We start from the raw sequence: 132310 nt of genomic DNA, 5'->3' as shown, positions 1-132310 counted from the left end.
AAAGTTTAATCGATACAGAGGAAGAAATAACTCTGAATGAAAAAAGTTTGATGAATGCAGAGGAACAGACAACTCTGCCCGTCGACGAAGAGGACCATGAGTCGTTGAAAGAATAATATTTTATGTTTTTTTGAAATATTGTCCTTTGATTGTATATTATTGTATATTTGATGAGTGGTGTAATTTTCAAAATAATTTCTATTAAATTATTGAAATTTATAATAAATAAATATAACTATTTTTAAAATAAACAAGCCATCCATTTCATATATTACTATCTAATCAATGCATATCCTCTCCTGATTGATTTAAATTTATAAAATTCAATTTTCAAAAGATTATATTTATATTAAAAAAAAAAGGATAAAATAAACTTAAAAATAAAAAGTTTAATTAATAAGAATATCTAAAGTCTAAAAATAGTTGCAATTTTTCATTTGGAGTGTTCGTTACTCTTGTATTGTATCGTGCATTTGTAATCCTCAATCCGAGCTAAACGTTATCTGGGCTTAGCTTGAATATGTAACGGAAATCTAATTCATGTTTTGAATCGATCTAAAATCTTTGCTTAATCCAGAAAATTTGGAAAAATTCGAGAAATTTCGAGTAGCCCGAGTCCAACGGGGGGCGAAAAATGTATGGTAGTCCCATTTTGTTGATACAGGATAAATTTAGTTAATTTTTTACGTGCGTATGCATTAACCCGTTAAGTCCCAAGAGGACGTTTTATTGACACTTATTTCAGTCGCTGTATTTTTGATGAAAAAGGTGTAAAAAAAAATGTGCGAGTAGCCTGTTCTAATGTAAAATTTAATGCCCTTTTTAAAATCTGAGCTCAGATTTTCGAAAAAAAAAATCAAGTCAAAAGTTATGGTTGATTTTATCCAAAAAAAAACGTGATTTTGAAAAAGAAAATTTTTCATTTTTTGATTTTCCAGACGAAAAGCATTTAAAATCTCATGGTTTTAAAACGTTTAATATTATAGAAGTATGTTTAAAGTTTTGAAACAAAAAAGAAAATTATCATTGAGTGAATGAGGGATGATTAGATTTTTATTAGTCAATTAATAATAAAAAAAAATAGCTTGTCGAAATTCACCAAAATCATTTATACGTGGAACATTTCATTATATTTTTTTATTCAAGTTCTTCAGTTTTATATTTATTATTTTTAATAAAACAATTAAAATTCCATTCTTATAAACAAAATCGCTGAATAAATGCTGGCTTGATAATAATATTTAAAAACTGCGCGCTTTTGGATAGCAGCGCCATCTCCAACTATTGGTGACGCAGATGGCGCTACTGTGAGTTCTGCGACGTGGCGAGAGATATACTTTCCAACACATACTTTCAATCGTCTGTCGTCATTCAAAGGGGACACACGTGCTTACATCGCACCTGAGTTTATTCAAACAGTGTGAATTACATACATCAATGAAATTTGTGAGAGCTCGACAATCGTTATCGTAACTGAAACAATCAAATAAATCAAAAAACAAACAAATCAAGTAAGTACCATTATAATTATTCAAAACATACTCAAAAGTGATGTTCAGTTCTCGCACGAGAATATAGAAAACACATACACGCACGTGGCAATAGCAGCATGAGCTATCGCACACGGAATAGTATATTTCTCAACGGGTGCACATATTCGTTTTTTAGCAAAACGAGGGATTATAGCACGAGCCGAAGGCGAGTGCTGTAACGTGTTTTGTTAAAAAACCATATCTGCACCAGTTACGGATACTATTTTTTCCTACGAGAGCCTAAAATTAGCGGAAAAGTTGCGTATTTTAGGTTAGAGTGGGAAAAAAACTTTGCTGTTTCTTCGGCACGTTGTCTATTTCTTGTGGTGCGTACTCCTTCTTGGGCAGTTATATGCACTGCGCACCCCTGGATACTGGCAGCGGTAGCACGCGCGCATAGAACCTAGCACTTCTATAGCCTGCGCTCTCTCCAGTATCTCTTCTGTTTCTTGAGCTTCTTTTTGTAATTTTCTTAGCTCCGCGTCGCGCTCGTCGCGTTCTTTGCGCAGTTTATCCATTGCTTCTCTCTTGGCCTGAAGCTGAGCTCTTGCCTGCGCGGCTGTCTCATCCTGCATCTGTCTTTTCTTCTGGGGTTCTTCGCGGAATTCCTGGATGGCCTTGCGCTCATCCTCCCAGTCTTTTATTTCCCGGCGATGCGGTGCGCTGTATTTCGCGCCTTCTTCGCCCCATTCCGCCTCGAATTTGTGGAACTTTTCGAAGGTTCCAGCTAGCATTTCTTCTAGCTGGTCGTCTCTCTTCCACATTTTCTGCAACTCGGCCTCGATCTCGGCCCACTGGCCTTCAGCCGATGTCGGTCTTAGTCCGGGCGCTGGTGACATTTGAGTAGACTTACGAGATCCCCTCGGCGAGTTGACGGATTTCTATGTTTTTTGGGTCGCTGAAACCGAATTTGAAGGTCGCCAGGCCGAAATCCTGGTCAATTTTTTGTTATAAACAAATTAATTGTTTAAACAGCCATATCTTGAAAAATATTGAAGATAGATTAAAACAATTTGTTTTTATTTTATTCGTCTTTGAAAAACAAAGAAATTCCATTAAATTAATTGAAAATCCGTCCACTAGAAAAAAAGTTATGCAATAATTAGTGTAAAATACGTCTTTTTTCACCTTTCAACCTCTGTAACTTTGCTCGTATTAGTGCGATCGAGCTCCTGGACGTCTCATTTTAAAGGTAATAACCTACAGAATGATGTAACATAATTTTTATGTAGGTAAAATTGTTTATAATGCAATCTGTAGACGTGTATAAACGTAATTTTATGGCTCTGACGTACTTTCCATTTGTTTATACGCGTTTTTTGCTGAGATAAATTATTAAAACAACGTGGTAACTTAGTTCAAATGAAAGTACATCAAAAAACAAAAATTTTAAGGGGTTTAGGAAGAAAATCGGTCCAGTAGATGCCAAGTTACAGCCTTCTGAACTAGCGCGTAGAAACCAGCGAGCGCTTAGGGCGTGCACACTGAGGCAACATGAACTCATGAACCAAGCTCAGACTTGTTTGTAACTTGGCATCTACTAGACCGATTTCCTTTCTAAACCCCTTAAAATTTTTGTTTTTTGATGTACTTTCATTTGAACTAAGTTACCACGTTGTTTTAATAATTTATCTCAGCAAAAAACGCGTATAAACAAATGGAAAGTACGTCAGAGCCATAAAATTACGTTTATACACGTCTACAGATTGCATTATAAACAATTTTACCTACATAAAAATTATGTTACATCATTCTGTAGGTTATTACCTTTAAAATGAGACGTCCAGGAGCTCGATCGCACTAATACGAGCAAAGTTACAGAGGTTGAAAGGTGAAAAAAGACGTATTTTACACTAATTATTGCATAACTTTTTTTCTAGTGGACGGATTTTCAATTAATTTAATGGAATTTCTTTGTTTTTCAAAGACGAATAAAATAAAAACAAATTGTTTTAATCTATCTTCAATATTTTTCAAGATATGGCTGTTTAAACAATTAATTTGTTTATAACAAAAAATTGACCAGGATTTCGGCCTGGCGACCTTCAAATTCGGTTTCAGCGACCCAAAAAACATAGAAATCCGTCAACTCGCCGAGGGGATCTCGTAAGTCCACTCAAATGTCACCAGCGCCCGGACTATTACCCGTCTGGCTGCGGCTTCCGCGTGTTGGCGGGGATTTTTCCTGCCTGGGGTGTTCTGGCATAGTTCCCTGCTGGTAGATTTCTTCAATCGTTGTTTTGCCTGCTTTTTTTTCCATGAAAAATTTCACGAATGACGGAATACCCTTCGCCATATTCTTGCAAAGTTGTATTGCCGTCCATTCAGGATTTCTCGCGCATTGCGTTGTCAGCTGCGCGACCATCTCTTCCAGCTTCTGCTGTATTGGTTCTGCTTCCATGCTGAAACAGAGTTAATGATGTGCGTGTGATATTTGTGGAGGGTATGATTTTATGGCTTTTATGTTTAGATGTGAGCGATTGTGCGATGGGTGTTATAATGGGGTTTACTTATTTCGCGTTGTGTTAATATGAATCTATGTATTGTACTATTTTTATGACTTATGTTTTTGATGAAATTTTGGCTTTTGCGCGGCTACGTGTTTGCCTAGGCTCGAACTCGTTTACTTCGTTGTTATTCGATTGCCTGTCGAGCTCGCGCGCGTTTTGCTCGACCGGCTTATCTCTCGCTGCTATATCACGTTTTGTCGTACGCTTTTTCGTTGCACGCTTTTCGATCGCGACGTTCGTTCGAGGTTCTTTGCTTATTTCTACGGTATCGCTCGCTATTTTCTCTACAGCTACTTCGCCTTCTTCATCGCTTGTATTATACGTCGCCTTCGCTTTTCTGAGCTCTTCGTCTTCGTCCTCGTCGGCGTTGTGTGGCTTTAATTGACTGGCGTGAACTGGTGAGAATGTCTTCCCTGTCGTATCGTGTTGTACTTCAAATGTGTTTGGTCCGAGCTTTTTCGTGACTGTAAGTGGACCCGTGAAGTCTCACACAAGCTTGGCACATTTTCCTTTGGTCGCGTTCGACAGTGATTTGGAAATTTTCCATACTTTATTTCCCACTTCAAACTCCGTTATGCGTCGGCCGGTATTGTAATACTTCGCTTGTTTTTCGTTGGCTTTTTTCAAATTTTCTGCCGCTTTTTTGTGTTTTTCCGGTAGTTCTTGCAGCTTAGCTTTCCACGCTATGACGGCTTCATTTTGCTCTTGATCTTGAACTTCAAGATCTAGTTCTCTTCTGAACGACCCCGGCTGTTCAGGTTGTACCCCGTAAATTAGCTCGGCAGGCGACATTCCTGTCGAGCTCTGTTTTGCTGTATTGTACGCAAATGTCAGCTCTGGTAACTTTTCGTCCCATTCACGATGATCTTTTTCGACATACGCTTTTATCATCGTCTTGTACGTCCTATTTGTGCGCTCGACAATGTTAACTTGTGGGTAATATGCTGGGTTGAAATAGTGTGCAATGTTCATCGTGCGTAAATTTTTTTTTTTTTTTTATATTATAGTGCATGGACCCAGCGAGGGGTATGCGCACTTACTTTATTTTTGAAAAACAGAAAATATACAAATTGTGGAAATTTACATTGAGATTGTGTGTACTATTTCGAGCTATTACAGTAAAAAGTGAAAAGATAGAAACAGAGAATAATTATTGAGGAGTACATTTCGAGTTTGAAGTTAGCAAAGAGTGAGATTAAAATAACAGTGGTGTGGTACGAGTGAAAATGGGGTGAGGGTCAGAGACAATGGGTTGGCCGGGCTAGGTCTGAAGTTGCAGTCGCTGGTCAAACCTGAAGGTTGCAGTTTTGGAGGAAGCGATGGAGTGCCAAGCACGCGGACAAATTTGGCTTGGCTACTATGCTCTCGGCGTTCAACGGAGCAGAGAGGCCGAGTCGCGCCAGCTCCGTCCACAAGGCGCGTCTCTGACGTTCGAACCTCTCGCAGTTCCAGAGGACGTGGTTCAGGCTCTCCTCCCCCGAGCCGCAAGCACATCCTGGGTCGGGAATGATGTTCTTCCTGTGCAGGGACTCGGCCAGGCTGTGGTGGTTGCTGCGTATTCGGTTTATGGTTACAATCATCGAGCGTGGTAGATTCTTGCCTGTAAACCATGGAGTCGACTTGTCATGGCGATGGAAGAGGTCGAAGTAGATCTTGCCCTTATGCAGACCGTCGGCCTCGCACTTGGCGATCGTGTTAGTGAAGCAGTCGCGCCTGAACGACTCTGCGAGATCTGTGAAGTTTACGGGGGGCGAGGCTGCTGGTGGAGAGTCAGTGGCAGCTCTGGCCAGAGCGTCCACCGCCTCGTTGCCCTCGATGCCGATGTGGGAGGGTATCCAGGCGAGACTCACCGAACCCTGGGGTAGAGCGGTAAGCCTCTCTTTTATCTCCAGGATGACGTGGTTGGTTTTGACGCTGATGTTCGAGGCTTGTAGACTCATGAGAGCGCTGAGGGAGTCGCTCATGATGATATATTTCCTGTCGTCCGCCAGGTAGGTGATGTAGTCTAGTGCGTCATTAATTGCGTGGCACTCGGCGGAGAAGATCGACGCGAGAGGGCTCAGGGTTCTGGAGGAGTGATGGTCGTCCTCTGGGCAGAAGAAAGCACACCCCACGCCAGGCGCCCCTGGGATCTTGCTGCCGTCGGTGAAAATGGGGGTGAGATGATTTTTATTGATGAATTCCTCGATGATGAGATTTGGGTTTGGGCTATTTTTTGCGCTTTGTCCTATTGCGAAATTGGTGGGGATCGTGTGAAAAAGAGACTGAAAGCTGTGATTGTAGAGATTGAAGTTGTTGCCAGAGAATATGGTATGGTCTGAGTTCGTAAGAGAGAGTATGCACTGAGAGAGAATTCTGTTTGAGTTGTGGTAGCGGAGAAAGTTTGTGAATTGGGCGATGGAGGTGAATATCTCGGAGCCTGAGTTGCTCAAGATTTTAGCCGTGTACACTCGTCCCAAGAGCCTCGCGCGCTCTTGTATCGAAGGCAGTTTCGACTCCGCGAGGAGGATGTTCGTGGGCGTGCTTTGACGATATCCGAGGGCGAGTCTGATGGCTGCATATTGGATTTTTTCTAGCTTCTGCAGGAGATGTGAGTTGGTAGGTACATACACGAACAGTGCGTAATCGATTATTGATCGAATAAAGCATTTGTACAGGATCATCAGAGTATCGGGGTGCGACCCCCACCAAGTTCCGCGCAAAAATTTGATGATGTTGAGTGATGAGCTGCACTTTGCGTGAACGTTGTTGGTTTGTGCTTTGAAGGAGAGCTCATAATCGAGTATGACGCCCAGAAATCTGATGTTGTTGCCAGATTTGACGGCCAAGCCGCCAACGTTGATCTGTCTGTTTCCTGGAGCGATTTTTTTCCTGTTGAAATGAATGAGGTTTGTTTTGGAGGGGGCGATCCTGAGACCGAGCCCACCCAAGTTCCGGTCGAGGGTCGAGATTGAGTGTTCCAGAGTGGAGGTGCAGCTGTCCGAGTCGCCTGAAACGGTGAAGATAGCCAGATCGTCGGCGAATTGCGAGACATGCACGCAGTCGGGCAAGCCCTCAGTCACAGATGCGACGTAGATTGCGTATAACAAGGGACTGAGAACGGATCCTTGAGGGACGCCTCGGCAAGACCTACGCTTTAGCCCGTCGAACTCGGTATGAATGAATCGTTCATGAGTGATGAATTTGATGAAGAGTATTGTATTAAGCGAGCAGCCGAGGCTCGCAAGTTTGTCTAGGAGAATATCAATATTTACGTTGTCGAAGGCACCCTCGACATCGAGAAATGCCGCGTAAACCTCTTGACCCGTCAGAAAAGCCTCCTCCGTCTTCAGCAGTAGGTTTGTAAGATTGTCCGAGCAAGAGAGGCCCTTTCTGAAGCCGTGTTGGCTCCTCGGGAGCCAGTGGTTCACCTCAGCGTACCATTGAAGACGATTTCTCACCAGCGTCTCGAACAGCTTGCAGAAACAAGATGTGAGTGAGATCGGACGCAGGCCTGGTCCGCTAGACTTGTCGATGAAGATCATGAAGACGTCCCTCCACGAGTCCGGGAACGACGCCTGTGAAAACATTTCGTTGTAGATGTCCAGGAGCAGGAGTTTGTATTTCATGGATAGGCCCTTGATAGTGTCGAAGCCAATACCATCCATGCCGGAGGCGGAAAGTTCTCTTTTGCTTGCCAGAGCGATGTTGAACTCTTGAAAGGAGAACTGTTCGTTGAAGAATTGGATTTCATCGGCGATTGCGGGCGCGCTCGCTGGGTCAGTAAGAGCCCACGGAGGACAGAGCTTGTTTAATGCCTTTTCGATTTTATCCGGAGTGTGTGCGTTGGTAGAATTTCCGCCGGGCTTGATGTTGACCCATTTGTTTTTAAAAATTTTGCAGCTGTTCCATACGTGCGAAGGATTGGTTCGAAAGTTGAGGCTGGATGCAAACGAGCGAAAACAATCCTTTTTTTTGCGCTTTAGAAGAGCCTTCATAATGGCTCGACGTTTGTTGTACTCGATTAAGTCGTGCAAATCCAGTGTGAACTCGTATTTCTTCAGAGCAGCTTTTCTGAGGCGCTTTGCTCTGTCGCATTCGAAGTCTCACCAGGGGACCGGATTGATGTGCTTTCTCCTCGAGACCAACCTTTGGTTTGGAGTGTTGGCGAGTATTGCCTCCGTGAGAGTAGTCACGAGGCACTCGTATTTACCCTTCGCGTCGAGGTCGTCGTATTCTCGAGACAGAAACGTGCTGAATTTTTCTTCGAGGAGATTGTGAACTTCGGGCCAGTTAGTGCGTACAGAGTTGATCTTGTGCTTGATTTTAACGTGTCTATATTTTTCAACGGAGACGTTAATTAGTACAGGGTGGTGATCAGAGCCCAAAGGATCGTCGCTGACCGAGACGCTTATTTGGTTATTGATTTTTTGCGTGGAGAAGACGAGGTCTAAGTTTGAGCGGTAGTTTCTGCGGAGATCGGCGTATGAAAGCGTGTTGAAATTATGCAGGAATAGATTGCTCTTCTTGTAGGCGTTATCAAGATATAGTCCGCACGTGTCGCAACACGGACAGTTCCAATTAACGTTCCTTGCGTTGAAGTCTCCCACGATTATAGTCTCGCGATTATTTACATCCACATGCATCATGCGGTTCCACTCATCCTGCGATAAAGAGACGTCGGGGGGTCGGTAGTAGATGACTAAATCTAGGGCGGGTCTGAGGTTCTCGAAGCGCAGACGCAGCGTTTCCAAAGACACGTGGATAGTATCAGCCGAGACCACGCTGAAAGTCAGGCCCCGTCGAACCCAGACCGCCAGGCCGCCAGCCCGTTTAGAGAGGCGATCGAGCCGGTGAGAGACGAAGCCCGGCAGATCCAATCGGGTCCCAGGTTTCAGCCAAGTTTCAACGCAGATGAGAATGTCGTAGCTGGAGGCCTCCTTTCTTAGTTCCAGGCTCTGGTTTAAGCTTCTGGCGTTCCAAAAGAAGATTTTCAGGGTAGAAGAGGTGAAAACAGCCATGATGAAGTTGATTAAGTAGTTAAAAGTATGGTGTGTTTTTAATGACGCAGATGTTGTAGTTGAACGAATTGAAAAGTAGACTTCGACAGAACGCTTGGGTAGACTACGTTACTGTGGGTCCTCTAGAGATCGCCTTGTGAGTCTTGGCGTGGTCGGTGTCAGTTGTGAAGGAGCTTTCCTCCGTCGAGCTGAACTCTTCATACACACTGTCCTCTGCGTTGACATCCTCTCCGCCGTTGATTTTCCATCTCAGCCTCCGTATCCTGTCTTTCAAGTTTCGACTTGGCACTGCGTTTCTTATTTTCATAAGAGCATTATCCAAAGCGCTGGCTTTGCAGTTTGTTGCTTCGATTGCGGACGTTATGTCCCTTTGGCCATGAGAGTCGAGCAAAAATTTTGCCAGAGTTGGCGCTCGAATGTCTATGTCGGTTGCACCCTGGGCCACGACGGCTTGGGTGATTTGAGACGTGATATCTTCTAGACTCGGCTTCGACTCGTCTTTTCTGCTTTTTTTAAGCCTCGGTTTTTTAGCCGGCTTGATGGTGTGCGGAGATGCTTCTTGCGCATTGCCATTATCAGCAAGATGCGAGGTCGTTGGTGACGCAATCCTTTTTTTATTGAAAGGTTGCGAAAATATCTCGAAGGGCTTCGTTGGAGTTTTTCCGACGTCGACGCTTGGGGTAATTGGTTGAGACTGAGATGTCTCAATCTCTGCTGGCGTTGCTTTTTCCTGCGCCAGAGCATTTTCTTTTTCTTTTTCGGTTGGTTCAGGCCTGCCCTGCCTGCAGTGTCTTGCTTGGTGACCTTCTTCGTTGCAATTAAAACATCTTGTGTTGCTGCTGGTTGAGAAATACACGTGGTTTGTCTGATCGGCTCTCCGTAGTGTTATTGCTGGTAAAAGTTTGGCTTCGTCTTCCGCCTTGATGATAATTTTAGGTTAAATCGGGGTTTTATTTGAGCCTGTAGCACCCTTAAAATGGTCTTTAAAAAAAAAAAAAACAAAGCATACATTTTAACGTGAAATTTTCCGCTCTTTTCAAATCTGCAATAAAAAATGGGGGTTACATTTGAAAAATTGATTTTTGAGTCGCTGCAGCTTTAAGGTTATGTTCAAGGTCAAATTCAAGGTCTATTTTTTTTTAACGAATACTCTGCGATATTTCCAGGGGTTTCCATACTTTTGTCGCACCCTGTATACTCAAATATAAAAATATCCTCGTTTTTCTCTTATGTGCTCAAGTATAAATATATTTTTGTTTCCAAACATTTTTTCGAATAACCGCAGGTTTGAAAAAATGTCTGATAATGATCGAACATTCAAATATTTTCTAAAATGGAAATATTTTCGAATTCAAAATGCTTTCAAGTGATGGTGTTGTACATTGTGTTGTACTTAAATACCAAAATATTTTTCATTTTTGCGTATATACTCGATCATAAAAATATTGTCGTTTATATAAACATATATTCGATTATTCACATATTCTCGAGTATGATAATATTTTGGAATGTTCGCGAATTTAAAAAAAATTGGCGTATGCAAAAATGTATCAGAATATTTGGCACTTTGATAATATTCTTGAATTCAAAATGCTTTCGTGTAGTTCTGTTATAAAACGTTCGTACATGCCCACTGTGAAAGCACTATTAGATTTAATTGGCTTGAAATCAACTTAAATTTTTTGGCTTTATTAGAATTCAAAACAGTCACAGATAAAATTGTAACTGGATTTAATGCAATTGTAGTTATCGCATTTCCAGATATTACATACCGTATACCACATGGATTCTTGAAAATTTAAAATGAGCCTAGACGGGTAAAAGATGATCAAAATTGCCCCCAACCAAATTGAAATGAAAAAAATACCTACATGTAGTACATGTAAAAATATACTTTTAAGGAGGTTCGATAGCACTTTCAAGGGACAGGCGGGGCGAGGGGGTCGCCTATGCTTATACACGGGCACGAAGGAGTGATACCAACTCATGGGAACAAAATATTATTAGCAAAACAGCATGCAGCGGCCGCACGGCACTTATAGGCGAAATTGCTTAACTTCTATCTCGCTGAAAAACCCCCTAAACGCACTTAAAAAAAATATGTGACATATGATTTCGATTGGAAATTTCTTCAGCTTTCCGATGGTGAAGTCAGATTTTCAAAAATTTTCCATTGTCCACGGAAAATTGTAAAAATAAACTTTTAACATTAAATATCTCAAAAAACGCATTTTTAAGATTTTTCAAAGTATTCTCAATCGAAAGCTGAGGAAATTTCCCATCGAAATACATATTTTCCAGAGAGTACATTTTATTTTTACTAGCTGAAATACAGCGATGAACGTGTAAAAACGCGACATTTCGGCTCGCGTGGCTCAGAATCTCACGTTTTTAGACTTGTTTATTGAGCATTCGGTGTTGTAAAACGAGTCGTTTTTTTTTCAAAATGATCAATACCTTTTTGGCCTTCTAAAAAATAGTTTTTTTTTCATTTCTTAAGTCTAATTCGTTTGCATAATGCTTTTTTTGTGACATTGTTGTAACTTTCCCCATAAGACGTCGTTTTTTATTTTTTTTCTCGAAAACTAGATTGTAGATCAATCTAAGATTTGAACAGTGCATTCTTATCAAAGATTGAAATAAAAAAGTTTCAGGCGTTTCTAAAGACATGAAGTTTACTGACGTAGCCTATAAATTTTCCAAAGACAGCTTTACTGTCGAATTTTGAGCGAAATTGTTTAGGTACGTTTACATAACACTCTGATCCAAAAACGTCCTATAAAGGGTTTGAAACTATACTATTTGAATGATCTTTTCAAGCCCTTTCTAACCATGTAAATTAGTATCAGGATTATTCATTTATTTACTTATTGTCGTTAAGAATTAAAAAAGTTTTTCGCAATTTTCGGAAACGGCTCTGTGGAACCCTCCGTATGGATGCTGTGAACAAATGTACCAAGTTTCATCCCATTTTATTCAATAGTTTTTCCGGAGAACAGGGTCGAAATTTTTGATTTAGGTTTTCAGTTTTATTATAAGGTTTTGTAATCCAAAATGCCAAGTTATGCTTGTGGCAGCGTTTTATTATCAATACATACTATTACTATTAAATACTATTAAAAGTTTCTAATTTTATTCTTTATTTTTTCAGAACTAAAATGTTGATTAAATTGAGAGGTCAACGGAAGAGCAGTGACGGCAGTTTCCGGAAGAATTTTTTTTCGATTTTTTTAAAATCGTCAAAAAATGTGAGGTTAAATTTCATTAATTATTTGGAGGAGTTCGACGCCGAAAACTTCCTCGATGATGACGAGGAAAAAATGTATAGATTATCGAGGAAGGAGACGGAAGATATTTTTAATGCCTTCTGTAAGCTGCCCCAATCAAATTTGGTAAGTTTAATTTGATTTTCTTTGAATATCGTTCTACTATTTATAACAAAGACCCACAAAAAATTTTAGCCCAGAGACTAGATTTATTAGTCATTATATTATATCGTCGCCCCAGCTCAGAAACGTATCTATTTCAATTCTGTAGCAAGAAGGATACTTACTCGCGCGCAGCAGCAAAAAAGTATCTAACTCGAGCGTAGAGCAAAAAAGTAGCTTATTCAAACGAAGGGGCAAGAAAGTTTTGACGCGCTTAATGTAGGTTGACAACGCAGCTATAAATTATATACTTTTGTTTCAACATTCAACATTTAATTCAAAGTTATGTCATGTTGGAATTGGACGTGATATCGGCGTGATAAGGACAGGGAGTTTCAAATGATTACACTCGAGTTCATGACTTTGAACTGTGGCAACTTTATTTTACACCACTGTGCACACTGCACCTCTTACACACAGAACAAGAAATAAAACTAATGACAAAATGTCGAAACTCTATTAAACGAGAAATAAAGAGAGAATACAAAAATGTAACTTTAATGAATAAGAAAAATAGTGAATCTCTTGTCGAGCTCTGCTCAGCAGCAAGGGTCACTTGTGAGTGAGGCTCGCTCGCACGTACACGCATGGAAGGGGGAGAGAGAGTTGTGCGAAGTGCCTCACGCGGTTGCCTTGTCCACTGCTGCCCCCATCACATACACGCACATACGGCTCGCACCCAAATCGTCGACTTATACATCGACGACATGTAGAGCCAATAACTTCTACTTTCCTCTCAGAACATACAAAGTTCTCCATTAGTGGCAAATTGAGTCGAAATCGCGGTGAGATTGATTTGTTTGCTCGCATTACAAATGGATGAAAATTGTTACACTAGCTTAATTGTTTTTTCTCTTTTTTACTTTAATACAAAACAAAATTTTATGATTTTGCTTCTACGTTCGAGTTACATACCTTTTTGCCGCTGCGCTCAAGTTAGATACCTTCTTGCCTCTGCGCGCGAGTAAGTATCCTTCTTGCTACAGATTCGAAATAGATACCTTCCTGCGCTGGGGCGACGATATATTCATAACCTCAAAATCCCTAAATTATGAAAAATATTCCATTTCCTTCAATTTTAGTCATTGGCAGACTAACAGACTTGTTTGTTTAAAAAAATCAAAAACCCTACATTCATGATATTTTTCGACGAAAAAATCCGACACTGACCTCAGATTTGACCTTGAACATTACTTCTTAGCTACAGCGAACCAAAATTGATTTTTTGTACGGTGACCTCTAATTTTTATTGCAGAAATGAAAAGAACAGGGCGATAGTCACAGCTCGGGTACAAAACTGAGTGGATTTTTTACAAAGCCAGTACGCTCGTTTTCTTATAGTTCCACCATTTTTATAATACAGAAAACTTTCTAAGGATAAATGACAACTGGAACCTTGGGATTTTATCAACTCGACCATCTAATTTATTACAACCATTACATTGTTGCCTGTCGAAGATGTTATGATATTTAATTCTGTTCACAAATTTGTTCAGATCAGCATTACTGTATATACGTTAAGTCGGTGAGCTTGGTGTACATAAGTTGCATACGTGTAAATTTATATTTATAAATTAATGTTATTATGAAAAAAAGTATTATAAATAAATGTTATCATAAAAATAGGTATTATAAAAAATAGGTTATGAGAATTTAAATTTATAAAAAAAAGAATTATAAAATTTTTTTAATAAAAAGTGTCCCCCCTTATAAAAATTTCCAATAGGATCCCGCGAAATTCCTATTGGAATCCTATAGGACTCCTGTAGGAATTTCGCGAGATCCTATAGGAAATTTTTATAAGGGCCCCCACCAAATCCCAATATTCTAAAAGGCCCCGCGATAAATTATCACCAAATTGCAGGAATAAGTAGTTTGTGAGTAGCAGAATCGAGTAGTATGTCTATTTTCGATGTGCGTGCTTTGTAAAAAAAAGTTATATATACGATATAAACATGGGCTTGGCCCGCGCCCTGTGTTGATTTTGAGTCCATTTTAATCGAATTTTGCGATTCACATCAACAGTTTTACTTTAAATGCAGCGATTTATATTGCCCATTTAAGTTTTTAATATTTTGAAAAAGATAACGCTATGTGCTTTTTTTTAAATCTCAAAAAATTGATATTTTAGTTTTAACATGTACTTTTTCAAATCCTCGAAGGCCCTCACCCAAATTTGATGGGCACAGTTTTTTTCAGGTTTTTGAATCGTTATTGCAAGTCCCCAAGAAAAATTCAACGAGTGTGCTTTAAAAATAAAAATTTCACGAGATTTACTCATATGCCATTTAGCACGCGTTGAGAGACTTTTAATTTACTTTCTAACAATAAATCGATATTTGAGAGTTCGACTTCAACCTCTCACGCGATATTCATATATGTGTATTATGTTCTAACATCGGGATATCAAGTTACAGTGCAAGGATCTGGTATTTGAGAAATTTATCGAGTGCTGAGCAAAGGAAATAATAACACGGTTTATTTAAAACCGTTGCTGTTTCCTTTACATACAACTTTAATTTCAAATAAAATTTATAATTATTGCACCTCGATAAATTTGTTTTTTCAGACTCATCGAGACAAATTAAATTTTGAACAACTTTTAAGAATACACGTTCAAAATTTATTCACCCGTGGCAAAAGTGGATCACCAAGTTTGCGGTACGTGCACAAATGTCTACGGTGGTTAGTCCTGGGCGCTCAGTTAAATTTAACTGATAGTCCAGCTAACACCGTGGACCTGCACTACCTTTACTGGGAAGAGGCTCTCGAAATGGTAAAGGAGTTTCTAAAAAACCAATTGCTTAGAGAGCCCTTCCCAACGAACTGCAAACGCAAGTGCACTATTGTTACGGGTAGAGGGCTGCATAGCAACCAAGGCACGAAGACTCTCAAGAGTAGGGTCGAGCTTCTCCTGAAAGAGAAATACCCAGATTTAAAGTAAGTTATTTTTTTATATATCTAAAACTTTAAAGTAAAATTAAATATATCATTAATTATTTATTTAATTAATAATATTAATTTATTTATTTAATTTATTTATTTAATTTAAATTTAGAATCTCGGAGTCGAACCACAACGATGGACGTATTGTCTGCGTCTTTTAAAGCGGGACTCTCCGAGTACTTGCAAGTGTATACTTTCTACGTCACATGGAAATCAACTTGCTAGCAGACGCACTTCAGGCAGGCATCTCCTTATACAAGCGTTTGGTGTAATCAGTCTACGCGAATCATCGTATACTAAACAATCGCCACCAAACGGCCCACGGTGAAAGTGTTGTAAACATCAGCAAATTTCGAATGCGCCTTTCACTCGGCCTCGTATTGCCAATTGGTGCCTGCATTCGCGCAACAGTTCTCCAGCAGCATCACTGTCAGTGGGCTGCAGCAACAACACACTGGCTCTGGAGGTTAAGCAGCACGCACGCCGCCGCCTCAGTTGGACCGAGAGTTGCCGAAAAAAACAAGCCTGTTTGGGGCAGTACAAAGAAGCATCGTAACGTCAAGTTGAAAATTTTTCTCGACATGACGGACCCCGACATTGAAAAGGAATTGGCACCTTTGCGCGCGAGTGTGAAACAACAGGTAAGGGCACTCGTGCCACATATGGATTGCACTTTCTTCATGCATTGATTTTAACCTGTTGCATCATTTTTTCGTTTTCTATCTTTGCCAATAACATCTTTTCATTTTAAAAAATGACCAATTATTAAAAGTTTACTTTTATATTTATAGGGAGATTTGGTTCGACAACTAAAAGCAAGCGGAGCACCAGAGCTCGATATCAAAAAAGCTGTGGCTGAACTGAAACTCAGAAAAAAGTTATTAGAAGATAAAGAACTTTCTTTGACTCCTGACTCCGCTAATTTTGATAGAGCTAAAATGGAAGATCTTTTGAAGCGCAGATTTTTCTATGATCAGTCATTTGCTATCTATGGAGGTATCACCGGCCAATATGACTTTGGACCAATGGGTTGTGCTTTCAAAGCTAATCTTTTGAGTACTTGGAGAAAGTTTTTCGTTTTAGAAGAACAAATGTTAGAAGTTGATTGTTCTATACTTACTCCAGAACCTGTTTTAAAAGCATCTGGACACGTTGAAAGATTTGCAGACCTTATGGTTAAAGATGTTAAAAATGGTGAATGCTTCAGATTAGATCATTTGATTAAAGCACATTTGGAAAAATTGTGTTCCGATAAAAAGGCAACAGAAAATATCAAAAAAGAATGTGAAGATATTATAATAAAACTAGATGGCATGAACAAAGAAGAAATGGGTCATGTTATTAAAAAGTATAATATGAAATCACCTATTACTGGTAATGATCTTACTGAACCTATTGAATTCAATTTAATGTTCGGAACTCAAATTGGCCCAACAGGTTTAATCAAAGGTTTCTTGAGACCAGAAACTGCCCAAGGAATATTTGTCAACTTTAAACGATTACTTGAATTCAATCAAGAAAGATTACCTTTTGCTGCTGCTCAAATTGGTAATTCATTTAGGAATGAAATTTCTCCAAGATCTGGTCTGATCAGAGTTAGAGAATTCACAATGGCTGAAATAGAACACTTCTGTGACCCTAGCGATAAAAGCCATTCTAAATTTGAATCAGTTGCAGACACAACTTTACTTTTGTATTCAGCATGTAATCAAATGGATGGTAAAAGTGCTGAGCGAAAAACCATTGGTAAAGCTGTAAAAAGTGGACTTGTTGCTAATGAAACATTAGGATATTTTATGGCTAGAATACAGAAATTCCTCGTAACAGTTGGTATTGATCCTCAAAGACTAAGGTTTAGACAGCATATGGGAAATGAAATGGCTCATTATGCATGTGATTGTTGGGACGCAGAGTGCTTAACATCATACGGCTGGGTTGAATGTGTTGGATGTGCTGACAGGTCAGCTTATGATTTAACACAACATGCAAAAGCTACAGGAGTCAAGTTGGTTGCAGAAAAGAAATTAGCTCAACCTAAAACTATTGACGTTGTTGAAGTAGTTCCAAATCGTGGTTTAATAGGAAAAGCTTTTAGAAAAGATGCTAAACGAGTATTGGATGCTCTGGCCGCAGTTCCTGAAAATAAATTAAATGAATTTGAAAAAATAATTAGCGAAAATGGAGAGTACAATATTGAAGAGCAAGACTTTACAGCTAAGGTTACCAAGGATATGGTAACAGTGAAACGTTATCAGAAAACCCTTCATGTTGAAGAATTTGTTCCATCTGTCATTGAACCTTCTTTTGGTATTGGAAGAATTATGTATGCTGCTTTTGAGCACAATTTCAAAGGCAGAGAAGGAGATGAGCAGAGGAAATATTTCAGTTTACCTCCAGTTGTCGCACCTCTAAAGTGCTCAGTTTTGCCTCTCAGTAGCAATGCTGAATTTGCCCCATTTGTCAAAAAATTATGTAAGCCTGAGTTTTCATTTGTATTTCTATCCAATCATTTTCTTAATGAAAAAAATATTTATCATTATTTGTTCTTTTGCAGCCCAAGAGCTTACTAAAGTTGATGTGTCTCACAAAGTCGACGACTCATCAGGAAGTATTGGACGTCGTTATGCGAGAACTGATGAGATCGCAATTCCATTTGGTATCACTATTGACTTTGATTCGTTGAAAGAGCCTCACAGTGCAACTTTAAGAGAAAGAGACAACATGAGCCAAGTCAGAATTAAGGTAAATTATTATTTCATATTTAAATACTCTTAATAAAAATAATCCTTTTAATTTATAAAGAGGCATCTAATCTAATATTTATTACAATTTGCAGCTTGATGAATTGCCAGCAATCGTCAGAGACTTATCATTGGGAAAAATGCAATGGTCTGAAGTCGAGGCCAAGTATCCAAAATTCGAGCAACAAGAATCCTCAGAAACTCAATAAAATCATGCATCAATAGATGTAGAGTATATTGACTATCATGATCATAAAAATTCGACTTGTGTAAACAAACTAAAAGCTGTACTTTAAAAGTGCATTTATACAATAAATCTTGTTAAGTATCAAAACTGCCGATTTGTGTCATTCAAACGTTTTTCAAATCATCCAATGCTTCCAATTTCCTATTGCAATATCCCTCATTTGGCCAGATGCATATTCAATCTGCGCGCTCGACGTCATTGCAATATGCATTTATGACGTGCGCGCGCGCCAATTCAAGGAAACCGGTGATATGCGCAGGGCCAGCAGCGGAGTTGCAGCACGCGACCGACTGTAAACTGAAAAAAAGCCTGTTCACTGGCTCTCTGTGCGCATGGAGGGAGTTGCGCCGAGGCTCTCTCGTATTATTATCTGTACATATAGAATAGAGATGATATACCGTACGCGCATATACACACACATACACACGCGCGCACAACCACGGACACCAATACATGGAAACACGCCAGAGGCGCACGTCGCGGCCTTTGCGTGTGTATGAGAAACTACTGGATGTTGACATTCAACATGGCGGCATGTAGTCAGTGCTGTGCTGTGTCGTGGTGAGTTTTCCCGTTCGCCGTGACGATGGCTTAGGCCGGATTAACGCGTGAAAAGTGCCGACCCCGCCAGGCCCCAATATCCCCCGGCCGTGGAAGTGCGCGACACGCGGCCCGGGGCCCGATCGGACCCGCAAAATTGCAATTACGAGCCGTCGAACTCCGAACCTGGCGTACATATATCTTGTACATTGTGGCTATATACAATACATGCATGTATATACATACGTACATACAGTTTGTCTCTGCTATAATGTACAAGACTGCGGGTCTACTCCCTATTTCGCTCTATCTTTGTATATGTAGATACGCGTATGGATGTATACACGTATTAAATATACATATATATATATATATATATATATATATATGTACATCCATCTCTCTCTATCTCACTCGTGTTATTAAGATATCTTCTTCGTGACCATGACTGCAGGAAGAAAAACGGCAAAATTCAATCAGGCGTGTATGTAATTTTCGGAGGATCCGTGGGACTGTGTTAGATGCATATCTGCATTTTATCGTGCACGCGTGAGCGAAAGCGAGAGACACATCAATTACCAGTGAATTACAATATTGCAGTGCGTGTGGTGCATACGTTATATATGCACATATTATATCTATGTGTATGATACGCGCGATCGTTTTGTGCGTATGTGACTCACTGCTGCTGCTGCTGCTGCTGTTGCAGGCCTTTCCTTTAATAAGAGAGATACATAAAAAAATGCCGATGTGACGATGCGAGATGAACGTCTCTCCCGAGACAGAGAGAGAATAATTTTGTTGGTTCTCTTGCTCTCTCCTCTCTTTCTCTCTTTCTCTCTTTCTCTCTTTTTCTCTTTCTCCTTCTCCATCATAATCGGAGCTCAATGTTCTTTATTTATTTTTTTTTTTTCAAGCGTGTAGTAAAAATATTATTATATCGAGTTTGTGTATCTTTGTGTGTGAAGAGATAGAGAAAGAGAGACGTACACATACGCATTTAAGCGCAGACACACACCAAGAGTGAGAGATGGAGAAAAAAGCGAGACAGAGAGAGAGAGAGAGAGAGATACGATGGTGATGAGACAGAGTGAGAGAGAAAGAGAAAGAGCACGTCCTCTCTTTTCTTCTTTCACGATAGTATGTGCTGTGTAGTGTGCTCTCTTTTACTCCCTATACGTGTGTGTACATATTCTTGCTACGGTCAAGTGAACCAAATTGAATGAGATGTAGAATTAGTTAATGCTTTGACGAAAACCCACGTCTTTTTTGCCTTCTCTATCTCTTTTTCTCTCTCATTCACGGATAATCAAATGGTGACAAAACGTGCGCGCTCTGGCGAGTCGAAATTTTCTGCATCTCTCTTGTTGCTGGCCTATAAGCAGCATTATCTAAGACTAGAAGTGTGAGTGTCCGCAGTGCGTGTGTACAATAATTGGGCCACGACCCCCCTCTAAATGTTTACAAATACGTTTTTTAACTCGCGTGCAATTTTACACAAAGTTCGTACGGCGATTTATTTCGTTTTTTTTTTAATCTACGGTCGGGCCCCCCCTCCCTTGATACGTTTAGTTTACGTAAATATTATTGTGCGTTTTAACCAAAAAAAAAAAGCTAAACTCTTGTCTCTTTTTATTTTTCAGCTTGTGTTAATGTTAGTTTAGGACACTTTTGAAACTCACTTCTCGTTCCAAAGCAAGAAATTCAACCTTTCAATTACTGATCTACAAGAAAATTTGAAGAAAACAAAGAAAGCAGTGGCATATATGAATACAACAATATATGTAGATAAATGTATGTATATTCGAAGAAAAAAGTACGGCACACAACCACACTCAGCACGCATTGAAAACATCTGAGGATTTTTGTCAAGTCTACTTCTACCACCTTATCCTTTCAAAAACATTATTCTATTCGATTAACGTTTATTATTTGTACCTTCTTTGGGAACCCAAAAGGCACAACCAACTTCAACAAAACGCATACCAACTCTACCTGAATTCTCAACCTTTCTTGATCATACGCAAGTATTTATTGTTAAATATAGACACAAGAAAAATATTAAGAATAAAAGGCAATACAGAGATTGCCTTCTCACAATATTGCGTATTGCGTATGCATGCAAAGTGAGGGTATTTTATCGTTGGCACACATGCATTCTGTGCTGGGAATTTTGCATGCTCTCAGGAAGTCAGTTATTTACAAAGAAGAGATCAATAGAGCATTGCATATTCATAAATAACATTCGGTAAAAGATCTGTAGCAAGGCTGCTGCATTATTATCTACAAGACACCTACAACCTGCTAGCATCACGTGCCAACGAGTTATTGCGTTGTATGCCTTATTACTCAGTCGATACCATCTTCAATGAATGGTATCGATGATACGTAAAAAATATAAAATAGTCATCAAATAGCAGCAACGCAACAATTATCTTCTTCAACCACAAACTCACAGTTACAAATAAGCAAAAAAAGAAGGTAATTTAGTACAAAAATCAATTCTCTGGCGGCATTTTAAAGAAGCCTTTCTTCCTCTTTGTCAAGTTCTCATCACTAGACAGACACATAAACGCAAGTCGTTGATAAATACATAAACAAAGATATAAGGTACCAAGAACCATTCTGTGATATCTATGTTAACACTTAAATAATCGAAAAGACTAAAAAAATTTTAAGTATAAGTATAAATAATCTAACTCTGCTCACTGGCTTGTCAGGGCCTGCAGCGTATTAAAGACAGAAAATATAGTTCGACTGAATCATTTCCATCAAACGCAACGAGAAGAAGACAAAGAGACAAATAAAATTAAAGCTAAACAAATCTATAAGAGAATTAGCAGGAGATAGAAGCATAAGCGTTGAACAATTAACAAGAAAATAAGAAGTAAAAGAAGAATTTGAGCCATGTCCAGCAATCCTCAGTGGAAGAATTTCCAGTCGCCAATCATGAACTCTGACCCAGCAATCCTAGAGTACAAGTCCATGTCCATTCCAAGTCCTAAAATGATGAGTGGCCATAATCATCAAAGCGCCAACAACTACCGCAATGGTACAAATAACTTTGGTGGTGACTTCATGGACTCGCCGCCTGGGAAAAATTTGTCTTTCAACAGCAGCTACTCATCTGGCGCACAAACTTCACCTCGCAATGGTTCTGCGACATTTTCCATTGGCAATTTTAATGCATTTGAAACAAATTATTCTGGAGAGCCAGTTATGACTAATAATTCCTCCAGTTATCAGCCGAATGAACAAACAAGCAATCAGGGTCCCAGGGAAACGGGCATTATAGAAAAGCTTTTGGTAATTATTTAAATTAATTGTACTAACTAATCATCTTGAACCAATTTTACTGATTAAAATGATATTTATTTATTTACAGCACTCGTACGGGTTCATTCAATGCTGCGAGAGACAAGCAAGATTGTTTTTTCACTTTAGCCAATTTAGTGGCAACATTGAACACTTGAAAATCGGAGATCCTGTGGAATTCGAAATGACGTACGATCGTAGAACAGGCAAGCCCATCGCTAGTATCGTTAGCAAAATTGCTCCCGAAGTGGTGAGTAACATAATTGGCTTCAAACTAGATTCAGGCTATTATTGTAAATATTACTTTGCTTTTCCTCGCAGGTTTTGAGTGCGGAACGAGTCATGGGCACTGTTACGACCGAGCTGCAGTCGAACGGTGATTCTCAAGGTCGAATCAGTTACGAGAACAGAGGTGAATGCTTTTTTCTACCTTATACCAAAGACGATGTCGAAGGAAATGTGACTCTACGCAACGGAGACAGAGTGTCATTTCAAATTGCAACAAATCAGCGGTAAACGTCAATACTACTTGAATCTAATAATTCATCTCTCGAATCCGCCTTTATCACCTTGCGTTTTCTTTTTCGTCTGTTATGCAGCGGCAACTTGGGAGCCTGCCATATCAGATTTGAGAATCCAGCTCATCCTGTACAGTATCGCGGAGTCGTGTGCTCGATGAAGGAGAGCTTCGGATTCATTGAGCGGGCGGACGTTGTGAAGGAGATTTTCTTCCATTTTAGCGAAGCCAAATCTACGAAGGAAGAATTGAAACTTGGCGACGACGTTGAATTCATTATTCAAACGAGAAATGTAAAAAGACTTTTGAAATACTTTTCTTTCGTTCCAGATCTCAATAATAAATGTATGAATTTTCAGGGCAAAGAAGTAGCGTGTAATATAACCAAGTTGCCACCAGGTTCTATTGTTTTTGAAGAAATTAGCGATGAAATTATCAAGGGACAAGTTTTGAAGCCGCTTGACAAGAGCACACCAGTCAGACATCAAGCCGAGCCGTTGACAGGACGCATTCGTCACAGAGCACCCGATCATTCCGAGGTTGAAGTTTCGTTTGGTGACAAAGATCAAAAAGGAGATTTTACCCTGAAGTCAGTATCTTGCTTAAAATTTCTTTCTCCACTTTGCGCGAAGTAGGTCGCTTATTTACGTGTACGAATTGCAGGCACGGAGACTGGGTACAGTTTAGAATAGCTACGGATACGAGAGATCAATTGAAGCGAGCCACCGAAATTGAGTTACTGCCCGAATCATTTTCCGTGTCCGGTGAACGACGTGAGCAAGGAGTTATTGTGGCTTTAAAGGACGGTTATGGTTTTATTCGTTGCGCCGAGCGCGAACCCAGACTCTTTTTCAAATTCGGAGAGGTGCTAGATGTTGAGAGACAAATAAGCGTTGGCGATGAATTTGAATTCACTGTTATTCAGGTAAGACATAAAAGTTTGTGAATAGTGTGAATTCACGAACCACCGTGTTCATGTTAGCAAGTTAATGATTTTTAATCCTGAACTTAGGATCCTTCGTCATCATATGCAAACTCTCGACTCAGTGCTATTAGATTAAGGCACTTACCGAAAGGTAGTGTTTCTTTTGAAAGTATAATTGAGATCGATGTACTGGGAAAGGTAGTCGAAGAAACCAATGGAACCGAGCGAGGATTCATTAGTTATCAAAAAGATGACGTGGAAAAAACCATCATGTTCTTTTCAAAAGACTGTATTACAAAAATTATTCCAAAACTCAATGACAAGGTGAGTTGCGTTGATTCGATTTCAATATGAAACCTTGCGAATGAATCTTGAAATGAAAATGTTTTTTGCTCAGGTTCAATTCAGTATCTGCCAGGTCAAAAGTAACAAAGAGCTTGTCGCTGTAGACATATCGCTGCTCAGTCTTACAGGGGAGAAGGTGCAAAACGGCACAAAGAAGACAACAGTGCAAGGATTCGTTGCTGCACTGAAAGATGGCTTTGGTTTCATCGAAACTGTTAATCACGATAAAGAGATATTTTTCCATTTTAGGTGAGTCATCGATAAAAAAAAAAAATAAATAAACGCAGCAACGATGATGCAACGATCTCATTGAATTTCTCATTGATTGCAGCAATTTCGAGGGAGACGCAAGCACTTTGGAATTGGGAGCTGACGTTGAATGCGTGATCGGCACTGGCAACAACAGTAGTCGCATCATCGGTGGCTGCACCGCCGCCGAGACGGTGCGTCTGCTGCCCAAGGGCAGCATACCGAGGGCCAAAGTTGAGAGCGAGGTGCTCGACGGCACAGTCATCAGGCCGTTGCGCAGTGCCAATCCAGAGCAAGTCGAGTACGCCGGCATGATCAAAGTCAATCCCACGAACGAGAACGAAGAGACGCCCGAATACGAGTTTGGAATAATGGGATTGGCGAACAAGCGCGAACTGTTGCAATCGGGCGACCCGGTGCAGTTCCAATTGGACAGCGAGGGCCACGCCTGCAATATCGTAGCCGTGAGGAAGAAACGTCGCGCAACCGTCGACGCCGTGAAAGGGCCTTTTGGATTTTTGGCTTATGAGGTCGACGAGGGCAAGAAACTTTTCTTCCACATGAGCGAGGTTTGCGATAATGCTAAACTGCAGCCCGGTGACCAAGTCGAATTCGTGCTTGTCACTAACCAACGTTCTGGCAAATCCTCCGCTTGCAATGTGCAGCGACTCAAGTGAGTTTCTCCTTTTTTCTCTGTGTTTTCCATTTGATTTTTTTTTCAATTACCTAATAATTACCCTCGTATTCTTATTATTGTAGTGACACAGTGCAGCAACGACCAGAACGATTGATCAGCAAGTTACGCACCGTGTCTCTGGAGGATAACGGGCCAAAATTAACCGTAGTCAGGCAACCAAAGGGTCCAGATGGAACTCGCGGTTTTAGTCAAGAAAGAATTGTACGTAACCCAGGTGCCATCGACGAATAATGTTAACCGATCTTATAATCGAAAGGGGGTCAGATCCACAGAGATAAACAAAAAAAACAATAATTTCACTACCCGATTATGTATACATAACTCTTACCCATATACTACATACCTCATTTGTTTTTTGCACGTGTAGGTAACAAAAAGATTATTACGATTATTGTAATTAATGAACTTCATTGTTATTTTTGATTCAAATAATATGAAAAGTACGCGAATATTTGAGAAACTTGAAAAAAAATTCGTGAAAAATTTTTCGTTTTTGTAACAGAATTGAAAATTCTAACACGAGTTTAAAATATATTTTTTATTTTTATTTCCAAGAAAGATTTTTTTCAATAAAATACCTTTCTTTTATAAAAAATGTAACGCTTAAACGTTCAGCCGAAAACTACACACTCAAAACGAACACACACATACATTGTAGTTATCAAATTAATTTATAAATCGCTAAGAAACGTTGATGAAATATTGTTAATTATTTTTGTCAAATCGCCAGACGTAAGGTTTTTTTTGCAGATTACAAAAGTGATGTAGCGTTTTAAGTCAGTAAAAAAAATGTGAGAATACAAAAGAGCAAGTAACATGATTGTTAGTATGCACTAAAGCGCGACACATACTTTCCATCACTAGAATATGTGATTGTTCTTTCTGAAAACAAGTCAGTCGCTGTTCAAGTCGTGTCTGTTTGTAATTTTTGCGACAGAGGCTATTTGTCCTTTTTGTCTTTATAAAAATATACGTACATGTTGATAATATTTTTTACGTTTTATGATTTCTTTGAACAATTTTTTTATAGCAACATCTATTGATAAAAAAAAAGACAAATGAATAATAATTTAATATACATGAATGGTATAAAGTGTAAAGAAAACGAATTGAGAATATTTACTTGTGGCACCAATTTTAGAGCAAAAAAGATGTGAGGCTAGAAACTCTTACCTCATATAACTATACTAAGTGTGGTATTTTTATTCAAAAGAGTAGGTGAAAAGGACATTCGTTTGAAAATCTTATTTGTTCTTATTGAAGTAATGTGATGGTGAAAAATTGTATTAGCATAAATTGTATGTGAGTGCGTTTAATAAAGCACGCGACTGAGGCAGGAAAGAGCCTTTCAAACGAATTTGATCTGTCGCTATGTAAAAAAAACGAAATTAATCAAAATTACTTTTTTTCGTTCATTCTATGAAAACTGTTTCGTCAAGTACTGCGTTAAAGTGTATTTTAAAATATACTGGTGATCGAGATGAAAAAAATAGGAATGAATTCGAACGAAAAAGAAAATTTATCATTTGTGAAGCCATTTTTTAATGATGTGAAATATGATCATTGTTTTGCCTGCATGCAGTACAATTGAGAAAGTCCAAGACATGGAAACTGTTACGCTAGCGCACGCGGAACGAAAAACTCTGATCACATTTCCGATGTAATTATAGTTTTAAACAAAACAAAAAAGAAACGAGCGCAAAATAAGTGCTAAATTATGAATCAATCAGGTAATATGATTAAAACGAAACGAAAAGTTTGTTACAATAATGTTCATGCCGTATAGAGAAAACGAAAAAAAAGACTAAAAAAATCGAAAGCGAACATACGAAAGGAACAGCAAGAAACGTATTGTATAAAAATTTATCCTTTGGTAAATAAACATTGGAAGCATGAAAAATTGATAAGGTAAATTTGTCAAGGAATATTTTTTTTGTTCACAATTCCAAGATCAAAACACTCTCCTTCCTAATGTATGATTTTTTAATTGTAGATATTTATTTTCTCATCGACGCGGAAGAAGAAGCAGAAGAAGAATAAAAAAAAACTATATCATTACGTCTTCTTCTCGCGATAATACAATATGTACAAAATGATTATTTTATTACTATAGTGGAGTTCAATAGAGTCCTCTTGTTTTAGCCTTGAGATTACTCGAGTTTACGACGAACCACAAAAAAAAATTCATACGCGCGGAATGAAAGTAAACACATAAAAAAAGAAAGTAATGAGTAATGTAGAACGTAATCGACGCTATATCTTATATTTTCTTTCTCTTATATGACGACGCACTCGAGCGGGAAGGGTCCCTTGTAATTCGGATTGTCTCGTCCGGGGCAAGCTGCAACAGAATATGACAAAAAGAAAAAAAAAAGAAACGAAAGATAAGCCTCAGATATTATATGTTGTACGCGCATCGTCATCGTCGTCGTTCATTGACACTCACCCTTCTCGCATCGATAGCCGAAGTAGCCCGTGCCCTCGCACAGACACTTGTACTCGGGATTGGCCGTGATCTGGAGGCAGGTGCCGCCGTGCAGGCACCTCGTCTGGCTGTGACAGGCGTTGCGTCTCCGTCCTGCACAAAATTCAATCGATCAACGAGTGTTTTTTTTCTTTAATTTTTTTTTGGTTTTTTTTTTTACCGTTGAGAGCGAGCTTGCACTCCTCGAGGGTGGCGTATCTGTACTCGGATTTGCAGCCGTAGCCGCAGGCGCACTGCCCGCTGGTTATTCGGCATCCGTTGCCCATCTTCTCGACCTCGCAGGCCTCGATCTGAAGAACTGCAGGGAGAGAACGCGCAAGAGTGTGAGAATTTTCATTCGTTGATAACGCACAACGACGACGACGCCGGCGACGAGATATCGCGTTTTATGCATTCTCCGATGAAAACTCGCAGGGCGCCTCGCGTGCAAAATACGCTGAATACATTTATTCGTACGGAAGAGCAAAACTCGCGCGTCGATAACGATGAAAAAGAGTTTTTATGTGGAAACCAGATGGAGTCCGGATGTTGCCCATGCGAGATACAGTGCTTTTATGTTATACGTTTCTCTCAGCCTCTCTCGAGGCTGTATTAATCATTTCGAGCGCGCGCGCGCGATCTCGAGCAAAAAACACATCTTTGATAATTTTCAAGCGTCGAGAGAAAGAGATTAAAGAATTACGGCAATATTTATTTATTCGGCTCCGAAGTTGCGTTCTCCCTTTGTTTTGAATACATGTCCATGCGTGCGTATAATACACACAATCGAAAAGTCGCGCAGATAAACATTTCCATGCATAAAAACGATAAGACGGTGTACGCGCGATGCCAATGGCACATTTATTTATGCATAAAATAAGGAGATTCGCCCGGATGCGATTGTATTATTATTTATGCGTGAGCGCGCAAAAAAATCTCGCGATCTAAAATTTTGTGCTTCTCTCTCGTCACGGCATCGCGTCGTGCGCGAGTATCGTTAGCAGATATAGATACGTATGATATAAAAGCCGCGCAGCCTCTCTCTCTCTCTCCATAAGCTCGCCTTTTATATCTATAAATACCTGTTACAACGAGAAGAAGAAGCAGAATTGGTCCCCTCATGGTTGCTTCGGCGTTGTCAAATTTCACAAGACTTCTTGGTCGGCCGACACAAAGAAGAGCGAGCTAGTGCGGAGATCGTCGAACTTCGAAAAGATTTCTGAAATAAATATGCCCGTTGAGCGTGATAAAACGAAAACTGCGAGTGCGAGATCGGCGACGAGCGTTACCAAAAATAATCCATTTAAATAAAAAAAAAAAAAAAATAAATATTTGAGAGCTTTGAAGAGCGTGCGAGCTTTCTCGTTGAATTTTTTCACAGTAAGAGAAACAAACAAAGGAGAACAAAAAAAATGCCTAAACGACGAATTATGTACTTGCCTCGATAAAGCGAGAAATACAGAGAGCTTCAAACGATCATCGACGTTTACGCGCGACTGATCCTCGTGCGTGAACGATTTCCCTTTTTTTCTTCTTCTATTTTCACGCGACCGAACGATTTGATCGAAAGCTCGGCGGAGTCGTTTGGTCTCTTAATATAAAATAACAACAGCACTCGGCGAGGCGCGTAACACGACTGAAAAGCCTAGCGGCGGCGACGGCGTCGTCGCTTATACCAACACGAGGCATCGTATTAGCCAGATGCGTGATATTAAACCCTCTCTCGGCCTTTTATACACATATAATAACGCATGATGATGATGTCCCACGCATCTCTATCGAGTCTCGAGAGCGCAGCAGCAGCATCAGCATCAGCCATTGGCTTCTCTCGTTTTCTTTTAGGAGTGCGTAATTCATGCACATGCTGAATGTATTTATCTGTACGTCGAATGCTCTTCTCCACTGCTGCTGTTGCTGCTTTATTTCCGTTCTTACAAGAGCGAGCGAGAGAGAGAGACAAGTCAGTGTTTCGCGCTTTATCCATCGAAATATTCGAAAAGCTTTTTCAGCCAAGCGCGCTTTATGTTCCTTTGTTTCTTAAGAAAAACCCAATCTCACATTGTGTATGGCGCTAATTATAATTTATTCACAAAAAAATTGCAAAACGTATATAAATATATATAAATAATGTCAATATGTATGGGCAACGAAACAATTATTTGAAATACGTAAAATAGATAAAAAATAATTGCTAAAAGTACGATACAACAATTAAGTACAAAAAATGGATCGGATGATTTCACAGCGTTTGGTTATAAAACGTCGACTCGCTTAAGGTTTACATTGGATTAGTCACGACTTATAATTTTTTTTAAATTAATAATAATTAATTATTACTCGACTCGAAGTAAAATATTAAGATTACAGACTTATTCACTTTGATTAAAAAAGTTTAAAAAAATAAAATAAAACAACGCAAGCACACGCAGTTCGACTAGCCTGAGTCAGTCTCGACGCGTGTGGCTTAATCTTTGATTCCCTTTCTCTATGTATTGCACGTTTCCAAGCGTTCAGCTAAATTCTGAGAAAAAAAAGAAATTGAAGACGTTTTATCAGAGTGCTCATATCGTATGCACACGTGCAGTTTTGTCTACGTTACACTCACATGAATGTTTGATCGTGTTGCTCGTGTATCATCGTCGATCTCCGAGACTGGATTACACCGCTCTGATGACGATCGTATAGCTCTCGCATCAGGCTGTCCTTCTCTTGCTCCAGCAAAGCTATTCGGTGGCTCTTTTTATTGACCTCCTGTAAACGAGATGTGCAAGTTGATCGACGAGTCGAAACTTTACGCGCGACATCGAGAAAGCTGAGATGCATGCACAAACCTCCGTTAGTCGATGATTTTTTTGCTTCAATCTGGACAGCATGTCTTGCTGGTATTGATGATTCGTCGCTGGATAACTCATGAATTCTAAATTCATGTGTGGTAAGCCTCCTTTGTCCCATGTCGCTATTAATGTTGCTAAATGTCTGTTGGCTTCTACCACTCTTGCTCGTTGCAACATCAATTTTTCCATTTGTGTTCCAGACCATGGTTCCTAGTTATGTAAAAAATAAAGACATGATTTTCCACTTTTATAAAATAAACATTTCCAATATGAATAATTATCCTACATGTGATCCCATTATTTCTACTTGTTTCATTTTTTCTTGAACGAAGGAAATTTGTTTCAGATACCATTCTCTTGCTTTTTCAACAGCATTGTATCCCATGAGTAGTACTTCTTTCTCTTCTTCTATTTGTTTAAGTTTTTTAATCTTTTGAAAATAAAAATTTGTATTAATTTTTGTATAATTGTGATTATATGGTAAGTATACTAATATAGTAATTAGAAACAAAAACTCACCATATTATAATCTATACCATTTTGTAAAGTATGCCTCCTTGGCTCTCTTCTGCGATTTGTAGTTTTTTTCTGCATTTGCATGGCTAACTGATGTGAAGATTGAGCATCAACAGCTCTACCATCTCCCATATCACGAATTGGATACATCATATTATTAGTATTAGGTGACCACTTTGTTCCAGGTATTTGACGCTTATCAGAATTCTTATCTGTTCCCATCATTACACCTATTTGCCAATTTTGAAGCGCAGTTCTGATTTCTGATTTATCAAAATTTCTATCTCCAGTTAAAATTCTATTATCTAAAGCTGCACCAGTACGTGGAGGTTTTGGTGGACCATAGACTACCGAACAATAAAAACAATGATAATTTTGTTTTAAAAACAGAAAAAAGTGTAAAGAATTTGCTTACCTTTGATTTGTTTTGGCTCTGTTGAAATTCTAACATCTACATCGAAAGGCTGATGATTCACTTCCTTTCTTCCAGGCAACTGTGGCATGCTGAGCGTCCTCTGCTGAGATATTATATTATTTGGTCTGATAGCAGCAGTGTTTGGAGAAATCCAAACATTTTTAGCTTGGCTCTCGAGTACAGGTGCTGATGGTGGCCTGTTTGGTTGATTTGGATCCAGCTGCTTGGCATCGTTCATCGCTTGGGTATGTGACAGGGCCAATTTTAAGCCTGCGCAAAATCTATCAAAGGTCAAAAGACCATTGGGGGGTGTGACTTTCTTTATGCACTCCAGAACTCCTTTGGGTAATCCAGAGGACTCATCGTCGCGCCATCGAGTCTCGATGTCTGCATAGTTGACGTAGCCTGTCACATAAGAGTGGTCAGAATGCGAATCGACATCTAATTTAATAATAAGCAGTAACAAATGTATCTCATTGACTGACCAGTGTGATGATCGTCCATTATGTCAAAGAGAGTCCTCATTGCACTTATGAAATTCTTTGGCAGTCCGTCCACGCCGTTCTTGGGCATTTGCGCCATTTCTCTCGAGTTTTGCATTTTTTCGAAGTCAATCGGCCGCTAAACGTGCTAATTAATATACAAACTAACAGCTGTGCGTGCCGATCTACGAACGAAAGGATTAAAAAAAAATGAAAGGCACGTCGATGCAAGGCAATGTACCAGGTAGAGCAGACGCCATGTGTAACGTAAACAAAGATTGTTTACCAAGAGTCGGAGCAGTCCCCGTTATCACAATAATAAACTCGCGCAATCGCGTACAAAAAATTCCAACTCGAAGATGCTATTAATCGCAACGCAGCTCTATTAACAACAAGATCGAAAGGTGGAAGCCCGAGGGATTGATAATGGAGAAAAAAATTCCCACGCAGAGATTTACATATTATTATATACAGTCGTATCCGCGCACACCTATATCTACGCCACAGGTGGTTGTTGAACTGACATGTATCTATATAGTGTGGCAGGTATATTGAAGAGGTAGATGTGTATGTATACAATGCTGCACTGTACGCGCGCGGCTTGACGTGTTGTAGGATTCATCGCGCGCAGACTGCGGCAGCCAGCCAGCCAGACGTGGAGGAGCAGTGGCGGCGCGCCACGTTCGATTGCTCAAGCTTCGCGACCAGTGTCAAATGTCAATTTCAGAATTCTGTACAGATATTTGTAATATAATAATAAAATGGATATTACTTGAGTTGATTTTTTATAATTATTATAAAGGATGGACATATTACGATGCTACGACAGAATGAAAAAAAACGAACTTATTTTTAAATGAATAAGCAGCTACATGAGAACAACTGTAAGATGTGAAACTTCTTCAAGATTAATTGTGGCAAATAATATTGGAATAAAATTAAGACGAATAAATAAATTAAAGGTCAATAGGTGATAAATTATAAGGTGCAAACGAGTCAACGATCGATTGAATGACAATAACGATTTCTTTTAATTAGATGTACACAATGTATTTTTCATAATATTATTTAGCTGGACAAGCTGAAATCGGTTATACACTATATAATAATTTGAATATGATAGTCGAATATAATAATCGGATCGTTGGAATTACAATATGACATTCAATATACTCGTTTAATATCAGAAATATTTAATTTACATCTGTATTATATTATTTAATAATATTGGACCCTCGTTTAATGGCTATAACATAATAAGCTATACATATTTAATTCCCATTACATCTCCGTAATGATCGCGACGTGAACCAACGATACAATATTCTATACATTTATAATCTAATATAATAATGATATAAGTCACGCTGCAATTGCAATTAAAATCAATCAATCGAATAATCGACGCGATATGTATCAGCAGAAGTGCGAAAAGACAGAAGCCAACTATGCCTTGTAGGACGACGAGGCTTCGGGGATCGGTTGCTGCTTTTCCTGCTGCTTCTCGTCACGATTCGGACTCGCGTCGCTGTCGTCGTCGTCACTGCTACTATCCGAATCGTCGTCGTCGTTTTTTTGCCTCCTTCGCTGTTGCGCCGAGGAGGAGGACGGGGGTGAGCTGCTTCCGCTGCCGCTGGCGATGCAGCCTTTGGTGAGGAGATTGGCGATGCGCTCGACGTCGACGCTCTCGTCCTGCTCCTGGATCTTGCGCAGGGCATTGGAGACGATGCAGAGATCGCCGCGTAGCTCGCTCACCAGGGCGGTGATCTTCTGGGCGTCGGTGAGCACGTCGACGGATTGGGTGTAGGGATTGTAGCGCAGACCGAAGGCTCGCTTGATGCCGCTGGCGAATTCTCTGTGAAATTTTAATAAATCGATTTCGGCGTGTATTCGAAAGTGCGATGCACAATCGTGCTTACCTCATTTTTTCCTTGGCCTCCTCGATGCTGTCGCTGTAGTAGTAGGCGTTCTGGAAGGCCGTGATGATGCACTCCTGGTGGACGGTGACCTCGGGCTCGAAGCGCAGTATCTTGGCGGGCGCCGAGACGGCGTGGCGCAGCTCGGCGATCGACGACAGCAGACCCGCCCCGTAGACGCGCAGCTCACCGTCCTGCTTGCACAGGCCGAACTCCACCGTGAAGAAGTACAGCTGCATGCGAGCGAACGAGTGGAGTTTGAGCTTTTATTTTTCACGAGTAAACACTTTTGCCGATGGTGACTTGATTACATGATTTATTGAATCATGTATTGATTTTTAAGTTTTTTAATTGCATCGATTCGTTTGCCGAATTTTTTAAAACCTAGTAGTCTCAAAAAAGCTGCTTATAGATTTTTAAGAAATTGACAATTTTATTTCTCAAATAGTAATTCTGAAATAGAATGACTTAGCTATATTTAAAATTATATAATTAAATTGAATTGATGATTGAAAATATAACATTGGCAAGGCAACCACGCATCTGTCGAAAGTAATATTAGAGTAATTTTCGTTGACATGAACTTGGTAATCAAGTATAATTGAGTAAATAGAGATGATAAACATGCTGAGAAAGCTCCAACATTATCAGAGTTCTCTATGATATTTAAGATTTTATTAATTATCTCAATGATTTTAAAGAAAAATCAAAAACATAATATACAAACGAGCCAGCAGTCCAAATTTTTAGCCATATTGCTAATGTTTGTAAATTCGAAAGAATTATAATTCCTGATCTTTGTTACTTTGTATAGGGGTTATCTGAAAACTGTAAGTAAGCCACCTAGCGGTTGGTCATGGCAAATGATTGTGTTTTTGTCCATAGAAAAATTGAAACTCGCTTTTTTAAATCGATCAATTTATTTAAATGATGTATGAAAAATATGTAACATTATATTAAATAATACAAAATAAAAAAAATACCGCAAACATGCGGATCGCCATCACGCGTTCTGACCCGCAGCCGCCAAGCAAATGTTAAATAAATCCTCGTTCGCGAGCCGATCGAGGATCTTCTCGCAGAACTCAAGAGGCAGCCGGTAATTTATCAGCTCCCTAAAAGGATCCAACGTCCAGCGCTGGAAAAATCCTCTCGACATCTTTTCCCACAGATGCAAAGCACAACGGCTAATGTCATACGGGTAGCCGCAGAGAACCCGCAATCGTTCCGGTAAATCGAAGTAGTCCGCGTACGTGAGCAGTTCATCCTCCTCCTCGGGTTTCAATCGAACCAGATCGTAGACAGACAGGTTCGGCTTCGTCATTATTCGCTTTGCTTTGTACACGAACACCGCGTCGTCGCACAACAGTTTTTGCTGATCGTCCGACGGCGATCTCTCGAACAGTTCGTACTCGGCGAACAATTTCATGATCGTCAGGGCGGCGCTTCGGTCCAGCCGGTATCCTGCGACCTCGAGACGCTCGGCGCACATCAGCGCGCTGACCACTAGTCTTAATTTACTTTCGTACCAAACGTAAAAGATAGAGCTCACCCTCGCACGAAATTTATCGATCAAGCACGTCGCCGAGGGAAAAACGAATTCGGTCAGATCGGCGCCGCGATTCAAGAGAACATCGACCGCGGACGGAAAAACATTTTCCACGGCCAATTGCAGGGCTGTGTTGCCCTTGTCGTCGCGGGCGTCGACGCGCACCGTCCGATTCAACTCGTCGTTGACCTTGAAAAACAGATCTATCAAGCTATCGTCCTTGACGACTCTGTCGCAAGCAACGTGCAGAGGTGTCCGTCCCTCTGCATTGGATAAATTTGGATCCGCGCCGTTTCTCAGCAGCGACTCAATCGTGTCGATCAAGCCATTGTCCAGAGCCAAGTGCAGCGGTGTGTTACCTTCCTTGTCCCGAGCGTTAACTCGAGAAAACGCACTCACCAGGTGTCTAGCGGGGTAATGCTTGCAAGCGACGTGCAGAGGAGTCTCCCCCTTGGCATTGGTCGAATTTCTATTCGCGCCGTTTCTCATCAGCCACTCGGCCAGACGGGTACGATTGTAGTCCAGCGCCAAGTGCAGTGGTGTGTTACCCTCATTGTCCTGGGCATTAACAAACAACGGCTTCGATTTCTCGTCCACGTACTCGAGCAACATCGACGGGTAAAAATCGTCGTTGTATCTCGTGCAAACGACGTGCAGAGGTGTCGATCCCTCGATATTAGCTGTGGTCGGATCGGCTCCTTGTCTAATCAGCCACTCGACCACCTTCCTGTGGTTATTGTCCAGCGCCAGGTGCAGCGGTGTGTTGCTCTTATCGTCCTCGGCATTGACGTAAGTCGACTTCCATTTCTCCTTCACGTACTCGAGCAACATCGACGGGTAAAAATCGTCGTTGTATCTCGCGCAAACGACGTGCAGAGCTGTCGTTCCCTCGGCATTGACCAGGGTCGGATCGACTCCCAGTCTCAGCAGCAGCTCGGCCACCTCCTTCTTGTGGTTATCGTGCACTGCCCAGTGCAGCGGTGTGTTACCTTCATTGTCCCGAGCGTCGATCCGCACCCTCCGATCGAACTTGTCGCAGAGCTCCAAAAACCTCTCGATCACGTGGACATGGCACAAATTGTACAGAGCTGCCCGGCCTTGCGCATCGGCCGAATTCGGATCGGCTCCTCGTCTCAACAGCTCCTCGTATATCCTGTCGTGGCCGTTGGATACGGCGTGGTACAGCGGCGTTTTACCTTCATTGTCCCGCATGGCGTCGAGCTGCAACGGCTGGCCTCGTTCGTCGCCGAGCCGGAGGAATTTCTCAACGACGTCTTCGCGGCCGTACATGCAGGCCACGTGGAAGTGCGTCAGGCCCGACTCGACGTCCATGTAATTCGCGTCGTGCCCGTCGTATATTTCAAAGAGAACCGGAAAGACGGAGAAGCATCTGTTTCTGGCCGCGCGATGAATCGCGGTGGTTTGATTCAGCAACGGCTCGCCGCGTTCGTCGAGCTCGGGCTTGTATTTGTAGCCGGTACGAGCCACGAAATCAATGAGTTGAAACTTTGCCTCGTACGGGATGCCCGGTTTTTGGTAGTTCAGCTCTCTCACGCACTCCGCTATCACCCAATCTATTTCATCGTTTTGATAAATTTCTCGAAGATTTGGGAGTTGTGCCTTCCAATTGCAGATCAAACGGTAAAATTGCCAGACAAATGCCCGTCGCTCATCTTCGATCTCCCAATTGACACTTTCTCGTATGCTCTTCAATTTTTCTTCTCCATCGAATCCGTCACTGGACTCGAACATTTTTCCGCGCGCTCACTCGCGCACAACATACGCACAATGCTGATTCGAGATACTTTGTATTTTTGAGACAAACACGAAAATAACTCGCTGCGGTCGATACGATTTTTCCAGACCGGTTCACTGTGCCGCGTCGTAACGTATACTGACCATATGTACGAGAGTAGAGAACACGTTGTGTGGCACAGAAGTTTAATAAAAGACACGAGAGATGTATAACGCGATGACTCGGCAATAATGACTGTTTCCCTACTCCGCTCGAATTCCACTTTCTAATCGTAACTGCCGAATTCACCGACTCCGACCGAACTATACATATTGCGAGTTTGGGTCATCGATTCCTTCATACGCGTAATCCATGCGAGTGTTTTGGAAAGATCAATATTTTCTATAAATATGTTTTTTTTTAAATAATAGATGGATATACGTAATGATGAATTTACCGTTGCGAGTTTGTCGACGTCCTCGTCGGCGGCGCCGAGCGAGGCCAGTCCCAGCTCCTGGGAGAATTGGGCGAAGCTCGGGTTCGCCAGCAGCGGCATATGGCCCAGTAGCTCGTGACAACAATCCCTGCGGCGCATCGATCGAAACGAAACGGTATCAAAAATATTGCATCGGCGTGCGCTCAATAATAGGACGATATATAATGTATTTAGCATAAATAATTATTTCGCTCACGGCTCGGGTGTGTAGAACGGATCGGACGAGTGGCGTATGTACTGCGTGCAGTGGAACACGCGAAAAGCCAGGCCGGCGAGGAAATCCCGTGGCGACAGGTAACCCGCGACCGGTCGCAGCTGAAAGCCCGTCATCTCTGTAAAGCCACGAAGCGAAGGGTTGTACGTTGAATTGTTTATCAATTGTAACAAAAAAATAAAAATTATGAGCCAACTCACTCTTAAGAAAGACATTGACGTCCTGCAGTTGGGGGATGTTGTCCTCTCTGCAAGAAAAGAAAGACAATTTAAAATGAAGCTCGAACGATCGTCATCGTATTATGAAATTTAACGAGTGCCTCAGCTCGTACCTGTATCCGCAATACTTTTCCAATTTCGGCCAGTTCTCCAGGAACTCCTTGCAGGCGTGCTTCTGATACAACTGATGCAGCTCGCGAAATATCGTCCCCCTGTTTGAAACGAATCGCGAATTACGTATCGATCGCCGTACGCAGCAGCTTTTCTTGCGATTACTAAAAAACTATATAGATATACGTCGATCGCGCGCGTAGCTCGCGACGTGCGAAGGATTATATATCCTTGTGTCGGTCCGTGTGCAGTGCAACTACCTATATATAGATCCGTATCGGTCCGTATATATATACACGAACTTGCAGCGGCGTTGCGTCTAAGAATCAAATCAGGGCAATTAGGTTCGCATTCAAGAGCTTCGACAAACTCTCGCAGTTCTCTCTCTCTCTCTCTCTTCCTCTCCAGCTAGAGCTTGAAAAAATAAGAAAGAATGAAAAGAAAAGGAAGAAGAGCGAGGAAAGGCCGAGGGCGGGGACGGGGGCGAACTCGGGAGCAAACTTGGCAGCGGTAGATTGACTTCATGAAGACGGAAACACGAACTGTCGACGTTCTCTTAAATACATATACGCTGCATCCGCCGGCCCACGCAATTTCGCACGCGTACGGTATACGCGGCTATGCGTAATTACAGTCAGTGAGAGCGCGAGTCGTTTTTTTTTTTCATTCTTCTTCGTATCGCGTTGTCATACTCACCAGGTCTTTATCTCCTCGGGTGTGTATTGTATTTTCGGGATCGGCATACCACTGCGGGAAAAATATATCGATTAGAAAAAAAATGAATAATCCGTGCGCTTGGATTCCTGATGTACAGATGCTCAATATTAATAATGGCTCGATTACCATAACAAATAGCCATTTGAAGTGTATTAAAATTTAATTATTGGTCTATTTATTTTGACGATTTTACAGTAACAATCGGATATTAAGATTTTGATGCGATAATACAACTTTAAGATTTCACCGCTAGGTGTCAAGTACAATTTTCCATAAATCTGCAAGTGGCAAAATCAATATAATGGTATAAGTCAAAGCACAGTTTTATCGTATTCACTTGTTTATGTTCTTTGACTTCAATACATATTTAGCTAAACAGTACTTCTCTAATGATCCTTTTATGTCGAACAAATTATTTTATTGGACAAAATTTGGTCACAGAATGTTGAGCATTTCTATCAGGGATCGCGAATGTGTTGTTATATCAAAAAACTTACTATTTGTAATTATTAGCTATGTCGGCGAACTGCTCGCGACGTTTGCGGTAAACAGGATCCTTGAAACCCTTTGAAAATTTTCGAAAAAACAGTCGAAGCCTTGTGCATAAACATGATTAAGGATAAACGAATACGATTACTCACGGGATGATCGGCGTCCAGCTCGGTACCGTACATCAGCACCTTCTGCGCCTTGTCCAGGTCGGCGATTTTACGCGGGAACCAGACCATGTCGACCTCGCTGAAATCTACGCGGGGAAAAAAACGAAAAAATAACTAGTAGAAAAAAAAAATGAGACGAGCGAGATCTCGCTCACCGAAGCTCGGAGCTGCCGACAAGGGCGGATGATGGGGCATGGTGCCGATCTCCTCGTACTGGGCCAGATTGATGGCGGCCACCTCGCGGCTCAGCATGCGCGTCAGCTGCTCCATGCGTTTGCCGTCGCACTCAACGTCCACCAGGATCTCGTACTCGGAGCCGCGACGCATGGATTTGCGCGACTCGATGTGCACCACGTTCACTCCCAGGTCCTGCGTGAACGGGATCGATCGAGATGTTAGAGAGAGAGAGAGAGAGAGAAAGGTTCCCGCAAATTTTAATGGAAAAACTCACTGATCGCACTGTTTTTTCGTCGCGTATAAACGTACCTGAAAAACTTGCAGCGCCCGCGCCAGGCCGCCGATTTGATTTTTCAGCGAGAAGACGACAGAATTTTTCGTGTCGCCGCTGGCCACCTTCTCGTGCATCGGTACCTGCGTCATTCGCACGATTATAGCCATGTATGAAGATAAGCACTCGTTATTATTATTTTCCCAAAATATCAAGTAATCGCACGAGTCATGCACGCACTTCAACAACAAAAAAAACTCCGCAATTAAAATCGAGTCGTGTACCTACATCGCGACTCTTGTGCAGAGGACTGCCCTCCTTGACGGTCCACTCCTCGTCGCGGCGATAGAGCCACATGCCCAGCAGACCCTTGCCCGAACCACTCATGACTTTTCGCCTGTAGTTTTGTATACGTGGATAGTTCCTGGGTCCGAGAAAAAATCGCGCACTAAAAAGCTCTTAAAAAGGAGAGACGATCACGGCAGTCTTCCGAACCGAACGCGAAGGAAGCGCGACGAATAATGCGCCCCGGAGCTTTTCTACGGTGTACGAAAGCTTGGAGTTCTCCAAGCTCTCTCTCTCTATTTTATCCCCACCCCCCAGTACGAAGGTGTGTATAAAATAGGGCTCCGACAGCAATTCAAGAAATTATCTAGTTTTGGTACTGTTGTAAGCTGTACGAATTACAATTTATTTTTATTTATTTTTATAAATGTTTCAAAAGAAACTATTACATGACCATTGTTGAACGAGATACCATCTGAGTACTCATTACGGTCGAACAATCGTTCGCAGCGTTACGAGAGATTACTTTTTTTTTTAATGAAAATCAAGATTTTTCTAAATTAACAGATCGCCGCGCAATAAAAAAAAAAAGAAGAAGAAAAAGAAATAGCTTCGAATCGCAGCGCACACATCGCCGCAGTGTCATGAAAGCTCAAGTTTGACGCTCGAACCCAAGCACACACACACACACATACATACAGCCACTTTCAATCTAATCTTAGTAAATCAACATTGACCGCCGCGAAAGAGAGAGAAAGAGAGAGAGAAAGCTCGAATTGAGCTTTATCTAATAGAAATGAAATGAAAGTAAGAAAAAAAAGTGCTCGGTATAAAGAGGATGCGTCGGCGTAGTTTTTATCGGCCAAGTATATGCAGTGGCGAGCAGTAGTAGCGGTAGTGCTAGCCCTCGGGCTGCTTCTCTCAACGTACATCCAACGTGAAATAGATGCAGCACATTAGCGCTCGAGGTGGCGAGTAAGATCTGTATGCGCATACGTTTTTTCACGGCTCGGTGATTTTTCACTTTCTGGAGGCTGTAGGGTCTGTGATTTATATTCAAGCGTGTATAACGTAACGATAAAATTAATCAGGCGCGTTCTTGCGCGTGGGTGTACGTAATGTTACGTGGGTAGAGAAATTTTAGATAACGATTACTCGAGTAAGAACAATTGGGAAGGTCGTCGCGCACATTATATACGAATGTACCCGCATCGGCGACATAAAGGACAGTTGTGACGAACGCAAAGTTGACGAGCTTTTCTCTCTGACTCTCTCTCTCTCTCTCTCTTTCTCTGCCTCTCTCTGCCTCTCTGTCTCAGTGCTATATAAAAAGCGAAGAAAATAATCGTTCGATTTTTATGCGCAACTTCTCGTTGTATATATTACTGCTACTCGTCTCGTAACTTGAACGGAAGAAAATCGTCTTTTCTCGTTGTATGTATTCTCGCTCCGAAGAAAGCATCAATCACTCAGCTAAAAAGAGAGTGAACGAGCAAATCTCTTGGGTAAACTGGCGGGATAATTGTGCCGAGAGCTCGTTCGATATGTATACGCATCATAAAAAATAAGCATGTTTTAGTACGATTTATTCCTGTATTATAAAATTTTCTACTATAAATGCTACTTTGACAAATAAATATTGATCGTTCACGAGACAAGAGATTGCTAATAAACAATAACTTAGCTTAGCTTCAAATATATTGTTTTGATTGATTTTCTGTGTCGTCATCGAGTTATTGAATGACGGCTCAATAAATAGAATGAAAACGTCAGCCATAAATATAAGTACTGAATTGTAAAATAAGTCGAAAAATATCTACGAAAAAAATGATTAGGAAATATTGAATCAAATTAAATTCATTTACAATGTAAGACGTTTTTTGGACTTACGCAATCTAGTTTACAGTGATGTAAATTAAATTATCAGACGTGTAGTTGAAAATTTCATTTTCGAGCCTGTCGTTGAGCCTCTTTCATTAGGAAGCAATCATTGAGAAAACACTTTTTTCATGATACATGAATGTTTTACGGGGTAAAAATTAGTTAAAAGTAATTCAAATAAAAATTCTCAGAGGGTTTTGATAATTTTGCATTTTCGTTTATTACCGCTGATTGTTACTTCGGACTCATTATTTTTCAATAATTTTCTGTAAATTTTAAATATATTTACACCCACAAGATTCAAAGTTGCTCGGTGTGACTTATTTTTACATCACTCTAGCCTAGCCCTATATTCCCTATGCTTGTGCATAGCTATGCATGGCAATTTTATTTTTTATAAATATAGAATAATTTTATCACATGAATACATCGTACCGTGAATATAACAATTTGAATGGAACCTTTTTATTTAGATATATTTGTATTCTACTTGGAAGGCGTAAGAAATAAGAATACTGTTGAAATATTCCACGAGCTGCAACATGTGAGCGAATACATATCTGCCAAAATGAGTGATTTGCAACCAGAGAAAAAAGCTACAGCTAAAGGTAAAAAAAATCTGCTGCACCTCCAAATTCCAAGAACGCAAAGAAACCTGACAAAAGTGTTAGCAATGATGAAGATCCAGAAAATTCGATCGAATCAGAAACTGCTAACACTAATGCTAGTGAAAGTAGCGATGATGAAAGCGATGATGAAATCAATGAGGAAAACGATAAGGAAAGCGATGAGGAGGATGCAGAATCAACAGATGAAGATAGTAGCGCCGATGAGGAGTCAAGCAGAAGTAATTCAAAGGATGAATGATGATGATGATGAAATGATGAAAATGCAAGAAAAAGATAATCTACCTCGCAATGCATATATGCATTTTTTGTATACAAAAAAGCGCAATTAATTATCTGCATCTCAGTAAGAAATAACATTTTTTTTATAATTTCATTCAAAACTGAATTTAAAAAAATCATACAGAAAGATGTTATGTTCTGTTCCAGTTCCTCATTTTTTATAGATTAGAGAAGAAACAAAAATAATTATTTTCCTTTGATTACACTACATGTAGAGTCGATAAGTAGATTACAAATGTTATGTCAATCCGAGTTCAACTTAAATATGGATTCGTGAAAAAAAATTTATCATCAAAAAAAGGTGTATTACTCGTAGTTGCTATTTAGTTTTAGTAGTTTAAGAATTTCTGTTCAAAATTAGTCAACAATTTCAATATATGTCGTGTGATATATTTTTTTATAAAAACACTGTAGTTATTGGGATTACATAATTTTATGTTATATGAAAACTATTACTTTCCGATTTCATTAATAAAAAACAAAAAAAATGTTATTATTTTTCACAATTATTTAAATAAACTGCATGTTGTTAATTACTTTTAAGTCATTTTTTCAATTAAATATCTACCATTAATACATATTTATTTCACATATTAATCAAATATTAGAATTCTTAATATGTATTCATTACAAAATTGCCTATCTTTAAACTCACAAAAACCACTTGAATAGCATTGGTCGTGATCGATTTTTCTAAACCACATAAAAACGTATTGATATAATTCATAAAAAAATTTCCATTTAAGAATCTATAAAAAACAGTAAAATAATATCGGTTGACATCCATTTTTCCAAACCATGTAAATTCCGGTAGATATAATTGGCAAAAAAAGTTACCCTCTATGAACCTATACAAAACACTTCGATAAATTTTCACCATTTGAAACCATTAACTTAAAAATGCTTCCAAGCTAAATCCTATTAAAACCGAAACAGGAAAAAAATCAATGTGGATTACATGTTAGAGTATGAAAGTATTAACAATAGGGAGTTAACAATAGGGACAGTGTAAATCGTGGCTGCGTGAGCGGCTTCGGCATTCATTACCGAAACTTAAGGAGACCTCCCTCCTCCAAAATGAAAAAAAAAATGTTTTTTCTATAATTTGTTGCCACCCAGTGTTGTCTGCTACAATTGTTTCAGCAGAACACGAAAAAAAAACCGCGGCGGGAGCGGTTAAGAAAAAACCATTAATTTTATTACCCTGAAATTTTAACACAATAATCTGTCCTTGTTAATGCTCAGAATGAACTAGAATGAAAATCATTGGTTAAAAAATAAAGAAATTGCGGCTTTTTTTCGAAAATTGTTTATATCTCCAAAAATATTATGCCGATTTTTTCCATAATCGTTCCGGCCGTGGTATTTTTTCGTATTCTTTTAAAGAAATTGTAGCAGACGATACCACGTGTGTGTGTCGTCGCCGCGCATGTATATACTTTCTAATGCGCTGTCAAAAAACATCTCACACTATAGTCTTTCGTTTCACGATCAGTTTTACCTCAACTACTACGTGCAACTGTATGCTGCGTACAACTCTCTCTTTCGGTTTGTGCTAGTGCTGTGTAAATTTCGACCACGTGCTCGGTAGTGGCATACACTGAGAAAAAAAATTCATTGATTCAATGAAATCTAATTTAATATTTTATTCTACTTATAAAAATCTACTTATAAAAAAGAGATAGACCTCAAAGTGAAGCATCGAAAAACGACGTCTAATTGACTGACACTGACGACACCCGACGTGAGCCGACTCGATACGAGCGCCTGCGTTGCTAACTGTCTTAACTTTGACGCGCGCGAAGTGCGTTTGAAACTTACTATTTCTGAACTATTTCTGAATCTTTAACTAACCTCAAAACACGACTGAAAAAATTGACGCGCGCGAAGCGCGTTTGAAACTTATTACTATTTGTGAATCTTAAATTAACCTCAAAACCCGAATAAAAAGTTGATACGCGCGATTAATTTAATCAAATGATTGATTGAAGCAATGAAACTTTGGTATAAACAATTAAATATTTTGTTGGATGAAATAAAAAAGATTATTTTAATGAAATTATTTCATAGATTGTATTTAATTAAATAACTTTGTTGAATCAATGATTCTATTTTCTCAGTGTATAAATTGAAACTTTATCATTGCGCTCGAGTTAATTCATTTCAAGTTCCTTCCATTATGGAGCCCTTATTGAACAATGAACGACCAGAAGACTGGAAAAGAGTTCTGGAAAACATAGAAAACGAAGAGGAAAGACGTAAATATTTTTGTGACGAAATCAAAGGTGCGATCGAATTAATAATCCCGAATGTTCAGGATTTGATCATGCAGTTGACGAAGTGCGAAAGCCTATTTCCCAGTGTCGATAGTGCCTATAATACGAGATACTTCATGAAATACGCATTGGAGCATGGATTGCTGGAGATGTTGAAAGCGCTCGATGAAAACGGTATGGCGCAATTCGACTCGTTCAGATGGGAGGATGGAAAATCAGCCGTTCATTATTTGGTCGAACGAGCCGCTTACGATTTTATTCAGTTCAGCGATCTTATCCTATACATTTTGCAACGTCTCACGGTGAATCATCGGGACGTGTGGGGCTTCACGCTCTTGCACGGGGCCTGCGCCATCGGCCGAGTGGACCTGGTGCGAAAGTTCATGGGCACCAACGAGGGTCAACCAGCCGCCGCCGGCGGGGGGATCGACGACGATCGTCTCGCGCACTCGTGGGCGTGCTCGCCGCCGTTGCACTTAGCCGCTCGGTTCGGGCACTCGGACTGCGTCAAGCTGCTGCTGCGCGAAGGCCGAGCCGATCCGAACCGCGAGGACGAGCACGAGGCGGGCGCGACTCCACTGCACGCGCTCGCGCTTACCTGCCTGCTCGAGACGGGCGGGGGCTTCTACTTTAACGACGAGAGAAGACCGGTAGCGAAGATAATCGACGCGCTCCTCGAGGCCGGGGCGAACATCGAGGCGCGCGATCGTCGCGGCCTGAGTCCTTTGGGGGCGGCGGTGGCGCGTCACGACACGGAGCTCGCGCGAGCGCTCCTGGACAGAGGCGCGGACGTGGCCTCGCTGGACGAGGACGGATGGTTCCGTGGCGCCGCGCGGGACAATTTCTCCGCGCACGAATTGAAGTGCTACCCGCTGACTTTGGAGATCATCGAGACGATGAAATTACTCAAGTCGGCCGGCCGCGAGATGAGCCACGAGACCCGGCATAGAATGTTGAAGTATTGGAAGAAGATTCAGGAAAACGATACGGACCACCTGATCCCCGACGATAGTGAGTCATTCAACCTTTTTTTTTCATCGTTAAGTTACTTACTTACTTTTATTCATGGTACGATAATATTTTTCATCTCCTAATGCTGCAGGCGCACTCGAAGCATTATCTTATATAAGGATCGTGCAGAATTTGATCATATTCAACGAGTATGGTTTCTACATTAGACCAGAGTCTATGAATCACTTGCGCCAATTTTACGAAGCGACGAGGAAAAAAATGCCAGTAACGTACGCCGAACAAGTTGACATACCCGATGATCCACAGAATCAATTTTTCATGGATATGTTGAAGATCGAAGTAGATAAGTTGAAAGGAATTAAGTTGAACGACGACATCTCGCTCTATCGGCTGTGCCAAATGAATTATCGTCGAGGTTACTCGATTTTGGAAAAAATGAACGATTGGCGCGTGCCATCGATGAACGACAACGAAATACGTTTGTTGCGGCAGATCGTAAAGAGACACATAGGGAACATTTTGATAAGGGGACATTTGAAATTGTTCGCGGCCGAGCTCTTCGCGAACGATCCGCGGTGCCGACTGAATCTGCCCTACGACGTTTGTTACCGGATTGCCGAGAGTATGAGCAACGAGGATCTGTTCTATTTGTGCGAGCACAGTTGACTCGGTTGCCGCAGTTCAAGCGAGCCAAACACCTGCGAGTCAAACGTCAGATTTACAGTTTAACGGAACATAGAAATCTTAAGACGGAGTACTCATATATCCTGATTACATTATTTTTACTTTTATAAAATGTATAAGAATCTACTGTTGAAAATTAAATTAAATTGTTTTTATACTTGCAAAAAAAATTAAATTAAATAATCTCTAAATATGTATATAAATAATTGTCTTATGATGTAATCAAAATATATTGAAATAAAAAAGAAACAATATACATTTAATCACTCTTGGTTTTTTTAGCATAACAATGGTTTAGTTCCTTGCGAATTTAGAATTAGGTTAGAATATCGTTGACGCATCCTTGGTTCACAAATCATTTTTTTATTAATGTTATTGTAAATTTCGGTAGTGAGTTTCGTGACAGGTAACGGGGAAAATTGTCTCGTTACATGCGTTCTCGCTCCGAAGAAAGCATCAATCATTCAGCTAAAAGAGAGCGAACGAGCGAATCTCTTGGGTAAACTTGTGGGCTATTCGTGCCAAGATTCGAGAGCTCGTTTTATTTTTACATGCAGCTTTTTTATCGATATCTTGGGTACTTTACGCAATATTGCGGTATAACAGCTAATGTACAAACGAAAAGGAAAAAAATCCTGAAAAAAGGATTGGAAGTATTGAAAAAAATATGAGATAAGCCACGTATCGATTGTACGTCAAAAAAAAAATTCAAAGATACGACCGCGGGTTGCAACAATCGTTCCAACCCCTAAGTATGCATACTGCAGCTCTCTACACATCGACGCTCGACACATGACACAAGGGGTAGGTAGGTAAGCTCGCGACTTGATCGGCGGCGGGGGGTTGTTTTTCTCAAAGAGGGCGGCGGACTCGGCCGACAATATCATCCCCCTGCAGCGTCGCTGCGACTCCGACTCCTACGCTATATTGCGTATAAATATATACGCTGCGCAGCAGCAGAGCACGAGCACAGCACAGCACACACAATATTCAGTGGCTCGAATCAATATCTCGGCTGGCGAGTGCACACACGGCCCGTAAAGTAAGGTAGACTCGCTACTGCAACGCGATACCCTATACCGTGTGTGCGTGTGCAGCGGAGGCAGACAGAGCTCGACGAAAAAAAAGAGGGCTATGTGGCTGCCACTGCTGCTGCTTTGGCTCCTCGTGACAGATATAATATAACACCGTACACACAAAAGTATCGAAGGGTTGTTTTGCGCAAATAAACTTTGGTGCGTAGGCGTTCGAAGAGAAGATTGTATTTTTCTCGGAAAATTGTCACAGCCTCGAGTCGCGCGAGTGCACGATTGACAGAAGCAAAAAAAAAGCTCCTGCTGCGGGTGTTCCGCCCCCGCGCGCGAGCTAGGCCTCGTCCAAGGGAGACCCTCTGGACCTGCAATAATAACGTAGAGAGGAAAGGTGGCCATGGCGGACAGCGAGTTCGAGGAGTTTCGTTATTACTTTGACAGGCTGCCTCAGCATCTCAAGGCGACATCCAACAATTACACGTGAGTGTCTGACTTTTTTGCCAGTTTAAAATTACCAAGTACTCCGTCCCAAATAAATAATTTAACGATCGTTAATGTACGAGTATGTTTACGCCTATACAAATTTTTTATGAATGTCCCTCGGGGCGCGGATGCTGCGTCTCGGTTTGTTGCTTCTTTTATATCGTATATAACGTACATACCTATATACACCGCCGCGGCTATCGCGCAGTCTCGCGCGCGACGATCTACACGTCTCGTATACACGATAGTACTAGAGATTATATCTATATGCTCTTTTTCTCGCCGATTGATTATACTCTTGTGTTCCACCGCTTTTACATATTCATCCTCTCTTTCTCTCTGTCTCACTCCCTCCCTATCTCTCGTTGCTTTATTTCAGGCTCGTTCACGATATCCTGCTGGACGATGAATCACCGAGCTCGGGATCGTCGTCGTCGACTTCGCCACGGGCCCAGAAGACGACCACCACCAGCACTACTGCCAACAACGCCGACGACGAGGACGAGGACGATGACGACCTCAAAGACCGCAAGAGCAACGCCGTTATCGGCTCGACGACGACGACGACGAATCGTCGCAATAGCCAGCAACAGCAGCAGCAACAAAAACGGCTGATCACTGGCGGTAGCAGCGGTGGTGGCCTACTGCTCGGCCTCGACTCGGAGGAGGACGAGGACGTGTCGGTGCTGCTGCACAGGCATCAGTACCACGAGGCCCACAGCGATCACAACGGCGGCGGCGGCTCGGCCGACGATTGCGACGAGTGCGAGCAGCTGTGCTACTCGACCATCATCGCCGACAGCGATTTCAGGTATTATAATACGAGGGATTGTAATTGTTTTTCAAGGGGATGACGAGGCTCAAAAATAAAATTGACGATACTCGTTTCATGAAGCCGTTAAAAAACTGCTGTTTAAAAAACCTCTGCAGATTTGTGAAGCAAAACCAGACAATGGAATTAAATTAGCCACGTACTGAATTATATACAAGGTACTTTTACATGAAAGTTAGACGTTGAAAATTAACGATCAGTACTGATTTATTTACTTTAACAACATTCCTGGTAGAAATTCTCAATATATTAAGGATTGTTTTGCGGTAACGAAAAAATTTTTTCGACATGAGCGATTCAAAATCGAATTTATCTGAAAAACGTGCTTCTCGACTTATATAAATATTTTGACTTTGCTACTTGCAGATTTACAGAAATGAAATTACTCGCCATCTAGTGGTGGAGACTTGAAGTAATACTTCCAACACAATTTTATTTAAAAATCGTCGAAACAAGCAAATCAATTGTAATGTATTCTAAACCCTTTTTGAATGGTCGTTTTCTGGTCATTAGGACATCATTAATGTTGAACGTTTCTATACCTAGGATAATTTGTACAAGAAATCTATGAAAATACAATCCCATACATTTAAGCATTTAACTTGAAGCAGCAATGAACAAAGTAGATTTATTTCTACTGCATCTCAAATTATAACATTTCCATTGTCATTGCTCAAAAAATTCATAAAAATCCATTCATAATTGGATTCAGCATCCACCACTAGATGGCGATTACTTTCAGCTGTAAAACTGCAAGCGACAGAGTAAAAATAATTGTATAAGAGTACATCTGATCTTTGTATTCTTCAAGAGATTTCGAGTGGTTTTTGGACTAGCTTTACTCTCAAGCTAATAACAGATCGATTGCTCCTATTCGATCGTACAGTTCATTAAACAATTTTCGGCTATTTACAGTGTATTTTCCTCGGATCGATTGCATCGGTTGAACAACAACAACAACGACTTGAATAATGGAAGCTGCAAAAACAGCAGCAACAACAACAGCGGTCGGGATAGCGCCATCGGTAGCAGCGAAATGGGCGACTCGTGCACCTCCAGCTGGAGCAGTTCGTGGGCGACGACAACGACGCCCGAACATCAACAGCAGCAGCAGCAGACCAAGCAGCAGAACAACGGCGAGCGCAGACGCAGGCGTCTGCCCGAGATACCCAAGAAAAAATGTTAGTATCGGCTGCGAGATTATTAATTTTCATTATTGATTCTCGAATCAATTGTCTGAGTGGAACAAAAAATTGTTAATCGTATGTAGCATTGATGACGCGATCGGCGCCGTCGCTGGCCGAGGAGCTTGACGCAGCCGCCCGGGCGGCAGCGGCTGCGGTGACGGCCGGCAGGCCGCACCTCATGCAGCAGATCCAGAGCAAGGGACTGCGCCTGTGGCCCACCCAGGCACCGATTCAGCAACAGCAAGACGACACGTCGCCCACCGATAGCGGCCACTCGACGGCCCACTCGCCGGACAACGGGCCCAAGAGCGTCTCGCCGACGAGCAGCGGCCCGGCGCACAACCTGCTGCAGAGCTCGATAGTCAGCCTCGGCGGCGACTCCTCGAGCGGCGGTCCGCTCTCGCCGCAGATCAGCACGCCGGGCAGCAGCAGCGCCGCGGGCCTGCTGTCGTTCCCGCAGCTGGAGCTGCTCGAGGCCACGCATCGGGGCCTGCACAAGTTCGTGCCCCGCCACCGGGACGAGATCGAGCTCGAGATCGGCGACCCGGTCTACGTGCAGAAGGAGGCCGACGATCTCTGGTGCGAGGGCGTGAACCTGCGCACCGGCCGCCAGGGCATCTTCCCGTCGGCCTACGCCGTCGACCTCGACTACAGCGACTTCGACCCGAGCGCGCCCAAGGTGAAGCGCGAGCGCTTCCTGCTGGGCTATCTGGGCTCGGTCGAGACTCAGGCGCACAAGGGCACGGGGGTGGTGTGCCAGGCCGTGAGGCGCATCGTCGGCAGCGGCGGTGACGGCGAGGGCAGCGGCAGCGTCGGAGGAGGACCCCAGCCCCAGAGCTGCGTGCTCGAGATCTCCGATCAGGGTCTGCGCATGCTCGATCGCAGCGGCGGCAAGCAGTCGAGCAGCGGCAGGAACAACTGCCACGACTACTTCTACTCGCTGAAGAACGTGAGCTTTTGCGCCTTTCATCCGCGGGACCATCGCTATCTCGGCTTCATAACCAAGCACCCGACCCTGCAGCGCTTCGCCTGTCACGTGTTCGTCGGCCAGGAGTCGACGAGGCCCGTCGCCGAGGCCGTTGGGTAAGACGCGCGCCATTCTTACAATAATGAAATACAAGAAGATTTATATATTAAGGGGACCGATTTGAAAAATGTCGTTTTTCTGCTTGCAGGCGAGCTTTTCATCGCTTCTACACGAAATTCGTCGAGACAGCCTTCCCCATCGAGGACATTTATATCGAGTAAGAAACAGAAAGAGTTTCGACTGAGCGACAATGATGATCCTTCTCTCCCCGTTCGCGGCTGTTTGCCACGCGTTTGAAAAAAAAAATTGAAGCCTCTAATCGATATATGAAAACATAATTCCCTGCGTTGATCAAGCCGGACTGTATTACGAGGCCTTGAACATCTGTACCTTTTTTTTTCATCATTCTGCGCAAAATTAAAATCTTGCTCGTAGTTCCTGTACTATATTCTGTTTATTATCTATAAATAGATGCGAAAGTATTAGAGCTTATTGTACGGACCGATCGATCGTGCGCGATACAGGATTGTGAGCGCCGCGTAACCGGAAGGAATAATTGTCACTTTTTATTTCGTTTCTATTCGCAACAAAATAAAAAAGCAACCCCCCGATTGTAAATATTTATAATTAAAAATACTATAAACCCAAGAAAGGACCATTTCATTTGAGCCCATTTATATCGATAGTTGTTCGATCTATCCCCCTTCGCACGCACTTAATAAACAAACACGGAACAAGAGAAGCTTGAAAGAGAAAATGTGAAATATATATATCGCTATTACGGACTTTGCTACGATCCGTATACATTCAACAAGTTACAAGATATATATAATGAACAAATATTACTTCCTTCAAAGTGACAAATAAACAAATTATTAAAAAATAAAACACGTCGACGATTGAGAATGTCAAGATTATAATATAATACGATATAAATGATAATTTATCGATATTGCGCGAAATCTTTTTATTACACCTGTAAAGCTACTGAGGTTTTTTTTCTACAATTGATTCATTAATATAAATTTACGTAAATTAATATAAATTTACGTGCATTTTACTGCGAGCGAAGAGTAAACAAATTTAATTCTTCATTGAGATTAAGCTTCCTCCGTATTTTTCTATATTAAATAAAAGCTCGTTACTGTATGGTATTCGGCGAGTCGCTTTTGGTATTATATAAATAGATTATTATTATATATAACATAAGCATGTAAAGCTCATGTGTATATTGACAAAATGTTATATTTCATCGTCACACGGCGTTTGTAGATTATATATGCGTTAATAATAAAAAAAATAGCAGGAATATTGTATATTAATTATTGAACGAGTGGCCTGGAGTGAAGCGACTCGACTTACACGACGATGACGACATTCTTTCATTATACCAAATTCTGTTTTATCGACAAGAGAAGAAAGAAAGAAAAAAGTATATAAATATATAGGTATACATAATGAGAAAATAAGAGTTATTCGACAAAACTTATTTATACTCCACTGCGGATGACGCAGCTGCGTCAATGATGTAATTAAGAAAAAAAAAGGTCATCCGAAGAAAATAAAAATTGATGATTATAAATATCAGTGGGGCGTTAATGCTTGTGTGCTTATTTCTACACCGATTATAATCAACAAATAATTCGCCAATAATTTTTTAATGATTCTTTCTTTATTTTATCATTAAAATATTGTTTTTTACATATATTTCTTTGCTTCTTCAGTTTTGCCCTCAGAAACATGATTCAGAACTTGTAATCGCATAATTGTCTATTTATCGAATTTCGTGAGAGAAATTGTCACCTTAATTCATTTCCATTAAGTCGGTCGTTAATGAGATTTTTCTTGAATTTCAAAAACCCATATAATTAAGGTCAATCGGTCGAGAGAGCCATACGAGTTATACAAGTGCTCCTCCCCGACTCGAGTAGGCCTTGGACTACTGCGTTTGAGAATGAGTAACCATCGGAATTTTGTTTACGTTCGCTACAAAAATTACGAATTAGAGTGTATTTCCCACGGATTGGCACAAAAAAATGATGCCGCGATCTGTAATTCACAATTCATAAAATTCTATAAATAAACAATTTATTTTCTTTTAATTCACAGTGTATTCGTTGAACAATTACAACGCCGTTATAATTCAGTCTTGACACAAAAGAATTACGATAAATAAAATTTTGCACAAAAAAAAGAAAAAAAAATAAAATCCATCAACGATTCCGATCAAAAACTTAAACTTATTATCACTGTCACCCTATATTCTAACGTTGTTTTATAGATTATTTTCAATGTACCTTTTTGCAAAATCATAAACTAGGTCCGTTTAGATTTTATATTGATTTTCTTTTCTTAATTCTTCGATGCCCACAAAACTCGCATGAGTTATCTTTACATTGGCATACTTTTTGTACACACTAAGTCAAATGATAAAATAAATGAATTGGACATATAAAAAACTCCATACAAATTTTTGAGGATAGCAGTATAGCATAAACTTTACACTCATACATATATTTTTAATTGAGAACTCAAAGAAGCTAATGTAAAACATTGATTTTTATTTAGTCAATAATCATAACTAATTTACAAAATCGCTCATTGGGTTTGATTGGTAATTCACTTTTTTTTCACAGTGTTAACGAGATATATATCGACTCGAAGAAATAATTGAATATACAAAAGTATGAAAAATGTATACACAATGACAGCATTCTTAATGAATATAAAGCATTTTTTTTACAAGCAACACGACACATACGGACCATGGAAAGTTTCCACGGTCCATCGCTATATATCTATTTAATATATTTCAACTTCAAATTTGTAATGACACGCACAGAAATATAACATTTAAAGATTTACCGAGAATTCGCTTTGTTTGCAGAATTCTGATTATTTATAGACTGCAAGACAAGCCATCATTTTGTTTCGTGAGATAGTAATATTAATAATACATAATAATACTTCATCACTTTTAATGTGTCAACATTCCCAATTCATGAGATAAAGGCAGATATCTTAGAGAACAAAAGTAATAGCATATTCTATTGAAAGTTTGCAAGGCCCATTTATGTTGTTTTGCAACAAAAAGTACATATTCCTATTTTGAAACGCAAGTTCAAAAATCTTATTCTTTATCGAAAATATACCGAGGTACTATCTGTAGCATAACAATTGATGTGATACTACCAACAAAGTAAAACACTAAATAAGCGGTGGGTTCAGGTTAATTTTTTATTTCATAATTATGTACAGCAGAGAAAGTAAAAAGTTCCTCAGTCTTCAATCGATAATCTTTTTCTCATCGACAATTTCGTAAACTTTTTACATTGTACAATATATATATACTATTTTGAAATATCTGAAATCACATTAGAACATATTATATTGTAAATACAATATATCTCTTTAGCATGAACATAATTACAAATATATTTAAAGCACATCGTCATATAACAACATCAAAACAGCACAACAGTACACTCTTCCATTTGCTTAAACAATAATTAAAAAACTCGAGAATGTAATGTATAATATTTACAATGCTTATATTAATTATATTTTAATAAAAATATTCGTTGATCAAAATGCACGTTTAACTCTGCAATGACGTTGTACATACAGCAAGCTGTTTTACAAACAACTTTTTTGAGCTTTTCTATATATTTTACAACGGACAATTCAAAGTTGTGTAGATCATTGACATATTTACAATCCCATTTAACGATTGTATATAGTTTGAATTTTTATGTTTATTTTAAGTAACATACTTAAAATATTTTAATTTTGATACAATTTGCACTTCAGTTTTGTCTTCGCATGTAAATAGCGTTTTTTATTCTAATAATTAAATGAACACCGTCTAGGTACGGAGAACTTACATGCTAATTAAGTTTTCTAGATATATTTATATATGCTTCGAAATCATAATTTTGATTGCAAATTGTTTTTGGTCTCAGCATATTCTAAAACAATCCATTTTTGAAACCCACCAAATTAAATATTATTGAAAGAAGAGTTTCACAGGTCATAGAGTCCATTAAATTTTTTTGATTTTTACAATACTTTCAATGTACGAGACATTTTTAAACTTATAATATATTTCCTACTATAAAAAGAAATAATACTTGAAAAAGTTGCGATAACTTTAAAAAGATAATTGAAGTATAAATTCTCAGTTAATATGGGTGTTGAATATGTTGTAGAATATGCTCCCCCATGTGTCTCGTCACTTTTTTGATAAAATTAAATAAAACGTTGAAAAAAATAATAGAATTTCAAAAATTAAAATATTTTTCACGTCTTTTTGTACATTTGTTTAAGTAGACTAGACACGGCACTTTTTTATGGCGTAAATTTGAAAATTGCACTTTCTACACAATTTTGCTACTTTTATAAAGCCTTCCAACAGTAATTTTTCCAATTCCAGAAATCACAAATTTTCTAAATCAATACTAATGTATTACTAATTAATAAACGATGGGATAATTGTTGATAAAACGTGGGATAAAAAATTAATATCGATAACGATGCGTACGATCGTAACTGTAAATATGAAATAATTGGTTTGAACATTATAAGAATTCCTGTATGGCGTGCCTAATTTTTACGTAAACATTCGCAATTTCTTCCATTGTGGAATAAAAATTGTTCGAATTCTATATAATAGAATCGATTTTTACGCAAGAATAAGCCTTATAGTGTATCATTAACATAATGTTTTTCTTCTTGAAAATTATAGAAATCCGATTGTTGCAATCGTCCAAATTACTTAATTGAACTATGTTTCTCCAATTCATTGCGCAGCTCTGTAATCTACTGTGTTGGTGGGATACGGATTAATTTCTCCGATATTCGCAGGATCATCGAAGTTAACAGGAAGATTTGAAAATAGATCTAACAATTCTGAAATAGAAGCATAATGTCAGACAAGCTTGAGATATTTTCAGATTCGCAGACAATTTTTTTCTCCCGAAAATTACCTGGATTGTTCTGTATTGCTGTATCCAAGTAAGAATCATCATTTTCTTGGCAAGATACATAACCATTGACTTCCCCTACATCTCCGTTCAATTCACTTTGTTGATTAGTACAGGGAAGGTATTGTTCGTCGACTAAACTCGCGTCGGGAACAATGGATTCCATTTGAAGAGTCGAATCGAAACTCATAGTTTCGTCCGTTAAATTGCCATTCGGCACAATTTCATCGACTGTCATAGGAACGTCAAACACCATCGAGAAATCTGAGGCATCGTTATTGATTTCAGAAAACGGAGAAGACGACAGAGGCAGTTCGGCGCTTGCCGAAGTGCCGGGCATCGCGACGGGTATCGTAGAAGGATACTTGCGTGGCATTTTGCAAGCACGCTTGTTTCCGTTCACCAGGTCTCCTCCCTATGTGATGCATAATATAAATGAAGAAATTAGAAAATGTGAAAAAATCTCTAAATTATGAATGGAAAAAAGGCTCGATTTTACTTACAAATTCGTCATCTTCGTAACCTTCTGTGGACAGCGTTCTCTTACGGCTGCCATTTGTTCTACACGTTTCGTTTAATGGCCTCATCGGTGGCGTTGGTTGAGGTGGCTCAACAATCGGAGTCTGAAGTGACTCTATCGGACTCTTCGCCATCCTCGAAACTGTATCAAATCGACAACAATATAGATGATATAAAAAAAGTTTTCAACTTTTCTCGACAAACCATTAAATTGAAAAAAATACAAACCTTTGTCAGCGATGAGATCGCGCTTTCTCCTCTCGTTGGAGATCGGGCTCAGAGCCGACAGGGCGTCCAGCTCCGGCATGACCTTGTCACCCTTGCGGTGATGATGAGCGTCGGCCTGACTCTGCGAGCTGCCCGACGACGAGACCGAGTTGGCGGGCGACGCGGGCACGGACTTGCCCTTGCCCCCGAGATTCTCGATCTGCATGATGCCGGCCTGTCTGGCCTGCTCGCTGGCAGGCGGCAGCTCCTTGGAGTAGATGCAGGCCTTCATGAGCTCGGTGTTGGGCGGCTGCTGCGTGCCGAAATCAGTGGGCAGCGAGAGCGGCAGATCGGTCATCAGATGGGTGAGTCCCTTGGCGATCTGGGGGTCGCTCGCGGTCTCGCCATCGACGTTCTGGGGAAATGAAAAGCACGGGTGAGAATTGACGTTTCGAAAATCACGCCCGAGTGCGCTTAAAGTACGATCATTACCACTTGAGTCGCGTCTTCGATGGCTTTGCAGTTGGGATCGGTTCTCATCGTGGCGGCGAAGCGATTCTTCATTTCTGCCATGAGTTTCTCGCCTTCCTCGGGTCTGTTATAAACACAATTGAGTTTGAGTTTTTTTTTTTCATAAACAATCTCTTTCGAGTGAAATCTTTTTTACAATTATCAGAAAAACTTACGAGACAAGTGTGTTGATGCAGAGAAACGAGCATACCGCATTGGTATTGTTGTCGTACTCGAGGTAGCCGAAAGTGCGCAGATAGATAAACGCCCCGGTCTTGGTCTTCAATCTGTAGCACGAGCTGCCGAACGTGTTCGTCTGATCGTACACTAGAAAAATAACGTTCAAAAATCCAATGAACATCGTTGCAAATTCCTTCCAAATTTTTCAACTCAAGGTTTGTATTATCGATACGTACTGAGCCTCAAGCCAACGATGGTCCAGCTGGCGTCGTCTCTGTGCATGTACTTGAAGGCGCTGGCGCCGCTGACCTCGCTGGTCATGTAGCCCGTGACCGTCGATATGCGATGATCGCAGTAAATAATACGGCCGTCGATGAGATGGCGCGTGAAGTACTCGTCGCGCGTCGAGTCGAGGATCGAGATGTCCTTGTGGGGTCGGCGCTTGCTCAGGTGGCCCGTGGCGATGAAGATGACGTCGTTGCTCGTCGGCACCCAGGCGGGCAGCTCGGACTCGGGCACGCCGGCGGCCAGCTTGTCGAGGGCCTCCTGCTGCAGGCGCAGCACCTTGTCCGCGAGACGTATCAGGCCGGTGAGCATGACCGTGTCGTATTTGGGCTCCTCCTTGCGCGGCTGGCCCCGATGCGCCAGTCTCACGTGCACCGTGGCGCGCTTCGGCTGGAAGTTCTTGTAGGGCACGCCGGTGCGCGGGCTCGCGGTGCCGTCGAACTCGAGGCCCTCGCAGCGCAGGCCCTCGCGCAGGCCGTCGTGATCGCCGCTGAAGGCGTGATCGTACACCGACTCGCCGAGCATGTCCAACTGCGCGCGCCGCACGGAAACAGAGAGAGAGAAGAAAAAAATTATATCATATGTTATGAAATTAGGTGAATGGGAAGTGTGGCACACGTGCGGTGCACACGATGTAAGTGCAGAACCGGGACACGAGCTCGCGCGCGAGAGCTCAAAGCCCGAGCGAGTATGTATTAGACTTGCAGCAGCATTATATTACGCGCGGCTGCTGCCCGGGAATGAGAGAAGAATCGAGAAGGTTCCTTCCATAAGATAGATATACACATAATTTCTAGGCTGTTGCAGGCAGGTGCATATAGGTAGCTTGAGGTATGTAGGCAGGCACGAGACAACGTACGCACTCGTGCACGCGCCGCGCGTCAAGAGCCTCGGCAAGGATCCGGGGCGGCTATACTAACGTCGCAGTTCGCGGGACCACCCAGCGGGATGAAATTGGCGAGTTTATTTTCTGCTGGCTGCACTGCATATGCAGCAGCAGCAGCAGAAGCTACTCTCGTGCATCATGATATGTGCTCTCAGTAGCACACACTGATCGCACAGGATCACGATAATACATATAAATTACTCGCGCTGCTGCGCCCGCGCGTTTGGTTCGTTAGCGAAATTTATTATCAAGGTAGTTCGTCGTTGGTGGAGCAGTACTACACCTACATAACTTTCGACGTCGGCAGCGGTGGTGGTGGTGGTGGTGGTGGTGGTGGGAAATATTATATGCGCGCACAACACAAACAATGGGAAAAATCCAGCAGCAGTAGCAGCGGCATAGATACACCGCGTGGCCGTGACGCCGAGCTTGCGAGCGATCTTGAAAAGGCAGCGCAGCAGAAACAGTAGCAGCAGCTAACACCTGTCGAGCCCCCGAAGTAGCCATACAGACGGCGAGTCCACGACGAGGAGTTTTTGCTGCCGCTGCTGCTGCTGCTGCTCGTTGCCATAGAGCTCGATGCCCGATGTGTTACGTATATAGACGGCGGGTCAGGAAAGACTCTCGGGGCTCGAGCGAGAGATGATCAATAATACGCGATTCCGGCGTTTGTATAATACACGCATTATTATGCGTGTGCGATTCCGATGTCTGTGCTGATTCTCTCTTGCCTTGTATAGCGCCTGCCTGCCTCGGTATACCTGTGCGAGCCGCGCACGACGTAGACGGCGGCCGGGCGGGCGGGCGCGTGGACAAGGCTACGTCAGCCGCCGAGCCACGCGTCCGATTATTAATTTATACACCTGCGCTGCTGCTGCTCGCTAGGAGAAAAGGTCCTCCAGATTTTTTTTTTTGATTGTTATTGTTGGGAATAATATCCTATATATCAAATGTTAATTAAAAAAAAAGGGATAATTGCTTACCTGATCGTGACCCATGAGCCGCTCGATGTTCTTGCTTATGTAAACGATCTTGCCGTTGAACGTCGTGAGCACGCAGAGGAAGCTCGTAGCGCCGACCAAGCTCTGAATGAAACAATCGAGAGAGAGGGATTGATTATTGGCGAGACGTAATTATCGAGTCGATATAATGCAGTGGAAGCCCTACTAATTCGGATCGCGTTGATCTTAAGGGGATTGTCACGTGTAAATCCTCGATAAGCGCAAAGTGATTTGTCGCTTTGCGTCTCCATATTATTACATTGTATAGTTTTGAATTTTTATAGAAAATTTTTATGATTTGAATTTTCCTCCTGCTTCGAAGAATTTTCCGATCCCACGAGATTGCGAATTAGCGGAAGTTTCACTGTGTGTATATCTGTATCCACGCATCGTGTGCAATTCCGGAATTTCAAACTTTTGTGCGGGCGTGTAGGTATACGCGACAGAATTTTCATTCATTCGAATTCTTTTTTTTTCCTCTCGTCTCCTTCCTCTCTTTTCATTTTTACTACATTTATTTTTGTAACGCGACGCTCACGCGTGGACGCGCCAATGGCTCAGGGACGTTTCTCTCGCGATACGACGTGACGCGCGCTCAACGGAACAGGACCTATAAAAAATCTCCGGTCTTATAGGTCTGCTCTGCGTTAGTCGTGTCTCGCGATGCAGACTTTTTTTCTACTTCTTTTTCTTCTCGTCTTCGTGTGTGTTGCATTATATATAGATAAATTTGCACGCAATTTACAAGCGGAATCTTTTGCTCATTCACGAGAAGAGTCGAGCAGCCTGTGAGCACCGAACGCGAGCGAGCGGGCTTGTTTTGACGAATATAATGGTGCGCGTCGTCTGCGTAGTCGCGCGCGCGCGCGTCCACCTCTCGCGTGAATCCATCCGAGATTCTTTCGATTGTAATGTCATGTCGCACAAATAAACTCGTTTTGTCTTCGTAGTTCTATATAGATGAAAAATCGGCAAAAAGGCTACTGTTGTGTTCATTCCAATAAGAGATGACTGATATCACTTTCATGGCCCGGTTTATGAATATTCCGCCGATTCTCTCTCCCGAGAGTGTATGCAAATGTACATCGGCTGATTTTTTTTATTATTATTATTTTTCATTATTTTATACGGTTGTTTTTTTCTCTATTTTACATCTCTCTTGATTATTATATACTTTATGACGGCGAAAATATAAAATATTTCTCGCGATCTCGACTGGTTTTTCGGCTGAGTTCGCTCGACGAGCATGCTAACGACGCGCTGTGTGGGAACCACACACACGGTTCGTAATTGGGAAGAATTTTTATTTTACCTCGAGTACTTCGTCCTCCAAGTTGGTTAAATGAACGAAGGGCTGCAGGTATGTTTTTCTCCTCGGCTTGACTCCCAGTGCTGTAAAAAAATAAAAAGAACGTAGATCGTTATCCCAGCCGTATATATTTCTCTTTCCTTTACTCTGCTGCAATACATGTCGCGTATTTTTTTATTTTTTCTAAAGCTCGCGACATAAATTACATAAAAGAAAAAAATATATAGATACTTACTGTAGGTCAGTCTCATGTAAGCCGAGGTTAACCTGAGAACGGAAATTTTGTCCCTCTTTTTGGTGAGGCCTTCGCTGATGGACGGCACGAGCATCGCCATCGTCGCTATTTGCTTGTTGAGATTGTCCCTTCGGTGCTTTTCCGCCTGGTTGCGCGACGCCCGCGAGTTGCTGTAAACACAAAAGCAAAAACAAAAAGGTGAGAATTTTCGTATGCACGCGGTAAAAGGACTACATCGGAAATGGTTTTTATTTGTATACATTTCGAACAAATTGTGATGCACCACGGGCTTATATCTTATGCGACTATAGATTATACATAATGTATACGTTCGTTGGGGTGAACTTGAATCGCTATGACCTTTATCGTTTGCATAGAGAGAGGTGGCGGCGATCGGCAGTCTCGATCGCGCGCAGTATTCTATTCCTGCTTTGAGCAAACTTACATATGTATTCATGTATGAATACAGTAAAATCTCGATAGCTCGAATCTCCGGGGAAAAGATATTTTTTTCCAGTTATCGAGATAATTAGAAAAGCATATAAATAGACAGAAAAGTAAATAATTTTAATTAATAAAATAAAAATAATTATTATTGGCTGGAGAAATCGTTGAATTCATTTTCTTTGACTTTACTTTATAGAGAGCTGAATCAATACATTCCAAATAGGGTCCTATTGATGTATCCAGTCGCGCCATTTTCATCTTGATTTCCTTTCATCCAATAATTGTTTGTAAGTTTTCAAGCCTAACATGTACATTGCTTTCGATCTATCGAGATTTTTTCTCAGTGGATTTTTTTTTCCTCGAGTTATCGAGATTTTTTTCTGCACATTTATAGCGAAACTATCGACGCTTTACATATAAGTAAATACACGCTCGTAACACACATAATAATATACATTTATACAAAAAAAAAACTTCACTCGGGTGAGTGAGAGCAGCGCGAAAGAAAGAAGAGGCTTATCACTAAATGGCAATCTAATCGTCGGTCATCGGCCCCGTAAAGCGGCGTTTATGCAAACATACAAACACACACATGTAATATACATTTCGTTCTAAGCTTTGCACGGTAGTTACGATGATTTGGTTATACTACTTGAATATTAGATCGTTGCTCGTCTGAAAATTATAGACATTTAATCGAGAGACTTATTCTCGCTGTGCATTTTCTTCTTACACAAGTGCTCACATTTGCGTATGCAGTGTGCTGCTGCTGCTGCTGCTGCTGCTACAGATCTCCGAGGGTCAAACTGCCTTTTTTGTCTCTCGGAATATATACATAAGTCATTGCATCAAAGTCGGGAGATTTCGTTGCGGACCGTATCTGTGTGTGTGTACTACTCTACATACGCAATTATAATGTGTACGTACAATACACGAAATTCTCTCAAGAGAGTCGTAAAGAGCTTCGTCGTACGTAGGCGTGACCTTCGACGTTAATTTCAACGATTGATACCAGCGCATATAGTGGAAGTAGCGAACTATAAATACATTTCAAACAATTTTTTCGCTTCTTGGCCTGTAAACTTTATACACATACATACGTAACGTCGACGTTACGTCTCGGCCGTAATGTATAACCGATTATTTTTTGTTCTCTTTATGTCTCTCTCTCTCTCTCTCTCTCTCTCTCTTTCTCTCACTCGATTTATTTCGCGCAATTGCAAGCGGCGCAATTGCTGCTGCACACACTTACGAGGCTTGATCAGTGCGGCATTACTTATACGGTGGCAGCAAGTAACAAGTAGCGAGCAAGCAGCCGATAACGCGTGCCTCGAGGTCTTCAAGCTGCTGCTGGTGCGATACCCTCGTAATGTTTTTCCCGTCCAATCATCTCGCGGAGATATTTACGAAAAAATGCAACTCTTTCGTAAATACGTTATAATACGAGGCACGAGAATCGAGAGCGCCGCCGCAGCCGCCACCGCGTTTTTACAATTATCTTAATTATAAAATAAAATGATGATGAAGAGGTCTCGCGCACAGGCCACGTTGCTTGACTCGACTCTATTGGGAGCTTTAAATTTTTAAAATCGACCGATTGAGTGTGTATCCGTGTGTGCGTGTGTGTGTGTGTGTGTATGTGCTTCGCGTTACGATTATATCTCGTCGTGAGCCAGTCACGTGACCTCGAGGCTGCTTCGCCCGCGAGAAACTATATACACAATACACATACATATAACACTCGAACTCGTAATATAATTATTATTCGACAGCTTCGTTTATAACGGGTCTTTACAGCGCGCAATATTATTTCGCGAGCGGCCCATCGCAAATTTTTTTTGCTGCCGTGCGCGTCCAGCTTCTCTCTTTTTTTTCATTATTAATATTTTTCGTTCGTGCTGTTGCTTGCGGCGCTCGTCTCTTAAGAGCTTCTTCAGTATTTTACAAAAATAAAATAAATTAAAATGAAGTAATAACGCTCGAGTATATGATTAATCAGCGCGTTACGAATTATATTTTTAGACTTATAGACACAAATGAGAATATACCATTTATCATTTTTTCTGCGCTAGATCAACAAAGTTTTATAAAAGCGCGTTTAATACGTGATTCGAATTTACGCAAAAACGATAGCGTTAACTTATCAGCGATTAGAATAATTAAGCCTCGCAGTAGTAAGTACATCGCGGGTTTGCGCCATAATTAAACGATCATTCTCTTTTTTCTTGTCATTTTGTAATACTCGAATGACGTGCGTGAAATTGGTTGTCCTTGAGAAAGCAATCAGATATATATATATATGCGCGATATACTTTAATTGAAAATAAATCGCGTTTACGCTCGTTATCGTCGTGTTGTATTCAAAAATATTTGAGAGAGAGAGAGAGAGAGAGAGAGAGAGAGAGAGAGAGAGATTGCTATTTTTTCATTGTTCTCACCTTCCTGAGAGGCCTAATATTCATTGATAATCTTTGACTTTGTTCCTTGAGGTTTACGGTATTCGAGTTATTTAATCAGATCTCTAAAATACAATAATACTGGAGATAAGTTAGAAAAATTGTTTAGGTGATCGAATGTTATATCGTGAAACTTATACGAGCATTTGATCATTATAGTCTGATACTTTGAAACACTTCTAAGATACACTGTCACTGACGTAAAATCATCTTCTTTCCTCTTACCGTCCACTTTTTCCTTTTATTTTTCTTTCTCTCTCTCTCGCTCATAAAATATATCTTTTTCATGTTCCCCCTCTCTCTCTGCTCAATGAAAGTGACGATAATGTGTCGCGTCAGTTGCATCTGAGATCGCGGATGCAACTCTCCGCCTTCTCCAGACGCTTTTACCCGACGAAGCTCTCAAATTTAATCGATGCCGCATTATAACACGACGCGATAGGGAGCAAATAAGTCGATCACTCAATAACCTGACGTTTTACAATGATAATTCTCCCGTTAATCATAACAGCATTTTAATTTACACCCTCCACGTCCAAAATGTCGAACAATAATTCCACTAATGCAGTTTCGGATCAATGCGAGCTTTTCTCTCTAGTTCAATTTTAGATAGCTAGAATTCCGTAAAAGCCAATATTTGCATTTTTTTGTTGCGTAAAGTTGATACGCAGTTGGCTAGAATTGTTGGTTTATATGTTTTCAATCCACGTGCATAAAACACCTGACCTTTATTATTATTAAATTCTTTCTGTCTTGCTGTATAGTATTTCAGTTCATGGCTTGAAACGCGCAGTGATTTAACTTTAAATGAAATGGGATTCTTTCTTTTTTAATTTTCTTTTTAATTCGTGTACAATAATTTGTTTTGAGAATGTATAACAGAAAATAAATAACGGTGCGTGTGTATAACAAGCAAATGAAATGAAAAAGCACAATGGAGGCTTCTTCATGGTCAAGCGCAAAATTGTTTAGTCTATACCGTAAATTTAAAATAAATTTCGAAAAATATTTGATCTTATTTATAGGATTTTTGGATCTAAAATCGGTGGAGTGCAATCTTTTTTCCGTTTAGTTTTTAGAGTTTTTATTTTCCTCCTTCCGAAATAACTGCATAATAAATATTTCAAACCATTCGAATATTATAAAAAGAAGGCAAGACATAAAATTGCAGGTTTATCAATTTTTTCATTTATTTATTTTTTTAAACTTTATGCCGAGGTATTTAATTGAATGCAAGTCGACTGATATATGAGTAAATCTCATGAAATTTTAATATTTTGCCATTAAAAAAAAATTTTTTTTTTTTTAAGCACAGTCGTGAAATTTTTTTTGGGGACTTACAAGTGATTCAGAAACCTCAAAAAAATAGTGCCCAAAAAATTTGGGTGAGGGCCTTCAAGGATTTGAAAAAGTACATGTTAAAGCTGAAGCTGATGAGCCATATTTTATATCATATTAATGGACAATATTTGCTCCTAAATTTGGTTAAAATTTTAATTTTTTGACATTTAAAAAAAAACACATAGCGTTATCTTTTCCAAAATGTCGAAAACTAAAATGGGCAATATAGATTGCGCCATTTTAAATAAAACTGTTGATGTGCATCGCAAAATTCGATTAAAATGCACTCAAAATCAACAATGGGCGCGGGCAAAACCCATGTTTATATCGTATATAACTTTTTTTACAAAGCACGCACATCAAAAATAAACATACCACTCGATTCTGCTACTCAAAAACTACTTTTCCCCATGATTTCGTGGTGATTCATGGTGGGGCCAATTGGGATACTGTGATTTTGTAAAAAAATCATTAAAAAACTAAAAGTTGAATTTTTCTCAAGAGTGTAGAAGACGCGGGTAACGACGCATACCAGTCAGCGACATTTTTTTCGAAAGTTCACTTTTTGAGGATTGTTTGGTGATGGTTTGGATAAAAAAGCTCGATGGGCCTATCGGGAATCACAGAATTTGAAAATTAAAAATAGGATGCGTTGAATTTCAAAACGCATTAAAAACGCTATAAATTGCATTTTTTTTTATGAATTCAAGTTTAGACCCCACTGGAAGTTGTTCTCAAGAAAAGAAAAAGTTGAAAACTTAACGTTAACAATGCGAGGAAAGGTATATTTTAGGTTTACACAAAAATATTGTGCAGTTGACACGAATATTAAAATTTCGTGAGATTTACTCATATAAGTTATTCAAAAGACACGTGCACACGTCAACCGTGATAATTGCGCTTAGCCTTTGCTTTCGTTTTTCAAAGTTTGATAATGATTTGTGTTTCGAAGTTGAATTTGCTCTATAGTCTATTCGAAAAAGTCTACTGGAATATATATGCTATGTCGGAATTATTATAAATAAGCTTATTGACACCTATATATTTACGAATTCCAAACTCCCATCGAGAATCAAAACCGGATCACGTCCAAAACGTCGAAATCGTAATCAAGTTCCTCTCGACACTTCTCTCGAGTCTTTTAACGTGTCTTCGAATTTTTAATAAAACAGCGGAATAAAAAACGTCCGAATAGTCAAAATTCTCCGAACAAATCAGTGACAGTTAAAAAATAAAACCCAGCAGAAAAAATAAATCAACGAACGAGTAGGTAAAAAGATTGATTGTTAAAGTGCATAATAATAAAAGCCATTATGCTAAAAAATTGATGAAAAAAGTTTTTTCATCAAAAATAGATACTGACTACACGGAATAAACATTTTCATATAATACATACAATTATATTGTTCGAAAACTTTGGCATATATAGTAATTGCAATTTTATGATTTTCGAGGCGAGCGCGCGCGGCAAGGGAATAACAACAATTTTGTGCTTCTACGCGTCGTCGCTGTCGTCGTCGCGAGCTGCGCGCTCGACATTATATATTTGTATATTAACACAATCATGGAAAATTTTTACTTCTTGCAAAATTGTGCGTGAGAGAGATATTATAAAATGAAGCTCGCGGGGCCAACGTAGCTCGCTATTGATTGTTTGAAGAATAAAAAAACTTTTGTCACGGATAATTTTTAGGATTAATGCGCGCGCGCGCGAACACACACAACTCTCGCGGAAGCGCGTCGCGACTTTTTCATTTTTTTTTTCCAATTCGATGTTACACCTGTAAGCTGTGTGGCTTTCTCGCGCGCGAAGCTCGATAATCGATACTCAGCGATCGAAAAGTAACAGCAACGACGAAAAGAAAAATGAGTAAAAATAGAACCGCACGGTTATAAATTATGTATATTTGTCGCGATTCATTTCGTGTAACGTAGCAGGACGTTTTATATAGAGAGCTTATCTCGCGCGCGCGCGCATGAGACGCGTGAGCTTGCACTCGTCTTCTTAATCCAAAATTTATCGCGCGCGCGCACAGTAGCATCAGCAGCGCAGTTGTCGAGGAATTTCGGCGCAGAAAAATTTCCGCTCGGTTTCGCTTTATTTTTCTTTATCTAGGTGCATTATGTATAAATTACGAGTGTATGTTATTATACATAAAACAAGAAAAAACAATGTACAAAGAGTTGAGCTGCGCGATAAAGAAAAGTGTCTCGGTGCACTTTTATATATACGCAAGTAAATATAATAATGTTATTTTTTAAATTTAAAACTCGCGTTTACAATACCGATGCTTGATGTCAGAGCGAGAACGCGTCGTCGAGTAGATAAAAAAGCAAACAAACAATGCCTTTCGATAAGAGGAAATCGAAGTTATCCGCAGACGCAATTAATAACTCTTTCTGCTGTTGTCTCCCACCTCTGCGCTGTTTATTCTCTCGATCTCTCTTACCTGCAAATCGCATTGGAATTATCGGCTGATTCGTCGTAAGGCTGTTCGGGGCCCTGCCTCTCTTGCTGCGGCTGATCCTCTTGGTAGGGAACCACTTGATTTTCAGCTTGGGGCGCGATTTGTTGTTGTTGTTGTTGTTGTTGTTGTTGTTGTTGTTGTTGCTGCTGCTGCTGCTGCTGTTGTTGTTGTGGTTGAGCCTGTTGTTGTTGTTGGTAAGCAGGAATTTCCATCGGTGGTATCGGTGCTTGTCGTATTTCTTCTATTTGCACTTGTGGTCGTGGTTGTTGGTTTTCTTGCTGATAAACATTAGAAGCTAGAATATTTTCCACGGGCCTGACCAAATGTTGGAAGGCCATCACTATGGGATTGTCGCTGTTGATCAGCGGCAAAATTGGCTGCTGATACTGTTGATGATGCTGATAATGATGCTCGTAATGATGATTGCCATTGAAACCCTGCCGGTAAGGAGCCATCAGATGCGGCTGCATTAATGACGACGGCTGCTGCTGTTGCTGATGATGATGATGATGCTGTTGAACGTAAGCCGCGCAGTAATTTCTGTGCACCAAGTGATGCTGCTGAGCTTGCATATGCTGATAACCGAACATGTTGGCGTCCTCGACTTGATGATGATAGGCTCTGGCCGCTGGTTGATACATTTTACTGTGTTTTTTTTGTACTTTTTTCAGTTCCTTATATTACTATGCACGAAAAAAAATTTCACTCCGTAAAATTGCCCACACTCGGGCTCGTTGCAATTACACACGCGTTACAATTGAAAGCGACGAAAAAAAAAGCACTTTGGTCGACGTAATCTAAGAAGGTCTCTATATAACTTTCACGCGCAAAAGTTCATGGATCTCGGAGTTTATCAAGATTCAGCAGAATGTTTCCTCGATCGAGACGAAGAGAAGAAGACGAAGAATAAGCAACCGTGGAATTACGATGATGCAGTCGCGATCGCGATCTCTCATGCTTGTGTTTACAAAACCAAATGAGGTTCATCAGTCGCGCGGGCAAGTATTTAAGCTGTTTGGCGCGAGCGAGGCGCAAGATCTATCCGTCTCTCTCTTACTAAAGAGATGATGCTGCTGCTGCTGCTGCTGCTGCTGCTGCTGCTGCTGCTGTTGGTCGATGCTACTGGTATTATAATTTTGTGTGTATATCACATATAGGATGCCACAAGTGCAGAGACAAGATCGGGGCTGGTGGGGATTACGCAGCGTCGTAACACACACTCGTAGCCGCCTTTTGTATGTTGTTTGTCACTTCAGTCGATACATTCGAAATTAGTCGTCTTTTTTTTCACTTTTATTATTTTCTTTCGACGCACTCGTGTGTTAAGACGACGTATCTGGTGTGTGTATGTACACAAACACTCTCACACATGAATTCGAAATGCGAAGAAAGCAGATAACGATTAATGGCAGCTTTGCTCCACCTTGACGCGCCACAGTATACACACTCTTGCACAGTAGCTGCAAGCACTTCCTGCCGCTGCCACTATACTTACTGCCTCCTTAAAGTATCGTATGTCTTTGGTATATGTTTTTTTTTTCTATTCTATTTTTTACTCAAGACGAGAAAAAATCTTATGGCATTGGTAATAACGTAATACACTTGTCACCGCGCACGCCAAAGCTCCGAGATCGATTACAGTCACGAAAACCGAAGATGATCTATGTCAAATAGGCAAATGATCGGGGGTTGGATCAGGTGTCAGTCTGACTGAGGACGACTACGACCACCGCGACACTTGCCGTCGGATTTCAGCTGCTGCTACTGTTTAGCTTCTGTTGCTGTTGCTGCTGCTGCTGCGCTTGCTTGCAACCTGATCGAGTGGGTGGGCGGGTAGCGAGCGCGCGCGAAAGAGGGTGCACTGCTGTGCTATGTACACACAAACGACCTTAAATATACATATATATAGCGCAGCACAAGGGGCAATCTGTTGCATGGACTGCTCCACGTGCAGCGGATCCTCTATACGCGTTATATTATATCACGCGATCATCATCCAGCTATTATAATAATACTCTCTATGTTGCTATCGCCACGACGACGACTGCTACCGCGACAAGATCCCATCCAGTCGAACGAGGAATTCCACTTGTTTTTTATGTACAATCGCATGTGTAGAGGTGTCTATTTAGACACTGCTAACGCTTCTGCTGCTGCTGGTCTATAATCAATTATAATCGTCGTCGCGTCGCACTATATGTCGCGCAGCACCGCACACCGGCCGGCTGTAAGCGCGCGCGCGCGGGCGCGAGCTCTATTATTCACTTCGCTATATACGTGTGTAAATATCTCCGATGTAAGTTTGTGGTGGGCACACGCACGAGACAACAGCTATAGCTAACAAGCTCTGCGCCTGAAGTTTACTTATTGCACCACAGCGCAAGGTTAATTTTAAGACTCTTCTGCTCCGCGTCCGCGCTCTGTCTTTTTTTTCACTATATAGTTGTTTTTTTGCTTTTATCGTTCTCGTCGTCGTTTTTTTTTTTTTTTTTGCACGATTTTAAAAACACACTTCACTGTGATGATCGTGTCTCTCTTTCTCGCTCTCGCGTGACGTACGTGGGCTGGAAATACGACACACACGCACACGCACGAATACACACACAGATACACGTATATTATGGCCTCTCACTCTGTTGTCGCTCCAGTAATAAAAGCACACGAATTTTCATCTAGACGCGCGCGAGCGCGTATGATACGCACGCACACACGGAGAAAAATTCATCAAAGAGTCTACTGCTGCTCCGATTTCGCGAAACTTACGCACGCTGCCGCTGACTTACGGCCGGGGCCTTTTTATATTGAATAACACTCAAGCTCGCGTATATGTTTTTTCGCGAGAGTCAGCGCGATAAGCTTTGACACACACATACACATATGAACTGTATATCGAGAGGTATATATTATTTATTATCTATCTATCTCTCTCTGTCACTTTTGTTTTTTGCCCGAATGTATGAGTCGTGTATTATATAGCCGTAGCTGTCGTGTTGCTCGCACATTCGCGCAGTTACTGAAAGCCTGCCACGGCTCGGCGCGGCGCGAAACAGCGCGCGGCCCGATAAAAGTTATGCTTTACTCTTTCGCTGCTCGGGCTCTCGGCTCCGATCGGCTTTGGCGTTCGGCACACGGCTCGCCGCGCGCAGCTCGACTCTCGCACTCGGCGAAAACTTCTCGTTCCCCCGCTATTCGCGTATTATTCGTGAGGCGGTTTTGTCGTGTGTATGTGTGTGTATGATCGCGCGCGCGCCTCCTCGTTTGAGCGAGGCTCGGTGTTTCGACACATACACACACACACGGCAAATACGTATAGTACGCAAGCACGTAGGCAGAGCGGCTGCGCAAAAATTTTGCGTATTCGAGCGAATTTTGTGTTTTGGAAAAGAAGCAAAAAGAAGTAGAAGTGAGTAGCGTCGAAGTTAGTCAGGTCGAGTGGCGGGCTTGCGCATCGCTCGATATAATACACGGTGACAATTGAGCCACCCTTGTCTGTTATCAAGCACAAGCCGAGATTTTACCGATGGCGCTGCGATGTTTCGGAGGTAGAAAGAGGAGGAGAATGATGAAGAGGAGGAGTAGGTGGTGGTGATTGATGGTGGTGGTGGCGAGGAGGAGAAGGCGGTGGCGACGGCATCAAGCTCAAGGTCATCAATGATGCATGATTGTGTACATTCCTGCGCCGATGCCCGATCACACGATGGGCACAGCATTTAAATATCCCTCCCCGGCACACGCATAATCGGACGTGCGAATTATAATAATGCGAGCGGCAGATTTTGCACGCACATCTCGTGCTTATTGAGCCTGATGATGTTTGCATGCCATATTATATTGTATGTGTGTGTGTAGGCTCGTCTCCTTGTAGCTATTTTTGACAGGTCTTGCGTAATATTTGTGTACCCGTATGCCAAAGTTCAATGCTTTCACTTGCCGATTTTTTCCTAGACTTCTCTCTATAAATACAATGGTACTCGTGATGTGTGAAGCGCATATGTACAAAACGAGCGAGGCCCGGACTGCTACTTATCAAATGCATTATTAATAAATGTCAAAAAGCCGCACGGATTCGGTTTCACGTTTCCTTGACTACTTTCGGATCGAAGAGCCCCGTATAATATAGTCCATTAAATGAAAAACAGTTTACATAGGCCCGTTAAGAGCCGGGGCAGATGGATTATTGACAAAATACATATGATGCTTGTGACAGAACACACGCAACACCTGCGTCTCCCTCTCATTCATGTGTGCTTGTATATATGTGTATTTTATATATACTTCGTCGCTCCAAAACAGAAATTCATGAAACTCAATCTGACCTCGATTTCGTGTGAAAAATTTAATTTTGAGGCTTTACGAGGCATCAACATGGCGTATACATAGAGGAGCTACTGCTGCGCCAACGATAAAATGAAAAAAAAAACTATCCAACGAAATTGAAAGAAAGAGGGAGAGGGACTCCAATGGCTGATAAGACGTATACGCGGTATTTTTTATCGGCACCTTTTTATTTTCTTAAGATATTTTTTTTCTTAAGGGGCATTCATTATTGCAGCTGCTGTAACGCGCTTTTGAACGAAGAAAAAAAAATACTCCCGCGTTTCAATAAAACGCATATTATTGTATGAAATCGAGGCAGCGATGCGCTTCGTGCAGTACATAGCGACGTATTTACGCTCTCTCGCGATCGCGTCGACGCGCGATTTAGCGTAAATACCATGCACTCGTACGCATATTTTTCTTTTAACAGATTTATCGTGCAAATCTTTTTTTTTCTCTCTTTTTAGTATGACAATGACGGCGGGGAAATTTTCTAAACCTCGTCTCGCATATATAATCAAATGCGAGCCGCCAGCACAGGTGCATCAACATAATTCGTCGCCGTGAAAGTATACTATCAACGGAAATTTTTTGTTTTGTTTTTTTTCTTTGGTGTGCGTGTGATCGCGTTCTCTCACCTGGATAAGGCGTTGATCGTCGTCTCGTCGCTGTACGATAGGTACGAGTCGCTAGAACTCGGCGAGCAGGCCTGTATGATCAGCTCTAGATCTTCTTCGTCAATGCCGTCCAGATCTAAATTGACGGCGGCTGCTGCTACTCTTATTGCTTCAGCCGTCTCAGCCGTCTTCTTTTTACTTGGCTGTGAGGGCTTGGTCTTGGCTGTGAGGGCTTGCGCCAGTTTGCTGGGTCGCCTCCGCTTCGTTTTAATCGGGTCACCTTCAGCCCCTCCTGAACGACGCTCGAAGCCGTTCTTCTCCTTCGGCATCTCGACTACGCTCAGCTTCTCGTTCAGCGACGGGACGGGGAGTTCTTGCATCATCATGTCATCCTGTGGAGAAAAAAAATTATGCAATTTTCTTCGAGCTTTTGTTGTTGTTGTTTGGTTTTAAATCGTATACGGTGCAGGTACGTGTCTCGGTTCTTGTACGAACCACATTCTACCACGTACGAGCGCCGTGCTTAAATCGATTAAAAATTTCCACCCTCCCTTTATTTTTCACGTACAATACGTCATCTACACATACACGCATACGCGAGCATACAATATATAAAAAAAACCCTGAAAACAACGCGCGCGCGCGTGAAACATTTATTATTCGCAAAAAAAAGCGTATACGCTTATTGTTGTAGAAAGCGTGGGAACCTCGCAAAAGTTTAAAGGGATTTAAATATTTACGATATGCGTATTTGCTTTACGCATATTTACATTGCTTAAAAATCGTCGTTCGGGCGCGCGCGCAAAGAGTTAACAGGTATAATGTATGGATTTTTGTTAACGCGCTCGGCAGTGCGGCGATGATTTGTAATCGCGGAACCTAAGTATTAACCTTTTCCCCCTTTAACGCAAAAGAAAAAAAAAATTGGGGCAACGAGAGCTAGCTAGGCCAAGTTCTTTAGGTCATCGCGGCAAGCAAAAGCAGTCGAGGAGTGTACCACGCGCGTCTCGCTTTGCGCACTTACATGTCCCGATGTAGGTAGGTACGATACGAAATATCGATCTTTTACAGCCCTACTAAGGAGATCTCTTCCAGAACCCGCGCCCAAAAATACATATTTCATGTAGGTTATTATTACGTGCGTAATAACGCAATATATATCATATCCTCTTGAAGAGAGCTCTCGAGCATATTATCAAACGAAGTCGCAGGCACACAATACATCGTTTCCAGAACTATTAAAAAAAAAAGGAAAAAAAATTAAGTTCTTATCGATCGTGTGTGAGCTACAAGCTCATGTGCTCGTCGAAGCGCTTTTCTAGATAAAAAATATATAATATAAAACACAAACACTCGGTACATGCCACAAGTGCACAACACGACGTATATATAGAAGAAAAAAAAACACAGGCATCGCGATCCCACATGGGGGCTACTTTATAATATCATAAGTGTATATCCGGCTCTCTCTTGCTCTGCTGCGCGCCTCTTTTCAATCTGCCTAATGCAACATTCTCGTCATTTCGTTATGACATTACGTTTTTTTATATCGTGCAGTACTTACAGACCGAGAACATTACTGGGCTCTGCTGCTGCTTTTCGATCTGCTGCATCGCAGAATATGACAAAAGACCTTACACAACCATTATCGCGTTCGTATATCAGCACTTTTCACGGCCCGTGCGCATACACGAGGAAGAAATATATATAATGCAATGCACTGATACAGTGAAAAGCCTATCTCTCATTTGATGCGCGCAGTATCAAATTCTAGGATAGAGCTTATTAATTTTCATTCGCGCGCGCGCGTTATCAGTAGAACTATACAATTTCAAAGGCTACATAATATACAATTTATCTATCTTTCTCTCTCTTTTTTATAGTACTCAAGTGTATTTGCAAAGAATGTTTAAGCATCATAGAAAGAAAAACACTTCGATATTGCTCGCTCTAACGCGAGTACAAAAACCTCGCACTAATGCACAAGTGCGAGCGTAAAAAACGATAAAGCTCACGTTTTCGCGATAAAAAAATAACTCGCCACGACGATCGCTCGCTCGCACGCTCGAAAAAGAAAAACGCTTGGGCGTAAGATTGTGACGTCGAACTCCGTGTGTGTGTGTGTGTGTGTGTGTGTGTGTGTGTGTGTGTGTGTGTGTGTGCTGTGCGCGAGATTGTAATTCGCGAAACGTGAATGCACACACGACGACACCGGCATGAAAAAGCATAGTACAGTATTATAAGTTCCTATTTTAAGTTCATTATTATTACAAATTATTGTAACTATTATGTGGTCATATTCGTATTATGCTACCGTATAATATCGCGTAATCGTGAATACATTTATGTAGACGTCATTGCGAAACATTACCATATAATAAAATTGTAGGCGAGTGCAGCAGTACTTTTACGCGATTTTCGAGTTTTTTCTTTTTTTTCCGTTTCTCTCTCTCTTTCTCTCTCCTGGGCTTAGACGCGCACCTTTCGTCGTAGTTGCATATGACATTGTGGTTAGCGATCATGCAGCGGTGAAGCAGTCTTTATTCATATAACGTTATAAATATATATTTAATGCACTTTTTCGTTTTTATTTTTAAAGCTTATATTGTCACGTATCCAAAGTCGATCGTTAAGCGCGCTTTTATTGTTTATGTTAGGAAATTAATGAGACACTCGATGCAAAATTTTAATTGCGAATAATTATTAATATCGAGAGGCCTAAAAGCGTATAAAAAACGCGTACATATATTACACATCGAGGCCCGCGCAGCGCAAAGCGTGAAGGTTATGGATCATGAAGTTTTCATTGCTGTCAGCTGTGCAAATACTACGTAAATATTAATTTTTTGCGTATATTAAATACACACGCGATGCACGGAACGAAGAAAGAGAGCTTCTTCATCTTTTTTTTCATTCTTTTTCCCCCTTTTTTATTTCGACTTCGACAAATTCACATTTCGTATCAACACTGAGTTTACAATCTATGCCACCGTAAAAACAACTGGCTTAACTAGTCTTTTGAATGGAGGTGTTGTTTTAATTATTCCTTATTTAATGCAGATTCGTCGTACTTTTGTCATCCGGCTCTGATCAGGAATTCATTTAGCGAGCAATAATTACCGGTGCGCTCGATGCAGGAGGAAGATAGTCGTTCGTTCGATCTCATTTGTTTGTTGCAAGGTATCGAATGTAGCACAGAGCACAAGACACTTACGTCTCGTGAAGGTCTCGGAGAAGGTACAGAAATAATTCAAAAATTTTGAAACTACTCAAGTTGGAATTCATAGGATTGCTGTTATTGAGAAATCTTTCTTTCACCTTGAATAAAATTTTTTTTTGTAGTTTCATCCTTAACCGTGAAATGATTGTGATTTTAATGTATAGAGAACTTTACTTTGCGCAGCTATAAGAATTCGCATCGTTCAAGGACTAGCTACGAAGAAGCATAAAAAAAATAGAACACGAATTTTCGAAATCAATGGAGTTAAAAATACCTACGTGTTTCGCTGCTGTAGCCTCGAAGCTAGAAATTTTACAAATTCAACGAGTGCAGTTCGTCGAGATATACAGCTACTTCATGCACTGATAGTTTCTCGATCGAAGTTTTTCAATATAATCCTTTGTCACTTTGGTAGCGAGAGAGAGAGAGAGAGAGAGAGATAAAAAAGTCGATTTGATGAAAAGTGATATTAATGAGAGATTTCGCGTTTTTGCTGCTCTGTATGAAGTGACATTGATCCGAGCAAAAATGTTTGCATAGAAAGTTCGGCCCAAAGTTCTCGCATAAAAATGAATAGCCGATTATAATATCTCGGTTATCGATCTTCGAGGACAGATAGTGGACTGAGCTACGATTCTTATATTAAAATAACTGCAAGCATACAATAAAATTATTGTACATAAATTAAACATAAAGTATCAAGTTGACGATGATTGGCGCCTTCTTTCTTCAAATATTAAGAAAAAAAAACGAAGAAGATAATGAATGAACGGACTCGAAAAAATTCAACTCTATATTATCCACTTTTTAAGTAGATCCATTTATCTTCGTCCGTTCGGGCGCTGAGAGCGGGTCGCGATCGGTTCATAAATAACTCGCTCATTTTCATACCGCGAAAATCAATTATCGCCTTTCGCGATCGCGAGTCAAGACATGAAGATGAAGAAGAAGAAGATGAAAAAATGGCCTATTTTTATAAATCGCGCGACCAATTTTTTCGGGATTTTTTTTCTATACGCACAGTATGTTTTTTTTTAACCACGAAAACTCTATGTTATTTTCATTTTCACCGTACGCAAAAAACATCTTTTTTGCTGTCACTGCCAAATAAAGACTTTAATCCCGCATTTATAAGAATCGGCGAAAAGAAAGGTGTTTCACTTTTTTTCGCGCGAGAGATGTGAATGGACTCTGCGCGTATTATAGTACCCTGCGGATTATTACACAATTTTTGACATACTTATGCTACATCGAACTTTCTACCCGCGCGATCAATTTAAATATCAAACGAGTTGTTGCCTCCGTTTCATTCTGTTTACGTATTTTTCGCACGACGGTAGTTTGTAAATATACACTCGGGGGATTTTTTATTACTGAATCTGTCGTCGTATACGTCGGTGACTGTGCGTTAAAGCTCCGTATGGGGGCAGGTCCAGAAGCTCTCGTATACGAAAGCAGCGGTACTATCCTGAGACCGTCAGTTAAACGAGCTCGTATATAATTTGTCCTCCTCCTCTTTTGTTTGTCTTTCGAATCGTCGTCGTCCTTAGAACGAGGTGCGCGTATATATCTTTCAAAAAACACGATTTTACTGCCCCAATTAATTTTCTCTTTATTGTACCAAACGTGCTTGACTCGTATCGCGGCAATTGCGGTATGCATACACAACAAGGTATATCAACAACAAGGAAGCTACCGTTGCTCGCGTCGATAAAAAAGCAGCAGCAATTTTGGTTTCCTACCTAAGTTCTGTTTCTTTTTTGTATTCCTCTCAATATCGTGTGTGTACAAAACACAAAACTGGAGTTACCGACGGAGCTAGTTGTAGAGCTTTTTCGCGCATCGGCTAGAGCCTATACTTGCGCATCGAAATATATAGATTCATCGGAGTCCTATATGTATAGGTGAGTTCATGTGTATTGTGTATATTTGCGCGCACACACGCACACTGAGTAGATCGCGCATATATGCCACGGAGCTCGCTCGCAGCTGGAGCATTGACCTCGATACATCGTCGAGGCCATTCGAGACACACACACACACATGCACACAAGTTGTGCACTGCATAACACACACAAATATATGCTGCTGCTGTTCCGCTGTGTATATAGCTCGACTGACCTACTTTGATTTTATAGTCTCTCCTACTACTTCGCCGGGAGAACAGCGTTCATATACGTGTATACGAGTGTGTTTACACGTAACAGGCCTCGACTACGATGTGTCGTATATAATAATAATACTACGCTCGACTCGAGAAACACAGAGCTATTGTTGTGCGTCTTGGGGCTGTGTTTCGCTTTTGGCCGGGACCAGATCTAGATCTACACAGTCCTTTCGATTTTTCGCGTCTCTCTGACCCTGCGCGAGTTGGACCTCGACATATGTAATAGAAAGGCAAATCCTATATGCGCGATATTACGCATAGCTGCGCACATTCACGCATATCACTCGTGTCGCGCATTATTAGAGCTCTTGGCTCGCGTAGCTGCGAGTTAATTGCGTACGCGTGTGTGTGTGTGTGTGTGTGTGTGTGTGTTTTTTTTTTTTTTTTTTTTTTTTTTTTTTTTTTTTTTTTTTTTTTTTTTTTTTTTTTTTTTTTTTTTTTTTTTTTTTTTTTTTTTTTTTTTTTTTTTTTTTTTTTTTTTTTTTTTTTTTTTTTTTTTTTTTTTTTTTTTTTTTTTTTTTTTTTTTTTTTTTTTTTTTTTTTTTTTTTTTTTTTTTTTTTTTTTTTTTTTTTTTTTTTTTTTTTTTTTTTTTTTTTTTTTTTTTTTTTTTTTTTTTTTTTTTTTTTTTTTTTTTTTTTTTTTTTTTTTTTTTTTTTTTTTTTTTTTTTTTTTTTTTTTTTTTTTTTTTTTTTTTTTTTTTTTTTTTTTTTTTTTTTTTTTTTTTTTTTTTTTTTTTTTTTTTTTTTTTTTTTTTTTTTTTTTTTTTTTTTTTTTTTTTTTTTTTTTTTTTTTTTTTTTTTTTTTTTTTTTTTTTTTTTTTTTTTTTTTTTTTTTTTTTTTTTTTTTTTTTTTTTTTTTTTTTTTTTTTTTTTTTTTTTTTTTTTTTTTTTTTTTTTTTTTTTTTTTTTTTTTTTTTTTTTTTTTTTTTTTTTTTTTTTTTTTTTTTTTTTTTTTTTTTTTTTTTTTTTTTTTTTTTTTTTTTTTTTTTTTTTTTTTTTTTTTTTTTTTTTTTTTTTTTTTTTTTTTTTTTTTTTTTTTNGTGTGTGTGTGTGTGTGTGTGTGTGTGTGTGTGTGTGTGTGTGTGTGTGTGTGTTAATTCATACGAAATTTTATGTATACTCATCATCGCGCCCGCACGTACGAACATTCATACGCATCTATAATCAAGCGAATAATTCGCGCAAATTACACTAGCGCACGAAATTCGATTCTCTAGGCCACAAAAAGCATCGCGGCTGTGTTATAATTTGATATATTTACAAGAGGCATGGCGACGACCGCGGGACACGACGACGGTGTCCTGTTATATTCATTTCAAGAGTATGCCATGCCCATAATCGGATCGCTCGAAGGATGAAATCGATTACATAATTTATCATAAATTTTCACTCCTCCATTACCGCGTATAATTATACATAAATATTACGGGTGTACGTGACCGAAATAGGCCACTGCCTGGATCGAATTACGCGGGTGAGGCTTGTTCCCTTCTTTAACGGGTTCTCCCTTTCTCGCGATCGTTAAATCCTTACATACATGTAATTATGCCTAATTCACCTGCAAGCAAAGTCCAAAAAAAATCGAAGAATTACTTTTGTCATTAATGAGCTTTAATCCGCTCGCCCCGTAAGTTGAGTTTGCGCGCGAACGAGGCGCCCATAAGATATCGTTTTGTATATGTATCGGTGTACGTAAGGCGAGGAAATAAAGGAAAGTAACGAAAAAAAAAACAAAAATAATAATAAAGCAGTCGATCGGCACATAGCGGGTACACATGTTTCGATACGATCGGCGACGGCGGCAACAACTTCATGATATATGTGTGTGATTCGCGACTTCGCGCGACCTTCCACGGCCAGCGAGCCCGCTCATTTAACCGTTGCGATTTTTGCTACATGTGTTGTATACGTGGTAATTTTCAGTAATCCTTTTTTTTATTAACGCGTTAACGCGCCTATCGAAAAAGCTCGGGTATATCGGAGGTATCGAGAGGAAGGATTTGGGAGAGCAAAGACCGATCGCTCCAATTTCTTGTTGACGATGGGCTCGGTCGGCTTCGGGGCCGGTTTCAGCTTGCTAAAAAAATTTTAATGATAATACGTATGTAAAGTGGGCGCTCGTTCGCTCGTGCACTCCTTAACAAGAGTATACTGTACCCATGTACGAAGAGGGAGAGAGTGCGCGAGTCGTGTTACATGTATGAGTAACGAGATGTAAGAATAACATGACCAAATATTGCACTAAAATTAGCTTCGCAGCAGCAGAAAAAAAGAACCCTCGTAGAGTCGTGAAGCCTATTACTAATACGCGTATGTATATAGTAGGCGCGTATCGCAGTTCTCTCTATGTTTATTTCGAGTCGTCTATATACATAAGCTAATACGCGCGCACGCACACACGTATACGGGGTATAGCACGTATATAGCTGAGTTTTTTCAAGGTTGTCGTCGTCGACGGGGCAGCCCCTCTTGCCCCCGTCGTTTTTTGCGGGTACCCCTCACTCTACTCACTAGTCACTCTCTTCGACTAAGTCGCTTTAGCTCGCGGCAGCAGCGACACGCACGATTATATGATTCGCGCACGCAACACTCAACGTCAAAAAGCAGCTCGTATAGTACTAATATTATATGTATACTTTACGGTGTGCGTGTGTGTGCTTCGTGCTGCAGCTTGCAACGATCTTTCGTCTGTCACCTTCTAGCTCGTCACGCGTTCCCGTGATTTAAAAATATATTTTTTTACGCACTGCACTGCCAACAACGACGACGACGCTCATGGCTGCGTGCATTCATCCTTTTTTAGCCGAAAGTGCATGTACATACCATTTTATTATGTTTGCATAGCATTATATATATATTGGAAGCGGCCTAAATGCACCGCACGCACGGCGACGCGTCGTATAACAACGGATATATATCGCTGCTGCTGCTGCTGCTCGCAGTGCTATAACGATGTATAAATATAAGTCACGGCGCGCACGGCATCACGCACACCCACGAAGTGTTGTTATAAGCGCGCGACGCGAGGCGTATAAATCGATATACAACGATACATAATAAAACTTGCGGCCGGCGAATCATATGTGTGTGCAGAGTACACGAGTCGCTTGTCTTACGATATCAACTTTTTCTTTCCTTTCTTCTACTTTCCTCGTTAAAAACCACTCCGACGAGATTCAATGGAAAAAATAAAATTATATCGGCTTTATTGATATACCTATATCAGCTGTTGAGCATATATGAGCAGGCGAAAAACTAGATCAGCGCGCAGACAGCGACCCGGGCCAAGGGCATCGCGCATCGTATCGGTCGGCCCCCGCTGGTAAGTATACAGTGGACGAAGCCACTGGTCCTAGCTCGAGCCGTCAATGCTCGGACTTGGGAGCAAAACTTCGGCGCGGCGAAGTGCGAGAAAGAGAGAGACGGAAATATATTATCGTCGACTCGACCCTCCCAAAAAATCCTCGAATGGCGCTTGGGTTTATCCACAGCGGATGCGTCGTCGTGCGGACACACACACACGCACACAGATACATATACACGAGAACATATACATACAAGCGTATCTATCTTTCTCTCTTTATCTTACTCATGCGGCGAAATATTATGCTGACAAGAGAGAGAGAAACAGAGAAAGAAAGCAAAAAAAATAGAGAAAGAAACCAGTCGGGAGTTGATTAAAAAAAAAAAAAAAAGAACGGAGAGAGAGAGAACGTGATGAGGAAAAAAATCAGGAATCGCGATGCGAGGGATTTATAAACGCGAGGATGCCATGCCATAATATTAGCGCGACGGTCGAGGTTATGTTTTGGCTGAATAGGCAAAATAGCACGTACGCGTAATGTACACACACCCACATACAATACATACACACATCGACGGCGATGCGGGACAGATAATACTAAAAACATGCATAGGACGTAAGCAAACATACACAAAAGAGACATTCGGAGCCATTCGGATTGTACGTGTAGCATTTAAACAGAGACAGCCCGATGATGTTTTGAATATACCTTACCGTGTTCGAACGTTCGAAAGCGACTTTACAATCCGCAGTCGATTGCAGTACAGGAAGACACTCTTGGAGTTCGAAGAAAAAGTTCGTTATTACAGTACAATAATAACGGGGCGATCACAGCGTCTCTGACCAATATATAATAATCGCCAGAAAAGAAAGACAGCGGATCGGCCCTCGGCGGGTGACAATGGCCGCTCCGATATTTCAGCTCCTCCGCTACTCTGCTCTGGCTTTTTACAAAGCTCGATAAGTCAGCAGCTATATAACACAACACGGCACACAGCACCAGTATCGCGGCACGTCGGACTTACGTCTCGGCCACAAACAACACTGCAGCAGCAGCAGCAGCAGCAGCAGCAGCAATAACGGTTGATCACAATGCCCAAGTTCAAACACTCGACTGTTTTGTTGTTGTTGTTTTGTATGCGCTGCTTTCGCTTTCACCCTCGCGTTAACTCGGTGGTGGTGTCGTGCACGCACTGCAGGTATATTATTGTTATTATAGTATACCTATGTAGATCACTAGCGTCACTACTATTTTGACGTTGCGCGTATACGTATATGTTCCTTTCAGCCGACGACGACGTTGAACTGCTATGCGCGAATGTATGTCAAATGCACGCACACACACACATACACGCACGTCTGCAAAAACAACACTGCTACGCGACTCTACTTGGAAACACCATTTAATTCTTCTTCGAGAAACACGCCAACTTGTATTTCGGTTTTAGCTCGAACCCTTTTCTTCTTCTTCTTCCGATAAACAGACTTGGCTGTTGATTCTGTGTATGTATATCCCTTTTTTTCCGAACTTTTATGCACTTGGCCTACAGAGCGATTTATCAATTATGTTTCATCGTGTGCAAGGACGAGGCGTTGCGCATTTTCTGGCCGTAGAGCACACTGCACAGCACATACATAATATCTCGTGACAACACGCACAGGGGCACGCACACAAACACAGACGACGGACGGACGGACGAAGAGAGACACACGCACAGCGAATTACGCACACCACCTCGACAGCAGCAACAGCGGTTGGCAGCTGAGAAACACAATTGCGATTATATTAGTTATATGTTCATGCACGAATGCGCGATCGGATGCGTGTCAGTGAGCCGCCGCAACCGACGACTCCGAAATTCACTCTACACAGCTCTCGACGTCGATTGTTTTAAATATCTACCACTCGCGAGAGACAATATATATGACACAACGTGTGAGAATTTTTTTTTAGGTCACTGCTACGATAGCGGTTAGAGCGCTTTTATCATTTCAAATATTTACTGCACCGAGTAAAGTCAAGAGTAAACTTATTACACTGGATTGTATATATTAGCGGGCAGCTGGGCGCAGAAAAAAAACTGAGAGAGCTGCTACTGCAAATGTAACACTGCACTGCACGTTCGGCGGGCGCAAAGTGTTATGTGCCAGAGTTACTGACTGACCAACTGGCAGAGCAAATTTGCAGAGCTGTTGCTGCTGATCTCGAGAAGAGAGCGTGTTCTATATATAATGATCGAAGAGTATATAGATCGTTTTTTTTTTGCTTCTTTGCGAATATATATATGTAACGGCTGAACTGTACTGTACTATGCTCGCTGTGCTTTCGCACTATGCCACTATATACGTAAGCGTTAAAGCGACGAAGACGACGAGTTAGCGACGACTAAAGCCTAGCGAAATTCTCGACTACGAGAAGTCTCGACGCGATTCGCGCGATAGCTGCTGCTGGCTGTGGTTAGTCGCGTGAGTCATTGTATTGGTGGATGGCTGGCTGTGTATGTGTGTAGGTATGCGTATATATGTGTGTGCGCGCCGCACAGTCAGCCAGCCAACGGCCGAGATCGGAGCAGCGCGAAACTGTTTCGCGGAGTTGTTTTAGTCCCACTCTTTCTTTTTTTTTTTATATTATCATGCTCTCGACGTATGGGCTTTATACTTACTCTACTAGGCGAGCATTGAAATGTGTGTGACATATCATGGGAGGCCTAGTAGTACATAGACTATAGAGAGTTTTATATACGAGAATTCGCGAGATTCTGCGTATTTTTTGCTACTCTCGGGGACATGAGCGTTACAGAGAATGGGGAGCTCCAAACTTAGTGGTGGTGGTGGTGGTGTTGTTGCTCAGCCTCACTATACTATATGCCTGCTGCGAAAAGCTGCTGACCTGACCTCAGGGAAGCGAGCGCGCGCACGTCGACAATCAGCAACGACGACGACGACGACGACGTCGATGGCATTCGCAGCTCCACGGAACGCTTCTACTACCATATCTATATATAAAAATTTATAAATGATTCATGACGAATTATTGCGCTAGTACCAACGAGAGAGATATTCGCCACTTACGTATCTCTTTATTTCTTCGCTCCTCGATAAAAATAAAGAGAATAGCGCAATTAACCGATAGAGAACGAGAGAGAGAGATTCGTCACCTGCCACGTATTTTTATATTCTCTGACCGACTTTCCATTGATTGCATCGTACCTCGTTCTTCTTTTTTCCTCTGTTCTCTCTTTTTTGTTCATAATTGCGTCGCGAGCCGCGGATTCATGTATATCTCGAGTCATGACAGCGGCCCCGTATAGAATCTCATAATTTTACGAGAATAGATAAAAATAGTGCGCTCACGCGTCGCAATACTATACTATCGACGGCGACAAGTAGATTATTGTTGTTGCTACGTGGCCGAGACGCACTTTTCCTATCTCTAACATAAAATATGACATTTATTGCGCTATAAGAGAAAACAAAAATGAAGACGCTACGAAAATAAACAGACGCGCGAACATCTCATATTACATTATGGGCGCGTTAAACGACTCCCGAGAAAATTCACTCTCGATTATTATGTCACTCGGCATCGCGCGTCATATGATATAGATTTTGAACGGCGCCGATCCCTGCGACGTGTGACTGCTGAGCCCGTCCGCCCATCGTCGCCGAATCTAGTGATCGTGGCCGAGTGCGCGCAGACGCGAACTTTCATAATTCCAATTTTTATTTTCCTTCCCGCATGGCGGCAGCAGCTGATTCGCTTCTTGTGGCGTGCAGACGATATTCGAGACCGAGACTCTATTGTGGTGGACGGTGGTGCCGCCGCCGCTTTGCTCGCACTGTTACTCGCGAATAAGACCCAAATACTGAGAGAGGCTCTCGGCACGAGTGCGTTGTGTTATTGTTATTGTTTTTGAGATTTTGACAGGACTAAGATAGCTAGAGAATGGCATTGAACGCCGCGAAGACGTGCAGACAGCTGGGCCAGAGCTGCAGCCGATTGCTGAGAGCCCGAGTGGTCCAGGACAGCGCCGCCAAGTATCAACTTTTCCGCGCTGCTTCTTCCAAGGTACGTTTTATCAACGAGGCCTCGATAAGTCTTGGCACCTTTTTTGCTGCGTCCACTGTGTGCGCTTGAATAATCGAACGTCTTTCGTCGGTCGTTTTTTTTCTTCATACATTAAATACCGTGTGAACCGTCGTTTGGTAAAATTCGCACACACTTTTATGTAATCGAAAAAGCTCGCGAATCGATGGCGTACGTGCGATGCTTTCTATCGGCCGTCATTGCCGATGCGTATCGTAAGACCGGATTCGAGCGGGGACGAACTTCAATGTCGCTTACTTCAACTTGGAAAACTCCTGTTCGACTTTTACGTCCGTAATTGAAGTTTGAAATATGCATGTATGGAAAACAAATAAGAGAAAGAGAGAGAGAGTCTGTTTGTCGTCTGCTTTTGAGGTTATACGCAATCGTAGCGCAGGTGATCGAGCTCGTGACTCCGAAATCTATAGTGTATATCTATATCTCGTTGTAAAGCTCGACGAGAGCGCGAATCGTTTGAAAACTGTACGCGTCGCGGAGCTTTATTATACTTTACTGAAATCGATAGAAAAAAAAGGGATAAAATTGCCGGCCGGTGAATACGTCCTACGTACATAAACAGACATTTGAATTTCAAGACATCGCGCGCGAGCATCCTCAACTACGTACATCTTACTGTCATTGTACGCGTGGTATTATATATGCCATAATATATAGCAGCCTACTTATCATCGAGTAGTTAAACCGGTTAACTTGCGAGACTCATACATACTTACATACATGCGAATAAAAGACGAGGCACACAAGCAAAAGTCATCTCTGTCCTCCTCGCGCTCGTAATAAATTTTACGATCTGGTGGAGTGGGAGCATCAGCTACCACACGCAGCGGCCACGAACGAGCTACACAAAGTACGAGCAAATTAACGTACAGGCCGGAGACGTGCTCCTCCACGAAGTATATAATAATTATCGATCGCGCCCAATTGTTGACTGTTGCAAACGACAAAAAATGGAGAACAAAGGTGGCCTCGGACGTGTACGTGTATTTGTGTTTGTTTATACCGACAAAAAAATAAACGAGACGAATGTCTCGAAATCGTTATGTGTATCGGCACGTAATAATTGATGTATCACTTTATTTACGTACGATTTTTTTAACAGGCAGGCGGATTTAGAAAGGAGCGCGACACGTTCGGCGAGCTGCAAGTGCCGGCCGACAAATACTATGGCGCCCAAACGATGCGCTCGGTCATCAACTTTCCCATCGGCGACCAGGCCGAGAGGATGCCGGTAAGATATTTTGACACACACACCCACACCTACTTTTTAATCGCGTTTCCTTATCTCAATTTTGCTTCTCTCTCTCTCTCTCTCTCTCTCGCAACGATAAATACAGAAAGGCGTGATCCAAGCCATGGGCATCCTGAAGAAGGCCGCCGCCGAGGTCAACAAGGAGTTCGGCCTCGACCCCAAACTCGCCGACGCCATCAGTAAGGCAGCCGACGACGTGATCAGCGGCAAGCTCTACGACGATCACTTCCCCCTCGTCATCTGGCAGACCGGCTCGGGCACCCAGACCAACATGAACACCAACGAGGTCATCTCGAATCGGGCCATCGAGCTGCTCGGCGGCGAACTCGGCTCCAAGAATCCGGTCCACCCCAACGACCACGTGAACAAGTCGCAGAGCTCCAACGACACCTTCCCCACGGCCATGCACATCGCCGTCGCCGTGGAGATCGACCGGTGTCTGCTGCCTGGCCTCAAGCAGCTTCACACCGCCCTCGACGACAAGGCCAAGGCCTGGAAGGACATCATCAAGATCGGCCGTACCCACACCCAGGACGCCGTTCCCTTGACCCTTGGCCAGGAGTTCTCGGCCTACGCCACGCAGATCGAGTACGGCATCGCCCGCGTCAAGGACACCCTGCCCCGGCTCTATCAGCTGGCCCTGGGTGGCACCGCCGTCGGCACCGGTCTCAACACGCGCAAGGGCTTCGCCGAGAAGACCGCCGCCAGGATCGCCTCGCTCACCGGTCTGCCCTTCGTCTCGGCGCCGAACAAGTTCGAGGCCCTCGCGGCCCACGACGCCCTCGTCGAGGTGCACGGCGCCCTCAACACCCTCGCCTGCTCGCTCATGAAGATCGCCAACGACATCAGGTTCCTGGGCAGCGGACCCCGCTGCGGCCTCGGCGAGCTCTCCCTGCCCGAGAACGAGCCCGGCAGCTCGATCATGCCCGGCAAGGTCAATCCCACCCAGTGCGAGGCCATCACCATGGTCTGCGCCCAGGTCATGGGCAATCACGTGGCCGCGAGCGTGGGTGGCAGCAACGGCCACTTCGAGCTCAACGTGTTCAAGCCCGTGATCGTGGCCAACGTGCTGCGCTCCGCCCGACTGATCGGCGACGCCTCCGCGGCCTTCTCCAAGAACTGCGTCGTCGGCATCAAGGCCAACACCGACGCCATCGCCAAAATCATGAACGAGAGTCTCATGCTCGTCACCGCCCTCAATCCTCACATCGGCTACGATAAGGTTTGATCATTTGCAATTGTTTATGTCACCGATCTTTCACGATGAATTTCGTTCCTTATTCATGACTCATTTTGTTTCAAACAGGCCGCGGCGATAGCCAAACAAGCCCACAAAGAGAATCTGACGCTGAAGGAGTCGGCCCTGAAGAACGGCCTCACCTCCGAGCAGTTCGATCAATGGGTCAAGCCCGAAGACATGCTAGGACCCAAGTAGTTTGCTGGATAGATTACTTACTATAAAAACGTTTTACTTAAGCTACACATAGTGTAACCCGGAATAATTACGACATTCACAAAAGAGAGAAAAAAGACCGAAGATGTGCGATCATTGTTATCGGTCCAGCCGCAAAAGTGTATATATAATATAAAAACATATGTAGGCCTTAGATTAATGTACACGCCAGTAATTGTATGTGTTCTCGAGGTCGGCGGTTGTAATCATCATTGTTTATATATGCAGAATCAGCTCTCGTCTTTCGCAATAAAAAAAAAACTCTTGAAATTACGATGAAATAGAGAAGAAAAAAAACTTGTAACTTTTATTTCGCTCGCCACGCAGAGTAGTAGCAAAAAATAAAAATACGATTATCAATTTCTTTCGTAATGATCCGGAGGGTTTGCCTATCTCAGCAGATTAATGTCTGTATGTGAATGAAAAAAAGAAGAGTCATAATCAGTCTTTACTCCGTTACACATAGAGGGCAAACATGTTGATCCGCAGCGTTCGTAGTTTTGCTCATAGTTTCAGCAGAAAAAATCACAACCAAGTGGGAATCATCGGCGTTCCTTTCGATAAAGGACAAGTGGGTTGTTTGATTGTTTTATTTTTCGACTGTAACGATCGGATGTAAAAAATTTTTTGTTTATCAAATTTTTCTCAATAGCGAAAAGGTGGCGTCGAGCTAGCTCCCGACACTCTGAAACAGGCAGGATTAATCAATGAATTGACGACGTTAGGTATTGTAGTACTTCGTCTCTAGGTACAAACGGTTTAAGTTGAATTCATATATAAATTTTATAAATAGGTTTGGACGTTAAAGATTATGGTAATGTGGAGTACGAAGTTTCGGACGTCAGCGTCGATAACATGTCCCAACTGGGCCACGTATCGGGATGCACGAAAAAGCTCTCGGAAACAGCTCAACGCGTTTTCGAGGACGGCCGAAACGTCTTGACGATCGGAGGCGATCACAGCATCGTGATCGGTTCCATAGATGCTCATGTCAAGGTAGAGTCGCACAGTTGCACATTGCAATCTCACTGGTTATTGATTTCAATGGTGGATTTTATGTAGGCTAAAAAAAATGTCGCGATACTCTGGATTGACGCCCATGCCGATTTGAATACCAACAAAACCAGCGAGAGTGGAAACGTTCACGGTATGCCGGTGGCTCTGTTAACTTCGGAGCTGGCTGATTATTGGCCGTATTTGCCTGGGATGGATTGGCAACAGCCCATGTAATTTTTTTAACAAATATTTATTAGCGTTTTTTTTTGTTTTGTCAAAAATCAATTTTTTTTAGGCTTTCAATTCGTAATGTAGCGTACATTGGTCTCAGATCTGTTGATAAATATGAGAGATTGGTAATTGAAAAGTTTGGCATTACTGCATTTGGAATGGAAGATGTAGAAAGATATGGTACAACTCTTTCTTTGTAATTCAAAAAAATAATTGCACTCGATAAAATACTAGTTACATTGATTATAGGAATTCATGATGTAATACATATGGCTCTAAGACGAATAGATCCAGATAATAATAAATCCTTACATGTCAGTTTTGACATTGATTCCCTAGATCCTCTTGAAGCACCAAGTACGGGTACTCCAGGTACATTTTTTGAAAATTAATTGAATCAAGACTCTTTTAAACACAAGCATCCTAAAAACATTGCATTTTGACAGTTCGTGGAGGATTATCTTTGAGAGAAGGTATTCATGCAATGGAAGAATTACACAGAACTCAAAGACTAAATGCAATGGATTTGGTTGAAGTTAATCCTATCATAGGTGACAAGAAAGATGTCGATCTTACTATTTCTGCTGCATTTCACATTATCCAAGCAGGATTTGGATACACAAGACGTGGATTGAAATTACCAGAGGGCATTACAGATATGCCTTTACAAACATTTAGATAAAAATATCAAAAAGTTTATAATTCAAATAAAAACTATAAAAGCATCAACAACAAGTTTTAAATTCATTCTGGTCTTTTTAATATTAGTTTGTAATCTGTAAGATTTTCCAAAGTTAGTTCTGCACTACGCAATTGAAGTGGCTTATTTTTTTCTTGTTTTAATAAAAAGTCATAATATAATGCTCCTCTAGATTTTGGTCCATGCACTGGAACTCGACACCACATTTTTTCATCATCTTGTCCATAATTTTGTTCAAGCATAGTTGCCACATATCCTTCTTTTATTGGATCTCCTAGATATTTTACAGCTTCAGGATTTGAATGCAATAATTTTATGGCTTCTTGGTAGTGATCAGAATCACGAATTTTTCGACTAAGTATCGCAGGCACGCTATTCCACATGACTACTGTAGCAAAACCTCCACCTATAGCTATCCATTTAGCTATTCTCTTTAAACTTTCGACACCACTCATTTTCTGTAAAAAAAAGAAAAAAACATGAGTCATGTCTAAAGTAATCGTTAAATATTACTTAGTTAAAGAAAAATTAATAAATTAAAATAAGCACGTACTTGATATAAATTCAAGAGTTTGACGTGACGCTTCGTATTTATTTTTCTCACTTTCATCAAGAAAGTTTGTGCATTTTTCGAGCAGACGAAACTAGCAGACGGCTTTCAATGTCTCCAAACTCCAAACTCAGTCGTTCAGTATATGCGCAGCTATGCTATGTGATGAAATTGCACGTGTTCTTGCGCAGCAGTAGTATAGCCGGTCGCGATTGACACAACCATAAAATTATTAAATTGAGCTATTGTTTTTACACAGTGCCAGTCAACATGGCAGGGCGAAATTTTATAAAAGCCTTCAATCGAAACCTTCTGACTGAACTGATTACAGACGTAGAAAGGGTGAACGTTGCAACTTTTGCAACTAAACCCGAGAGATATAGTCGAAGGTAATTTTTTTTCTTCCTAACTTATGTAATAAACGTTTTGGAACGTTCAATTATTTACCATTTGACAACAATCAAATTGTTTTGTAGAAACCATGAGGGGAAAGAATATATTAAAAAAGCCGATTTCGACAAGACCCTAATGGCAACAGCTAGATTTAATGCCAAAATTCAAGAAAGTAGTGATAGCCAGAATGACAATCCAGAAGACAAATACATTACTTTATTAAAAGCAAATCAAAAAGAAGATGTAAGTAAACATTGTGCGGGACTACTTTTGTAACAATAAACAAAAAAATAGAAATTAATTTTATTTATTTGGCTTTATCGAATACTAATTTTTCATTACAGCCAACAACCTCATCAGAAAAGAAATTATTTGGAAATTTAGGTGGTTTGCTTTATGAGAGAGTTGAATTGGATGCAGATGAATTGAAAGAAGATGAAAGACTCAAAGATGTAGGAAGAGTAGTTCCTAGAAATAAGAAACCAACTCCAGGTCAATATGCTGACCTGATTAAAGAGTATGTCAATAAAGGTGACTTAGATTCAGCTGAAAAAGTTATCGCACTCTGCAAAGAAAATAAAGATAAACCAACCGAATATATGTATACTCTACTACTTAAAGCATTTGCTGATCAAGGAGACATAAAGACTTGTTACAGACTTTACACAGAAATGAAATCTAGAAAAATGTCAATTCGATTAAACACTTATACAAGTTTATTAAATGCTTGCGCCAATTCTACAGAACGCGATAAAGCTTTACAATACTTGAAAAAAATCAGAGATTATATGGGTGAAAGTAATTTTAAATTCAATAATGCAAATTATAATGTTTTGGTTAAAGCTTATGGTAGACATGGTGAGCTAGACGAGGCATACAAAATTGTGCACCATATGATTGATAAAAATTTACCAATTGGTGTAACAACTTTCAACAGTCTTATGTATGCTGTCAACTCAGATTCAAAATCTGGATTAGGTCATATTGTAAAAATTTGGCAGATGATGAAAAAACTTTTTGTAAGTTCTAATAGCCAATACTCTCAAAAAATATTATCAGTACTTTAAAATATGCATTTAATTTTTTTTAGGTGCCTCCAGATATATTTACATACAATCTTCTGCTCAGAGGTATTCGAGATACTAAATTTGGAGAATTCACTATAAAGGACTTAATGCTCACGGGTGAAGAATACCCTGCAATAGTAGCAAATGATGGCAGACCGGACTTACTCATGTTTCCTCCAGTTTTTAGTACTTTACCCTTAGATAATATAATGAGAAAGGATGTGAGTGAAGCTCCAAAATTATTAGAATCACCAGAAAGTGAAAACAAAAGTGAAAAAGTTGAAATGATAAAATCAAGCAGTGCAACTGAGCCACAAACAACACTTCAGTCATCAAATACAGTTCAAATCTCAAATTCTACTGAACATGGAGATATTGAGCCTACAGAGGATTCTAGTGTTACCGTTTCTGCATCTGCATTAAATCAAGTGGTTGAATTCAGAATTCCTGATGAAATAGCCAATATCGATTTGGATGCAGTTTTGAAACAAAACAAACTTATTCTCTTTGGTGGAATTAATGGAATCTTAAAAAGAATGAAAGATGACAAAATAACGCCAAATGTAAAAACTTTAACGTATCTAATGCAACTAGTACCTCCTTCCACATCCGCAGAAAACGAAATAATGAAAATAGCGAGAGAGTCAAATGTTGAATTAGACATTGATTTTTATAATATGTTAATCAAAAAAAGAGGTACGCGTGGAGCTAGAAGTGATGCTAAGGTATTAACCATTTTTCTTTAACAAAAATGACTGTTAAAATTGTTTCATTTAATAATCTACGATTCTTTCAGGCCGTTCTAGACGATATTCACAGAGCTGATTTGAAGCCCAATATTGTGACGTTCGGCGTTTTGGCTATCTCTTGCCAAACGGCGTTTGAATGCAGAGAATTGTTAAAAACGATGAAGTCTATGGGACGCCCCATCAACAAGTACATCGCAACCACGATGATAAGTAATGCGATGGACAGAAGAGATTTTGGCTTCATTTTAGAAATGATGGATTACATGCACAAGAAGAAGATACATGTAGAAGAATTTACGTTTGAAAAGTTGGACGAGTTTCAACAGAAAATGACACAATTAGTAAAGGAAAAGGTACGTACAAATCATATAAGTTTGACAACGATCAATAGTTGTTTATTATTGAATATTTTACAGTTAAAATTAAATTATAGTAGGAAACGCACGAAAATATAATGCAAAATATTTTTTTAAATATGTATTACAAACTTAATGCAAAAACATACTTTATTTGAACTCCAAACATCTTTTGAAATGAATCTAGAATTCGTACGTTTTAAAACGTCTCTTAATGTACAATTAACAATTTTCGATACCCATTTAATTATATTCTTATCACGTACATAATAAATAATATATTTTTTGTTCAAACAGCATCCGGTGTCCAGAAGAGATAATTTCCAAACAGGCTTTTCCAAGTTCAATTTACGTTATAAGAGCTGGCAAGAGCAGATGGGACGTACAATTATTACAGAACGAGTATCGAAAGAAAAAAGGGCTCATCAACGTAATTATTAAGTTTTATGTATAATATAATACGATGAAAGATTCATTCATCTGTCTTTGCTATGTACATTGTTATTGTGTAATATAAAAATTTATCACACATTTCATACGAATTCATAAGTTTCGTAATTTTATCTTTATACAATAGTAATATTTTTAAAGTCTAATTTAAAACAGAATCCCTCCTAAATCCCAAAGTCATAACACATGGTCAATCGTTCAATTCACACGACTGTCGTTGATCATCGGTGCGTCACATTGTCATCATTATCGCATGTAGGGCGGACGGGTTTCCGGCACCCATGGTCTGCCGCGAGATCCCGCGACCACGGCGCGCGACGGCCCGGAGCCTCGGATGCTAATCTTGTTGTAGCCCGTCGGGCCGGTCGGTTGGGCGCCGCACGTCTCCAGCGCCACGAAGTCGTCGACGTGTAGCGACGGGGGTCGCGACGTGTTGGGCGGTCTGGATCTGAAGGGATCGGCGCCGCGACCGACGCCGACTCCGACGGTGTTACCACGCAACTGATTGGCGTACTGGCTGCGACCGCGCATCGGCGTTACTGTTGGTAAAAAGAAAACGAGAGGATTCAGGATTAAACGATGAAACGGTTGCAATGGAAAAAAAAATTTCAAGTAAAAATTACCGAAAGGCTGCTTGGTTTTTGCCGTCGGCGCTATGATCTGTTGCTTCTGCTCCCTAGAGTCCGAGCCGTCGTCCGACCTCTTGATCTGGCTCGCCTGGTGCGACGGTACCTTCGAGCAGACGCGTTGCGTCTCGGCGATCAGATTGAAATCGGCGGGCAGCAGCTCGGTGGCCAGGGCCAGCAAGTCCACGGTCTCCTGCGACTTGTTGCTCTGGGCCTCGAGCAGTATCTTGTGCGCCCGATGATCGCTCGGCGAGCTCGGCTCGATGGACCTCTGGGCGAACTGATTCAACAGGGCATCTGGCGGCGGTAGCAAAGGTTCCAGCATCTCCGGTATGGGCTCCTTCTCGTCCTTGTCCTCGGTCTCTTGCAGCTGCTCGACGAGTTCGGTGGCGAAGCGGATCTTGGTCAACGGATGATTCTCCGGCTCCCAGGACAGCAAGGTCGCGAGGTGTTGGATTCTCAAGCTCAATGTACGCTCCAAATCTCCGCTGCAGTTCACGAGGCTCTCGAGGAATTTCGCCACTAATTCTGGCAAAGCTTCGTTCTTTTCTTTGTCGCCTTTCTCCAGGACTTCTGTAAAAACAAACAACGCATTGATTAACGAGCTTTCGATAAAAAATACTAAATAATGAATTTGCTGTGCTCACCCTCCACGATGTAAAACAAGAGACTCTTCAATGCACCGGGCTTGTTCTCTAAACAACTCTTCACATGATACAGTCCGTAATTATGCTTGGTCAGAGTGAGCAACACGCCGAGGGCGCTCTCGACGACCTCGAGCGGATACTTGGAGGCTCCGGAGAGGATGTCGACGAGGGCCGCGACGATGCAGAGTAGCGGCTCCTTGCTGGGCACCGAGTGGGAGAGTCGCGTGTCGAGGCACTCGCTGGGCTCGGACTCGACGAGGCTGAGCCGATGGTCGCACAGGGTGGCGAACAGATCGACGAGCTCGCGCTGCACGTTGGGATCGCTGCTCTGGCGCAGACCCTGTGCCATCATCTCGATGACGGGCGGATACTTCTGGTCGGACTTGACCTGGGCGCGCGACGCCGGCGAGGTGAGGGTGAGCAGGGTGGCCTTCATGGGCGCGTGACGGGCCAGCTCGGCGAGCAGCGCCAGAATGGGTAGATGCTGCTCCAGGGGCTGAGCCACGCCGTCAAGGAGGCAGCGGCCAACGAGCAGGGCCGTGGGTGCCGCCAGGTCGCTGAGCTGTCGGCAGACCGCGGCGACGAGCCGCAAAAGCTCCGGGCACCAGCTGGCGCTGAGCAGTCGCAGTGTCTCCTGCAGACCCGCCGATTGCGCTTGCAGATGGGCCGACCAGAGCTTCCGGAGACCGAGGGCGCGCGGTCGTTCTCGCGCCGAGGTCGTCACCGACGACAGCACCGGCGGCAGCAGTCGGCTGAGCAGTTTCAGGCCGGGCGCGAAGTTGCACGGGGTGGAGACGACGATCTTGAGCACCTCGCCGAGCATACGCGTCCAGAGGGACTTGGCCACGTTGCCCGAACCGTCTGGATCCACGGCTTCGGTGAAGACCAGTAACGTCTCCACTATCTCGTCGGACAGAGCCCGAGCTGGCGGTTCCTTGATGGCGATGGCCTCGACCAGCAGGTAGATACTCAGCAGAGGCGTCACCGCGGTCAGATCCTTGAACTCGCTGCCGATGCACTTCATGAGACGCTCGAGCATGGCGCGCACGAGGCGTACGCAGGCCGTGAGCACGTCGACGAGCAGCAGGCGACGTTTGCGCGATGACAGGGCCGTGCGGTGCAGGGCCGGCTGCTCGTAAAACTGGCCGATGATCTCGAGGACGGACACGAGGGCCGACAGGCCGTCCGCGGCGAACACTTGCACCACGGCGTTGGGATACTTGAGCTCGACGTAAGGCTCGATGGGATCGACGTCGTCCTGCGAGGGGAAGGCCAGATGCTGGAGTATGCGGCAGGCCGCGATGAGCTCGCCGGGTAGACAGCTGGCCCGGTCGGCGTGCTTGCGCACGATCTCGACGAGGGAGGACACGTCGCTGCGGCTCCAGTGCGCGTAGGTCGCGGCGATATTCAGATGAGGCAGCACGTCTCGGGCGCAGGCTTGGCCGGACAGTTTGTCCAGAAGCTGGTTGGCGCGCGTTTGAAGAATGCCCACTCGGCTGGAGAAACGAATGACGGTGGCCAGTATCTCGGCGGCGAACTCCATCAGGTCTTCCTTGGCCAGGCTGTTTACGAGGATATCGACGAAATCGCCGATCGGCACCACGGCAACGATGGCCTCGAATCCCTCGCTGATCGCCAGATACGAGTGCAGTCGTCGCATCGACGTCCAGTCGTCGGGTTGATTCTGTATGGCCAGCAGACACTGCACGATTTGCAGCCGCCAGGCCAGACGCGAGCCCAGACTGCCCGGTTTGTCGTACTGCAACGCGGCCAGCATGAGCTTGGTGCTTCGCGACCTCTTCAGCAGGTACTTGAGGCCCTCCTCGTTGTCGCCCAGCAGCACGATGAAGCGTCGACAGGCCACGACGCAACTGGCGCTGGACTCGGGCGAGCACATGGCCAGTAGCAGGCGATCGATGAGCCTCCAATGATCGAAGTAGGCGATCAGGTGTTTTCGCGGGTTGCGGCTCTGCTCGCGCTCGAACTCCATGCGGGCGCTGGCGGGCAGATGACGTTTGGGCTGACCCATGAGGGTCGTCGCGTACGCATAGGCGTTCGTTAGTTCCTCGATTTCCATAACGGAGAGATCTTGCATTTCCGAGAGCAGCTCGTAGATGTGAATCTTGCGGATCATGGAGCTGAGGGCGTACTTGAGCCTGGCAAGTTTCGCGGTGTCCAGCATCTCCAAGCAGAGCTTGTACAGCTCGTTATCGGGCTTGGTGAACTCCTCCACTATTTTGGGACTGATCAAGCTTGCGTCGACGGATCTGATGGCGGCTAGTTTGACGGGTAGAGCGACGTTCTCTCTCATGCACAGAGACAACAGTCTCATCGGCGCCTCGACTTGCAGAAGGATGTCCGTACCGACGGATAAGCGACACAGAGCCTCGGCTAATCTTACGCCGACTTTAACGTGACGCACTTTATAGGCCGGTTGAGGCTGAGAACAGGCGAGCTCGGTGTTCAGTCCGATGTCTACTATGTTGGATAGATTTTTTATGTCCTCCTTGCTGAGTTGAATTTCTCCCAGAGTTGCACATAAACTCTCGCAATTGTGAACGAATGTTTCTTTTTCTTGTCCCGTTGAATTATTAAAATTAGAGACTGACTTTGAGAGCAATGCAATTGAATCGATCAATTTATCGATATTACTTCTGTCAACTTCTTTAACACATTCTTGATATTCTAATGCAAGTAAGTCGGGTCGATGAATAGCATACATTTCATCAATTTGCGATTCATCAATTTCAAACTCTAGCACTGGAGGATCATCATCAGCCATTACATCTTCGTCAGAAAGAATAGGCTCAAAAGGTTCAGCCTCAATGGTAGGTGTTTCAATAGGTTCTTCGGGCTCAGGCTCAGCTTCTTCTTCCTCAGCTGATATTGATTCCGGACTCAAAGATACCAAAGACTCTGCAGGTGGAGTTGAAGGTCTTTTGGTAAATTTGTTGGGAGATTCTTTCTTTTCACTATCTTCATCCCAAGTGTCTGATTTGGCTGGTTCTGCAGATGGTGTTCTAGTTGAATCAATAACTGGAATTTGATGTACTGGTGGAGAGGGTGTGGGTACTGCACATGCTTCTGGCTGTAATATTAATTAAGTTTGGACAAATTAACCTTTGTTGAAAATAAATAAAATTTAAAAAGTTAGCTTTAATACATACCGTAGCTGCAGGTGGATGAGGTGTGTGAGGAGAATGTGAAGAACGCGAAGACTGAGGAGTACGAGGGGGGTGAGGAGTATGTGGGGGATTAGCAGGATGAGCTTGTTTGTCATGAAACCATTCTGGTTCAGGCTCGGGCGCTGGACTGCTCTTTTTGACAGGCTCTTCTTTAACTGGTGATGGAACAACAACCGGTGTAGTAGTTGGAGCAGGTGGCTGAACTTCTTGAGGACTCGTGAGAGTTTTTGTTAATGTACCATAAACTGCCAAGGTGATGGTTGTGTACAATCCTCTTAAAACTAATCCATCTGTAGGCAAGTGCTTCCTATCGCACTCAAGTTGGATATTGATGTTTTGTTTATACTCCAAGCCACCTAAAGATTCAAACGAAGAAGCTCCAGGTTTGCTCAAGTCATTGACAAAAAATTCGATTTCAAACTGTGATGGATTGGTCGCTCTGAAAAGCATAAAATAGAGTTTGAAGAAAATTTGAGTGTACTCAAAAGCAAAGCAGTAAAATGTACTTACCCAAGCCTCACTCCGCCAGGAAAATCAGCCTGTACCCTTGCTCCCAGAGGTATGATGCGCACTTCACTTATATACACGGGTTTTGGAAACTGTACCAAATCCAAATTCAATTCCTGCAAAAAAAATCACAAACAGGTAAATAAAAAAATTCGAATGAGACTCAAACGTCGTGAAAATGTTTGGTTACGCACTTCGGATATTTCATGGGAAAAGGTATCGAAAAACAGCAACTCCGAATTATCCATGATTGCAGTCGAGCTGTTGTTCCAACAAACGAACGATTGTTTCAATTATCTTTCACGCATGTTATTTGTTTTCATTCTGTGTCGGCGACTCGTCGTTCCACAACGAAAAAATTAAAAGGGGACACGTTTTGGATTGTACACAGGCTCTCTCTATGATGCCTCGTTCGGCGTCGACGATAAACTGTATAAACTGTATATAATGATGATAATAATATGCCGAGAGCCGGAGGAATGAACGGCGTTTACGATAACTCTGGCGTCTGCGGCATTTATTATTCTTGGTTAGGTTTGCCCCGGCACGCTTGTAGAATGTGCTGCCTGCTGTAACGCTTTGGCGCAAGTCCGCGCAGTCTCGCGTGTGTAGTTGTAAACACTACACAAACACAGCAGTCAGCACCGGGCCATGCACGACGTCGTCTGCGATTCTCAAATAGTCTACTTTGGGCAAGATTGACTTGTTGTCATCGTTTGTTACGTTCGTCGAACGTTTGATTTGTTGCTCGCGAAATGGAGTACGAAGGCAGAAGACCCTGTCGAACGTGCACGGATTTCAAAACATGGAGAAAAAACATGGAAACGACCCAAGTAAATACTTTGTGTTCATTTTATTATGATGCAATACAAGAGTATGCAAGTGTCACATTGATGATGACTTAATTTTGCAGGACAACAAAAGCACAGGGACCAGCACGGATAACAAAAGTAACAACAAAAGTACCAGTGCAGACGTTACGGCGTCGCCAGCACGGAAAGATTGCCCCCTCGACCGGGACGAGCTGGGTTCAAACACTTGGTCATTTTTGCACACCATGGCCTCGCATTATCCGGACAATCCGTCGACGGAGCAGCGCAAGGACATGAAGACGTTTTTTCACCTGTTTTCGCAGTTCTATCCGTGCAACGTGTGCGCCGAGGATTTGCGCGATCAGCTGAAGCGATCGCCGCCCAAGACCGATTCGCAAAGTACATTGAGTCAGTGGCTCTGCGCGATTCACAACGAGATCAATGTGAAACTGGGCAAGCCTCAGTTCGATTGTAAATTGGTCAACGAGAGATGGAGAGACGGTTGGAAGGATGGCTCCTGTGATTGAGCTTTTCAAGCTCTAACCATAAGTATTTTTGAATAAGTTTACTTGATTGTTAATAATTGTTACAAAAAAGTACGCAACAGATTATTTGTAAATAAATGTACATTATTATATTATTTGTATTGAAAATTGTTTGTTTCAGTATGCAAGAAATATATATTTACAAGTTGTAAAATTTGACTAGCTTTTTACATGAATTTTCCTATTTTACACATTTACGTAATAGTTGAAACCATAGGTTGTGAATTTGTTACAGTAAAGTACCTCATGACTATGTGAGGTGATCTACCATTAGGCTCATAACTATTGCCTTGACCTTCTCCTGCAATTGGAACAACTTGAAATGTTCTTATATGAAATGGAAAATTGCTGTTTGCTGTCGATGGTCTTGTTACATAAAGAAACATGCAGTGACCAACAAACACAACCCACAATGAAAAACCTTTAACAACACTTTCCCGAACCCACTTGTCAACAAAGAATGTCATAGTGATTACCTGGAAAGAAAGAATTAATTAATGAACAAGGTAGATGCAAAATTAATTAATCAATGCAATAGTGAAATTTGTCAAAAAATGTAGCTTACCACTAGAGGCTGACATAAAAACCAGGCAGAGCCCAGCGACAGAAGAGAACCGTAGAAATGGAATTTGGCTGCTGCAGCTTTGCTGGTCTTGTAGCAGCAGGCGACAAACACCACCCAAGCCCATATTCTCAGAGCAATGAGTCCGTAACCAGGCGGCGACTCGTACAGATAGAGCACCAGACCAGGATCGAAGGCCTCCGCTTGATATATGAACAGCAGAAGCTGGAGCGAAACGGTGAGACCGATGAAGAGGCTGAGTCGCCAGCTCTGCACGGGGGTGAGCACGCTCTTGGTGACGGTGTAGCCGAGCGACATGAGCAACAGCAGGCTCGTGAAGCACGTCTCCGAGACGGCCTCCAGGAGATTTCCGGCCAGATGAAAGCCGTGCAGATCGTATCCGTAGAGCGCCCGGGTGACGTAACTGTAGACCTGAAAGAGCAGACCCCAGAGCTGGGTCAGCAGGGACATCATGAACAGCTTGTAGGTGACGTGCAGCAGCCGCCTGGTCTTCAGCTGGGCCGCGACGTAGATGCTGAGGCCGAACAGCACCACGTAGAAGGCCGAGCCCACTATGAGCTCGGGAAGAATGTCTGTACGGATGCGAAGAGAAGAAAATAATTTAAATAATAATCGGCATCGTAGATGCATAACGCCGGTCACTCACAGAACTCATCGGCGGAAAAATGCTCGCGCCAAAAGTTGCCGGGCTCCGCGTTGGTCAGCGATATCCAGTAGGACACGTTGAGGCCGAGATCCGAGTGACAGTCGGAGAGGGCGATGAACCACCATCTCGGCCTGGCCGATCTGAACTCCCGATAGCTGCTGCAGCGCACCGCGGCCTCGCTCTCGTTCTTGCCCGTGGCAGGATCGGTCCCATGGGTGAAGTAGCAGCCGGAGATCTGGGTGTAGCTCGTGTGCGGCGACAGCGACACGATCTGGCCGAGGTCGCGTCTCAGCACCGACTCGCGCTCGAGGCACGTCTTGTTGGACGGATAGACGGCGGGCCACTGCTGCGGCGAGTCGTAGTAGAGCAGCAGATTCGCCTCGGTGTACTTGTTGTGGATGATGAAGTCGTACTGGAATCGGCCCTTCTCCGAGAGGAAGCAGAATCGCGCCAAGAAAGCCCAGTTCTATCATAGCCGCAAACACATTCAGTCGCATTCAATATAAATTACGTTAATATAATATAATTATCTTATAGCTGTCGCTCGGGAGCTTACTTGGTAAGTGGTCAAGTGGCCGGACAGTATCTTGGCGTCGGCCACGGGCGAGCCGATCCGCAGCGCCGCGAGCGCGACCAGGACGAGGAGCGACGATTCAAGCGCGGGGCAGTAAAAACGGCGTCGATAACGATCGGCACGAGGAGGATGATGATGCATCATCACTGCTCGTATCGTTGTAAAAATTATATCCTCCGTTAAGGTGATGGTAATGGTGGTGGTGGTGGTGGTAGTTGCGGCAACAAGTCGTCATGACGGCGCGACTTATACTCCTGCCATGCACGGTGTGCTAAGCTTTATATCGTTGTATTATTACTACCCTGCCAGCAACAGCAGCAGCAGCAGCGACCAATGTGTAAGGCTCGCGGAGCTCTGTGCACTGCGCGGGGGCTAACTGTCTAAGGGAATCGATATTCAACGTTGCTGTATGTACACCTACCTGTGCCACACACTCACGACACATCGAGCACATAGTACATTTTGCGTATCGTATACGTATGTAGGTGAAATAGCCCTCGAGGACTATTATAATATCAGTCCAGCGTGTACATACGTACGATTTGCATGTATAGAGGGAGAGATCGAAATCGCTGACTGAGGTCGTCTATAAGCCCGAGGCGCGCGAATCGTTACATATATATATCGTACATCCGCGATAGGCGGCCGCCTCTGCATGTACGAGCTCTGTGCAGACAAGTGGCCAACTTTATATCACAGCCTATTGTACATTCATGATTTCTCATAGGTAGAAGCTATGCCCTCTTATATGTGTGCCGCACGTGTAACACACACTGCACCAGACAGTTATACTTGTAGTGAATTAGTTATAGGTCAGATTTCTGGAATTTATATAGAATCGTCGTACTTCCGCTGCACGTTCGAATCAATTATTCATGAGCATAGCTGTGACTTATACGTTTAAAAGTGTATTATGTCACACGAAATTTCGTCTCGGTGCGGTGACGCTTTTTCTTTCAAATGTGCCTCGGATTCATCAGATTAATTATATCATAAAGAGAATAGAGAACTATTTCATCGGGTGATTTTAAATCCTGAATTTGAAATCATTCATCACGTGATCGAGCGCAGGTGAAAAACACGATGGACCTCGAGATGGACAAAAATTTCTCGTCACTTCTGGATGAATCAAGGCTACATACAACGATATATGCTTTCTCTATCTTGAAATACAAAAGTAGGAACGCGAGTTATTCTTTCGACTCCATTCCCGAGACGATGATAAGAGAAAGTTATTTTATTCTTTCGGGGGAGAATTGCTTAATACATGAGTCGACAGGTATACAGCTACAGGGATTCGTCGCGACGACTAAAGTCGGTGTAATAAAAATAATAATAATAACAATGCGCGATTAGCAGAATGGTATTGTATAGTTGCTAGGGGGTTGCACGAATGTGACGCCTATACGTGAACTACAAAAAAATTCAAAGAACAACTATAAATTGTACCAACGCGATAGAACTTTTTCAAATCCAAGCGTTGCGATTATAATACATAGGGTACACCTGCCTTATTCGAGCTATACGCGATAATGTAGTCGGCAAGGCAGTTACCTATCGATAGATCAAGTTTTGGCGCCCGGCGCGGGGTTGCTTCGCTGCTCCGATTTTGCGCAGACACGACAACACCACCACCCAACCCGACCGTATTCTCGTGATATATCTATATCGATAACAGGTACTACCTACACAAATCCGCATCATCGCACGCGCTTAGCAGTTGTAATAGTAGTAGTAGTAGTAGTAGCAGCAGCAGCAGCAGCAGACAACCCAGTCTCCTCGTTTCTCGCAATTCTCTTCGGCTCTCTCTTTCTCTCTTGTTAGTGCGAAAAACCGCCCGTTTTGCGCCGCTGCAGCACGACGACACTACGAAGAACTGCGAAGGTTACTTTATTGTGTATACAGCCCTGCTGCCGTGTTGTTGTGTGTCTGCCAGACAGAGAGTACTACAAGCTCACCGCGGCAATCCAACAACGTGCTGCAACGCGAGAGACGGCTGCAGAAATAACAACAACAACAACAACAACAACCCCTACGTGTTGATCTCACTCGCTCGCTGTTATTTTCTGTTTTCGTTTTCTGTTATAGTTTTGCAGTGCGAAGTGGTGCGCGGATACAGAGACACATGCGGAAGCCGGAGTTCCCCCGATAAGTAATTTCGTTGTTAATCGTATAGTGTGTCGCGTGCACGCGATCGATTCTCGCACCCGCAGCAGTCGCCCCCGTTGTGAGTGTGTGTGCGTGTGTCACGTCGTCGAGTTAGTGCGTGCTTTTTCGTATACATGCTTATAATAAATAGTTGAGAAACGAGACTCGAGAGTTAGTGTAAAAATGGAGACGACGAACAATTCTACGTCGTCGTCGACGACGAGCAATAATGTCAGTATTAAAAGTGAACCGAACAACGACGAGGACTCGGCGAGGATGCCACCGCCGTCGACGACACCCGGATCGGGAAACAGCAACAATGCCTCGTCGACGGATTCGAGCACGCCGCAGGTCGTCACCGTTCGAAAAATTCGACACCGGTAAGTGCTTTGCACATCTATGGCTCTCATAATCTCATGTACGCGCGACTCGTCATTTATTAGCGTTATCTCGCTCGCGTTATTCTATTCTAAGTGACGACGAGAGCTGGCGCTTTACATCGCACACTTACGCATGTAAACATCTATCTATGTGTATATGAATACAACTACTATACTATAGCACGAGCGAATTTATCAGGTAGGTGTATCGATGTGTGTGTTATATACGACTAAATAGGCCAGCATCAATCGAAGTGTACATAAGAAAGCATGTGCTTTTGTCAGGGAGAGTGAAAAGCTCTACCGCTGCTGCTGCCGAGAGAAGCGCAATTGACCGGCGTGTGCTGCACGTCGGCCTACACTATATTCCTCCTCGTGTTTTCTACTGCTTCTGTCAATACTACACAAGACATAGCAGCAGCAGCATGAGCAGTAGGGGCGCTCGTAGTCGCGTGCGATACGTGCCTCATTTATTATTATACGCACTCACGGCATTAGAGCGTTGGTGCTTTTCGATGACGCCTTTTTTTTTTACTTTAACTCTATAATCTTTATAATCTCTATAGAAACGAGCCACTGCCGTATATAATGGCGTAATACGTACCACACGTGCAAAACCCGATCATCGAACGACACAATATGTGCGGAGGTCAATTACCTCTCGCTGTATAAAGCTGTTTTGTACATTTATGAAATATACATAAGAGTGTGCGTACACTTATAAATTATCACGCATCAGTGGATATCTACACTTATCAGCGATAGAATCGAGTGTACGTAGGAAGAAGATATAACACTGCTGGGGAGACGTCGTATATCCGCGAGCATGTGCTCTCTTGCATGCCACGCGAGCCGCAGCGGAGCAGATACATCGCGCGCGCGCGCGAATTTCTCGCCTCGTTATAAGATACACGCCGAGAAGTGCCCGGAGCCGGGCAAAACAATAGTCGTACCGCTATATGACGATACACATACCTAAAGGTAATTACGCGCTGGTGTAACGCCGCGTGCGTGTAAGCGTGTGTATGTGTGCGATGTAGCTCCGCGAAGCTGGTCACAGCGCACATTATGTGTTGGTATAAGGTATACCTATATCGAGCCCGATGGCCTGACGACCAGCTCAACCAATGGCGAGGCTCTGATTCGGTCTTTCGAGCGTTAGATCGCTGCTTCTCTCTCTCGGGCAGGCCCCCACTCCCCGCTGCATCTCCTTCTCGTTCTGTACAAACATATCAACTTCCATGTATACCTTTTTTCTCTCTCTCTCTCTCTCTCTCTCTCTCTCTCTCTATCGTCGTTATTATATTAATTTTGTCGTAACCATAATTTTCTGGAAAAAAAGAGAACTATCTATACATGCATACATCGTAATAGCGCTCGGAGTTCGACAAACTTTTGCGCTACTACTATGCTCAAGTAGCAGCAGAGAGGAAACAAATTAGCGATTTCTGCAAATCATTTTTTGTACGCTGCACGCGAGTAAGAGACCTATATACCAACACGATGTGCCGCAATCGACGCGTCGTGCAGTGTGCATTTCAAAAAAATAATAATACCTGCTACGTGGTATTGGAGACAGATAGACGACGGATAAAGATGAAAAATCTAGATGAAAGTCGGAGCAAAGAACACGTCACGATACGGTGTGTAGTAGCAGCCAGCAGCGATGCTGCTGCAGCTGCTTCGAAGCGTACACAACGTCAAACATTAGACACGAATAGAAGTGCCGCTGCCAAGGAGGAGAAAGAGCAGCGGTATGCAAGCTTAGTCAGTAGTAGGCGGAGGAGAGAAGAGACCGAGGGGAAATATCAGCTGAGCACGTGTAGCGTCGTGCTGTATTCGTCTGAACTCTTCTCTCTCTCTCTCTCGCCGCTGCTGCCGTTTCTGCGTGCAAGTCTCGCCGCGCATGCCGTGTACAATATCGTCTATGGTATATGGGCTCTCTTTCTCTCTCTCTCTCTCTCCTGCTGCCGCTGCTGCTGTTGCAGACGCACTCGCCTGACTCTCCTTACGCTCGCACACACAGAGCGACATATTACAGAGTTTTTAAGTTTTACGTACAGTCAACGCGCGGTGTGCCCACTGCCGCTCTTCGATACGTAGATTTTTCATAAGTTATACGTGTACCAATTGGCTTACGCACACTAGAGCCACATCTAGCGACTGTATCTCGATATATAAACCTTGGCAACCTAACGGCAACGCGCATTAGTTGCCGCGTGGTCCTTCATGCCGTAGCAGCGCACCTTCAGCTGATTCTCCAACGCACGACTACACGAGCCGAGCAGTGCCGATTTTTCGCTCCCTGACGTTTGGCTCAGCGAGAGAGTTTCGATTATTATTATTCATTAATTTGTGTCACGCGTGTTGTGTGCTCGTGTGAACAGTGACAATTATATATCGTGCATATCGAGTGCAAAGAGTCTCAAGCGACCGACGAGTGCGTAGCAGAGCTCGGGGAGAGAACGAGTTGTGCTAGCCCACGTCGACGAAAAGAAGGTATAATAAAGAAGTGTATAGAGAAAGAAAGAAGAAAAGAGATCGTGCCGCATGGAGCCATGCCCCCGTACAAAAGAAAAGGGCAACATGGTATATATTTTTATTTATTTTTATTTTTATTTTTTTTGTTTCTCTAACGAATCGTCCAGTGCGCGTTGGTGATCGTGTGCCTCGAATCACTCTCTATTAAATAGCGGAAAGAAAAAAAAAAAGAAAACCAGTGTACGCGTGGTGCGCGCTCACACGACAAGAGTATAAGTCAATTCACAGTCAATTCAGTAGCGAAGTGCATCGGCAACGTAGCTCTTCGATTAAATCTCTAACAAAAAAATCGTTGTCAATAAAATTGGACGCACGCTAGTGAGGCGCGTGTATGTGTAAGTGCCAATCATCTCATGTATTTATCTATATTCCATGTATATGTCTCGGTAGTATGCGTTACGATGCACAGGTTGCATGCGTGCATATATAACGCGTAATATGCGCACACGTATAATATACGACGACGACGCGAGAGAGCGCGGCAGCGGAGGAGGGGCCGAGCGCGACGACTCTTAACGGACAGACTCTGCGGCGTGTCCGGCAGCCGATCTACGCGGGGCGCGCGACGTTACACGATGTACGATATGTTGTACCTCCGGTATATTGCACTCATACATGTATAGATACAGTATCGGCGTTTTTTCCGTTGGCGGAGGCGCCGCTATCCGCGTGGCACTGTATATACGACCGGGAATCGTCGTCGCGCCACGCGACGTCCATTACACCTATTAGACGGAGACGATTGGCTAAGTAATTTCCGGAATCTTTCGATCGCGCGATCGTAATTGAAGAAGGGGAGAGGGGGGGACAGAGCAAAGAGAAAAGTAAAATTTCGAGAGATTCATTTCTAATCGATTCTAACGATCTCTCTCTATTTATCTCCGTCTTTTTTCCTCTCGTTCGCGTATATATTATGGCGCGATAATTTTCGGTATATGGCCTACGCACGGCAATGTAATACTACCACAACAATGGAAAGAAAAAGAGAGAAGAAAAAAATCGTCAAACGCTCGCGCGCGCGCGTATGTACGATGACGTCGGTATGTGTATTATACGGTTCCCTGTATGTATGAGTGCACCACTAGTACCGTGCTGACTGCTGACGCTGCATCGTATTATAGCGGCGGTATACACATAGCTCCGCTCCGCGTATATAAGTACTCGGCGCGCACACAGTAGCTCCGCGGCGTTAAAATATATTACGGCGTGTAACGCGTAAGCAGAGTAGTGTATTAGCACAGTGTGCAGATCCCGCCGACGTGTGCAGCAGCAGCAGCAGCAACGCACGAGTCGACGAGTCGACCTCTGACCCTTGTTCCGTCAATGTGTGCAGTGTAGTGGTAGTGTAGCGGTGTACATATATAAAACCGTTTGTGAACGCGTCAACAACGTCCGTCCGTCCGTTCGGCTCGAGCCATCGGAATATATATGAAGAGATCGCGAGGCGTCGTGAGCTTTAGAATTTAGTCGGTATCGGGGTCGCTCGCAGGTCGTATCTAGTCGTCGTAGTCGTCGTCGTTATAAACGTGTGCCATAAAGTGAGCCAATACAAGCAACAACGAGCCCTCCCCAGGCTGATATACATATACTGCGCAGAGGACAGAGAAAAATTGGCAGTGCCACCGAGCACTGGTTATGATACGCCGGCTAATTGACAATATATTCGGTATAAATATAATCGAGACAAAAATTAATAACAACGACAATTTAAGTTAAGTAATGTGAGGAAGGTGGAAAAAAGCTACAATTTTTGCATTACTCTATTGAAGGTGCTCATCGTCAATTAGGACCAACTACGTACTCCGGACCGGATTCCCTGTCGTCGGTTTGCGAGGGAGACGAAGGAAACCCTGACGGAACCGAAACATCCCCGGAGTCGGAACAACTGCAACTGCAAGAACTGCAGCAGTCGAAACAGGAACAACAGGAACAACAAGTAGGACAGGAAGAGCAAAAAGAGGAACAGGAAGAGCAAAAAAAGGAACAGGAAGAGCAAAAAGAGGAACAGGAGGAAACAGAGGTCGTCGCGGATAGTCCCGATTCCGAAACTACCTCGTTCAAATCGACCACCGAGGAACCGGCACGCAAAGACTCGACCACCAGTACCGATACTCCGCCTCATTACGATTCGGACTCGGGAGGCTCCGTCAAGTCAAACCTTGACCCAGACGACGACCAAACGTTGTCGATTTGTCAACGACGACCCTCTTACCCATTCGAGCTTGGCCCGTACATCGTCAAGCATTCGAGGCGGGGTTACCGACCCAGGGGCTTGCTGAGACTCACAGGATCTACGAGACAGGTCGACGACGACAGCACCGACACCGCCGCCCCCACCGCCCCCACCGCACCAACCGCACCAACCGCACCAATGGCGACTTTCACCGTGGGCGAGGAGCCCAGCGACGAGGGCGACCAGCTGGCCGCCATGCGCGAGGAGGAGGACGAGGCAGCGCGCGAGAATCACGACAGCTTCCCTACGATGAAGCAGCAGCAGCCGTCGCCCTACGGCAGCAGCGCCGACCTGGTTGCCCAGGCCAAGGACCAGCAGTACATCAACGGCCTTACCGAGCGCCGACGACGGCTAAGGTACAATTGGTGGGGATATGCTATTTCATTTTGACTAACAACAGCAACAACGGCAACCAGAAATGCGAAAACCGCAACAACGAATAACAACGATTGCAAAAGTAAAAAAAAAATAAAAAATAAAAAAGAATAGAGAAAATGAGGGAACCAGTTTCGATAGCGATGCGTTTGCGCTCGCGCCATGACTGGGCATTTTTTGCGTTAAACTTTTAACTAACGCCACGCGCATGCATGTGGTCGACGCGCGAATACGGGGAAACTTTTTTTTTTTTTTTTTTTGAAAGAATGTATAATGTATAAACGCTGCTATTGCCCTTGAATTTTGCCGGACTTTAAAAAAATTTCTGCATCCAGAGATTATTACGTTAATCGCTTTGACCTTGAAAGATTGAAGTTATTGCACGTCTGATTTTGATACGTACGTACACGAGGAGTCAGAGATACTTTTTTTTCTGAAAGCCGATCTATAAATATTCCTTCGATTTACAGAAGATATTGATAACGTTATTAGGCGCGCGCGCTGCGAGTAAAATATTCCGATAAAGTATCGCGCGAGCTAGCCAAGTTTTTTTTTTCAATTCTTTCCCAAGTTCAAGGCTACTCGATGCGCGCAAAGTATCGTTTCGATAAATCGTTTAGAGAACGCCAAAATTCAAGGACACGAGTACGCTACAGAAATCATACTTTTCTAGTTGGTTCTGTGTCCCGAAATCGTAAACTAACATAAATAGTATTGGGAAGTAATGCGAGAGGTGGGGGTAAGCATGGTCTCCATGTATCAAAGAAAATAACACATAAAGTGTCTCCTACAGCCAAGAAGCATTAGTTCCCAATAGAGGGCATGTGTCTCTCTGAGCATACATTTTAGAGTGCTCGGAGAGAGAGAATTAGAAAAAAACTAATAATGAAATTCATTGCTGTGGGAATATTTTTTTTCTCGCTACGGGCTAGACGCCCCGCATTACGCTCAAATGAAATTTCTACACGACGATGCGCTTTTCAAAAAACGAAAGTCAAAAATAACACGGCTGGCTATCGAAGAGAGACAGAGAGAAGAAGGAGGAGAGGAAGAAAGAGAGTGAGAAACGTTAGAGAGAGACAAGCTCTCGTGCATCGAACGATGTGTGAGCTGATGCTGCTCCACTTGGAGGGAAAAACGAATTTCGAAAGATCGAACCCCTCTCTACGGATGCTGTGCTCCCGATCGGTTATAGTTTTTTTTATATATAATAATACATAACGGGCATAAATCAACGTCGTCGAGAGATGCATCGTAAGCGATTCTCTCTGCGCGCGCGTCTTACATAATTGTAGTTTTTCCTGGTATCTATTAAATATAGAAGCATACGATACGCGTTTGTGCGTGCGTAAATACATTCGAACACATGCTCGCGCCTGACATTTTTCGAGCCAAGCGCAGCTGCCGCGCTAAACTGTACGGAACTACACAGACGTCATAATCGATAAGATTAGAAAAAAATCTAGTATTACAACTTGAAAATATCTCTATTATAAAACTTGGAAATCGGACGAGCGAGCGAGAGAGTCGCGCGAGCTTGTTCGCGATGATGATTATGATAGATACATGTGTCACGTTTGTTCCCGCGAGAGAGATATGCTTTATCACCTTCTCAAATTTTCGTTACAGAGATCGCGTGATCGCGTTCTAATACACTTGTTGGTCGCATCGTCGTATTTATCACGGAGAGAGGAGGGGAGAAAAACGCGCGAGGGAAAATAACGAAAAAGAAAAAAATGAGAAAGAAATTTCGAAACGACGCACGAAAGTTCACCTTGAGAAAAAAGTGGCCCTCTACGCTATATATACATTACAGAAAGGTGTAATGAGCGCCGCCGCTGCGCGATTACGAAACTCGCCGTACACAAACGAGCGCGTTTACAAAATCCGAATATCATTACCTCGCGATTGTCGCGTTAAAAATTCTTCTAGCGACCGCACTTGCTCGAGTTAGAAAATCAAAAAAAAAAAAAAAAATTCTTCGATGTCCGCAGCTAGACGCAGCTAGATGAAGTGGCGATAGACCGTGATATGTATTACACGGCTTATCGTGGTTACAATGATAATAATGATAATGATAATTAGAAAAATCGTTAGATTCAGCCCGCCCGCGTATGATCGTACCCATTATGCTAGTTGAATAATAATTAATTGTAATGGAAGTTTCACGATAGTTCGTCGCGCGTCATCTTTATATATTTGTATAACGTCAATCAGAGATCGTTTATAAGATTGGCACAAAAAAATCGGCTGTATCGAGGAGCAAAAACAACAAAAAAAAAGGATAAAAAAATAAGATTCGCGCGCGCCAGGAAGACTCTCAAAATATCCCGCAGTCGCATTTATATATAGGTAGCAAAAATACGCGCGCGAGTCGTGGCCGCATGCCTCGCAGGAGAGTGAAAATACTTCACAGCGGACACGAGAGCATGATTATTACACACCGACGTATATAGTGGGGGAGTCGTGTGTGTACGTGCATATCCATGTGAGAGCCTGGCACACTGACTGGACTCTGCTGCTGTGCTACTGCTGTGTGTATTAAGCACCTCTCCACATACACCTTCCTCGCGCCGCGCGAGTCATCGTCGTCGTCGTCGTCGAAATATATACATGCCGAGACGCGAAGAAGTCATTCAGTATAGGTAGAGTTAGTCGCGGACGTCGTGGTTAAAGTGCGCGTCGTCATCAAAATTATCGACGCAGATCGTGCGCGCGTAACACACACAAACACACGGCGATGAAGCGAATCAAACGATTCGTCCTGGCCGAGAGCGGCGAGAAGGATCCGATCTGGAAGAGTTCGGACAATCTTCAGGCTGGCCTGTCGCGCATGAACAGCCTCGAGGGCACCGTAACGACGAATAATGCCACTAACGAGCACAGCACCACCTCCGATTCCTCTTCCTCTTCTACGTCTTCGTCGTCCTCCTCTTCCGGCCTTACCGATGTTAACAAAGAAGAGCAACCGAAACAACAACATCAACGAACGCAGCAAGCGCATCAGCAGCTACAGCATGCGACAATGACGTAATTTTTTTGTATACCGATCGTTGAAAAATAACACGGACTGGTTAAAGTGTCTATTTAATAATAAACATAATTGTGTATAATGCGTATAACACACACATCATTTAGTGTATATAAAATAATATATAAGTCTAACAAGTCATTTTTTATAAAAAAAAAGAAACATCTTCATGCACGCGCGTGTGTCTTGACTCACGCACAACCTTAAGCTCGGTAAATAATACGATTTTTTTTCCTCCTTCGTCTATTGCAGGCCGAGCATGTCTCACGGCACGGTGATGATCCAGGCACTGAAGACCGAGAAAGATTTCACGATCGCCACGCCCGAGGAATTTGTCCGTCGTTTCGGTGGTACCCACGTCATTAATAAGGTAAAAACCAAAACAAATTTTCAAATAATAATAATAAAAGATTTTCACTCGGTGTACATACACACACACACACATATTACCATTACGTACTCGTGGAGCATTCTTTATTTTCTCTTTTTTTTTCGCCGCGTATATGAGGCCGCTCGCGCACTTGTTGCTACGTCGTGTGGCAGCCCCACTTCTCTATCCATAAAATTCAAGCGGGCCTCCTTTCTCTCTTCGCGCGTGTATAATGCTATATGTGTTGGAGCATAAGCATGAACGCTCGGGATCGGTAGCCGCGGCGGGCTCTCCTTGCAACAACGGCATAAGTTAAATAACGCGCGAAAACTTCCAAACGTCGTCACCGCAACAACGTACTTGAACTTAAATATATCTTACGTTGCGCAAAGACACACAAAAAAAAGTCAAATTAAGCGCGAGCAAATTATTACAAGAGATAATTGCTCTTCGTGTTCCGCCATGCGCGCCGATCGATCGATCGATCTTAAATCGCGATCACGCAATAACGATCTCATTACAATATATAGGCGATGACTATTAATAATGAAATGATTGCAGGTGCTGATCGCCAACAATGGCATCGCCGCGGTCAAGTGCATGCGCTCGATCAGGCGCTGGAGCTACGAGATGTTCAAGAACGAGCGGGCGGTGCGCTTCGTCGTCATGGTCACGCCGGAGGATCTCAAGGCCAACGCCGAGTACATCAAGATGGCCGACCAGTACGTGCCCGTGGCTGGTGGCCCCAACAACAACAATTACGCCAATTACGAGCTGATCTGCGACATCGCGGTGCGCACCCAGGTGCAGGCCGTCTGGGCCGGCTGGGGTCACGCCTCCGAGAATCCCAAACTGCCGGAGCTGCTGCACAAGCGCAACGTCATCTTCATCGGGCCGAGCGAGCGCGCCATGTGGGCGCTCGGCGACAAGATCGCCTCGAGCATCGTCGCCCAGACGGCCGACGTGCCGACTCTGCCCTGGTCCGGTAGCGGCCTCAAGGCCCACTACAGCGGCAAGAAGATCAAGATCACCTCGGATCTGTTCAAGAAGGGCTGCGTGCACAGCGTGGACGAGGCCGTCGCCGCGGCCGCCAAGATCGGCTACCCGGTCATGATCAAGGCCAGCGAGGGTGGCGGCGGCAAGGGTATTCGCAAGGTCGAGAGCCCCGAGGCCCTGCCGGCTCTGTTCCGCCAGGTACAAATGGAGATCCCGGGCTCGCCGATCTTCATCATGAAGATGGCCCAGGGCGCGCGCCATCTCGAGGTGCAGCTGCTGGCCGACAACTACGGCAACGCCATCTCGCTGTTCGGCCGCGACTGCTCGATCCAGCGCCGCCACCAGAAGATCATCGAGGAGGCCCCGGCCGTGATCGCCTCGCCCGAGATTTTCGAGGAGATGGAGAAGGCCGCCGTGCGCCTGGCCAAGATGGTCGGCTACGTGAGCGCCGGCACCGTCGAGTACCTCTACGAGACGACCGGCAACTACTACTTCCTCGAGCTCAACCCGAGGCTGCAGGTCGAGCATCCCTGCACGGAGATGATCTCCGACGTGAATCTGCCCGCCGCCCAGCTGCAGATCGCCATGGGCATACCGCTGCACAAGATCAAAGACATCAGGCTGCTGTACGGCGAGTCGCCCTGGGGCGACAGCTCCATCAGCTTCGAGCAGCCGCGCCACAAGCCCCAACCCTGGGGCCACGTCATCGCGGCGCGCATCACCAGCGAGAATCCCGACGAGGGCTTCAAGCCCAGCAGCGGCACCGTGCAGGAGCTCAATTTCCGCTCGAGCAAGAACGTCTGGGGCTACTTTAGTGTGGGCGCTTCGGGCGGTCTGCACGAGTTCGCCGACTCCCAGTTCGGCCACTGCTTCAGTTGGGGCGAGACTCGCCGCGAGGCCATCCAGAACCTGGTCATCGCTCTGAAGGAGCTCTGCATTCGCGGTGACTTCCGCACCACCGTCGAGTACCTCATCGTGCTGCTGGAGAACGAGGCCTTCCAGAACAACACCATCGACACGGCCTGGCTCGACTTCATGATCGCCGAGCGCGTCCAGAGCGACAAGCCCGACGTGATACTGGCCGTCATCTGCGGCGCTCTGCACATCGCCGACCGCCAGATCAGCATGTCGTTCGGCTCGTTCCAGACGTCCCTCGAGCGCGGACAGATCCAGGCGTCCAACGACCTCGACAACATCGTCTACGTCGAGCTCATCAACGACGGCTTGAAGTACAAGGTCGAGGTCGTCAAGTCCGGCCCCAACTACTTCTTCCTGGTGATGAACGGCTCGTACAAGGAGGTCGAGCTGCACCGACTGGCCGACAGCGGCCTGCTCATATCCTTCGACGGCTCGAGCTTCACCACGTACATGCGCGAGGAGCTCGACCGCTACCGCATCGTCATCGGCAATCAGACCTGCATCTTCGACAAGGACAACGATCCGTCGCTGCTGCGCAGTCCGTCCGCCGGAAAGCTCATCGGCTATCTGGTGGAGAACGGCGGCCACGTCGAGGCCGGACAAGCCTACGCCGAGATCGAGGTCATGAAAATGGTGATGAGCGTCACCACGCAGGAGTCCGGCATACTGCGCTGCACCAAGCGACCCGGCGCCGTGCTCGAGCCCGGCAGCATGCTCGCCACCCTCGAGCTCGACGATCCCAATCTGGTGACGCGCGCCCTGGACTACACCGGCCGATTCCCCGGACCCGTCAATCCCGTCGTGCCCGAGCGTCTCAATCAGCTGCACGCCAAGTATCGCGCCGGCCTCGAGAACTGCCTGGCCGGCTTCTGTCTGCCCGAGCCCTACCATCTGCCGCGTCTGCGCGAACTCGTCGAGAAGTTCATGGGCTCGCTTCGCGACCCAGCTCTACCCTTGCTCGAGCTGCAGGAGGTCATGGCCAGCATATCCGGCCGCATACCGCTCGCCGTCGAGAAGAAGATCCGCAAGCTCATGACGCTGTACGAGCGCAACATCACCTCGGTGCTGGCCCAGTTCCCGAGCCAGCAGATCGCCGCCGTGATCGACGGCCACGCCGCCACCCTGTCCAGGCGCTCCGAGCGCGACGTCTTCTTCCTCACCACTCAGGCCATCGTCCAGCTCGTCCAGCGCTACCGCAACGGCATACGCGGCCGCATGAAGGCCGCCGTGCACGAGCTGCTGCGCCAGTACTACACCGTGGAGTCGAACTTCCAGCAGGGCCACTACGACAAGTGCGTCTCGGCCCTGATCGAGAAGCACCGCGACGACATGGCCACCGTGGTCGGTACGATCTTCAGCCACAGCCAGGTGCACAAGAAGAACGTCCTCGTCACCATGCTGATCGATCATCTCTGGGCCAACGAGCCCGGTCTCACTGACGAGCTCGCCACCACCCTGACCGAGCTCACGAGCCTCAATCGACAGGAGCACAGTCGCGTGGCTCTGCGAGCCCGTCAGGTGCTCATCGCTGCTCATCAGCCGGCCTATGAGCTTCGCCACAATCAGATGGAGTCAATTTTCTTGTCGGCCGTCGACATGTACGGACACGACTTCCACCCGGAAAATCTACAGAAGCTCATACTGTCGGAGACCTGTATTTTCGATATCTTGCACGACTTCTTCTACCACACCAATCGTTTGGTCTGCAATGCTGCCCTTGAGGTAAATATCGACAGTCTCGCTTATACTATTTCAATCGTTTCTTTAAAACTCATTGAACTAACATTAATTGTTTTTCTATTCGATAGGTATACGTACGACGCGCCTACATCAGCTACGAGCTCACGTGTCTGCAGCACCTCGAGCTATCGGGAGAACTGCCCATCGTGCACTTCCAATTCTTGTTGCCAACCAATCATCCGAATCGCCAGAGTTCGCAGACGGTCGACCAGCGCACCGGCGCCATGGCCGCCTTCAAGGATCTCGCCGAGTTCTCCAAGTACTCCGACGAGGTATTGGATCTGCTGGATGATCTGTCCTCACCTAGCTCGATATCTGCGCGCGTGCTCGAGGCCGTGGAGGCCGCCAACCTCAGCGAGTCGCGTCACAGCACGTCCATCAACGTCGAGCAGCCGACCTCCACCAGCAGCGAGGCCGCGGCGCTGGCCGCCGTCCAGGAGAAGCCCAAGGAGCCCGTGCACATTCTCAGCATCGCCGTCAAGGACGAGGAGAGCCAGGACGACGCGGCGCTCGCGCGCAAGTTCGGCGACTGGTGCGCCACCAACCGCGAGGAGCTGCTCACGCGCGGCATTCGTCGCGTGACCTTCGCCGCGCTCAAGAAGCGCCAATTCCCCAAGTTCTTCACGTTCCGCGCCCGCGACAATTTCGTCGAGGATCGCATTTACCGTCATCTCGAGCCCGGCTGCGCCTTCCACATCGAGCTCAATCGCATGCGTACCTATGACCTCGAGGCGCTGCCCACCTCCAACCAGAAGATGCACCTGTATCTCGGCCAGGCCAAGGTCGCCAAGGGCCAGCCCGTGACGGACTATCGCTTCTTCATACGCTCGATCATTCGCCATTCGGACCTCATCACCAAGGAGGCCAGCTTCGACTATCTGCACAACGAGGGCGAGCGCGTGCTGCTCGAGGCCATGGACGAGCTCGAGGTCGCCTTCTCGCACCCACTGGCCAAGCGCACCGACTGCAACCACATATTCCTGAACTTCGTGCCGACCGTGATCATGGATCCGGCGCGCATCGAGGAGAGCGTCACCAGCATGGTGCTGCGCTACGGTCCACGTTTGTGGAAGCTTCGCGTGCGTCAGGCCGAGATCAAGATGACGATCAGGCCGGCGCCAGGCAAGGCCACCTCCAACGTGCGCCTGTGCATCGCCAACGACAGCGGCTACAGCATCGATCTGCACCTGTACGCCGAGACCACCGACAAGACGGGCGTCATACGCTTCGAGTCGTGCGTGCCGAGCAACGTCGACTCCAAGAACTGGCGTCCCGGCCCCATGCACGGCCTCGCCATCTCCACGCCCTACCTCACCAAGGACTATTTGCAGTCGAAGCGCTTCCAGGCCCAGAGCGCCGGCACCACCTACGTCTACGACATTCCCGACATGTTCCGCCAGCAGATCCAAAAGGTCTGGGAGAAGCACATCGAGGAGTTACCATCCACTTGCGGTAAGTGCCTATATTTGTTTTTTTGGTCTTCGTCGTCGTCGCGTGTTTGTTCGCAATTCGTGCCACACGGCTTCACTCCGGATACACAAAACGCGCGCATACGTACATGCAGTATTTCTCTTATGCAACAAGTCGCATTCGCATGCTAAGAACACTTTGCCGTCTTTGAGTTTCCGAGTCTTGAGCAAACAATTTGCTCTCTGTACGTAAAAGTTGAGATCATTCGGAATCGTTGAACATATTTATGCGCGGAGACACGCGGTAAAAAGATGTGCTCGGTTGATTTTTTTTTACGATTGAACAAACAGCCATAAATGAAGCAATAACTTATCATGACATTTTTTTTCTCTTCATTTTTCTAGAACAAAGATCCATGCCTCCTTCCCTGTTGGACAGCGTCGAGCTCGTGCTCGACGGCGACAATCTCGTCGAAATGAAGAGATTACCGGGTGAGAACGACGTAGGGATGATCGCCTGGCGTTTCACCATGTACACACCGGAGTATCCGTCCGGACGCGACATCATCGTCATTTCCAACGATCTGACCTACCTGATCGGATCGTTCGGACCCAAGGAGGATTTGGTCTTCTGCAAGGCGTCCGAGCGCGCCCGAGAACTCGGCATTCCACGCATCTACTTCTCGGCCAACGCGGGTGCTCGCATCGGCCTGGCCGAGGAGGTCAAAGCTGCTTTCCGCATCGCGTGGGAGGACGACAGCGAGCCCGAAAAAGGCTTCAAGTACATTTACCTGACTCCCGATGACTTTTCGCGTTTGGCACCTCACAACTCTGTCAAAGCGCAGCTCATCGAGGAGAACGGCGAGTCTCGCTACAAAATCACCGACATCGTCGGCAAAGACGACGGTCTCGGAGTGGAAAATCTCAAGTACGCCGGTCTCATTGCCGGAGAGACTTCACGCGCTTACGACGAGGTAAACTATATACCAAATTCATTTAGTTTTTTTACAATAGATCGAATGATAGATAATAAATTCTACATTTTATTATTTTAGATCGTAACGATCTCGCTTGTATCGTGCCGAGCCATTGGTATCGGCTCCTACCTCGTCCGTCTGGGCCAGCGTGTCATTCAAATTGAAAACTCGCACATCATCCTCACGGGCTACAGAGCCCTCAACAAAGTACTCGGTCGCGAGGTCTACGCCAGCAACAATCAGCTCGGTGGCGTACAGATCATGTACAACAACGGAGTGTCGCACGCCGTGGAGTCGCGCGATCTCGATGGTGTCGCGACGATGCTCCAGTGGCTGAGCTACGTGCCGAAGGCCCGTGGTCAGCCACTGCCCATCAGACCGATGGATCAGCTCAGCGACCCGATCAATCGAGAAATCGGCTACCTGCCACCCAAGGCTCCCTACGATCCGCGCTGGATGCTCGAGGGTCGCATCCACCCCAACGACTCGAACGTCTGGGAGAGCGGCTTCTTCGACAAGGGCTCGTGGCAAGAAATTATGCAGATGTGGGCGCAGACCGTCATCATTGGTCGGGCACGACTCGGTGGTATACCCGTCGGCGTGATAGCCGTGGAAACTCGCACGGTCGAGCTTCACTTGCCCGCTGACCCGGCCAATCTCGACTCCGAGGCCAAGACCGTGTCGCAAGCCGGCCAAGTCTGGTATCCAGACAGCGCCTACAAGACCGCGCAGGCCATCAAGGACTTCGAGCGCGAGGAGTTGCCTTTGATCATTTTTGCCAACTGGCGTGGTTTCGCCAGTGGAATGAAAGGTAGGTTCTGCGTGACCGACTTGAGTTACGATTGATTTCATTCGAAGGGATCGTATTTAATTCATAAAAATTTTCTCATTATAGACATGTACGAGCAAGTCGTGAAATTCGGAGCATATATAGTAGACGGATTAAGAGAATATACCAGGCCAGTAATAGTTTACATACCACCCAATGCCGAGCTTCGTGGAGGAGCGTGGGCCGTGGTCGATCCAACGATCAATCCTCACTGCATGGAAAACTTCGCCGACTCACACAGCCGCAGCGGTGTCCTCGAGCCCGAGGGTATCGTGGAAATCAAATTCCGCGACAAGGACCGCGTCAAGGTGATGCGCCGCAACGACAAGATCTGCCAGTCGCTGGCCGAGCAGATGGCCGCCAGCTGCACGCTGACCGACGACGAGCGCAAGATCGTCGAGGCCCAGCTGGCCGAGCGCGAGCAGTACCTCACGCCCGCCTACTACCAGGTGGCCCTGCACTTCGCCGATCTGCACGACACGCCCGAGCGCATGCTCGAGAAGAACTGCATCAGCGAGATCGTGCCGTGGAATCGCGCCCGGCCGTTCTTCTTCTGGCGTCTGCGTCGTCGCATCCTCGAGAACCAGATTCGCCGGGAGGTGCTCAAGACGCAGCCCGATCTGAGTCTGCGCCAGCTCGAGGCCACGCTGCGCCGCTGGTTCGTCGAGGACAAGGGCCCGACCGAGTCCTACCTGTGGGACCGCGACGAGCACGCGGTCAGGTGGATCGAGGAGCAGATGGCCACTGAGAACAGCGTGCTGCAGCACAATCTCAACTGCGTGAAGAAGGGCGCCCTGGTGAACCAGATCAAGGAGGCGCTCGACGCCAATCCGGACTCGCGGCTCGACGCCGTGCTTGAGATCGCCCAGCGTCTGCAGCCGCAGGAGCGCGCCGAGTTGTTGCGCTCGCTGACGCAACTCGAGGCCTCGCCCGCCGCTGCCGACGCGCGAGTCGACTCGAGCTCCAACTCGTCGTCGCCCTAGTCCGAGCTGAACGCCGTGGCGATGTTTTTCTCGCTGCGCTACGCTGCCATAGGATGGCTCTCCATAATTCTTGGCTATTTGTACTATATTCATTGATCGACGAGTTAATATTTAAGAAAAAAAACAGAAAAGACGAATAACAGAACAGACGAGTTAACGATTGTGTGCGACTGTTGAATTATATTTTGTAAAGAGAGTGTTTCTAAGATGTAAATGTAAATTTGTAATTGTTACAGAAAAAGTTGTTAATACTGTTGAATATGTTTATACATTAATTTTTTAAGTCGTCGACGCGACATTTGGTTTGACTAGTGTGCTAAAAACGGGTGTACAGAACAAAATAAACTACGTGTAAATAATACAAATGTTCTATGCACATGATATACGCGCTGGGTGTCGTATTAATCGTTAAGTGGTTAAGGCCCAAGTTTCAGCTTGGATCTTTTAGTTTAAGCAATTAAGAATAAAAGAAAGGATGTAATTTTACACTGAAAAAGATATTTTCTCATATCTCTTGAAAAAAAAGAAGCTTCGAATGATCGTAAAATTTTTGAATGTACGTCATTGATTCGAAACGAAATATTTGTTTGAACCAATCGTGCATTTGATCAATGATGAAAAAATTGTTTATGGTTTTTCCCTTTTTTTGTTTAGTTTTTCGTTTAGTTTAGTTGCGTTAATTCTAATGGCATAAATTTTTGTTTTCTCATTCATAGCTTGTAACGCTATTCTCTCAATTTGTAACACTGACTATTGAAAAAATAAAGATTATGCATTTATATTTTAAACAATAAAAACACACGTGAGTTTTTTTTTGCATTGCGATTTTATTTTGTTCCTAGGGACGGACACGCGACGATCGGAGGTAAGGAGCAAAAAAATTGAAGAGAATAAAAACATTCAGATGGTGGTCGCCCGGACGTTGCTGTAATCGTCGCTTATGAAGCCCGGTATTTGCGGTATGCACTGTTGCTTTCTCGCGAGGTACGTCACGCCACCGATGATCCTCGGCTCGAGCAGGTCGTTCGAGTGAGTCTGCTGTTGTTGCTGATACATCGGAGCCGCAGTCGGTTGTGGTTGTTGCTGCTGTTGCTGATGCTGTTGTTGTTGTAGTTGTTGTCGCTGTTGTTGTTCCATTGTTTGGAACTGATGATGTTGCTGCATCTTCTGTAGCTCGTACACCTCCTGCCGCTTATGCTGCTCGTTGGCGTAAGTCTGTGGCTGTTGCTGTGGCTGTTGTTGTTGCTGCTGCTGTGGCTGCTCGCAGCAGCCGAGCTCCCGCTGTCTGTTGCAGTAGATCGACGAGTCGCCTCTCTGGGGCGGATACACGACGGGCTGCTCCTGGGCGAGCAGAAGCTGCCTCAGTGCGTGCGATCGCGAATTGGGCGGTGGATTGCCGGCTCTGCGCGAGTTCTCCAGGCCGTTGGACGAGGGCTTCTTTCTCGAGCGCTCCTGCTGCTCGTGCCTGAGGCCCATCTCTCGGGAGATCCTGTCCATGTCCTCGCTGTCCTGGGTGCCGTCGAGTCGGCACTGGTTGCGCGACAGGTGGCCGTACTTGTTGCTGCTGAGAATTTCCTGGGCCACAGCCAGCTCCTGCAGGCCGTTGTTTTTGTGGGAGAGCAGCTTCGCCTCCTTCTCCAGGCGCATACGCACGAGGCTCGACGGCTCGAGACGTGGCTTTGGCTGCTGCTGCTGCTGCTGATGTGGTTCGGCGGGCCGCGTATCGACACCCTCTTCCTCCTGTTGCTGCTGTTGCTGCTGATGATGATACTGCATCTGATGTCGTTGTTGCTCGACAGCTTGCTGCTGCTGCTGCTGCTGCTCGCGATAGAACGCCTCGCCACCACCGCTGAGCCGGTGATTATTGTTGTTGATCGGCTGCTCCTGCACCAGGCACGACGTCTCCAGTACCTGGATCTGCTTGCACTGCTCCTCGAGCAGACGATCGAAGTGGCGCTTGATCAGTGTCTCGGGTATGCCCTGCTGGCTCATGGTGCTCACCAGCAGCTCCTGATCCTGCAGCATCTGCGGCGTGAACCGAATCTGCGACTTTCCGCCCTGCGAGCGCACATACAATCGTTATTATCATTCAACGCGTTCGTCAAATTTTTCGATAAGTAATAATAACGTACCGCATCGGGGGCGCTCGAATTCGTCGCCTGAGCCTTGGATGTCGGCCGCGAGTTTCTATTATTGCCTTGTGCGTCCGAGCAATGATGATGACTGTCTTCGCCACGGAATTTCATTTCGTCCATTGCGAATTTATTGTATCCCGATGATGACATTTTGGATTCCGATGGATTTTTAGAAGCAATTTAGATATCGATAGTCTAAAAATGCAGCGAGAAGAAAAGAAAAATGGAAAAATTTGGTTATTCCGAACGATAGGAAAACGAAGGGGGGTAGCGTCGCGAGTTCACGTTGTGCGCGTATTGAAAATTTTTATACTATCGATCGACCATCCTAGTAACGATCTCGACGGAGAACTGATTTATAGCGGACAACTTCAGATGGATTCGATTGTTTCGAGAGTGTTTACTGTTAAAATTATTTGAATGAAATTCAGACATTTCTTTCTCTAGAAAGAAGATATAAGACTAACAATTCCAATTTTTTGAAAACCTTAATTTTCAGTTATATAACTATTTTTACTTTTTCACTTGCAGGTGTACAAATAAAAGTACTCGCCATCTATTGGTGGCAGTTGGTTTTAATTATTATTGAATTTTCGTGAAATTTTTGTACAATTAATTTAGGTATAGAACGACCTTTTTTTTGTTCGTTTTTGCATGTAAAGTATAGCGTGTGATTGCACTTTCATCAATTTTTCTTCAGTTTATGTAAAAAAATTAATTAGAACTAAGATATTAATTTCAAACGATGATAGAATTGAAGAAATAAAATTCAGTATAAGTTACTTAATTTTTGTGCAGCTAATTTCATCTAAAATCTCTTTCAAACACTATAAACGCAGATGTACGTTACATATCGATAAATGAAGCATTCGAGACAGGTAGAGTAGAAAAAAATATGTAAATTTATTTCTTGACCGATCCATCTGAATATTATAGAAAATTAAACAAAGAAAAATCATAACAACAACGATAACAATTGTAAGATTCAAACTCGCTCTCTAGACGCGATAATCTTGGGGCAGCAGGCAGTATCCGGAGCCGTTGGGTGGCTGGGCGGGGACCCCGCGCCTGTTCATGCGGCAGGCGTGCTCCTCGAGGCGGCGCGCCGCTGTGTCTTCGTCCTGCGCCTTGGGACTCCAGAGCCGCTCGGCCGCCGCCGAGGCTCGTGGCCAGACTCGCTGGTGCACATTGTTCCTGGGTAAGAAATAAAATATAAAATGATTATAATTAAAGTAAGACAACATTAAAACACAAAAATAATTAAATCAAACCAATTTAACAAGATAAATTTTCATTTTCAAATTTATTTAATTATATCATACAGGAAACATACTTCAAATATGCTAATCGGCGTCATGAGCTTTTTTCTGTATAGCCGCCAAGCAAATATTACATAAATCTTTGTACTTTAGCGTCTGAATGATCATTTCACAGCAGAGAATCGGCAGTCGGTAGTGTATCAGTTCCATGAAAGGATTCAGTGCCCATCGCCGGCAAAATCCTCTCGTTAAGATCTCGAACAGACGAGTAGTATAAGCCTGAATACCCCTCACGTGGCGTTCGTCCTGAAAATCAGTCAAGCACGCGAACTTGATGTAATCTGAATATTTGAGTCGTTTCGCCGCCTCTTCCGGTCGTAGCTGGATCATTTCGTAGAGCGACAAACTCGAATTAATCATTATTTCTTTCGATTTTTTCGCAAATTCTTCGTCATTGTGCCAAGATTCGTCAAGACCCGACGAACTCTCCAACGATTCGAATCTGGAGAACAATTTCATTATCTGTAGGGCATCGCTGAGATTCAGCTCGCATCCTTTTCTTTCGAGACGTTCGACGACTTTCAGAGCGCGCAATGCTATAATCAATTCATTGATGGTAAATTTAAATTCCTTAATGAATTGACTCTCGGTGGGAAACACGAAGTTCGATAGATCAGCACCACGTCGCAAAAGAATACGAACGCAATCCGGATAGAGATTTGTCACGGCCAATTGAAGGGGCGTTCGGCCCAAATTGTCCCGGGCGTCGACGTGCACCGGCTGTTTTAATTCTTCGGTCATCTTGAAAAATAGCTTCATCAAGCCATCATCGTTGCTCATGATGCAAATAATGTGAAGAGGAGTCCATCTATTCTTGTTGGCTGAATTCTGATCGGCGTGTGTTTTCAGCAACCATTTGACCTTCTCCTTGCTATTGTATTCCAGAACAGAGAGTAGGGGTATACCATAATATGATATAACTGATAGATTTTTACAGGAAATTAAATGCAGAGGAGTCATTCCGTACTGGTCGGGTAAATTTAGGTGGGCACCTCTTGTCAACAGCAAGTCGATCACCCTTTGGTTTTCAGTGTATTTCAGAGCCAAATGCAATGGTGTGTTACCGTCTTTGTCCTGGGCATCGACATGCAACGTCTGCTGAAGGTCGTCGTTGATCTTGAAGAATAGTTTCAGGAAGTCAACATCTGAGTACAATAAGCAAATCATATGCAGATAAGTCAATCCCTTTTGGTCGACCAAGTTAGGATTGGCGCCATTTCTCAGCAAAGATTCTGTCACCTTCTTTTGGCCGTAGAGTACAGCCAAATATAGCGGTGTCCAGCCTACCTTGACTCGGGCGTCGACCTTCACCGTCTGTTGCATGTCTTTGATGACCTTGAAAAATATCTCCATCAAGTCATCATCGTATTTTCTCATGCAAATGATGTGCAGAGGAGTGATTCCCTCATCGTTGGCGAGGTTTGGATCGGCACCATTTCTCAGCAGAAATTCAATCAATTTTTTGTTGCTGTAGTGCAGAGCCCAGTACAATGGTGTTTTACCCGAGTTGTCCCGGGCGTCGACCGATATCGGTTGATATTTGTCATCGCTGAGCTCGAATATCATCTTTACTAAGTCCCCGTCACCACCTGTTTTGCTAAAAATGTCCAAAGCCGTTCTTCCGTCTCTATCGGTTAGATTAGGATCGGCCCCACTTCTCAGCAACAGCTCGGCGACCCTTTTGTGGTTGCGGGCCACGGCCGAGTGCAGAGGCGGATCGCCTGTTTCTTGCTCACGGCAGTTTGGATTCTGTCCGATTTCGAGGAATTTCTCGACGACGTCGTCGAAGCCGCATTTGCAGGCCGCATGAAAATGCGTGCTGCCCCACTCGCTGATGTAGTTCGCGTCGAATCTCTGGTAAATTTTGAACAGTTCATTGACGACGATGTATTGGATCGGGGATATGGCCGCGTAGTGCAGCGGTGTGGTGCGCAACAACAGCGGCTCGCCGTTTTCATCGTAGTCTGGCTTGTCTTTGTAGCCCGTGCTGCTCACGAATTCGATGAGCGGACCTGGCTCGATCGCGTCGCTATAGGAAAGCACGTCTTGCGTGATGAGCCAATCGATTTCTGTAGGCCGAAAAATATCTCGAAGATTTGGCAGTCGGCCCTTCCAGTTTTCGATTAAGGGATAAAGTTGGCGGAGCAGTGCATGTCGTTCCGAGTGAAACTTCCAATTGACTTTTTCACGCATACTTTTCAACTTTGCTAAGCTATCCTCTTCGAGGTGATTCACTCGTTTTATGTCGTCGTGGTCGTCAGTTATGCCTCTTGCACGGGGACTTTTATCGGTCGCGGCAATCATTTTGCGCACTTACACAAAAACACAGTCGCTTACAATTTAAGATACTTTTTTTCCTACACAATAATCACTTGCTACTCTCCATGAGATCTTTCTTTATTCTTTACACTTCAGCATCTCAATGCATACTGACTATACCCAGATGCGCGGCGATCGATGCAGAGAGAATGTCGTACAACGGGTGGTCGAAGAAATACGAAATACAACTTGCATCAGCTGTACGTAGAATGACGATTAGAAAGCGTAGATCCAACGCAGTATGAGAGCTGATCGTGCACATGGCTAGGTTTAGACAACGCCCCTTACTTTGCTGTATTTTCACTTTCTACTCTTTACCAACGTGGATCAATTTTCGTGCAAGTAACGGTCGTATTTTAGGTATATATGATTGTTGCTAAAATTACCTATCGACGAATTCGCCCCACATGCAGGCCTCGCCGCCCAGCACGAGGTCGCGCTGCTTGGCCTGGCTCAGCGTGGCGTTGAAGTCCAGCGGGTCGCAGCGATAATACTTGAGCCAATCGCCGCCCCCCGCGACGTGATCGAGATACCAGCAGGCCGAGAGCAGGGCCTTGTGGCCGGCCCGGGTCACCGCGTCCATCTCCCTGGGCCAGTCGCCCGTCCAGACGTGCACCACCGTGGAGCGCGCCAGTCGCAGGCCGTTGTCGAACACCTCCTGCCAGACGACGGGCTGCAGCCCGAGCTCGCGCGCCATTCGCAGCACCCGCTCGACGTAGTACTCCTCGAGGAGCTCGTAGCGCTCGAGGCTGATGTTGCGCCGCTGCATGAAGTCGCGTATGTCGGGATTGCTGCGCCAGCAGTCGTAGAGCACCTCGTCGCCGCCCAGGTGCACCTGGCCGTCGGGGAAGCGCTCGCCGAGCTCGCGCAGCAGCTCCTCGACGAGGTCGTAGAGAGGCTCGTGGCTCGGGTCCATGGGGCCGAGCTTGCCGGTGGCGCGACCTTCGGCGTCGTAGCAGCGCGTCAGCAGCTCCGGGTGCGAGCGACCCCAGGACTTGGTGTGGCCGGGCGTGTCGAGCTCCGGCAGCACGCGTATGCCCCGGCGACGGGCGTGCTCGACGACGCGCGCCACGTCCTCCACCCGGTAGATCATGGACGGATGATAGGCGCCCTTCTGGGCGAGCTCCGGATAGCGCAGGCTCTCGTACGGGAAGCTGTTGTCGTCGACCAGATGCCAGTGCAGCACGTTGAGCTTGTTGTAGGCCATGGCGTCGAGGATCAGCAGAATGTCGCGCACCGGCAGAAAGTGGCGCGACGTGTCGATCAGCAGGCCTCGATGGCCGAATCGCGGCAGGTCGCTTATCTCCTGGCCCCGCAAGTGTATCGATTTCTATGCGTAATAATATAACGAAGAAAATGATTAATTTCTCGGCTTATCGGACAGAAAATAGTTCATGAGTAAATCGTAAATGGGTATCAACTTGCCTGAGTCTCGTTTCTGTAGAGGAGCTGCGAAAACGTCTCCAATCCACGAAGTATTCCCCAAATGGAATCGGCCGATAAATAAGCAAGTGCATTGTTACCGATACTCAGCTGATCTGTAACACATGGTATGAGCAACTCATCATTATCAAAATTTCGTTTTGTGTTTTTTTTGTCGATCGAAAGATGAAATTTCCGTCAAAGATCCATTATGCTAGTAGCATGCCTCGCTCGCTCACGCTTGCTTGGTTATTAGGCGTTTTTGTAAGAAATGTCCGGGAAGTGAGAAATTTAGGATAGTTATTGCAAGTACTGCTCAATATATGAAATATGGAAAAATACCCCATAACACTTATCTACGCACTGCAGCAGCTACGCGTTTGAACCACTGGTGAGACGAGGCGCCAATTCGAATTTGGCCAACAAGAGGGGATTGACTCTTTTACACATTATATGCAATAATCGTTACAATCTACTTGAACGCGTGAGGATATTATTTGAGATCAGCGATAGCAAATATCAGTTGCTGCGAGTCAATGCTCGAAACAAGTTGCCTGTGGTCGATGTACTCTTGGATAATGGCGCCGATCTGTCCAGCTTCGTGTTTCCCACCGAAAACGACTTCGATGAGAAATGGACATCCAACGGCTTTGAGAATCGGCGAATCGCGACGACGATCATTGGTACAACGACGCGAGCTTCGTTGCAGCAGCGAAAAAAATCATGATAAATCCGCATCGGTCGCTCGATGACTCGATCCGATTACGACCCGAAGAGGCGACAAAATTACTCACGTTTATGGAATACTTCGAGTTTGCGCTGTGGGAGAAATTGCGCGAGCTGTCCGAGGAGCATAAAGAGGCTTGTACCGCGCACCTTTGCGAGATCCTGTCAAAACGATTTTTCCGACGATGGGCACTGTATCCTTTTTGGGAGAAAATCTTACACTACCGACTCTGCTGTGACATGATCATCGAGCAGCTATCGAACAAAGATTTACTCAACATTTGCTTCGCAGCTGAGTGGAGAGTCTAAGCTCGTAATGCAGCTCTTTCATTTTCATATCCATTATAGATACAAGATACATATATGTTAGTATGGGAACAGTATGATACCTTTGTTTTGTCTCTTTGTTTAAAAGTGTGTAATTTAGATTGAAATAAATTGAAAATTTGAAAATCTCAGTGAATGCGTTTATATTTTGATTTTGTTCATGATTTAATTCTATTTCAGTTTTTCTTCGATCCGAGCAATGAGGAAAAAAATCTTGAGATGTAATTATAAAAAAATAAAATCGGTTGTACGCGGGCACTGACATTTGGAATTTGCAACTAATGGTCTTAGGATAAAAATGCAAGTGCACCATTATCGAAAATTCGAAAAAATTTGAAGATATTCCTGATGAATTTTATGAAATTTTTGTTTCATAAAATTCTCTTCTAATCTTATTGGTTTTCCAGTTAAAAAAAGTACTAAAAATTTTTTTCACGATTACTCACATTGCTCGTTGGAATCGATCCTCGGATACTTGGCGCACTCGCTGGCGTCTTGCAAATCGACCCGAAGCTGGCTTATCGTCGATTTGCAATCCTCGTCCGCAGCGCTCGGCTCGCGACGACTGCTATCGAAGCCGAACTCGGTGCGCATCAAGTTTTCGTATCTCTCGAGTGCCTCTTGTAAAAGATCGCAATTCTGGTTGACCACCTGCGAACGACACAACAAAAACAACAACGATGATGATTCGAACGATCGATACCGCATATACAACGTCATTATCTTCTACAGATCTCGGAAAACGGTATTGTATTACAAGGCGTGTACGTAAGCCGGCCGCGCGATTACCTTGAAGTCGAAGGTGTCGAGATCGAGACAGTGGCGTTGCTCGAGGAGTCGCCTGTAGGCCGGCTCGGGCCAGGGCTCGCCCTGCGTGGCGATGAACCAGGGACCGGCGTCGTCGTGCCACTGGCCGTGCGCGCGACACCACGCCAACGAAAGCACGAGAATCGAAGAGACGAGCGTACGAAGAGACATGCCGCTGCCGCTGCTATACAACGTCGACCGCGATTTAGCCTGCACTAAACCGAAAGTAGAACTATTCGCAGTCGCGAGTGTGCGCCAATTACTGCTGCTGTGTATTCATGCCCCGTATAGCGTGGCTCGCGCAAGACGGAGAGAGAGAGAGAGAGGCGGCTTATTTACCAATCGGTCATTTTATTATGTACTTCTTATCGAGCGCAGAAAGAGAGAGAGAGAGAAGCACTTGACCGAGTGTATTTATCGCTCTCGCAGGCCGTTTGTTTTTCGTTTTTGCCTATACGTACGGGTATGCATTAATATCGAGTGGCGCTGTGCAATGCGTAAGTGTAAAATTATCGCTTCGATTTGTATTATATGTATCAAGATGGCTATTTAAGGCTGTCAATAGTAATTCTGCTCGTTATCGAATTCAAAGTGGTCATCGATAAAGAGATGCTTAATACGCAAAACGAGCTGCTCTTATTTTCCATATAGTTCTCGTATCCTCAATTTTCTGTCAAAGCTCTCTCTTTCTCTGCAATTCGAAAAATAAAATCTCAATTTCACAAACGATTAAAATGCAGGCAAATGAATAAACAGGCGATAGGCCCTATTAAAAATTCCATAAAAATTGTAGACACATTCATTGTTTATGCGTAACAATTTTTAAATTATTTATCAAGATCAATTATACGTCAAAAACTCACTCAAAAAAAAAACTAATTTTGGGGACTCAAAAAAAAAACTAATTTTGGGGACGATTTGCATATTCGTGCAATAGGCCCAAATAAATGAATTCGTGTCAATTTGAGAGTGATGGAAAGTATATAAACTTGTGTTAAATACTACATCATATGTTTTAATCATTTTCACCAAGACACCTAAGCAATTAATCCAAAAAAATGAGCGAGCGATGCAATAATTACTGTAAGATTGTGTACTGCGTTGAGCCGGTCTTTCGCGCTGCGATTGGACGGCGATATAAAGTGCCCGAGAATCTGCTCGCTTCTGCGGCATCGAGTAGTGCCCGCGAATGCGTCTACTGCTTGGCGCTCGCAGGCCTTTGTAACGAGTATACACTGTACAGCATGCGTTGTAGTGTCACGTATCTCTGTCTCACTCGCGCTCGCTGCAGTTGCCTCGCCAGCATATATTGGGCGTGTTGCTGGCTGCTGCTCGTCGCCGCTCAGTCAAAAAAACGACAATCGACAGTCGACAGTTTACGCGCTCTTATGGTTGCCGTGTCGATCAGTTCACGTTACGACGCCGCTGCGTAAACATCGATCAACGAAGGATATCGCATCGACTACCGCGAGTTACTCTCCACAGAATCAAAAAAATATTTCATACAAGTGACTTTGTGTTGTGTTGCGTGTATTGAGTGCGAATATCCTATAAACATGTCCGACGATGAATCCAATGAAATTAGCAGAGCAGAAGCGATACAGAATTTTCGTAAGAAATGCAACTGGGAGATCAAAGAGCGATTTCGATTTCTCACTGATATCGAACCCATACTAAGAACTTGGAATGACGACCTTCCTAATCTTCGAGATCTTTTTCGGAAGGATGAAATTGAACGTCTTCTAGTGGATTCTATATATTTTTTGGAAGTGATGATAGACGATAATCCAGGAGAGATATTTTTGGACTTCGTACTTCGCACCGGCTACAAGGACGAGCCTGACATCGGCGAGGACGGCAAGCCCCTGTTGCTACGCAGCACACCTGTGCACTGGGCGGCTAAACTCGATCACGAGACCGCCGCCGAGGATCTTTTCAATATATACGACAAATTCGAGGCGAATTACATCGACGAGGAGACGAATATGACGCATTTTCACGCGGCCTGCATGACCGGTTGCGTAGAGATCGTGAGGAAATTTCTCGAGCTCGGGCTGGATCCCAATCTCCCCGTGCAGGAAACGGGCGACGCGCCGCTGCACTTGGCACTGCTCT

At 43.4% G+C, this 132310-nt stretch overlaps 18 protein-coding genes across 29 annotated transcripts; 8 read left to right on the top strand and 10 right to left on the bottom strand.

Annotated features, from left to right (window-relative positions):
* The first annotated feature begins 15638 nt into the window (after window positions 1-15638).
* LOC106653619 (glycine--tRNA ligase) lies at window positions 15639-18491 on the top strand. The gene is made up of 4 exons (XM_014373130.2): window positions 15639-16057; window positions 16208-17888; window positions 17971-18158; window positions 18253-18491. Exons 1-4 carry the CDS (start codon window positions 15773-15775, stop codon window positions 18364-18366), a joined length of 2268 nt encoding a protein of 755 aa, XP_014228616.1. The 5' UTR covers window positions 15639-15772; the 3' UTR covers window positions 18367-18491.
* Window positions 18492-18882: 391 nt separating this feature from the next.
* LOC106653606 (cold shock domain-containing protein E1) lies at window positions 18883-25440 on the top strand. Of its 6 annotated transcripts, XM_014373109.2 has the most exons (11): window positions 18883-18965; window positions 20588-22250; window positions 22330-22509; window positions 22581-22771; window positions 22859-23069; window positions 23136-23365; window positions 23440-23701; window positions 23789-24025; window positions 24099-24295; window positions 24378-24968; window positions 25055-25440. In XM_014373109.2, the coding sequence occupies exons 2-11, from the start codon at window positions 21852-21854 to the stop codon at window positions 25221-25223; spliced, it is 2667 nt and encodes an 888-aa protein (XP_014228595.1). In that variant the 5' UTR covers window positions 18883-18965; window positions 20588-21851; the 3' UTR covers window positions 25224-25440. The 6 variants fall into 6 exon arrangements, with proteins under 6 accessions (XP_014228595.1, XP_014228591.1, XP_014228594.1 ...); XM_014373105.2 differs by having other exon boundaries at window positions 22859-23365; XM_014373108.2 differs by lacking the exon at window positions 18883-18965 and adding an exon at window positions 19292-19428 and having other exon boundaries at window positions 22859-23365.
* A 77-nt stretch (window positions 25441-25517) lies between these two features.
* Window positions 25518-28672, bottom strand: LOC106653656 (multiple epidermal growth factor-like domains protein 6). The gene is made up of 4 exons (XM_014373184.2): window positions 28539-28672; window positions 27638-27775; window positions 27439-27570; window positions 25518-27333 (listed from the first exon to the last, which is right to left on the bottom strand). Exons 1-4 carry the CDS (start codon window positions 28576-28578, stop codon window positions 27269-27271), a joined length of 375 nt encoding a protein of 124 aa, XP_014228670.1. The 5' UTR covers window positions 28579-28672; the 3' UTR covers window positions 25518-27268.
* An 856-nt stretch (window positions 28673-29528) lies between these two features.
* Window positions 29529-32284, bottom strand: LOC106653655 (suppressor APC domain-containing protein 2). Of its 2 annotated transcripts, XM_014373182.2 has the most exons (7): window positions 31707-32284; window positions 31222-31626; window positions 30810-31153; window positions 30577-30720; window positions 30288-30500; window positions 30062-30207; window positions 29529-29977 (listed from the first exon to the last, which is right to left on the bottom strand). In XM_014373182.2, the coding sequence occupies exons 1-7, from the start codon at window positions 31819-31821 to the stop codon at window positions 29971-29973; spliced, it is 1374 nt and encodes a 457-aa protein (XP_014228668.1). In that variant the 5' UTR covers window positions 31822-32284; the 3' UTR covers window positions 29529-29970. The 2 variants fall into 2 exon arrangements, with proteins under 2 accessions (XP_014228668.1, XP_014228669.1); XM_014373183.2 differs by lacking the exon at window positions 29529-29977 and having other exon boundaries at window positions 30058-30207.
* A 515-nt stretch (window positions 32285-32799) lies between these two features.
* LOC106653657 (tryptophan 5-hydroxylase 1) lies at window positions 32800-40242 on the bottom strand. Its single transcript, XM_014373185.2, has 12 exons — window positions 40055-40242; window positions 39805-39909; window positions 39474-39687; window positions 39301-39404; window positions 39157-39224; window positions 38639-38689; window positions 37945-38043; window positions 37814-37860; window positions 37596-37731; window positions 37361-37487; window positions 33623-33852; window positions 32800-33558 (listed from the first exon to the last, which is right to left on the bottom strand). The coding sequence occupies exons 1-12, from the start codon at window positions 40151-40153 to the stop codon at window positions 33150-33152; spliced, it is 1689 nt and encodes a 562-aa protein (XP_014228671.1). The 5' UTR covers window positions 40154-40242; the 3' UTR covers window positions 32800-33149.
* Window positions 34622-37080, bottom strand: LOC111693669 (ankyrin-3-like). Its single transcript, XM_023459017.1, has one exon. It carries the CDS (start codon window positions 36918-36920, stop codon window positions 34623-34625), a length of 2298 nt encoding a protein of 765 aa, XP_023314785.1. The 5' UTR covers window positions 36921-37080; the 3' UTR covers window position 34622.
* A 7534-nt stretch (window positions 40243-47776) lies between the features above and the next one.
* On the top strand, window positions 47777-52140 carry LOC106653647 (JNK-interacting protein 1). Its single transcript, XM_014373171.2, has 5 exons — window positions 47777-48283; window positions 48666-49097; window positions 50034-50299; window positions 50389-51388; window positions 51481-52140. Exons 1-5 carry the CDS (start codon window positions 48201-48203, stop codon window positions 51551-51553), a joined length of 1854 nt encoding a protein of 617 aa, XP_014228657.1. The 5' UTR covers window positions 47777-48200; the 3' UTR covers window positions 51554-52140.
* A 2404-nt stretch (window positions 52141-54544) lies between these two features.
* On the bottom strand, window positions 54545-84153 carry LOC106653646 (hypoxia-inducible factor 3-alpha-like). 2 transcript variants are annotated; one of them, XM_014373170.2, is made up of 12 exons: window positions 82498-84153; window positions 73114-73484; window positions 61447-61616; window positions 61215-61294; window positions 59885-59986; window positions 57967-58546; window positions 57727-57877; window positions 57533-57635; window positions 57062-57455; window positions 56818-56975; window positions 56318-56729; window positions 54545-56240 (listed from the first exon to the last, which is right to left on the bottom strand). In XM_014373170.2, the coding sequence occupies exons 2-12, from the start codon at window positions 73476-73478 to the stop codon at window positions 56131-56133; spliced, it is 2625 nt and encodes an 874-aa protein (XP_014228656.1). In that variant the 5' UTR covers window positions 73479-73484; window positions 82498-84153; the 3' UTR covers window positions 54545-56130. The 2 variants fall into 2 exon arrangements, with proteins under 2 accessions (XP_014228656.1, XP_014228655.1); XM_014373169.2 differs by lacking the exons at window positions 73114-73484; window positions 82498-84153 and adding an exon at window positions 68141-73105.
* Window positions 84154-85560: 1407 nt separating this feature from the next.
* LOC106653614 (fumarate hydratase, mitochondrial-like) lies at window positions 85561-88841 on the top strand. Its single transcript, XM_014373120.2, has 4 exons — window positions 85561-85852; window positions 86991-87119; window positions 87226-88362; window positions 88447-88841. Exons 1-4 carry the CDS (start codon window positions 85730-85732, stop codon window positions 88573-88575), a joined length of 1518 nt encoding a protein of 505 aa, XP_014228606.1. The 5' UTR covers window positions 85561-85729; the 3' UTR covers window positions 88576-88841.
* Window positions 88842-88968: 127 nt separating this feature from the next.
* On the top strand, window positions 88969-90539 carry LOC106653575 (arginase, hepatic). The gene is made up of 7 exons (XM_014373074.2): window positions 88969-89164; window positions 89246-89318; window positions 89387-89589; window positions 89656-89819; window positions 89885-90000; window positions 90070-90192; window positions 90267-90539. Exons 1-7 carry the CDS (start codon window positions 89069-89071, stop codon window positions 90500-90502), a joined length of 1011 nt encoding a protein of 336 aa, XP_014228560.1. The 5' UTR covers window positions 88969-89068; the 3' UTR covers window positions 90503-90539.
* Window positions 90540-90564: 25 nt separating this feature from the next.
* On the bottom strand, window positions 90565-91147 carry LOC106653574. Its single transcript, XM_014373073.1, has 2 exons — window positions 91074-91147; window positions 90565-90978 (listed from the first exon to the last, which is right to left on the bottom strand). The coding sequence occupies exons 1-2, from the start codon at window positions 91128-91130 to the stop codon at window positions 90565-90567; spliced, it is 471 nt and encodes a 156-aa protein (XP_014228559.1). The 5' UTR covers window positions 91131-91147.
* Window positions 91148-91228: 81 nt separating this feature from the next.
* On the top strand, window positions 91229-94177 carry LOC106653661 (pentatricopeptide repeat-containing protein 1, mitochondrial). Its single transcript, XM_014373189.2, has 6 exons — window positions 91229-91459; window positions 91547-91706; window positions 91808-92482; window positions 92554-93255; window positions 93327-93632; window positions 93933-94177. Exons 1-6 carry the CDS (start codon window positions 91341-91343, stop codon window positions 94074-94076), a joined length of 2106 nt encoding a protein of 701 aa, XP_014228675.1. The 5' UTR covers window positions 91229-91340; the 3' UTR covers window positions 94077-94177.
* LOC106653660 (protein virilizer) lies at window positions 94091-99485 on the bottom strand. Its single transcript, XM_014373188.2, has 6 exons — window positions 99245-99485; window positions 99054-99166; window positions 98526-98982; window positions 95359-98446; window positions 94709-95284; window positions 94091-94624 (listed from the first exon to the last, which is right to left on the bottom strand). Exons 1-6 carry the CDS (start codon window positions 99296-99298, stop codon window positions 94332-94334), a joined length of 4581 nt encoding a protein of 1526 aa, XP_014228674.1. The 5' UTR covers window positions 99299-99485; the 3' UTR covers window positions 94091-94331.
* Window positions 99486-99677: 192 nt separating this feature from the next.
* LOC106653628 (FAD-linked sulfhydryl oxidase ALR) lies at window positions 99678-100510 on the top strand. The gene is made up of 2 exons (XM_014373141.2): window positions 99678-99883; window positions 99964-100510. The coding sequence occupies exons 1-2, from the start codon at window positions 99806-99808 to the stop codon at window positions 100387-100389; spliced, it is 504 nt and encodes a 167-aa protein (XP_014228627.1). The 5' UTR covers window positions 99678-99805; the 3' UTR covers window positions 100390-100510.
* Window positions 100511-100523: 13 nt separating this feature from the next.
* On the bottom strand, window positions 100524-102853 carry LOC106653573 (transmembrane protein 145-like). The gene is made up of 4 exons (XM_014373072.2): window positions 102193-102853; window positions 101637-102102; window positions 100973-101562; window positions 100524-100883 (listed from the first exon to the last, which is right to left on the bottom strand). Exons 1-4 carry the CDS (start codon window positions 102352-102354, stop codon window positions 100602-100604), a joined length of 1500 nt encoding a protein of 499 aa, XP_014228558.2. The 5' UTR covers window positions 102355-102853; the 3' UTR covers window positions 100524-100601.
* A 1049-nt stretch (window positions 102854-103902) lies between these two features.
* On the top strand, window positions 103903-121937 carry LOC106653642 (acetyl-CoA carboxylase). 5 transcript variants are annotated; one of them, XM_014373161.2, is made up of 8 exons: window positions 106885-107327; window positions 109049-109868; window positions 113171-113288; window positions 113850-116924; window positions 117011-118394; window positions 118757-119325; window positions 119407-120139; window positions 120224-121937. In XM_014373161.2, exons 1-8 carry the CDS (start codon window positions 107297-107299, stop codon window positions 121138-121140), a joined length of 7647 nt encoding a protein of 2548 aa, XP_014228647.1. In that variant the 5' UTR covers window positions 106885-107296; the 3' UTR covers window positions 121141-121937. The 5 variants fall into 5 exon arrangements, with proteins under 5 accessions (XP_014228650.1, XP_014228647.1, XP_014228648.1 ...); XM_014373162.2 differs by lacking the exon at window positions 106885-107327 and adding an exon at window positions 107352-107614; XM_014373160.2 differs by lacking the exon at window positions 106885-107327 and adding an exon at window positions 108388-108945.
* Window positions 121938-122011: 74 nt separating this feature from the next.
* LOC106653572 (putative uncharacterized protein DDB_G0271606) lies at window positions 122012-123729 on the bottom strand. Its single transcript, XM_014373071.2, has 2 exons — window positions 123273-123729; window positions 122012-123198 (listed from the first exon to the last, which is right to left on the bottom strand). The coding sequence occupies exons 1-2, from the start codon at window positions 123423-123425 to the stop codon at window positions 122041-122043; spliced, it is 1311 nt and encodes a 436-aa protein (XP_014228557.1). The 5' UTR covers window positions 123426-123729; the 3' UTR covers window positions 122012-122040.
* Window positions 123730-123853: 124 nt separating this feature from the next.
* On the bottom strand, window positions 123854-130438 carry LOC106653625 (beta-hexosaminidase subunit beta-like). The gene is made up of 5 exons (XM_014373137.2): window positions 130178-130438; window positions 129835-130039; window positions 128339-128451; window positions 127300-128243; window positions 123854-124469 (listed from the first exon to the last, which is right to left on the bottom strand). The coding sequence occupies exons 1-5, from the start codon at window positions 130364-130366 to the stop codon at window positions 124274-124276; spliced, it is 1647 nt and encodes a 548-aa protein (XP_014228623.1). The 5' UTR covers window positions 130367-130438; the 3' UTR covers window positions 123854-124273.
* Between the last annotated feature and the right edge of the window lie 1872 nt (window positions 130439-132310).

This window comes from Trichogramma pretiosum, unplaced genomic scaffold, assembly GCF_000599845.2.
Source record: "Trichogramma pretiosum strain Unisexual culture from Peru unplaced genomic scaffold, Tpre_2.0 scaffold73, whole genome shotgun sequence".
Lineage (NCBI taxonomy): Eukaryota > Metazoa > Arthropoda > Insecta > Hymenoptera > Trichogrammatidae > Trichogramma > Trichogramma pretiosum.
The sequence above is the reverse complement of the archived record's forward strand: the minus strand, read 5'-3'. Positions and strand labels throughout refer to the sequence as shown.

Excerpts from the sequence above, each read along its gene's own strand:
- LOC106653619 (XM_014373130.2), top strand. The coding sequence starts at position 15,773 with ATGCGCCTTTCACTCGGCCTCGTATTGCCAATTGGTGCCTGCATTCGC. Across the intron at positions 17,889-17,970 it reads CCCATTTGTCAAAAAATTAT|CCCAAGAGCTTACTAAAGTT; the intron begins GTAAGCCTGAGT and ends GTTCTTTTGCAG. Across the intron at positions 18,159-18,252 it reads TGAGCCAAGTCAGAATTAAG|CTTGATGAATTGCCAGCAAT; the intron begins GTAAATTATTAT and ends TACAATTTGCAG.
- LOC106653606 (XM_014373105.2), top strand. The coding sequence starts at position 21,852 with ATGTCCAGCAATCCTCAGTGGAAGAATTTCCAGTCGCCAATCATGAAC. Across the intron at positions 23,366-23,439 it reads AAAGGAGATTTTACCCTGAA|GCACGGAGACTGGGTACAGT; the intron begins GTCAGTATCTTG and ends TACGAATTGCAG. Across the intron at positions 24,026-24,098 it reads TTCCAAAACTCAATGACAAG|GTTCAATTCAGTATCTGCCA; the intron begins GTGAGTTGCGTT and ends TTTTTTGCTCAG.
- LOC106653656 (XM_014373184.2), bottom strand. The coding sequence starts at position 28,578 with ATGAGGGGACCAATTCTGCTTCTTCTTCTCGTTGTAACAG. Across the intron at positions 27,571-27,637 it reads GTGCAAGCTCGCTCTCAACG|GACGGAGACGCAACGCCTGT; the intron begins GTAAAAAAAAAA and ends AATTTTGTGCAG. Across the intron at positions 27,334-27,438 it reads CGGCTATCGATGCGAGAAGG|CTTGCCCCGGACGAGACAAT; the intron begins GTGAGTGTCAAT and ends ATTCTGTTGCAG.
- LOC106653655 (XM_014373182.2), bottom strand. The coding sequence starts at position 31,821 with ATGCAAAACTCGAGAGAAATGGCGCAAATGCCCAAGAACGGCGTGGAC. Across the intron at positions 31,154-31,221 it reads AGAGCCAAAACAAATCAAAG|TCTATGGTCCACCAAAACCT; the intron begins GTAAGCAAATTC and ends ATTGTTCGGTAG. Across the intron at positions 30,721-30,809 it reads ATGGTATAGATTATAATATG|ATTAAAAAACTTAAACAAAT; the intron begins GTGAGTTTTTGT and ends TATTTTCAAAAG.
- LOC111693669 (XM_023459017.1), bottom strand. The coding sequence starts at position 36,920 with ATGTTCGAGTCCAGTGACGGATTCGATGGAGAAGAAAAATTGAAGAGC.
- LOC106653657 (XM_014373185.2), bottom strand. The coding sequence starts at position 40,153 with ATGAGTGGTTCGGGCAAGGGTCTGCTGGGCATGTGGCTCTATCGCCGC. Across the intron at positions 39,405-39,473 it reads GTCGGCAGCTCCGAGCTTCG|ATTTCAGCGAGGTCGACATG; the intron begins GTGAGCGAGATC and ends TTCCCCGCGTAG. Across the intron at positions 37,488-37,595 it reads CCGTTCTACACACCCGAGCC|GGATTGTTGTCACGAGCTAC; the intron begins GTGAGCGAAATA and ends GATGCGCCGCAG.
- LOC106653647 (XM_014373171.2), top strand. The coding sequence starts at position 48,201 with ATGGCGGACAGCGAGTTCGAGGAGTTTCGTTATTACTTTGACAGGCTG. Across the intron at positions 49,098-50,033 it reads ATCGCCGACAGCGATTTCAG|TGTATTTTCCTCGGATCGAT; the intron begins GTATTATAATAC and ends GGCTATTTACAG. Across the intron at positions 50,300-50,388 it reads CGAGATACCCAAGAAAAAAT|CATTGATGACGCGATCGGCG; the intron begins GTTAGTATCGGC and ends AATCGTATGTAG.
- LOC106653646 (XM_014373169.2), bottom strand. The coding sequence starts at position 68,799 with ATGTATCAACCAGCGGCCAGAGCCTATCATCATCAAGTCGAGGACGCC. Across the intron at positions 57,878-57,966 it reads CATCGTTGGCTTGAGGCTCA|TGTACGATCAGACGAACACG; the intron begins GTACGTATCGAT and ends TTATTTTTCTAG. Across the intron at positions 56,241-56,317 it reads AGCAATACAGAACAATCCAG|AATTGTTAGATCTATTTTCA; the intron begins GTAATTTTCGGG and ends CTTCTATTTCAG.
- LOC106653614 (XM_014373120.2), top strand. The coding sequence starts at position 85,730 with ATGGCATTGAACGCCGCGAAGACGTGCAGACAGCTGGGCCAGAGCTGC. Across the intron at positions 85,853-86,990 it reads TCCGCGCTGCTTCTTCCAAG|GCAGGCGGATTTAGAAAGGA; the intron begins GTACGTTTTATC and ends TTTTTTTAACAG. Across the intron at positions 88,363-88,446 it reads CTCACATCGGCTACGATAAG|GCCGCGGCGATAGCCAAACA; the intron begins GTTTGATCATTT and ends TGTTTCAAACAG.
- LOC106653575 (XM_014373074.2), top strand. The coding sequence starts at position 89,069 with ATGTTGATCCGCAGCGTTCGTAGTTTTGCTCATAGTTTCAGCAGAAAA. Across the intron at positions 89,165-89,245 it reads TTCCTTTCGATAAAGGACAA|CGAAAAGGTGGCGTCGAGCT; the intron begins GTGGGTTGTTTG and ends TTTTCTCAATAG. Across the intron at positions 90,001-90,069 it reads GGAAGATGTAGAAAGATATG|GAATTCATGATGTAATACAT; the intron begins GTACAACTCTTT and ends CATTGATTATAG.
- LOC106653574 (XM_014373073.1), bottom strand. The coding sequence starts at position 91,130 with ATGAAAGTGAGAAAAATAAATACGAAGCGTCACGTCAAACTCTTGAAT. Across the intron at positions 90,979-91,073 it reads AACTCTTGAATTTATATCAA|AAAATGAGTGGTGTCGAAAG; the intron begins GTACGTGCTTAT and ends TTTTTTTTACAG.
- LOC106653661 (XM_014373189.2), top strand. The coding sequence starts at position 91,341 with ATGGCAGGGCGAAATTTTATAAAAGCCTTCAATCGAAACCTTCTGACT. Across the intron at positions 91,707-91,807 it reads AAGCAAATCAAAAAGAAGAT|CCAACAACCTCATCAGAAAA; the intron begins GTAAGTAAACAT and ends TTTTCATTACAG. Across the intron at positions 92,483-92,553 it reads AGATGATGAAAAAACTTTTT|GTGCCTCCAGATATATTTAC; the intron begins GTAAGTTCTAAT and ends AATTTTTTTTAG.
- LOC106653660 (XM_014373188.2), bottom strand. The coding sequence starts at position 99,298 with ATGGATAATTCGGAGTTGCTGTTTTTCGATACCTTTTCCCATGAAATA. Across the intron at positions 95,285-95,358 it reads CTTGTTTTACATCGTGGAGG|AAGTCCTGGAGAAAGGCGAC; the intron begins GTGAGCACAGCA and ends TTGTTTTTACAG. Across the intron at positions 94,625-94,708 it reads AAAAACCAAGCAGCCTTTCG|TAACGCCGATGCGCGGTCGC; the intron begins GTAATTTTTACT and ends TTTTACCAACAG.
- LOC106653628 (XM_014373141.2), top strand. The coding sequence starts at position 99,806 with ATGGAGTACGAAGGCAGAAGACCCTGTCGAACGTGCACGGATTTCAAA. Across the intron at positions 99,884-99,963 it reads AAAACATGGAAACGACCCAA|GACAACAAAAGCACAGGGAC; the intron begins GTAAATACTTTG and ends TTAATTTTGCAG.
- LOC106653573 (XM_014373072.2), bottom strand. The coding sequence starts at position 102,354 with ATGATGCATCATCATCCTCCTCGTGCCGATCGTTATCGACGCCGTTTT. Across the intron at positions 102,103-102,192 it reads GCCACTTGACCACTTACCAA|AACTGGGCTTTCTTGGCGCG; the intron begins GTAAGCTCCCGA and ends CGGCTATGATAG. Across the intron at positions 101,563-101,636 it reads TTTTTCCGCCGATGAGTTCT|ACATTCTTCCCGAGCTCATA; the intron begins GTGAGTGACCGG and ends GCATCCGTACAG.
- LOC106653642 (XM_014373161.2), top strand. The coding sequence starts at position 107,297 with ATGCCCCCGTACAAAAGAAAAGGGCAACATG. Across the intron at positions 118,395-118,756 it reads GGAGTTACCATCCACTTGCG|AACAAAGATCCATGCCTCCT; the intron begins GTAAGTGCCTAT and ends TCATTTTTCTAG. Across the intron at positions 120,140-120,223 it reads TTTCGCCAGTGGAATGAAAG|ACATGTACGAGCAAGTCGTG; the intron begins GTAGGTTCTGCG and ends TTCTCATTATAG.
- LOC106653572 (XM_014373071.2), bottom strand. The coding sequence starts at position 123,425 with ATGTCATCATCGGGATACAATAAATTCGCAATGGACGAAATGAAATTC. Across the intron at positions 123,199-123,272 it reads ATTCGAGCGCCCCCGATGCG|GGCGGAAAGTCGCAGATTCG; the intron begins GTACGTTATTAT and ends GTGCGCTCGCAG.
- LOC106653625 (XM_014373137.2), bottom strand. The coding sequence starts at position 130,366 with ATGTCTCTTCGTACGCTCGTCTCTTCGATTCTCGTGCTTTCGTTGGCG. Across the intron at positions 130,040-130,177 it reads TCGACACCTTCGACTTCAAG|GTGGTCAACCAGAATTGCGA; the intron begins GTAATCGCGCGG and ends TGTCGTTCGCAG. Across the intron at positions 128,244-128,338 it reads TCTACAGAAACGAGACTCAG|AAATCGATACACTTGCGGGG; the intron begins GCAAGTTGATAC and ends TATTACGCATAG.